Source organism: Crassostrea angulata, chromosome 6 (genome assembly GCF_025612915.1).
Source record: "Crassostrea angulata isolate pt1a10 chromosome 6, ASM2561291v2, whole genome shotgun sequence".
In the NCBI taxonomy this organism is placed as follows: Eukaryota; Metazoa; Mollusca; class Bivalvia; order Ostreida; family Ostreidae; genus Magallana; species Magallana angulata.
Window position 1 is genome coordinate 3,763,171 of NC_069116.1, and position 144,179 is coordinate 3,907,349.

Sequence of the window (144,179 nt, forward strand, 5' to 3'; positions counted from 1 at the left end):
TCTAACTTTTCACTGATTTTTTCGCAAGCTCTAGGCAATGGATGTTGGTTGACATGGTAATCTTTGTTATTGTCATGAAATGTGGTATCAATGGTCAGTCCTGAACAAGGCTCTGGTTCTCTGACGGCAGTTGTATTGTCTTTAGGATAGGTGGAAAAGCTAGGACTTGGTCCTAGAAGATTTGAATGATCATGAACATCGGATGATACTGTGTCGTCAATTGCAGATTCATGAACTCTGATTGGGGGATCAGTCACATTGTGCATGGAATTCTTCCGTATTTTGACACGCCTTAAAGATATTCTTTATTAGAGTAGCAATGATCTTTACAATGAGTATAATTTACAATGATATTAATGTAAGAAATAGGTAAATTTTTTACCTGATACAAACCATGCCAATGATAAAACAGACGATGACAGGTACTGAGAAAGGAAGGATGCCCACTATTAGGATTTCCGTCTTGTCAACTATTTGTTAAAAATCCATTTTATCACTTGTTGATATTTGAAATGTTAAAAAGGAGGAAATTCTTAGTGTTCAGGTATTTATTGATGTTTGAATAATTGCCGTTGAAACTTTAATTCAGTGGAAAATTTGATATTCTAGACAACTCACAGTGATTTGAGTCAGAAACTTTTGGATTTTTGGTCATTGTATCAGATGTTTCCCGTCCTGTCAATAAGTCAACATTTTTAATTTAAATTAGTAAAATATTTAAATAAATATGGTAAAGAAAGTGCTAAAACTTTTATAAGTGACAATATACCTGAACCTGTAAATGTAATTACTGATTTGTTTGCCAGACAGCCACTTGTTGGGTCACAGTACTTGTCCAGAGAGCAGTTACATTGTTCTCTACACTGAATTCCAAAGAATTCTGGTGGACAGGTCAAGGAGCAGTTATTACCTGTTGTGCCTGGTTCACATTCTGCAAATTTTAGTCGGAAGTTTAAATGCAATGTAGAATTTGTCAAAAACCATATTTGTAACATTTTGTTAAATGCATTATAATTATTTTGTTTATAAATATTTAAAAACCATAAAAAACAATATAAAAAAAACTAAGGAAAAACGCTTTACATGTATTATAATAAATACAGCTACTTTGATTTGTTGAGTGTTGAGAATTTCAGTTCTCCAAAGAACACAAAAAAGCTGACTACTTGAGTATGGCGTTATTGCCATTCTTATCTAACGGTGTAAAGATCTGCAATTTATATATAAATTCCATTTGATTAAAAAGTAATAACTTATTACGTGGTGTCTGCATTCTTAATATATTTTATAATCACCACAACTAAAACAATTAAAAAAATTTGAAAATTGCACCCTCCTTGGTTCTGTGATAAAGGATTGTTTTCCGCCATATTGAATACGAACTTTTGAAAAAAATTATAAACAATGTATAAATGGATCTGTAGACTGATTTATTATTTACGTGATCAAATTTAATGAAATCAAAACACACCTACCTATACAGTTGTCTCCACTATTATAAAACCCTATGCAGCATCTAATGACAATGCTGAAATAATTACGACACAAAATTACCACAATCTAAAACATATGTAATGCTAACAAATTAAGGTTATAGAATGTGTGGTTCATATTTTAAAAACACATGTTTAATAAATTGTTATGATAGATAGATAGATAGATAGATAGATAGAAAGATAGATAGATAGATAGAAAGATAGATAGATAGATAGATAGATAGATAGATAGATAGATAGAAAGATAGAAAGAAAGAAAGAAAGATATATCGATACCAAAATACTTAAGACACTAGAAAAATAATATTTAATATCTAATCTTATTAAATAATTTTAGAATAATCAATTTTATTCTAATTGAAGTCACCATTTATAAGTTTAAATGCAGTTTTGTCGGCGTCGAAAAGGTTTTAGAAAACCTACTCTTATACTTTCATGTTAAATACCGAAATCTGATTGGTTTACACGCAATTTATGATCCGTTTTATTATTATTATTATTATATATTCCTTTGCACCCGTCAGTCCGTCTGTCTGTCTGTCCGTCCGTCTGTCTGTCTGTCCCACTTCAGTTTTCCACACTTTTTCCCTTTTAGCGTTTGAGGAATAACATGAAATTTGCTAAACAGCTTCAAAATATCAAAATACAGATCACGTTTACACTTTTGTAGCGTCTGGTCGACATGTTTTTGAAAAAATAAATTTTATATATTCCAATATTTTATTGTTCGGATTCGTTATCGGGTTCTGTGTGTATTGAATAAAAGAGGAAAGTATGTAGTCAGTAATAATATCGTGAATTACTTGTACAATTCCTTTTATTGTTTCTAACAAACAAATAAATTCTGTAAAATAGTGTCAAGCATTATGTTGTAAATTTAATCGACATGGTTTTTTGTTTAATACAATCGGGTTCGTAATAGGGTTGGTCTGTTGATTTGGGGTACAAAATACGGCAAGAAATGATATTCTGCATAACAGTCCATTGTTTTCACAAATTTCTACCAGCAAATACTATATGGACTTGGCGAAATTGCAGGAGATAAAATAAAGAGTATTATTTTACCGATGTTTTATTCAATTTCTATATCAACTATGTAGTTTGAATTTTCTGTGTTCTTTTATCTCTCATTAAAGCATAACATCTCGTTTATAATAGTTTTGAAATAGATGTATGTTTTCAAGCTTTCATAGACCGGTAGGGGACGTGTATTGCTTATGCAATTTTTTTCATCTATTATACTTTGAATTATTCAATCAAATAATTCTGGAAAACGCCAATGCAAATTAAATATCAAAATATAACAAGCAGGCTTCGCATGATGCAGTTCGTTCAAACACATTACATGTTTTTTTTCCCCGATCTATTAATATATATATATATATATATATATATATATATATATATATATATATATATATATATATATATATATATATATATATATATATATATATATATATATATATTGTTTTACAGCATGAGGATCATTTTAAGAATGTTTGTTATGAAATTAAAAAATAACATTACCTATCTGGTGACATGCAAAATCCAGTATCACGTTCACTTGGACAGACAGTCACAAGAAAGCTCAAACATTGCACAATACACATCCATAATCGGCAATTCATTGTTTAGCAGAAATATTTTATCAACTAATTATTATGAGTGTAAGGGAAAAAGTTGATGTCATGCCTGACACGGAACTCCACATTCATGTTTGATTTATCCATATTTAAACTGAGTTTTTTTTTTTTTTTTTTTTTTTTTTTTTTTTTTACATATTAATATTTACAGATATATGTCAAAAGTTATTTCCTCAACAATTTTTATATTAATTGTTAGAAAAGACTCTTTGTTAGGAATGAAAATTACATATATATTATACATTTTCTTTAATCTCAACAAGTAAACACACATACTAAGCATGATGTTTTATAAAATAACATATTTGGAATTTTGAACACAGGTACCACTTAATTTTCTGTGGAGATTCTGATATTGTTCGTAGCCAAAATCATGCTACGGTTAATGATCTTTAACAAAACAATAAAAGGCTAATGAATTACTCTACTAAGGAAGAGAACACAAGCATTCAGCAGAGGAAATTGGTCGCAAACCTAGCTACACACCAGCAGGACAACAACGACGAAGATGGTGAAAATGATTTGTGTTCATTAACAGATATTGTCACATCGAAAGAACGTTGAATTTTAAAACAATGACTACGAGGGTCAATCAAAAATACGAACACATTGTGGTTGCCTATTCTATTTTTTCAATAAAATCATAAGTAACACATTAATTCATGCAATATCACCTCTTTTACTGGCTGAGTATCTTTACTTTGCAACTAAAAACTGCACTATATTACTTGACATCCTATTTGTTCACATTTGTTCAAGAATCATAGGTTAGTTCTCAGAAAGTTTCATTTTTTAATGTATGTCTCTTAGTTTACAGTATGAAAACTCTACACATCAGATGATGCTATTATTCTTTTTACCAAATATTTACAGATATTCAATTGTCTTTCGGGCTGGTTGATGTCCAAAATACAGTTACCACCACGCCCTCAAAATGTGTTACCATCGATTGGCCAATTGTTTTTGACATATGCTTTTCACCATTTACATAATTTGTATAAGCTTTTTTCCGAGTTAAATTCATACTGTTTGTTTCTCTCTGTGACGTCGGCGAAGTTAACGTTTTTAGTCAATTTTAAAGAGAACAATATGTCTTTAGTAACTGATTTCTATTCAACGAAACAATATATCTCGTCATTATTTGGTAAATAATATAACAGGACAAAATTTTATTTGAGGTTTTGAAATTATTGGGTTTTAAGTCCAATTTGTAGAAATATTACTTCAGACATTATATGGTTTATTGTTGACGTAACACACGTTTTAACCGTGCGCCGTGGCCTCTATTTTGCAGGAATATATTTTAAATTAGTTATTAGAAATAACAGAACGTCTTTAGTTTTTTTAATTTCAAACTGATTGAAACTATTGCTAAATTGCCCACCAAATTTAGTAGTAATATGACGTTCAGTAAAAAAGCTATGGTAAAAGTCTTCATATTTTTTGATTGACCCTCGTAGTGTTCTTTTAGTAGTGCACAGGTGTGTTTATAACGAACACTTCCTTGCTACAACTACTATTATCGCTATACCTTATGCATAACTTAATTCAAAGTACTGAAAGAACTGAAAGACGGGGTCAAATTTATCAATTGTACTATAAATGTTCTTTACCTACGCTATCTGGAAGTAGTTTTTTCTCCTTTTCGTATATTCATACTTGCAACTTCTTGATCGTTGCTCTTTTGTTCAGTATTTTGTGATCAAATAACTTAGAATATTACATTTAACTCGAATCAAATTTAATGAAACTTCCAAAACAACTCATTGAATAAGTTTCATAGCTAAAATCGTTGAATCATTTAAGAACTATTTCTTATGAGTCAAAGAATATTCCGGATGCATTCGTAAATCATCGGGCCATTCCGTAAAATGCCGGATGTAAACAGATTAAGAATGAACATCAATTGCCTTATTCGTTTTTGTTTGAAAGAACTGTTAGACTAATCTTAGAAACATGAAAAAAAATAATTCACATTTTTTTTGAAGAATTGATCTATATTTATTGAATATGTGTACAAAACGGTCATAGCAATTACTGCATTTTTTTTAGCGTAGATTCAATTGATTGAGTAAGTGACTCAGGTGACATAAAAGATTGACAACATGTTACACAAGCACCCTCTTGCGGGTTCACAAGATATGTCGAAGGAAAAATAACATTTTTCATTACATCGATGAATGAAGTACCCGGAGAACAGATAGTAGAACAGCTTATAACAAAATAGCCTGGTTCACACTCTTTGAGCAAATGTGTAATCTGTTGCGTTGTTCGATGAAACCCCTTAAACAAACGTTTAGACTGAAATTAGTACTTCAGGTCAGAAGTTTTTTTTATTAAAAATACATGTCAATTCGTTTAGTTTATTTTGAAAATTCATTTCTTCGTGTGACGCAGGTCAAAATAGAACACAAAGTAGACGTATTGCATTCACGAATAGACTGTCAAATACGAAAGCAGGAGTGTTCTTTTTGTCTGCTATGATATGATAAACATCCGTTTCTTAATTATAAAATTAAAATGCTCGTTTATATTGATATCATTATCCAATCTATTATATACTGTTGATAAAATGCAAATCAATTCGATATTTTGATAAGTGTGTTACATAGATGGAGGAGACACAACTCGATCTATCTTCAAAGAGTCCATGTGATGTAGTGAACATTTCCCAGTTTTCAAAAGTTAAAGATATACATCCGGAAATATATTCAGAACCCATGTAGGTAAATTTTGATCTCATATCACGTGCTATGATAAAATTGAAATAATAGATCTATATTAAGACATTAACATTTTCCCTAATTATTTTGTACGCCAACTTCCTCAATAAATAACTGTTTTCATGAATTTTTAATCGCTCTCAGCATTTATCGAATGAATACAAGTGCAATGTATAGTTCCCACATATATAAACTCAATCACTAGTGAAACATCAATTATAAGAGTTACAGTATAACAACATACTAAATCAAATGTTTTCAATGCCTTTTGGCTATAGGTTATGGTATTTGCCCAACAAATAATACAAGACGTTTTATTCATCCTAAATATGTCGCTAAAAATTTATGCGCATTTTACACATTAATCGCTTTAGTATAGAAAGATGTATCTTTGTGTTACTGAGTATCAAAACTAAACAACTATCAGTGATATAATCTGACACATAGGGTTCAGCTTCAAATGAACTCGTATCTAAGGGTCCAGATTCGTTATCTTGGTGCAAGGCATTTTCATTTTGTCATCGTAACTGACGCCAAAGTACTCATCAGAATCCTCGTCCTGTATATAACAACTGTTAGAATTCTCAATACCGTCATTGTTTGACTGCAATTCTTCGTCTTGGGTCCCATTTAAGCAAGCTGGAATTTTTTTTAGGTGAGATTTCTTTTGTATCGGTAACCGAGTTTTGGAGTTTAAAATTAATCGCTCTACTGACACCTATATGTTGTTGTTGATCTGAATTGCTATGATGCGGTTGTTTTCTGTCATGTTTGCTCAAGATAGAATATTGTTATGTTTGTTGTTCTATGTGTTGCTTATGAATTGAATCATAATCGATATAAGTATTTTGTAAGATTCCAATTATTCTCTCATAAACTGTGTCAAGTTGACGCCAGCTGAAGTGGATATTTTCTTCACTCTGCTGTGATGAGACATCCGACGTTTTTCCGATGCAAGAGGTTTGACCACCACCAATAGCAATTCTTTCATTATGACTGAGAGACACATTGTTACTATAGTATATTCCAAGATTTTACAAAATTCAAATGAAAAGTCACTGACATTAAGTCCTTCTGTTGTCGGGCATTGAGTTCTGGCGTTGAAAACATCATTATCTTTCGGTGATGGTAATTCATCTAAAATAAGGAAAAATAGATCATTTCCTGTTAATAAAATGCGTTTTGATATTATTGTTTATATGTGTCAAACAAAACAATTGGTAGGGTTTTTCCTCATCTTATTCAACATTCCTCGCGCTCCAAAAGTTATATTTATAGTATAATTTTACCTATTGTTTTCATCATACTTTTTGTATGCCATCTTCTTTATGGCAATAAGGAGCTGTAAAAATTATATTTAAAAAAAACCCCAATAAAATAAGCAATTTTTAATGATTTAAAATTTAATAAATATATCTCTGATACAAACTGTCCATACGATTAGAACAGCAATGGTGAGAATTGAGAAAGGAAGATCATACGTTACTAGGAATCCAGTTCTTGTATCGGCTTGTAATGAAACATATTAAAAGAAAACATTAATGTAGATACTAACTCAATTCTACACACTAGCACATTAAAACAACCAATATAATTATAAATTGTTTATTTATTATAATTTAACAGTTCTAAGATAGTTTAATATATTCATTATTGTGCACTTGCATTACATGTCATGCCAAAAAAAACAAACCGCTACATCTAACTTAACAGTTTTACTTATCTTTGAAATGTCTTATTTTACCAATAAAATCAGAACATTTTCTTTTTGGTCATACTTATAAAACACCACCAATATCGTAAAAACAATAATAAAAAAGATTGATATAATGCACGTCTCTATACAAATACATGTATGGTTAAATAAATGCAGTTAAAAGGCTTAGTGTGATGCATTGGGAAAAATTACATTAGATATAACAGATTACTCACAGTTGTATGACTGAACAGCTGCTGAATCATAGGTCTTCGTACTAGACGTTCCAAGTCCTGTCAACCGAGCCACGATTTAATATTTACATTAGTAAAAAAATATAATTGCTTTTGTTTCGGTATGTTACTCGAGTCGAGAATATTGAATAAAAAATTCGAAAACAGTGCTAAACCTCTTTCCATCGAGTGACAATAATAAACCTTATTCTACAGATGTAACTGTTTGCCCAACAGCCACTTTTTGGGCCACAGTACTTGTCCGGGAAACAGTTACATCGTTCTCTACACTGTAGTCCAAAATATTTTGGTGGTCAAATTACAGAGCAGTTCTGACAAACGTAGCCTGGATTTCATTCTTTTACAAAAAAAATTTAAAAAAAAAGAAGAAAGAATTAAAACTCAGCAAAAATGTGTTTTACTTAATTCTACCACAAGGCATCTATTTGTATCATGATACGTACGGCTATTTTGACTTGTTGAACTTTGAGAATTTAAAGAATTAGGTACAATTTAAGACATATTTTACCCTGTTTTAGCGTGAATTGTAAAAATATCACAAAAAATTGAAATGTAAGTTTATTTACACAAAAATACCCATAAATCAAGAATCTATAAATAGTTATGTGATAACACTTTCACAAGTTTAATTGGGACGTCAAAAAAAGTACATTTTCCCCTAATTTCCATACAACTGAGCAGAAGACACAAGTTCTTTAATGGTTTTTTGAATTGAAAAATATGTCCGCAATATTATAACTTTATCATGTAATAACACATAAAATATATCATTTTAGTTGTTGGCGACGGCTGCGGACACATTTTCCTCTTCAAAAAACTACGAGAAAATGTGCCATTTTTCATCATTTTAGACTAAATCTTCAAAATAAGCCAAAATGTCTATACAATTATCTCCACTATCATAAAAAAACAGTACGATATTAGAAATTATCTAATTACCTGCATATTGTTTACACAATCATGGTCAATTCATACTGCAATGACAGTTTATTCTTCGTAACAAGCCGCCCTAATTATTTAGTGCACTATGACTACTGAACAATGCCACGTGCTAATTGTTCCAAATACTGCAGATGCAAAAGAAATATTTGAACGAGACGAAGTATTACCGTCCAATGAAATGTCATCTTATCAGTTGTATTTTCAATTTTTAGTGGAATAGGACGGATCTCTGCTCCAGTGTAACGAATTCCTAAATGTTAATTAGTGTTTTGAACTTCATAGATATCCAATATCTTATGTCGAATTTTTGTATAATTTTCAAATTGATTCGTGCGTTTGTATATTTTGATTATCAAACATTGACATCAGACATTAACATCATAATTTAATTAAACATACTTTGGAATCACCAGATACAATTCTGATTTTACAATGCATATGCGAAAAGTAAAATAAATTTAACCTTGTTAGTAATAAACAATAACTTGTATAATTTACTCAATATGTCCATGGAGTGTTAAAGGAGTTCACTTATATCATATATTTTGAACGTGACTTTATAAAAAATATCAAACAGGAAGTCAATTCATGTATCCAGTGAAGTGGGTTTTCTTCAATAATTTAACTTGAGAATCCTTTATCATGGCACCACAGTTGATATAATCGAACATATCTTTGCTAGCTGTAGATGAACACGATGAACGAACAGATTCAGTATTTGTAATTTGTCCTTTGTACTTGATGTTAAAGTATTCTTCGGTATCCTCGCTTTCCGTTTGATTGTCTGTTATGGAAAGATTGTTAGAATATATCGCATCGCAACTATTCGCATTCACTTCATCATCGTATGTACACACTGGGGATGCCAAATTTTCTTTTTGAAGTTTATCTCCGAAAACGGCTGCATCCTGAATTCGTTCTGGAAATTCAAATTTCACTGTTTTACCGCCGTTTTTCTGTTGAGCTTCGTTTGAATTGATGTAGGGCAATTCTTCTGTATCTCCTTTTCTCGATGTTAATTTTCTTTCTTCTTGTTGATGGTTCGATTTGTCATGACGTTTTTTCTTGTTTGTCATTATGATATATCCATCTAAACTGTCGCTGCTTCTTTCGCAAACTGCTGGCAATGAATGTTGGTTGACATGTAAATCATTTCTATTGTCTTGAAATGGGACATCAGTATTCCGTTCAGGACTTGGCATCCGTTCTCTAACGGCAATTACTTTGTCCTTGGGGTAAGTGGAAGAGCTGGAACTTGATATTCTAAGATTTAAATGATTATAAACATCGGATGGTGCCATCTCTTCTGTCGCAGATTCATGAGCTCTAGCTGAGGAGTCAGTCACATTGTGAATGGTTTTGGTCTGAGTTTTCGCACGCCTTAAAAAAATGTATTACTAGTGTATCAATGATTATGACAATAAGTATAGTTTTCAAGTCTTAAATTGTTTGAAGAACGCAAAGATTTTACCTGATACAAACCAATCCGATGACAAAACAGACGATGACAGGTATGGAGAAAGGGAGGATGGCCATTAGCAGGAATTCTGTCCTATTATCATCTACTAGTTTCACACATACATTTAATAATGAATATATTTCTAAGGTCTACATGTAAAAGTCTTTATTTTGAATGGTTATCATAAATTGCGGGGTATTTGCTAATATATTGATCAAGACATTAAACTGTAACTGTTATTCAAATGGTTTTGCTTCTATTATTGTAATGAATGATCATAGCACACAATATCATCTAACAGGTGTAATTTTTGTCCTTTTTCAATTCGTGATTTTTAATAATGTTGTAAACAGTTTTTTAACAACTAACCAGCCAGAGTGATCTTGAAACTTTTTTGAGAATATAATTATGCATAAAGATACGCACCGAAAGTTGAAATAAAATGTATTGCTAAATTTGATTGCTCTTTGATACTCACTCTGAATCGGTTGATAAACTGTTGAAAATGTTAAATCTTTGGTCACTTCCTGCTCTATTAAATATAAAACAAAAAATTCAAGGAGGTAGTTTTCCACTTAGCACTACGTGTAAAATGTTCAATATAGCGAATATCATGTATTTATATTACTAGGTTTAAAACGAATGGCCACAGGAATGTATTGTCCATAGTGGTCATAGATCTAAATACCTGATTCTGTACAGTTTGCACTGGTTGTGTTACACACACACCCTCTTGTAGGCTCACAATACATGTCCGAGGAACATTGACAACGTTCAGTACACTGACGTCCAAAGTACCCGGAGGGACAAATACTGGAACAGTTGGTACCAAAATAGCCTGGTTCACATTCTATAAGGAACAGTTCATACCAAACATAGCCTAGTTCACATTCTAGAAGCAAATGTACAATTTAATATGATAATTAATATCGATGAAACCATAGCAATTGCTTGAAATAACACTGAGTCTAGTGTCCATACAATGAAAATAAAATGTCACCGTGTCTGCTTCATGTTAGCTTGGTATATGCATTGTTAACAAAACAGATAAAGTTCATAACACGTGAAAAGTGTTTAAATATCAAGGTTGAAAAGTAATAGTACTTTTAATTATACTTATATAATCGTAGAAGGGTTTTTACCGTTCTTTTTTATTATCTTTAAATGACATTAAAGTATTGAGTAAGCGAATCAGGTGACAGCGACAGAAGTCTTTTTATTTTCAACAGATAAATGTGTTGAAACATCAATCACCATTTTATGAAAAAAATATATGTTGTCTTGATTATCTTTTCTTGTAAAGATGTAGTATATGATTTTCTTATTTAATTATACTAAAAACGTAGTATACTAATGTTAAATGTAACACTTTTGATTCAATTTCATAAATAAGAACAGTGCTAATGATAATGCAAATATCTTTTACCCGTATATATTCACTATAGATCAGGGGCCCGTTTCACAAAGATTTCCTAAGATGTTTCCTAAGACAGAACTTAAGATATGTCTAAGTTATAACTTAGGAAGTTCCTAATATTTGTCATAGCTGTTTCACAAAACTTTCTTAGCGTAACGCAGTTGACTAAGTCTTATCTTAAGATACATTGTAAGCCACTTTTAAATCATCTCGTTAATTCCTAACTTTTATCGATCATGTAAATTCTGTTCAATATGGCACGGGTGTAAACTTTCTAAGAAAACGTAAAACCACATTCCCTTATTCACCTAGAAACCAATTAGAAAAAAAAGTTAAAACGTGTAAATAGAGTGCAAATAGTGTAGTGCCAATGTGCATGTCCTGAAATTTTGTATATTATTTTACCTTCACGTGCATACACGAGTAGATAAAAATAACGTTATAATATCGTATATTCTTTGAAAACGGTTTTTTTTAATTTGAGAGATCGCAGTATATTTCTTGTTTTCTGCTACATGTACATATCATTCTTGACACCATGAATCATTTGAAAACATTTGTCACAGCTAGAATTTCTGTTATTCTTTATAAATGACCGAGTTCATTTTTTTGTCCAGTTTATCCATTGCAAATAGTCCGCGTTAACAAATACAGATATGCTAAATCCTAAATTATAAATACCCGTTGAGATATCCAAATATTATGACTTTACTATATCTTACGGTATATTTCAAAATGGAATACAATACTCACATGCAGTGACAAGTAGGATTTAGAATGGAAAGATGTGGAACTTTTAAACTAAGTTTAATGTAACGCGTGTTTTCTTGTGATGGTTGATATAAGAAAAGGGTTTTTTAACAAAAGGTAACATTGCAAATAAATGCATCTTGGCTGATAGAGGACGCGAGGATAAAAGGCAACAATTTCTTAATGAAACAGCAATCCTAAGGATGATTTAGCATCGACATACCTAAACCACTTGCGGGTCACTCCAACCCCAAATCCAAAGAAAACACCTAAAATGTCTTTCGTAAAAGAAGAGCTTATTTGGTGGAGGGATAGGACAAATCATCCAGTCATTCGGTATTTGAGTTTTATTTAGTATTTATTCCCATTTTTATCAAAGTACTTAAGATATCAGTGATTCCCGGGCATGACTAATTTCATTATAATCAGCGCACTAGCTACAATGTATAACAATACCCGCTACCCATAATTTTGTTCAACTTTAATGTGCATGTAATTCTTTTCATTATAAAATAAATAGTCGCCATGTTAAGTTTGTTCCTAAGACATCGATTTACCTGTCTTAAAGTTAAGACATAACTTAGGAATTTCATAAGATAATTTGGAATAATGAAACGGATAAGTAATGAACTTTGGAAAAAGTTCTTTCCTAAGATATAACTTAGTCCTAAGTATGCTTTGTGAAACGGGCCCCGGTATACTACATTCAAAATGATCCATTGTATTTTCAGATTTTTTTAAAAGAGGAAAGACTGATATTTTTCATTCTAGGATTTTATCTAAATTCAAAATGCTGATAAAAGAATGAAGTTATACATTAAGCATAGTTTTCATTTAAGTGAAATCCCCTTTAAAGAAGTATGTAGGAAGACAGTTGAATTTGACCCACATAATTCACCATTTTTTAAAGTGTTTTGGGAACAATAAACTGTTATGTTAATTTTTAGAAGAGGATATATTCTTCGCCTATTTATCTGATTTATTTGAACTCAATTGCAATATATGACGTCAGAAGTGACGCTATTTCTATAATTCAATCAAAATCAATGAAAAAATAGACATTTTTCTCATCTTTTAACGAATGGGAAATATAGAGTGCATGCTTGAACAAGGAAATTTTTTTTGTCAGTTATTAGTCTATGCCAATTTCATCTCTGATTGAAATGTTTTGTTTGTTCAAGCATGCGCTCTATGTTTTCTGAAAGAAAAACTTGAAAACAAGCCGTTTTATGCTAAAAATGCAAAAAATGACGGGAAAAGGTTGTCTTATGATATCATATTTCTAAATTGTGGGCACTTGAATCAAAATGATATAATGTAAAAACATAACATAATATCTGTATAAAGAAAAAGAATTACAGTAAAATGATGATGTTCATTTTAGGGGGCCATCCTTTCAGTTCTAAGGAATTTCCGTCTGGTTAGCACTATTTAACAGTGTTATAGTATGTTTATTTCTCAATCTACTTGAAATTATATGTATTTATCCATTTTTTCCTATTTTATTATTTCAAGTTTCTAGACCTGTCAGTGATATTTTGTATTTATAAAATTTCGAGATTCATGCAAAGTATTTCAGAACCCCAACTTTCATTGTATATGCTCTCAATTAATTCTCTAATTAGATGATTGTTTTCACGAACAACCATTTATATCAATTCATCCATCCATTTATCCATTTATACATACTCCTCCTGGCCGTCTAATTGTCTGTTTGTATGTTGGCTCGTACATGTATATCGTATTATGGTAGTTTGATTAGTTTCATTTGCCGAATTCTTTGCATTAAACGCACCATTTTGTAAGAACAGCAAGTTATTTTTGCCATACATATATGAAATCAAGTAAGTCCTTAAAAAAAAACCCAACTTTTCCCTCCTTTTTATGAACAATGAAGGCCATATGAATTTTTATATTCCAAATTCCTAAGAATTACATAGGAGTAAAATTTATTCCCGTAAATTTGTGATGATCCTGGCTTTTGTATTTCAAAATTCGTTATTTTACTTTTGACGACAATTTTGTTAACAATAGTTTAACATACCAATGCATTCGTTTTCTTTTAGGTAAAAATCTTTACAGCATCTAATGGATGGGCTGAAACAAAGAAACACATACGTAAATATTTTTACATTTATACTTTCATTTGCCTACATTAACAGGATGTTGAAAGATTGTAAACCCTTGAATAGAACATGTCTTATCAATATCCATGTCCAATGAATGCAATGAAGATACTGAAAAGGAAACCACATTCATTTTTTTTGCACTAACGCAGTTATGCATTTGAGCAATAACAAGTTGAAATAGAATTTTAAAAAACAGTTTTATATGCTTAAAAGTGTTTCGGTAGATGTTGTTTTACCATTTCTCACGTCAATCTCTAAGCACAAATCTGTTTGACTTTCTGATTGTCTTAAAATTTTTGATTTGACATTTTCGCTGTGTCGTAATAAACATATCAAGCGACAAATAATGCCACTAAACTCAGATTCCTCGTTCAGAATACAGAACAAGCTAGGTTACTACAAATAAGCAGAATTAAGGTCATTCTTAAACTATCAAAAATCCAACCTGTATAAAAATCAAAACACACCATTTGATAGTGCAATTCCAAAAGAAACTGTAAAATGTCTGAAAGAAACTACCATTTGATAATTTAATGCTGTCAACAAAACAACTTCACTCCATTCATACAACATATTTATAAGATATGCACCTCATTTGCAGCTACTGCAACAATTAACAGCATTAGACCAAAAATTTAATTCAAGTAAAATCCAACAATGTTTATATCAACGAGTGTTGCCCTAAGTAATGTGAAGAAAAAGGTTAAAGTTTGGTCCTCTATTGTTTAGGTTGTGTTACGGTTAACAAACATTGGTTGCCTATTGGTGTAATAACATTTGAATTACAATGGTAACTTATTTGCTTATAATTCGATTTTGATAAAGGGAATGTTCATATAGTCGTAAAGAAAAACATTTCCCAATAAAAATATTAAAGTACTAGATTTTGACCCGTGCATGCCCGGGTTGACATTGCATATGATATCGGACATTTACGAAATAGATACATCGACACACCGTATTGTTGACATTTACATTACAAAGCTACAATAATGCTATTAATTTCATTGCATTCTGCTTAGTTAGAATAATCTATCTGTGCCTCGGAATAGACCTTCACCACAGTTAAGATGCCTCCCATATACCCGCAAAGAAGCAAAAATAAAAATGCAGAATCGCTCCAAAACGATTTTGGAAAAAAAGGTAATGAGGCTGCATTAAAGATAACAGTCAAATTTTCATCTAATAATTTATTTCATTTTAATGAAGAATTCAACACTTTTCCACCAACGTTTTTTACTCGCCTCGAATTTACACACCATGTGACATTCGGAACTCTCGGGATATTTTCATATTAAATGCACTGAGTTAGAGTTATTATCTCCTATTTCCTTTGATGAACACAATATAAGACAAATTTTCAATGAAAATTGACACGTACTTGTAATAACATTTCTGAGTTTATCCATGCAAATGTAATACCGTGGAAACATAAACTAAAGAGCCTCCCGTGATTTAGCGTGAACGTTATGCGCATGTGAAAGATTTTAAAATCGAAAAATTCCAGATAATTTCCGGATTTTTTAAAGGAATTATCGTTGATTATTAATTGGCGAAGCTTGATTTAGAAAAAATAAAAACAAATTGGTAAACTTTAAGTACCAATGATGTTTAAAATATACAAAACAAAAGACAGTACAGTTTCGATTTCTCGGTATTAAAACCCAAAAATTCGAGTCTATTATTTTGATATAGTAGTATAGAAATACATTTACATATGGATGCCTATAACAAAATACTGAAAAAAGCTATTATCGTTAAATTTGTTCAATGTATGAAACGTTTGATCAGATGAAAAATCATTAAAAACTCACATACCTATCAGGTGCCATGCAAATATTGGAACCACTTATATTCTGGCAGACTACCAAAGTGAATCTTAGATACAGAAAGCAAATCCATTGCTGAAACGCCATTGTGTAATCGGACGGAAATACCAACAGTTGAACTGATAGTATACAACGTTAATCTAAATGGAAAAAACTTGTTTCCTGTAAATACTATATTTGTTATGCACAATTTAACTAGATTCAATTTCCTTATAATTACTGTAGTTCGAAATAATCTATCCTTACAACGTTATGGTTCCTGAGTTCATATTAGATTTAGCAGTCACGATAGGGCTCTGCAGGCATGTTCACGAAACTTTCCTAAGATATGCCTTAAGTGTGTTCCTAAGATTTGACTTAGGAAAAAAGTAAGGAACATCCTAAGATCAACTTAGGACACGTCTTAAGATGTAGCTCGACAGTTACTTAGGAACATTTTAAGTTAGAATATCCTTACCTTCTACAACCATTTTTATTTTTCACATTTATTCATTCAGATCAAATTTGAGAGACTTGTGTAGGGATGAATCATTAAACATTTTGCCAGAGAAAATTGTACGTCTCGGTTGTTAACACAATAGGCCTAAAACCAGAAGTTTTAATGTATACATTTTAAAATTTTTACATTAACCTAAATACAATGTATATATCAGTGCCCAATACCAATTTAGTTTTTTTTTTTTTTAAATGAAACACACAATAAAAATATCACACGCTCCCAAAAATTCCAATAACTGTTCTTTTTAAAAAAAAGAAAATATGTTTTAGGACAGAATTTGCTTACAAGCAGAAAATTATGTAAACAACACGTGTGTATTGTCATTTGATAATTAACATTTGAGAATCTTGTCATTCAAGTATATGTAATACATAAACACGCGATTTTCATAGAATTTGAAACGTTACATGAGGAAACACATGTACTCGTACAAACACAAACAATTTCCCTTCAATCTGCAATATATCGAATACACGAGCATGTTAAATAAGAAATAAGTTGTAATATATCTCGAAAATATATAAAAACAGTTCATTCAACATTACAAATTTTTTAAAGATTATTTTTTCAGAATAAATTAAGGGATAAAAATTAGGATTGATCACGCATGGCTTATATAATGATATAACCCAATGTTAATTTAATTTTTAGCAAATAACATTTAAATAATTGTTATCAAAAATTATTATAATCAAACAATGAATGTAGCTCATTTAGTGTACAGTGTAGATAAAAAAAGTGAATAATTTTCATTCGTCAAACAGAGATAGTATTTGCGAAAAAAAATTCTTAATTCTTCAGCTTCAAGACAGGCATGTAGCAAGGGGGAAGTGGTGAGAGTTCGGGGTCCCCCTCCACATCATTTTGTTAAAATGAACATACATGATAGAATAAATGACTACCCTCCCCCCCCCCCCCCCGTCCTCCCGGATTAGGAATTTGATGTTTGCTCCTGTGACATCCCTATTTGGTATAATTCACATTGTAATTTTAAAAATGATGCTATTCATTTTCCTTAAATGCTGATAACCTGTACTTCTATAATCTTTCTTGAAATTACGCTGGCTTCTTTGAGTTCATGAAATGATTCAATCAGAATAAACAATTATTAGATCTTGCAGCTTGATTTGTTAGCACGCCTTAGTTAAACAGATTATCAATAAATATATTCAAAGTACTTGTGCTTTAAAGATTGGTTTTGTTAATTGTAAGTATGTTGTTTTTGCAGACAGAATACTTTATTAGTAAGTCTGGATAGCATCATCTTATATATATCCTGTACATTCACAATAGTTTAAAATATATTGCACGGAGTAAATCTTTTACATCGATAAGCTTTTTCATGATGAAATAATCATTTGCAATCCTGTAATAAAGTTTATGAAGATTGCTCACTTTGAACGTTAATTTAATTCATCCACTTATCATTTTGAAACATTCAAGGAAACACTTATAGTTAAAGCAGAACACTTATACTTGAACATTTATGAGGTAATTTGAGGACAAACATATCATAACTGAAAAACCGTTAAAATCCGTTATGAAATATGAAAAAATCAGAAATTTAAATCTTACTTTTTAAAATCTGAACAAAAAAAACATGTTCTTGTATTAAAGACATAGAGGTTTTTTGCGATTTAGCATAATCTGACAGACCTATTTTTCTTTTTTGATGTATTTATCGATGTATTAAAAAAATAAAATGCCAGATGACTGTTCAGTTTCCTAAAACTTTTTGGATGAAATCATCCAAAATTATATTCACATATTACATGATGACAACTAAGAATTAAAATAATGTCTTTTATTTTATACTGAAAAAGTTATCCCATAAAAATGTGCACAGTCTATTTTGAATTCGAACAATTTACAAAATCATGCCATTAATATGGATGATTAAATTTCAACTTGTGTGAATTATGAAATCAGCGTACTTAAAAAAAAACATCAAAAATATATAATCAAATAAAAAAGCAGGATATTTGGTATATTACAGTTTTAATTCCAATGATCAGAACTGCTAGGACAAATATAAAGACAGGAACAATGGTCTATTCCAGGTATTTCGTTCTTGTTTCGGCTAGTAGTAAGTGTGTTAAAACGGCGTGGAGTTTTAAGGTTACAAACAACATTCCAACCCGGCAATAAAAATATTTGTCTTTTATTAATGACCAAATATCGTATTTGTACTAAATGACTGAATCATATGCTATGTATTCTATCATAATGTTTGTTTTGATCTGAACTTTGCCTCGAAATGATAACTGTATTGTATTATTGCAGTTTTTTAGTTGTATATTGAATGTGTTATTTATATGTACATGTATATCCGGCATCGATGAAAACGGACGAAAGGAAATGAGAGGATTTGAAAGTGTAAAAGTGGTTAATCATCTTGAATTGATATGGCTTATTTCATTTTTTACCAAATATTAATTATGAAAACTTAGCAAACCGTCAACCATCTCAAAAATCCATCAAACGAGATACAAAGTCAAAGCAGAGCAACACAGGCCTCCAAAAAAGATAAGGTAGGATCAGGTGCCTAAGAGGAGTAGGAATCCTCTGCTGGTGTCGTATAATTTAAGGTCCGCGCTGTAAAATGGTCAGGGGGGGGACTATTAATGTTAACATTTAAGGTCCGCCTTTGCTCTAAAAGGGTCCGGCCCGTATAAGAAAAGGTCCGCCTAACATAAAAGGTCCGGGGTATATATTTTTTCATTTGTATTTTTTTTTCAATTTCGAGTATTTTGTAATAAAATAAGTAGTATTGGTTTGTAATTCTTTAAAAGGAGTACTTACCCAAGGTGAGTTTGTAAACATCCATCACGAAGTGTAAATGAAAATACATAATTTTACATGTAGTTAAAATTCACATTTAAAAAACAGTTTAAACCTGGGTTTTTTTTTATTTCAACATTAATTTTGCCAGTCGATCTTATATAAACAGGAAATGAAACTGATTGGTGTCACTAATTAAACAATGGCTTTAGTCAGGTGTTATATACACACACACCACCCTGAAGGGTTCACAACTTCCGGTGTTTGACTGTTTGAAATAATCATGTAAACAATGGACATTTTATACGTCCTCTTTTTGCACATCTTTCCAATATGATACACGCTTATGAACGTGACACGTTACAAAATCAAATATTTTTTACAATTAAGTTAAATACCGATACCTGCAAGCGGTATGTATTATTGGTATTTTTTATTTGCATTAGGGCACATGTGTAAGTTATGCTAATTGTAATAAACTGTTCAATTCTTTGATCCTTTTTTCTATAATTATATTTTTGGATCAGACTTTTGCCTTTGTTAATATCAAAGAAGGGGAGTATTCAAAGGAATTGATTTGTTCATAAGAAATTAAACACATGTAATATTAGCAAAGAGCCACGTTTCTTCGGCTGTCTTAGCATTTTGTATCTTAAAAGAATTTAAGGTGATTCACTTTAAAAAATTTTTAAAAAGAAAATATTTGTGTGAAAAAGGCAAATGTTGACACCCAGGTAAAAGAAGATGGGTGAATAAGGCGTGTAAATTGCCTATTTGAGGATAGATAAGATACTATAAAATTAAAATATGAACACATCTCATTATTTCTTTCTAGATTATTGAAAACAATGTATATTTACCATAACATCGATTTATAAATGTTAAATATGTTAAATATTTGGAATAGGTTGATTTAAACTGGTGTATGCGTGTCAAAACCTCCAAATAGTGTCATCTCTAGAATTCTTATTCCCCTATCTTCATTTATTTCAGATTCCTGCCTGCTACACCCACATATAGCATTATTTTTTTTTTCACAAGTATCATATAAACATTATGAAATGCATTTCTTGGCCCCTCCCCCAATTTAAAGACTAAAAAGGCCATTATATGAAAATCAATACCGTCAGACAAATAGGCCAAACATAGCTCAATATTGTAAGATTATTTAAATGAGACGGACAATCGTTTGCAATGGATTTCAGGCCTTTGTCACATTTTTTAAAAAGTCGTCGGATAAAACTTAATTAGAATATGGTTTACTACGGTAACTTCTCTTACTATTACATTAATTTTACGATCTTTTTAGGGACACAATGCATATATATTTACATGTACCGAGTCTCATTCCTTTAATTGAAATATCTTACGATGAAAATCAATTATTTAAATACTTACAATTAATGTGTAACTACTCTGAATAAATAAAAAAAAACTTCCTTGAAGTCAATTTCATGTCCACTCCAACATTAAGAAGATCAAGTGAAAAATATCACAACAAGAATCAAATGAATATTAAACTACATCCATGTATGACCAGTTCTTTCAACGAGGCGGACCTTTTCTTTAACTATAATATTGGGTCCTACCTCTAAAATAAAAGGTCATCGGGTAAAAATACTGTGAATTATATTTACATACAGCATTTCAATGGGGTGGACCTTTTCTGTACAATGATAATTATTGTATCCTACCCCCTAAATAAAAATGTAATTTAGATGAACATCAAAACTTGTTCAAAATGTAATAACTACTTGTACTTAATTCAATGTTTAACTACAGTTGTTAACAAGTTTTTCTCAACGTGTGAACCTTTTCTTGAGCCTTAATATTAGATCCTACTCCTAAATAAATGTTAAATCTACCTAGAGACGTATAAATTATTAGTATATAATCATACGTTCCTGACCTACTGAAAATTAAACAAAGAACGAGCTAAAAAGACAATCTAAGTTGTGTAGAACACTACAGCGGAGACATTTTTTCTTTCACAGTTCAGGGGTGTATTCTGATTAGCACAGGTGTGAATGCCTGCATGGCTTCTTTTACCCGTGTTCACCTGTCGTGAAACCCTCTGTTAATACATTTACACCGGAAGAGATTTAAAAACAAAGGGACTAAATAGTGTGTGCAAATTATTGTGAAAATACTCCTGGTCTTCTTTTTTCAGATTCTAATACAATTGGTCTAAATCTAACCCGCTATCAATATTTAATATTCCAAAAGTAATTTAATTAGTAATACGGTCATACATGTACGATACGCAAATGTCCGATTGGATTACATAAACAAAGACATCTTTAAGATACATGTACAGGAGCAAAAAGAATAATTACTTTAAGAGAACTTTTAATAAGTGACTACGGGTAGGACCTTTTCTTATAGGGGAAAGCCGGACCCTAAATGTTAACATTAAAGGTCCGGCCGGACCATTTTACAGGGCGGACCTTAAACTATACGACACCGGTCACATCCGCCATGTGCCCAATGTCATATCGGTAAAATGTCATTATCGGGAAAAAATGTCACAATTTGGTGAAAATATCATGATCGGGAAATCACCGGAAAAAATCCGTGGACAATTCAGTATTTAATCAAAAGTCCATAGCAGAGCAAACACGGAACTTTGGAAATCCTCAGAGGCAGAATTAGGTGCCAAGGAGGAGTGGACATCCTCTGCTGGCCGGTCACCACCGCTGTATGCTCTTTGTCTTAATCCGGTAATCCGGAAAAAACGGAAAAATCCGTGGACATTTAGGTGATTAATTATGGTCTAACAATTAGTATAAAAAACTAATTATGCGACCAAGTGGAAGATTTTTTGTGTTGACAAGGTCGTTGTATCGACCATAGAACTTACGAAAAGATGACTGCAAACGTGACTGTCGTTGTCTTGTTTTATCAACTTTTGTTTGTCAGTAGCTTGCCTCGTCTTAGAAAATGTTCATACGAAGAGCATGCCCTTGCGTATAGAATTAACTGAGAGACAAAAACAAATATGCAGGTGATAAAGGTATATTGCTACATAAGTAAGGAAAGTTGACTACAGAAAAATTGAAGTCATCGCGTTTATCATAAAGTTTTGTTTTTCCGTTTACATCAATGTATATTTCCAGTGAAATATCCAAATATGAAACAGATGACGCAGACTCTAAGTTTGATTACGATATCTATATGAATAAGTGCTAGTGTAACATTAGCTTGTGACAATAAAGATATTCATATTCAATAATGTTCTTATTAAAGACGTAGTGATAACTGTATAATCTATCGTGATTGTTTCAGTCATTTTTGTTTCTGTAAATTTTAAAAGTTTTATGCAAGGATTAGGAATTTCTAGACTATCTTAAAAAAAGCATCGTTTCTTGAGTCTTTGATATTATACTCCCACCCCTTTACTGCTTTGAAAAAAACCTACTTGATACGTCAGAGTTTACATTTGTTGAGTTATAAACACCCTCTTGCTACGTCACAATATTTGTCAGGTGAGCAGACACAACGTTCTTGGCATTGACGACCAAAGTATCCTATTGGGCACACCAAGGAGCAGTTATCACCAATATATCCCGGCTCACATTCTATATCATATTTTTGCATTTTAGTATCGTATTGTTTTAGTTCTTAAGACTGTAGCTCTGCAGAAAATGGTCCAGCTTAGGTCAAGAACAAAGACATATCTTATTTGTAATTTATTAAACGTGGGTATGTTAAGGCTTCCCACAGCATTGTGTAGAAAGTCACTTGTCTGTACTTCGTACACAACTTTGACGTCACGATCTGCATTCCATTCGATAGTTCTCAGGGAACGTAACGATAAAAGTGAATTATATTGAAACAGTTATAATTGGCTGATTTAAAGCTTCGCTTCAATTAAGGAGACTATTTACAAGTTGGTGGTTTGGAGACTCTCCCTGCTAATTGTAAACAACTGAATGAAGAAATTTCAATGAATGTAAAAACAACTTGGCGAAGGTAAAAGATCAATACAATTCTAAAATATTTTACGCAGTATTGGTAAAAATTATGAGTACCAATATGAATCATGCTTTGGAAACCGAGGGGTATACCCCAATTTGATCTAAATCGCTTTTAATTATTAAAAATGTGCCTTCTGTTGATGATTTGATGAAATAGTTTAACAATATCTTTAATAAACGAAGTTTTTATTTCAAGACCAAGCAAGAACCTCAAAGAATATCACATAACAAGGGATTTTTTAAAAAGATATTTATAATTTAATGTCACAAATCACCTGCGCCTATGCGATTTAATAGATAAGTTGCAATGCTAGGATACGCTCGTCACGTGACAACGAAGTACATATGAGATCACAAAAATGCATCAAATATAATGTTTAACATTGTTGCCAATATATGTTATTCAAAAAGCAAGTTTAGTTTAATCTCACACAGTCTTTGTATGGATATAATTTGCAACGCGTCAATAACTAATGATAATGTAGTGTTGATGTATCTTGTTTTGAGAAAGAAAATATGAAAATGATGTCGTTTATAGGGAAGAGAGTGCTAAAAAGTAAAATGGAAATTATTTTTATTAGTTATAATATTTTTTTTTAAAAATCGGTTTGCAATGAATATTTGTTGGTTTATGTTCAACCTTTTTAAGATGATAAAGTTATTTTAATAGTATAATTTACCTGTCAGATGGCATACAGTACCCTGAGCCATGTCTGTTTTGGCAGCATGCCAACGGAAAGTTAAAAAAATACACAATACAAATTAACAATAGGTGTTCCATTGTCAACCTTTTGTGGTAAAACAACTGATTGATCTGATCAGACTATTTATTGCCAGAGTGCCTGACACAAAACGACGTAATGCAGATTGAAATTGTTTCCGTTGTGTTGCCTAAAGTACATTATTATATTAATGAGTAAGACATGCATAACAAGGCATAACAAGACACTTCCTTAACATCATTTTACTATCTATGGTTTGCAGTGAATCAATGTGTCATCCATGAAAATGACATTATTAATATTAATTTTGATATGTGCGAACGTTATAAGATACCCCATGTAATAACACCATTTTTAACAGTTTTTTTGATGCAGGTACTTTGCAAAGTAGCTGGTCTGTAGGTGTAATAATTCCATTTCTTAATCAAAGTACTGAAGAACTGTCGGGACTTGATTTTATCGATTATTATCAATTTTAAAATCAACGATATGTTTTTTTGCATGGCAAGTAGTTTCTAATCTGTATTTGAATTACGCACATTTTTATAGTATGAATTCTCGAACTTTTCCGACAAATACTTTGAGAACACTTGAATTCCATCAAACCGTGTATCAGTAATCGAAATGTTTCTAAAAATTGTACACATCTGGATCGACGCAGCAATATTGAACTCTAGTCTCGTTCAACCAGACGCTCGGCCGTCTCCGGTAATATCCGACTACAAAGAGAGACTCTCTGCTTGTCGGAGATTTACAGATACAGCCGGGCGTCTGGTTAAACGAGACTATATGACTATACATGTATTAAAATCTGGCGTAGGAATACATACAACTACAAAATATAATTAAATCTTTCGTACTATATAAAATTTTTAAGGTATTTATAAATACTTTTCCTTGAAAACCAATGGTACAGCATACAGTACATCGAATTTATCTATTATTTTCAAGATGTAAGTATTGTCAGCTGTGATGATTTGTGCTTAGGTCCAAACACTGTTTCACTTTCTTTCACTTTCGGTTTGCCAGAGTAACTGCATAGGAGAGTTGATTAAAATCAACTCCCAAAAATGGTAACACCAATGATGTTTACAATTACAGGCCTAGGAGATAACTCTTCTTAGTCATCTGGCAAAAATATTTACCACAGTGTTGAACAAGAAGATTCCTTCGCTGGTTTGCAAACAATTGTATCATATCATAAGCGACGCACAGTTTGGGTTAAAGCCAGGTTATAGTACCACAGATGCCATTTTCGCAGTTACTAGTTTAGTATTTTTGTATATGAAAAAAAAAATATTTGTTTTTTTGTTGATTATAGAAAAGCGATCGAAATTGTGAATAGAACCAAGTTATTGTACAAACTTCTAAAAATGGAGCCACGGGAAAGTTGTTTATAAAAGCATATTTATTGTGAGATTTGTCGCCTTTTCTTTTTTAACTATATATTACTGATTTTGAAATGGATTTTATACGAAGTTGTTGTGAAGCTGTTGACTTTAGAGACCTTTTGTTTTTCTTTTAATATATGATAATGACACTTTTTTTTTAGGTGATTCACGAGAGAGTCTACAGGGTGTGTTTAATCAATTGTATTAATTTAGTAATGATTGAAATATTGGTGTGTACACTGATTAAACAAAAAACAGTTGTTTTACGACATGCGGGCAGAATGTGTAAAATGTTGCCTGGACCTCCGACCAAAAACATGTAGAGATTGTTAATTGTTTCAATTATTTAGGAATCAATCTGAATTTTAATGTTACACAGAAAACAATTTCAATGCAGGGTTGGAAATGTATGTTTGGCATTCTGAAAGTATGAAATGAAAGTTATTTAAATATTGAGACTAAAGTAAGCATTTTTTAAACACACATACTAGTATGTATCTAGTGTTCTTAACTATGGCTTCGAACTATGAGGTTTTCATTCTAGTGACGAAATAGAACTTGTTCACACAAACATTTGTTTTAAAAGTTAAAAAATGTACGTCAAACGTGATCGTCTACCTGAGTATTAGACGTAAATTGCTCATCATTAAGTACTGGTTGAAACTGATTAAAACAAAAAATTGTATATTATCAATATATATGAGGAAAGGTCTCACAGCTGGTACCAAAATGGTGTTTTAATGACAGATAATTTTTAGTATCTCTGGTTATGAACGAAATCTGGCTTTCATAGAATGTTATCTTAAAAATATGTAAAGCAGAGGTTGTCCGATTTTTTTTCTACAGGAAAGAGGCGCATTTTTTTAAGAATCCTTCAAATGTCTGTTGTACAAGTATCTGCCTGACACTTTTCCCTAACAATTTTATTTGAGTAAAAATATTCCGGAAAACCTTGTTGCCCTTTATACAAAATATAGACTCTCATCGCATATGCTTTTGGTAGAGCAAGGCCGTTTTTATGGAATTGTCAGATCGATGCGTATCTGCAAATATTGAAATTAAGGTGAAGTCGATAATGAATTCTATTTTTTACTTATCTGTCCTTTTTTATATTTGTCTACATGTATTGTTTTAGAAAATATTACCGGACTCGTCCTTCAATTTTAAGTTAGTTCTACTCCTTGCGATTCAAAATCGCAGACGATTGTGACTGCGTGAGGCATGTGAAAAACGGGAATGTCAGACTAATTGTACATCCAATTAATGTATTTTTATTATCATAACCATTTGATTTATTGATTTATAGTGTCCTTCCTCCTATAAATGTACATTTACGAATAATATTTTTTTAGAATATTGTAAAACGTATATAGTATATGTGTGCTTCTGCTTAAATAGAGTGTAGGATAATGTATTTATAGTTATGTACATATGTTATAACCACTAATAATTTTTATGGATTTTAACAAATAAACAATACACCTCAATACCATGACAAATTAAATGCAGTTGACACATTACTTAAAACATACAATAATTACATCAATAAAAACACAATCATGGCCGCACGGTGCCCATACCTATAGCCTCTATATCTTTATTAAGCTTGAGTTTGGCAGCGACGGTACATACACTCATTTTAGTTATATCCAAGGCTATTAGGTGTCAGTGTATATCGTCATTCCATTATTTGTTACACCACCACATTCTGGATACGACAGTGAAACCAAATAAAAAAAAAGTTAAAATTCCAAATAGATTCAAAATCAATTAAAGAATGAGTCATTATACTTGATGTGTCCTATCCTAACCGCTACTGGACATTTAATAATTTAAATGCTTGTCATATCATAACTGCTAGTCGACATTTGATAAATTAGATGTCATGTCAAAACCGATAATTTGGATAACTGTCGACTGTAAATTTTATTCTCAGTTTTTTTTTTATTTAAAAGATTATACACATAAAAAAGCATTTCCGCATTTGATTTAACTGAAAGTGGACACCGGGTTTAATTATTATTGTTACTTCCCAATTTCATCGGTTCTGTATTATTTGTCGTATTAATCGAAATAAACTTTGCAACCTGAATGAAGCTCCAATGAGTTTGGGACTTTAATTTTGATCAATATAATTTACTTACTCATGAATGAGAAAGTGTTTATTAAATGCGTTACAGATGAGACAATGTATTGACATAGAACTATGAAAGAGTTTATATCTAATTAACAAAAAAGTGCATGAATTTAATGTTATAGCTTACACTGTAGAAGTTTTGCATCAATTATTTGTAGAAATCTTCTGTTTAAACAACAGGTTCAATATAGATAAATGAAAAGTAATTCTAAGAACACAACTGAGATTTTATTTACCAAATTTTAAAAAGAGGACAAATGTCAAGGGTTTTGATAATATTTTGAAAGTTCTTGTTATCATGATGAATTGTTTCACTGATATAAAAGAAAAACATTTTCGAGAAATGAGATTTTGGGGAATACTATACGGTTTCCCGTCAAAAATGGTAATTGAGCTCATGTTTAAAGAAGTAAGTCTAATGTTGTGAAGACATGATACTTTTTGAGATTGATTGGTTCGATGTTGTCTTACTATGTTTTGTTTGGAATTAAATATATATCTCAAATTATTTATTTTCGATGTGATCATGAACTATTTTCTCGAAACCTACCTTTTTTAGAGTGTTTATTAAGCTCATCTAGGTCTCCATTGTCTTTGATATAGATTCGAGTAGATTACATTTGATACATTTCTTTTTTGCTGTGAGAAGTCAGCAGAGGATAAACCGTGAATAGCACATGAAATTCCACCAGTAGCCATGCTATCTATGTTAAAGTGAGAAATGTAATGATAAAATTTACTTTTAAAAAGGTTGAAGTAGCTGTAAACTGCAACAGCACTCAAATCATTTTCTTCATTTGGCGGACGCTGATTTTTGAAGAGAGGTCCGTGGCATTGTTTGTTGGATGTGATTCTAAAGAGTTATAAAAATCACGAAAAGAATTTAAGAGAAATTTGTTTACTTCTTCAATTTGCTGCAGGTATGTAGCTCTCGCAACAGAACTTATAAAGTATATTTTGTAACTTTTTTCTTGATTTACTACGCCTTAACAGAAAAAATAGATTATATTGCAGATTACTTGCACATGACAATATAACAACCTCTAGAAGAACTGGAGGCATTTATGTCGCTCTACTTCTTTGTTCGAAAGACTTTCATATCTCATTACTACCATATTTCACATCATAATTTCGAATTTCAAATACTATTCATTTTTTTTTTAAGTTGACAACCCTTACTTATATATTATTTCTTAAAATTAAACTAGCTTAATCTTATATATTGTGCATTAAAAATATTTTTAAATATATAGTAAAACGCACTTACATAGCACAGAGTTAAAAATATATATATATTATCTCATGATGTTTTAAGAATATCCTCTAGAATGAAAAAATGACAATAACAAACCGGGAACCGTGTAGAGTAGATAAATAAAGCAGACATGTCCTTAAAAAAAGTAATACAATTATACAAATAAAGACGAAGTCCAGACGTTTAAACTATCTATGGAATCTAAATGATTTCTTAATGATGAAATAATGTAATCACATATCATGTTTATAGAATATATGAAGGAAAACTCACTTAGATAGTTCAATTTGATTCAACCTCTAATCTTTTTAAGTATTCAAGGAAACACTTATATTGTTAGTGGAAAAGTTTATTAAATCTTTATTTGGTAATTTTAGGAAATTCGTGTTACGACAGAAAAAAACCATTAAAAAGTTGTAATTATATAATATAACAATAATATAATATAATTTAATAATATGTAATATTAAGAAATTGAAAATTTTATTGTTGCATTGGAATAAAGGAGCAAATTGAAATCGTGTTTTGGTATTTAAGTAGCAGAGGTTTGTTTTCGATTAAGCATAATATAAAAATCCTATATCTTTATTTTAGGTCTAGATGTTATTAAAAAAAAATAAGATCCTACAGTTTCCGGAAATTTCTCATTGTAAAATTACTCGGAATTAGAGCTCACAGATTTACATGGTTTTTGTTACTACAATGCTATACCAAAAAAATGGTTCTTTTTCCATTGAAATACGTTTTTCTCCGAAAAAAAGTTCGCAAAATATATTGTTTATTCGGACAACTAACATCATGAAATCAATATGAATAATTAAACTTCAAATTGTGTGAATTATGATATTAGCATTATTGAAAAAAATTGAACAAATAAAGGAAGCGGGATCTAATTACATTTGGTGCATTGATATATTTCGTTCATAGCACCATGCTACTGAACATTGTAACCTTTGGCTAAACCACAGTTGATATAATCTGTCAAATCGGGAAAAGTTTCAGATGAACTAGGCTCGGATCGATCAGAATTGTTAATTTGGTCAAAATACATTGTCATTTTCCCGTCGTATCTGACGTCAAAGTATTCGTTAGAGTCTTCATCTATTGAATTGTCTCGTCTCAAACAACGGTTGGAAAAATCCATATCGCAATTGTTCGCATATAATTCTTTATCATGGATTCTACCTAAGCATGCTGGAGGTTTTACATTTGAGTTTTGCTGGTCCAAGACTATGTCGTGAACCGGTTCTGTGAGTGTGGGTTTAAAAGTTGTTCTGCCAGCTCTCTGTTGTTTGAGCCCTGAAGTGTTAGAACGCGGTTTTTTTCTAGCATGTTTGCTAGAGATTGAGTATATATATGATTTTTGTTCAGTGTTTTGGCCGTGAGGTTTTCCAATATCAACAACATGAGTCTGTAACTCCTTTTTGTTTTTCTTACAAACTGTGATAGGTGAAATGTTGTTGATATTGGAATTCTTCTTTCTATGGTGTGATGGATCATCCGATGTTGGACCTGCACAATAGGACGGACTTCCACTAGTTGTTAAGTTTTCCGTGTGACCGACAGACGGATTTTGATGCTTAACTCTTAAGGTTAGGCGGTTGTAAATATCGGATGATTCCGTGTTACAATCATCAAGTTCTACTGATGTCGAGCGTTGAGTTCTAAAGTCGGCATCAGCAACATTATGCAAGGTCAGTATTTCATCTAAGTTAAAAAAACCACCACATAATTCTTTTACAAGTAACGAAATTATTGTTTAATTAAAACTAGTCTTGATTTAAAAAACATTCTTATTTTTAAATATCTCATTTAATATTACGTATCTCATTCAAAATAAACCAAAGCCACACTATTATTTCTAATCATAATGTTACCTTCTCTTTTCTTCAGTGTTTTTGTGTACCATATCCTTTAAAACATTGAGGTTTAACAATTACGTATTTAAAAAAAATTGTTTATAATTCTATAATCATTTAAAACAGTGGCCTTCTTTACCTGATACAAACCGTTCCAATAATTATTACTGCGAAGACAAATATGCATACAGCGACAATGGTCTGTTCCAGGTACATATACTCCGTTCTTGTTTCGGCTAACAGTAAATATGTAAATACATCGTATATATTTAACTTTTAATACAATTACATCTAACATAGCACCAAAAAGATTTGCTTTTTATTAGTAGGCAAGGTTTTAAATTGATGACTTAGTGCTGTATTATTTATTCTGTCATTTGGCTAGTTTTGCTTTGAAATTCGCATCAAAACGAAATTTGTAAAATTTTACATTAAACGTTTTACATAGTTGGCTATGTTTCATCAATAATAACCGAAAAAAGGAAACGAAAGGATGTAAATATGTAAGAGTGGTGTATCATCAAATCACAATGAACATGTATATAGTTTTTATTTTTTTTACCAAAAATATTTTGTGGCAAGTAAGGATTGCTGTTTACAATAAAGATATATTTGTTAAATATTATTCTAATGTAATTACTTACACATGATTGACACATTATCTGTATAATCTTTCATTGTTGTTTCAGTCCTTTCTCCCTCTGTCAATTCAAAAAATTTAAACCATGGATAAGGTTTTTAGATTACTAATTAAATGAAACACATCGATGAAACACATCGTTTCATGAGTTTGTTATACTTTCAAAGTTGCATAATTTGCCAAAAAAGGGAACCACTTTTAATGTTTTACAAATCGTACCTAAATATGCACAGTTTACATCTGTTGAGTTACACAAACAACCTCTCGCTGCGTCACAGTATTCGCCAGGTGAGCAATCACACAATCTTCTGCATTGCTGACCAAAGTATCCGGGTGGACAGGGTGAGGAGCAATTTGAACCAGTAGAGCCCGAATCACATTCTGCATAGATTTTATGTTTCTCATATCAATATCTTTGAATCATGACTTACTGTCATGGTTTAAACATCAAATAATAAATAAGTAAATAAATGCAAAAAATAAATAAATAAAAAACTTAAATAAATAATTAAAGTTTTTTTGAATTTTATAATTTAACGTTAACAGAAAAATTATGAATTTAATATTTTGAATCATAAATTATATTGAATATATAGACATGGCAAAAATCATGAACTATATTGAGAATATACACATGACAAAAATTTAAAAAGTTTAAGTTCCCTAACTTATGTTCTTAAAAACAATGGATTCTTTGAAAAATAGTTTAGAATATAGGAGCCTATGAAAACTAACTCATTTTTTCCAAGTGTAAGACACGAATCGATAAATAGATGGTTTTAATATATATATATATATATTGAAGATGGTTTTAATATATATATATATATATTGAAGTTGCCAAAGCACGTGTTAAAGGGGATATTCAGTTACTACGTTTGAGATCAAACAACAGTCAGAAAAAAGTAATTGATTTCGATGCACAGATGGAAAAAGAAATAAGAAATAATGCTTCAGGTAGAGTTCTGGAAATTCTTCTTAAAATGTGGGAATCTGATTGTACAAAAGAAGAACAAAAATCGTTTAATAAGTGGCGATACAAAGTAGCTTGGTTGTTAGATTATGCAAAAAACTATGGCAAAGAATCTATAAAGAATAAAATGTCGCATAAACAGCAAACCAACAAAGCCAAAACATCACCATCTCAAAAACGGACAGGGGATATAAACAATGGCCCACCGAGAAACTACGCAGCCGCCGTTATGAATGACCGACAAAGAACTAGCAGCAATCAAACCGCGGCGACAAATGAGGACAAAGACAACAACGGATTAGGACACCAAAGATACAATCGATCAACTACCCAAAACCAAAACAAACAATCAAACCGTAATAACAACAGCGCCACGCTGTATAGAAAATCAACACCAGGCGAGAGAAAATACCAGCATTATAACAATGTTCATACAAACACTGTCTACAAAAAGAATCATGTGACATATGTGGGGAAAAACGCCAGAAACTATTTTTTAGGAGGAGGCAAACCGAACCAAGGAGCAAACAACTTAATTCCCAATCGTCGCTACAATCACAGATTTCAGGAACGACGCCGCACACAACCACGGTATATGTAGATCAAGATTTAGAATCTATACTGCCATCAAACAATATCGAACCTAAAGTGATTAACCTGTCTAACAGACTTTTAAATGAAGCTGAAGTGCGACTTTTGTGTAAAGGTTTGAAATTTACCCCAACACCCCAGAGGAATATGTCAGAACTAAGGACAGATATAAAGGAATACACAAGAAAATTGAAAGTAGCAGAACATTTTTATAAAGAGAGTGAAAGTGACACAGAGTCGGAAGAAAACATTGTACGTAACAAATCATTTTTTAATCCAAAAAATGGTAAGAACGACATCTTAAATACCGTTTGTGACACACTAAACAATCTACCTCTTAACAGTAACATCAAAAACTGTAAAACAAAATTCAACTTATCAAGAGAAGAAACCACAGCCCTTGAATCATTAGCAAACGACGAATCAATTGTGATTAAAGAAGCTGATAAAGGTGGCGCAGTAGTGATTATGGATTCTGGTTTTTATAAAGACCATATCATGAAAATGTTGTCAAACGTCGACTATTATCAGGAAATACCAACCAATGATGATAAAAAAACGATGCAGAAAATCAAGAATCTGTTAAAAAGACATAAAACAACATCCTGCTTAACTGAGAAAGAGGAAGACTACCTAACAGATTATGAATATAAAGAAAGCAATTTTTATGGTCTCCCAAAGATTCATAAATCAACAAAAATTAAAGATGCCATCAAAGTCCAGTGTTCTGAATACATCCGTTGTCCACATCCAGATGATATCACATTCAGACCTATTGTAGGGGGGCCTTCAGCACCTACTCAAAGACTTAGCAATTTACTTGACATTCTACTTAAACCATTGTGTACTGATGTTAAAAGCTACGTGAAAGATGACTTGGATTTTCTACGTCATTTACCTGAAAAAATTAATAAGAATAGCAAGTTCATTACTTTTGATGTCATTAATTTGTACAGCAACATTTCAAATTCTCTGGGACTTAACGCGATGGAATATTGGATCAATAGGATACCTGAAAAAATCAACAATCGGTTTTTAAAAGAATTCATTTTAGAAGCTGCAGAAATTGTATTGACTAATAATACATTTACATTCAACGGAAAACATTTTAAACAAATTAAAGGAACCGCCATGGGCACTAAAATGGCTCCAACATATGCTACCCTTACATTAGGATACCTGGAAGAGAAAATGTATAAGGAAATAAATAGATTATTTAACGAAGAGACGGAAATGTATATAACAAAGCACTGGAAAAGGTACCTGGACGACTGTTTTATTGTTTGGAATTCCGGAGACAACAATCTGTCAGTTTTTAAAAATATATTGAATGAACTTAATCCAGATATCAAATTTACAGCGGACGAAAGCCTGAATAGAATTTCATTTTTAGATATTTTGTTGACCAAACAAGACGAAGTCATTATGACGGATGTATACTACAAACCTACGGATACTCATCAGTATTTACACTTCAACTCATGTCATCCACGACATACGAAAAGAGCAATACCGTATAACCTGTCTAGACGAATATGCACAATCGTTAATGACGAGTCTGTCAAAATACAGAGATTACAGGAATTAAAAAAGTATCTAAAGAAACAAAGTTATCCAGATAAAATTATTGACGATGCTATTGAAAAAACCATGAAATTAGACAGAAAGAAGCTCCTCAATCCCGTTCAAAACAACAATAAAAAATCGAAGATATTACCACTGGTTACCACCCATAATCCCAGAAATACTAACATCGCCCCGATTGTTCACCATCTAAACGACGTCTTGAAGACTGATGAAACAATGGCCAAGATATTTGAAAAACAAAAATTTATAAACAGCAAAAGACAGCCGAAGAATCTTCGACGCATCCTTACTAAATCCAATTTCAAAGAAAAATCGGAGTTTGAAGTCACTAAATGCCAGGATTCGCGATGTGGCACTTGTCCCTATATTAAACAAGGACATCATTTTAATTTTGGTGGGAAACAGTTTATCGTTAACAACAACATGTCGTGTCAAACCAGAAATCTATTATACGTTATCACGTGCTCAGGTTGCGGGGAACTATATATTGGAGAAACGGGAAGTACCTTACGGGAAAGAATCCGAATTCACAAACAGCACATCAACCAACCGGAATACCGCAAACTAAAAGTTAGTGAACACCTTGACCTGTGCGGAAAAAAATCATTCACTGTTTTTCCGTTCTATAAAATGTACAATTCTAATACTGTTGAAAGGCGTGATAAAGAAAAACATTTTATAAGAACTTTTAAACCTAAATTGAATAGCTTAATGTAACATCTGAGTATTCTAAATGTTTTATTCATCTTTTAACCGTGTTATATAATCTGTTATTATTAGTATTGTGATATCTAAAAATACGGGAAAATATGACGTCATTCAGAGACTTGAAGACGCCGTTAAACTATTATGACGTCATAACAAACGTTACCATGTTAGTATTGTAAAACATCTGAAGAAAATGAAAGCGCTTATGTTTTACTCGATCTTTGTGTTTTTATTTATTTAAGTTTTATATATATTTCACCGACCACTGAGGTTTTTCTTGGATTTATCTATTTATTACCAGTGATCGTGATGGAAACACGGAGTTCTACTAACAAGGATAAAGAGTTCGAACGGACCGAACGTTTTTCAGAGTTATTCGAAAAAATTCATTTGTTGATTAACAAAACGGATATCACCAATGATCTTTTACGGAGTTTAATAGAAGTATGCAGAGAAACTCTACCAGGTCAACGTCAATTCTCTACAGCAGGATCGGAGACTGTTGACGAAGAGGAAACCAGTTTAAAAACTGCTTTAATTGACGAAAATGAGGTAAGCTCATACACATCTCCTACGCAATTAATTCAAAGAGAAATTAATGAGCTTGCTTTGCAAAAAGAAGCGTCAAGAATTAAGCAAACATTGAAATCTGTTTGGAGCCAAATGTTGAATATCAGAAAACAAACATATTGGAAGCAGATTAACAATGCAAATCACGCTGAACAATTTGAAAAATGGCTAGAAGAACAAGAACCTATTATACCTAGAAAATACAGAATTAAACCAATCCGAGGTGAACCAGAGGACCAAACAAATATCCGTATTGAAGTTGCCAAAGCACGTGTTAAAGGGGATATTCAGTTACTACGTTTGAGATCAAACAACAGTCAGAAAAAAGTAATTGATTTCGATGCACAGATGGAAAAAGAAATAAGAAATAATGCTTCAGGTAGAGTTCTGGAAATTCTTCTTAAAATGTGGGAATCTGATTGTACAAAAGAAGAACAAAAATCGTTTAATAAGTGGCGATACAAAGAAGCTTGGTTGTTAGATTATGCAAAAAACTATGGCAAAGAATCTATAAAGAATAAAATGTCGCATAAACAGCAAACCAACAAAGCCAAAACATCACCATCTCAAAAACGGACAGGGGATATAAACAATGGCCCACCGAGAAACTACGCAGCCGCCGTTATGAATGACCGACAAAGAACTAGCAGCAATCAAACCGCGGCGACAAATGAGGACAAAGACAACAACGGATTAGGACACCAAAGATACAATCGATCAACTACCCAAAACCAAAACAAACAATCAAACCGTAATAACAACAGCGCCACGCTGTATAGAAAATCAACACCAGGCGAGAGAAAATACCAGCATTATAACAATGTTCATACAAACACTGTCTACAAAAAGAATCATGTGACATATGTGGGGAAAAACGCCAGAAACTATTTTTTAGGAGGAGGCAAACCGAACCAAGGAGCAAACAACTTAATTCCCAATCGTCGCTACAATCACAGATTTCAGGAACGACGCCGCACACAACCACGGTATATGTAGATCAAGATTTAGAATCTATACTGCCATCAAACAATATCGAACCTAAAGTGATTAACCTGTCTAACAGACTTTTAAATGAAGCTGAAGTGCGACTTTTGTGTAAAGGTTTGAAATTTACCCCAACACCCCAGAGGAATATGTCAGAACTAAGGACAGATATAAAGGAATACACAAGAAAATTGAAAGTAGCAGAACATTTTTATAAAGAGAGTGAAAGTGACACAGAGTCGGAAGAAAACATTGTACGTAACAAATCATTTTTTAATCCAAAAAATGGTAAGAACGACATCTTAAATACCGTTTGTGACACACTAAACAATCTACCTCTTAACAGTAACATCAAAAACTGTAAAACAAAATTCAACTTATCAAGAGAAGAAACCACAGCCCTTGAATCATTAGCAAACGACGAATCAATTGTGATTAAAGAAGCTGATAAAGGTGGCGCAGTAGTGATTATGGATTCTGGTTTTTATAAAGACCATATCATGAAAATGTTGTCAAACGTCGACTATTATCAGGAAATACCAACCAATGATGATAAAAAAAACGATGCAGAAAATCAAGAATCTGTTAAAAAGACATAAAACAACATCCTGCTTAACTGAGAAAGAGGAAGACTACCTAACAGATTATGAATATAAAGAAAGCAATTTTTATGGTCTCCCAAAGATTCATAAATCAACAAAAATTAAAGATGCCATCAAAGTCCAGTGTTCTGAATACATCCGTTGTCCACATCCAGATGATATCACATTCAGACCTATTGTAGGGGGGCCTTCAGCACCTACTCAAAGACTTAGCAATTTACTTGACATTCTACTTAAACCATTGTGTACTGATGTTAAAAGCTACGTGAAAGATGACTTGGATTTTCTACGTCATTTACCTGAAAAAATTAATAAGAATAGCAAGTTCATTACTTTTGATGTCATTAATTTGTACAGCAACATTTCAAATTCTCTGGGACTTAACGCGATGGAATATTGGATCAATAGGATACCTGAAAAAATCAACAATCGGTTTTTAAAAGAATTCATTTTAGAAGCTGCAGAAATTGTATTGACTAATAATACATTTACATTCAACGGAAAACATTTTAAACAAATTAAAGGAACCGCCATGGGCACTAAAATGGCTCCAACATATGCTACCCTTACATTAGGATACCTGGAAGAGAAAATGTATAAGGAAATAAATAGATTATTTAACGAAGAGACGGAAATGTATATAACAAAGCACTGGAAAAGGTACCTGGACGACTGTTTTATTGTTTGGAATTCCGGAGACAACAATCTGTCAGTTTTTAAAAATATATTGAATGAACTTAATCCAGATATCAAATTTACAGCGGACGAAAGCCTGAATAGAATTTCATTTTTAGATATTTTGTTGACCAAACAAGACGAAGTCATTATGACGGATGTATACTACAAACCTACGGATACTCATCAGTATTTACACTTCAACTCATGTCATCCACGACATACGAAAAGAGCAATACCGTATAACCTGTCTAGACGAATATGCACAATCGTTAATGACGAGTCTGTCAAAATACAGAGATTACAGGAATTAAAAAAGTATCTAAAGAAACAAAGTTATCCGGATAAAATTATTGACGATGCTATTGAAAAAACCATGAAATTAGACAGAAAGAAGCTCCTCAATCCCGTTCAAAACAACAATAAAAAATCGAAGATATTACCACTGGTTACCACCCATAATCCCAGAAATACTAACATCGCCCCGATTGTTCACCATCTAAACGACGTCTTGAAGACTGATGAAACAATGGCCAAGATATTTGAAAAACAAAAATTTATAAACAGCAAAAGACAGCCGAAGAATCTTCGACGCATCCTTACTAAATCCAATTTCAAAGAAAAATCGGAGTTTGAAGTCACTAAATGCCAGGATTCGCGATGTGGCACTTGTCCCTATATTAAACAAGGACATCATTTTGGTGGGAAACAGTTTATCGTTAACAACAACATGTCGTGTCAAACCAGAAATCTATTATACGTTATCACGTGCTCAGGTTGCGGGGAATTATATATTGGAGAAACGGGAAGTACCTTACGGGAAAGAATCCGAATTCACAAACAGCACATCAACCAACCGGAATACCGCAAACTAAAAGTTAGTGAACACCTTGACCTGTGCGGAAAAAAATCATTCACTGTTTTTCCGTTCTATAAAATGTACAATTCTAATACTGTTGAAAGGCGTGATAAAGAAAAACATTTTATAAGAACTTTTAAACCTAAATTGAATAGCTTAATGTAACATCTGAGTATTCTAAATGTTTTATTCATCTTTTAACCGTGTTATATAATCTGTTATTATTAGTATTGTGATATCTAAAAATACGGGAAAATATGACGTCATTCAGAGACTTGAAGACGCCGTTAAACTATTATGACGTCATAACAAACGTTACCATGTTAGTATTGTAAAACATCTGAAGAAAATGAAAGCGCTTATGTTTTACTCGATCTTTGTGTTTTTATTTATTTAAGTTTTATATATATTTCACCGACCACTGAGGTTTTTCTTGGATTTATCTATATATATATATATATATATATATATATATATATATATATATATATATATATATATATATATATATATATATATATATCTGTGTCAGGATGGATAGACTTACTTCTTTTTTTTAAAGATCGTTGAACCAAGAAATAAAAATCTTAACAATACAGAAATATCTTACAAAAAAAACCCTGTGAAACATTTTACGTTATATTCATATAAACGCACAGTGTACGAAAATCGATGGTGAAGACATTCTGTCCTTTATTGTTAATTTTTGACCCTGTCTTAAAGAGATGTAAAAAAAAAAAATTATCTCCACACAGGTAGAAAATATGAAAACTTGTTGATAATTGACTCAGAAGATTTTGATATAGAATGATACTATTTAGTTCATTCTAACCATATCAAGGCTATATATATTTAAACTACTTAACACACTATTGTATTCAGTACTCTTAGTAAAATCCCGTACATACAAGCGGAAATCAATTATTTTCCTCATAAGTTGAACATCTTGAATCACTTGAACACTCCTTAATGACTTGGTTTTAAAGAAAACTATGTTGAAGGTTCCAAATCTTAACTCATGATGCTTTATGATATATTATACATACCTAAACAATTATCCCCACTTTTATAAAACCCGGTGCAACAATTTATTACTGTACTGAAAAACAAAATAAGAGTAAAATTGATTATAAATCTTTAACAATTTAACATACTTAGTTTCATATCAAATAATCATTGATTTGCAAAGCGTCAATTACAAATAATGATACATAGTAAATGTAGTTGCAGGTAGTTTTGTAATAAAATCAGCTATAAGGAATTGATGCTATTAAGAAAACGGGATTATAAAAGTGAAAGGCTAATTTGTATTATATTGATAAAACTATTTCTTTAGGGTAGTACGTCACATACATTTGATTGTTGTTCTTAACCCTCTAGTGCCCCATGTAGCATATATGCTACATGGACTTGGATAATATGCTTAATGATAATTATTGTATATAATAAATTATCTCCCTTTGATTTGAACTCTCCACTATCATATTAGCAAAGTTTAGTTTTGGATTTTAACCTAACTCTACGTCACATGACTTGTTTACCCTATCAAACATGGCTGCCTCCATGAAGAACATAACACTGTACAGAGCCAGAGTTTCCTCAGTCAATTTCTAGAGTACATAGTGAGTATTTGTAAGAACACTTAAAAAATATCTTTCAAAAGGATCAAATAATTGAATGGAGTATGAAAAATCCCTAAAATAATACATAACTGAATGCAAAAAATTTATTTGAAATGATGTGTTGCATATGTGATACATCGGGAATTTATTTTTTTGTATATTATATGATACACCGGGCATTTACAGAAAATACAGCTCATTTAAATTTTGGGCACTTTACACATTGCAAATAACTTGAATATTGAAAAATAAACAGTTGTTTGTGATGTGTATTGTTATGTACAGTAAATACTACACAATTTATTTCGAAAGATTGTTTTTATTTTTTGCTTATCAATGAATAATATTAAGGTAAATCTATGTATCACATATGAAACATTGGGCATTAAACACTTGCTTTACAGTTAAATAAAACACAAACTATCCTGATATCAATATACAGGTTTTGCATTAATAATTCTGTATTTTGCAAATAAATCATTCATTTCTACTTTGGATGTTTATTTCTAATGTTTATTTATTTTCTTAGCAGTGAATGTGAATCATCTGACTCATGATTTTGAGACTTTATATCAACTAAAAAAATCAAAAGCCTTCCTCTGTTCATGAATGTGATTCTGACTCCTAATATTTACACCCCCCCCCCCCTCCGCCCTTGGAAGCAGCTTACACCAAGGAGAGAAATAGTATAAAAATCATAGTGATCCTCCTCTCAGGGAATTGAATTTATGTGAAATAACTGAAGATGCAGACCATTTAGATGTACTACATGTACCTCAGCTGCAAAACCAGGAATTGAATTGCTCAAACCAGCAGTACAAAGACCCATACACTGATTTTAAGGGAAAACCTGAGGAAGCTCCTCCTGATAGATTGCTTACTCCACTCCAGTTTTCAAACTCATGGTTCCTGACCATACAATTTCAAATACTAGTATATCTGACGCAATGCAGAAAAATTCCGTCCCCCTTTAGCCTTTTGTTTCATATCTAGAGCAGTAGGTGCAGGTTGAAGGATGATTTTTATTAATGTCAGGTGTAATGCACCATTTTGGTCTAATTAATTGTAAGCTTAGATGTTGAATGACCAATTGGGAGATTAAGAAGGTCAAAAAATAATTAACCAATGAGTTTTAAGTAGAAATTTCACCTAATGTGTTAGTTTGAAATAAATCCAAGATGGCGGCGATGGGTACCTTGTGTATTACTATTATTTGGGTATTTATCTCTATTATGACAAAAATTTAAATTGTCAGGTGCTTGTGTGCTCATCTTTGTCTAACAAAGACAGAAACTGTTTTACAGCTTTTTCATGAAAATGAAACATTCAACAATGCTTCCCCATTAGTGCCATATATATGAGTTGTTCAGATTTGACAATTGGTTATTCTAGTTTGACCTATTGCTGGTTATACTTAAAAATTTTAAGTCTGTTTTTTGTTTATGTTTTATAATTGTTGTCAGTTATTAAAATATTTTAGCAAATTAAATGTTTTTTTCAATTTGAATTATTCGAGTATTTGTATCATATATGCAACATGAAGTGGTAATGCCAAATGTAGCATATATGCTACAAGCTGTAAAATGTAGAAAAATTGAGATATAGCGTTAAACTATCCGATTTCCTGTTAAAAATGATGATGCAAGTTTTATTTATAAAAGTCAGAATTTTCTGACTGACATAATTGGGTTTGGGCACTAGAGGGTTAATCTCGTTTATAATATGACAAAACTATTTCAATTGCAATTTTAACTTACCTGTCAGGTGGCATACAATAGCCCGGTCCACGTCTGTTTTGGCAGTATACAAACGGATAATTGAAAAAATACACAATACAAATTAGCAAGAGGTGCTTCATTGTCTACCTAGTTTGGTGAAACAACTGTTTGAGATGGTCAAACTATTTATTGCTACAGTGCCTGACACAAAATGACGTGATGCAGATAAAAAAAATATTTCCGTTGTGTTGCTTATTTAAGTATATTAATATATTTATATACAGAATACGACATGCATAACAAGGATATAAACACTTCCTTAAAAGCATTTCAGTATCTATCGTCTGCGATGAATCGAAGTGTTGTCTATGAAAGAGAAATCTTTAATAATTTTGATATATTTGAAAAAATTATGAAAACACATGTGACAACACCATTGCAATTTAATTGTAGTTGACCCACCAGTAAAATACACACAGTAATCATATCACTATGTATATCATTATGGCGTGTCCATACCTGCTGCTCTAGATCTTTGTCAAGCTTGAGTTTGGCAGCGTCATTAAAAGCAAACATTTTTATTTTGTTTTATCTCTAGGGGTATAAAACAAATTTCGAACAGCTTCAAAATGCTTTCAAGTAAAGAATGTATCATTATATCAGATGTACTATATCGTAATAGCTAATTGACATTTAATAAGTTTGGTTGTTAAAAAAATTAAAAGATTATACACACAAAAGTATATCAGCATTTGATTTAACTACAGATGAACATCTAAACAATACACCTAAAGCAACATAAATCTTTGTGACTAGCGCAATATTGAATTTTTGTAATGTAGGCATGTTACTCCATTTGAATTTCTAGTTGCTAATTCGTTTTGAATATTAAAAAACAGTTTTTAAGGATTTTGCACATTAGTTTTAGGTTTAAACGTTGAGTTTTCCTATCACCATTCCAAATGCACACAAAAACATGGCCTAAGCTATGTTTACATAACAAAAACCTGCGAGGTCTCTATCTCGCTTTTACTTCAACGACCGGCAATCACGGATTGGTTAACAATAGAAATACTTTACTGAGGCATTATAGGCATTTAAATCGGAGATAAGAATTTTGACCAAAACAAAATGATACAAACATATGAATTTGTCAAATCTAAGTTAAGGCAATGCATGTCACTGTTTGTCAATCGAAATACGTTCTAAAGTAAATTACACATGAATAAATAAGATTCGAATGATAATATTTTCAATATTACTTTATCAATTTGAATCTGTCGACACTGATTTAATTTGATAAGTGAAAATTATCTAGATTTTACTTTCATTAACTTTTGAGTTTTTGTTTAAAACCTTAATTGCATCATCGTATTGGCCATTCCTCTCACTCTGTAATATATATTACGATAATTGTTTTTGAATTTCCTGATTATTAACTTCCTTTACATCGAATATACTGCAATATTTTTAATGCGTTGTTGATATAAATATATCAAGTTTATTGTATCCAACAATCAAGAAAGAAATAACTCTCAGGGAAACAGAACGACAGTTATCATTTTGGCTTTATCGATCGATCTGAAAAAAAAATCTTAAATGTTTAAAACTATTGAATAAGACAAAAAGCATATATTTATCATAAATCATTGTAATTCAATATAATGATAATGGAATAAAAACCGCTATTTTTTGACAAATTTGTATTTGTTATCTAAACTTGTTTTTGTTTGTAGTTCATACATATCTATTGCCCTTGCAAAAATCATAAATTTCATTAGAACCATCAAACGCAAATAAATTAATTGGTATTTGAACAACATATACAAGCAAGTTCGTATGAATTGTTTGCAAATGTGTCATTAACTTCAAGGTCTCCTAATATAGCTTTACCGGTATTCAATAGTCCTTAAATATTACTACGTTCAAGATTAGTTACAAATATTTATGTTTCGTCACCCTTGCACCAGATTTTGTATTATTTGTTGAATTCATTAAAACAAACATTGCAGCCTGAATGAATCTCTTTACAGTTTAAACATTTTAATTTTGATTGATATAATTTGTTTCTCATGAATGGAATCGTTAATCAAATGCATTACATGAGATACTGTATTGACATTGAACAAAAACAGTCTTTAATCAACATGACATATCGTGCATAAAATTGGTGATTTGGCTTTCATTTTGTGCAACAATTCTTTTCAGAGATATACTTTACGTCAAAATCTAGATACAAAAATAACAGGGCCATTCTTGTTTTATTTACAAAACTATACAGAAGAGGACACATTAAAAAGATTATGACATATTTTGAATGTTCTTGTTGACTGTCGGGGTAATTTGTTTCATTAAAAAAAAGAGGAATCACATTTCCTATAAAAGCGATTTTTGGTTCTTTTTCAGATTTTCTGTTTCCTTTCGATTTTTCGATTTGGTCTTTGCTATGCGTTATAATACATCAGCGATACGAGTCTAAACCATCAGTGTTTACATAATCCGACATATCAAAATCAGTTTCAGAGGAAGCTGACTTTGTATGACCAGGAGTGTTATTTTTGCTTGAAGACATTGCCAAATATCCGTCGTAGCTGACGTCAAAGTAATCATCAGAATCCTCTTGGTCCATTGGGCTCTCTGGTCTAAAACAGTTGTTATCATATGCTAGGCTATTATTGTTCGCGTACAGATCTTCACCATGTGTCGATATTGAAGATTTTTCCGTTTGGTTTGGTTGTGAATCGGTCTTACGAACGGCTGCAGCTTGACAAGTGTCTGTGGTTTTGAATTTCACAGTTTTGCAACAGTTTTTCTGTTGTCTTTGCTTCGAAAAGGCATTTGGTTGCTTCATTTTTACACCTTTGTTTGGAGTTGAATATATATCTAATTGTTCATTTTTGGTGTAATTATGAACTCTATCCCCAAAACCTTTCTTTTTTGAACATTTATCAAGCATATCAGGGTTTCTTTTATCGTCGTTACGCAGTAGATTCCAGTTGATACGTATTTCCTCCGGTTGTGAGTGGTCAGTAGAGGACAACCCGTGACAGGCAGGTGGGTCTTCACCAGTAGCCATGCTATCCATGTAGTAGTGAGATATGTTATGATAATTTACTCGAAGGTTTAAGTGATTGTAGACTTCGGGTGATGCCACAACACTCAGCCCATTTTCTTCATTTTGCGGACACTGGTTTCTTGTGTGGAGATCCGTGGCATTGTTTGTGGGATGTAAATCTACAGTAGATGAAATTCAAAAAACACATTTCACAGAAACCTAATGGAAGATAAATTACTCAGTGTTAAATTAATCACTTCTTTAGTTAAATCTTCATTATGGGTGTTGTTTTTTCTGTATATCATTTAAACCATGTTTAAAGCATTTTTATCTGTATTGTATCTGTATTGTTACCTTTTCTTTTCTTCTTTATAATTACATACCGTATCCTTAAAAAGAATCATCACTGTGTTATAGACAAATAATTTTACAGATGAAACAATATATGTACTTTGATTATGAATAAATAAGCATAGTAATTTTACCTGATACAAACTGAGCCAATGAACAAACAGGCGATCATTGATATCAACAAAGGAAGGACAGTATTCATAATGAATTCTCTATTTTGATCAGCTACAAGAAAAAATGTGAAATCAGTAAGATAGTGTAAAAAGTCCAATACTTTTTAAACCAACAGGACAATAACTAGTTTTCTACATTTAAAAAAAAAATAGAGGGGTCCATAAAAGAAATTTATCTTTTGATTGGTTATTTTAGTTCATTTCAGTTCATTTTATTTGTAATAATTATTTAGCTTATACAATTTTTCAGTTTAAAGAAAATGCTCGTTCGGATAAGCAATGATCAGGTTCGTTTGAAAAAACAATGAAAAAAGTAAGCTGAAATATATATTAGTAATTTTATAGATTTTTTTATTGTATGTCAGCTGCTAAAGCCTATTAAAATGATAAAGACTATCGGTGTTTTGATAAAATATCATTGTACATCACTTTTAAATTGCCGAATTTGAAAACATCTGCTTTTTTATCTCAAAGGATGGTTCGGAAAAAAACTCACAGTGATTTGACTGGGATTTTACAACTGTCCCTCTATTGACCGTCGTCTGCTCTGTTTGCTCTGTCAAAACAAAAGTATTAAACTTAAAATTAATGTCATCTGATTTGATTTCAATTATTTTGAATACATTTAATGTCTTTCACACCTCAGATTACACTTGTATTTTAAATACCTGCATCGGTACAATTTGCACTGGTCGAGTTACACAGACACCCTCTTGTAGGATCACAGTATTCATACGGGGAACAGGCACAACGTTCGTTACACAGACGTCCATAGTATCCAGATGGACAGGTCCATGAGCAGTTCTCACCTGTGTAACCTGGCTCACACTCTACAATTACGTATTGTGTTAGATCATAATTGTTTCACAATCTACAGAAAACAAACATTCTGAAAGTATGTCCCCTATCAGCACCTACAATTATATCATTTTAAAAAATGTTATTCTATACGTTAAATAATCTTCTGTACGTGCAGCATTGCTCATAATTGATGAATTAATTCTTTCTTTAGCAAATGTCTACTGAAAAATCATTTATCTATTTTCAATATAGCGTTTTAATAGCAATTTAAACCTAGAGCACTTGATTAAAATACTTTATTTCATCCTAGGACTCGCAATACTTTTAAAAGCAAGAAGTAAACTAAGAAGATGCAAGAAAATGTGAAAGGTAGACTTATCCTTTACACGATAACAATCTTTATAAGCATTATTTACTTAACTTAAACATGTTTTCGCTTTTTTGTATTTTAATGTTGTTTGCGCAACAAGTCTGGCCACAAATTTGAAAAATTCGGAAAATGATGCAATTGTAGCTACCATTTTTATAAAATACAATACAGCTTCTCTTTATGATTGCACCATTAAATATTTGAAAATAATGATACTTGCCTAAATGTCAATTTCCTTTAAGATAAAATACAATACAGCTTCTCCTTATGATTGGACTATTGAGTATTTGAAAATAATGATACTTGCCTAAATGTTAATTTCCTTTAAGATAATATACAATACACCTTCTCTTTATGATTGGACTATTGAGTATTTGAAATAATGATACTTGCCTAAACATTGATTTTCTTTAAGATAATATCCTATACAGCATCTAATAAAAGAGCTGAAATAAATCAAAATATATTGTTCATATTTAGGAATCAGGGCACACGATATTATTAGTTTCCTTCTTGTAACATTTTAAAAAATACCAATTCTAAACAGTGCGAATTTTACATGGAACAATCTATAAATGAATATGAAAGTAACACCTTACCTATTCGGGGGCATACAAATACCATCACCACTGATACTTTGGCTGACAGCAAGGGGAAAACCAAAAAAGAACACATACCAACTACACGACAGATAAGCCATCGTTATTCTGGATTAGGAAAGCCGATTTCCTTGATAAAAAGTGCTAAAATGGTTACACTTTGGGCTGGAGCTACATGTACGATTTGTTGTTTGAAATTGACGCATTTCCGTTAGTGCTAAGAGTGGAATTCACACAACAAATGTTTGTTTGGCTCTGTCCACAAATATAGAATTATCTTCCTCAAAGGATTGATTGCAATAAGTGAAAATTGTGCGAATATGCGATTAAATGTTTACATTTTTTGAATGGAATAGTCATGATTGCGTACTAAACAAAACATTTTATTATATATCTAAGTAACGGATCAGAATCAGATCACAAGAGGCCGGAAACAGATGGACGTTGACTTTCTTTTGTTATCTATCATGTCAAATCTGAACAATAAATTATTTGAGTTTTTACCCACTCATTTTATTGTTATTTTCTAGATACCAATGATACCTCCGGGAGTTAAATGATAATGAATGCAATAGTCGAGTCAAAAAGAGGATGTTCTTTCATCATTTCTATATAAATAGATTTATTCAATCAAAACATTTTCATCTAATGTTTGACTTAATATTATAATTAAGTGGATTTTACTTATGTTTTAAACTTTTGTTACATCACTGAGATGCCTTAACAATGCTTTTTCATGCATTACTGTATGAATTATTCGGATATTTTAGACCTTTCACTGTTGTGACTTTATTCATTTGATCTGAAAATCAAGATTTTCAAAAATGTAAGTATCTGATTAACATCATGATAAAAAAGACTGTATTTTAAAAATCGTTTAAAGCTGCTTGGTCCGATTTTATATCAAATTTTATGCACGCTTTTAAACGATGGTTATGCTTAGTATATGTATCATAATAGACATTGCAGTAGTTTTCCCAGTCAGTTAAGCCAAATTTCAATAAAGAAAAACTAGACTCTGACCCGTGCGTGCATTGATATTGGACATTTACGAAATAGATACATCGACACACTGTATTGTTGCCATTTACATAAAAAAGCTTTAAGCTTACAGTAATGCTATTAATTTCACTACACTCTGCTTAGTTAGATTATGTGTCTCGGGACAGGCCTACACCACAGTTAAAATGCCTCCCATATACCCGTATAATGTAGCAAAAAATTGCAGAATCGCTCCGAAACGATTTTGGAGAAAATTATCGAAGCTGCATTGAAAAGAACAGTCAAATTATCCATAATAAACAATTTTGAGGCTGTTAATACCTTTCATCTAAAAATTTAATTCATATCAATGAAGAATTCAATACTTTCTCCAGTAACGTTTTTCACTCGATTCGAGTTGACGTTCGAAACTATCGTGATTTTTCATATTAAATGCACTGAGTTAGAGTTATCACCCGAATTTCCTCTATTGAACAGAATATATATCTATATGACAAATTTTCAATGAAAATTTACACGTATTTGTAATATCGTTTCTGAGTTTATCCATGCAAATCTAATATTGTGGAAAAAAAAACTAAAGACCCCCCCCCCCCCCCACGATTAAGCGTGAATGTAATGCGCATGCGCAAGATTGAAAAATCCATATGATTTCCGGATTTTTAAAGGAATTTTCGTTGATTATTAATTAGCGAAGCTTGATTGAGAAAAAATAAAAACAAACTGGTAATCTTCAAGTGCCAATAATGTTTAAAATATATAAAACAGTACTCTTCAGATTTCTCGGTATTAAAGCCCAACAAATTCGAGTCTATTATTTAAATATAGTAGTATAGATACGCACAAAATTTGCTAACAAAACAAACGACATAAAAGGGTACCGCGTTTTTTCGCTTCATGTTAAATTTCACCCTGACGACGAGACGGGTATGGATGTATTACGACTTTGTCATCGTTGTGAATAAAGGTCAAAATGATCATACAAATAAAAATGTGTACGTTTTGTTCGCTAATATTTCTGAAGTTGCTTTCTTTACAATCGATGCACAGCATGCGGGTTGAATAACCCCAATCATTCGGGGGACGAAATTAAACGGTTCCTTTTTCTAAACATTTCCCGTAATGCATTTTGGTTTGTTTTTTCGTTTGCCCAAAAAGAAATGATTTTTATTTAATTGAATATTTTAACTTTTAAAGGAGACTGATTCAGCTGGTGTTAATATGAGAAAGTCCATAACTTTCTTAGATAAATGGTTTGTATGGAAAAACATTTGATTTAGTGATAACCAAAAAAATCGGACCAAGCAGCTTTAAATGGTTGACAAAACTTAAGTGCATTGTCTATCAACGATCTTTTACGTCATCATTCAACCCTTGTTTTATAACCTCCGTAAAATATGTTCTGCAATTGGATCAACCATCTTAAGTTGTATTTGTTTGTCACGTTTAAAGAATATTTACCAATTAATTTTGACTTTTGTTTTTGTTCGAATTGTATGTCTATCTGTGAGGATCATTTTCTATCTTATCTGAATAAGGTTCATTTAACAGCCATTTAATCTGATACGTCTCGGCTTGAAAGAAAAAAAGTTTTCGTCTAAAAAAAGAAACACAGTTTGAGTTTTTTCCTGGTTCGTCAATTCTTTCACTTGCTATTGTGCTTATCAAAACCAAGACGTCCTTATCTAAAACCAAATCTGCCATTGTCTTTAAAAATATTTCGTGGTGAGTTTTCGGTGTATTGTTTCCTACAATTGAAAAATCTTTGCATCACCTTTTTTGCTCAACATTGGAGTTTTAAGAACAATGTAACATAGAAACGGGGTGTTTGTTTTTCTGGTATTTTTTGGTTTATAAAAATGAAATTGACATGAGCTTTAGAGGCAATACTAGGCAAAAAGGATGCAATGGGACACTTTTTAAAAATCTGTATAAAAAATCTCTTGATATTTCAAATACAAAATTACGAATTTAAAAAACAACTATAATCATGCATGAATGTTATTTATCATTGAAATATGTAAAATTGTTATGCTTCATTTGGTCACATTTGTCATCCTCTCTGAAGCTAAACTAGAAATGTTTGTCACCAACAAAATGTTTGGGGTTTTCGAGAGCCCAGGTTTTCTTTTTTAATTAAAAAAAACATGTTTTATTCATTATCTATCTTTGATTAGGTAAAATTAGTTGCGCAAAAAGAACTCATGAGTTGTGCAATGCCAAAACAATATGAATTCAGAACTTTACAAGTAGCTATATAACAAGAGTGTTGAAAAGCGTCTCTGAATGACCCAAAACGCTTTTTCAGCATAATAAGACATTTATGGAAAGCAGACATGGTTTATGGTTTCTGTAAGCTGCTGACGTGCGTTTTGAATTATCGCTATTATTCCTATGGTAAATATGTATATATTATAATGTCTGTATTATTGTAAAACCACATTTTATGCCATTTCGTACAACAATATATAACATAAACCATATTTTAATTTGTTTAATTACGATATGGTCAATTCAATAAATTATTCAAATCAACATCTCAAAGGGATGGAGAAGATGAAAATAAAATACAAAATATCTTATCCGTTTCCGAATTTCTTTTTTCCCCCACCAAACGATGCCGAAAGTCACGATGATCAAAACCAACAGCGGGACAACGATGGCCACAACAATGCTTGCATATACCCCATCGCTGCTGGAGAGAGTCAATGTACTGTTCTGGGTCCTTTGATATTCGCCATGAGTATGAATATTTATAAATAATTTATTTCAAGAACACGGCCTTGCTGTAATACATGCTTATATGTGTGGGTTTTTTTTGTATGGCATCAAAACATTTGCACCAAAGAATGATTAAAAATGTAAATGGGAATTGCCTACCGTATACTTGATAAACATCCTGTATCTAAAAAATAATTGTTATTAAAAACGAATTCATTATGAATTACGGTGTTGCTATAATGTGACATAATATAGTTGAGAATAATTGTGCAAATACAAAATCTACATGTATTTTGCTTTAAAGTTAGCTTCTGTAAGTTTGTTGTAAACAGGGCACAAGCTAAAACACAAGCTAAAACACGAAATTCAAAACCAGAACCTCATATACGTCAACTGTTATCCTACATTCCAGTTATCAGAAGGCTTACAGTTAAAGTTGAGGCCTGATGTATAAAGCTGGTTTGGACAAATACGTGATGCAATTTCTGGCCTCTAATGTTCTATTTGCAATGTACATGGGACATTTTCCTGAAAATACAAAATTATTTTTGAATATTTAATTGTTTAAAATGCATATTATCTGGATTTTATTATAGTTGATTTTACTGAAAAGAGAGAAAGAGCACAGAAAGTCGTTTTACAGGACATCGCCCATCGCCCATACACGCATATATATCAACGGTATACCCCAATTTGATCTAAATCGCTTTTAATTATTAAAAATGTGCCTTCTGTTGATGATTTGGTGAAATAGTTTAACAATATCTTTAATAAACAAATTTCTATTTCAAGACCAAGCAAGAACCTCAAAGAATATCACATAACAAGGGATTTTTTAAAAAGATATTTATAATTTAATGTCACAAATCACCTGCGCCTATGCGATTTAATAGATAAGTTGCAATGCTAGGATACGCTCGTCACGTGACAACGAAGTACATATGAGGTCACAAAAATGCATCAAATATAATGTTTAACATTAATATTGTTGCCAATATATGTTATTCAAAAAGCAAGTTAAGTTTAATCTCACACAGTCTTTGTATGGATATAATTTGCAACGCGTCAATAACTAATGATAATGTATTGTTGATGTATCTTGTTTTGAGAAAGAAAATATGAAAATGATGTCGTTTATAGGGAAGAGAGTGCTAAAAAGTAAAATGGAAATTATTTTTATTAATTATAAACTATTTTTTTAAAAATCGGTTTGCAATGAATATTTGTTGGTTTATGTTCAACCTTTTTAAGATGATAAAGTTATTTTAATAGTATAATTTACCTGTCAGATGTCATACAGTACCCTGAGCCATATCTGTTTTGGCAGTATGCCAACGGAAAGTTAAAAAAATACACAATACAAATTAAAACAGGTGTTCCATTGTCAACCTTTTGTGATAAAACAACTGATTGATCTGATCAGACTATTTATTGCCAGAGTGCCTGACACAAAACGACATAATGCAGATTGAAATTGTTTCCGTTGTGTTGCCTAAAGTACATTATTCTATTAATGAGTACGACATGCATAACAAGGCATAACAAGACACTTCCTTAACATCATTTTACTATCTATGGTTTGCAATGAATCAATGTGTCATCCATGAAAATGACATTAATTATTAATATTAATTTTGATATGTGCGAACGTTATGGGATACCCCATGTAATAACACCATTTTTAACAGTATTTTTGATGCAGGTACTTTCCAAAGGAGCTGGTCTGTGGGTGTAATAATTCCATTTCTTAATCAAAGTACTGAAGAACTGTCGGGACTTGATTTTATCGATTATTATCAATTTTAAAATCAACGATATGTTTTTTTGCATGGCAAGTAGTTTCTAATCTGTATTTGAATTACGCACATTTTTATAGTATGAATTCTCGAACTTTTCCGACAAATACTTTGAGAACACTTGAATTCCATCAAACCGTGTATCAGTAATCGAAATGTTTCTAAAAATTGTACACATATGGATCGACGCAATATTGAACTCTAGTCTCGTTCAACCAGATGCTCGGCTGTCTCCGTTAATCTCCGACTACAAAGAGAGACTCTCTGCTTCTCGGAAATTTACGGATACAGCCGAGCGTCTGGTTAAACAAGACTACATGACTATATTGAACTCTGGCGTAGGAATACAAACTACTACAAAATATAATTAAATCGTTCGTACTATATAAAATTTGACTATTTTTAAGGTATTTATAAATACGTTTCCTTGAAAACCAATGGTACAGCATACAGTACATCGAATATATCTATTATTTTCAAGATCTAAGTATTGTCAGCTGTGATGATTTGTGCTTAGGTCCAAACACTGTTTCACTTTCTTTCACTTTCGGTTTGCCAGAGTAACTGCATAGGAGAGTTGATTAAAATCAACTCCCAAAAATGGTAACACCAATGATGTTAACAATTACAGGCCTAGGAGATAACTCTTCTTAGTAATCTGGCAAAAATATTTACCACAGTGTTGAACAAGAAGATTCCTTCGCTGGTTTGCCAACAATAGTATCGTAAGCGACGCGCAGTTTTGGTTAAAGCCAGGTTATAGTACCACAGATGCCATTTTCGCAGTTACTTATTTAGTATTTTTGTATATGAAAAAGAAATTATTTGTTGTTTTGTTGATTATAGAAAAGCGATTGAAATTGTGAATAGAACGAAGTTATTGTACAAACTTCTAAAAATGGAGTCACGGGAAAGTTGTTTATAAAAGCATATTTATTGTGAGATTTGTCGCCTTTTCTTTTTTAACTATATATTACTGATTTTGAAATGGATTTTATACGAAGTTGTTGTGAAGCTGTTGACTTTAGAGACCTTTTGTTTTTCTTTTAATATATGCTAATGACACTTTGTTTTTAGGTGAATCACGAGAGAGTCTACAGGATGTGTTTAATCAATTGTATTAATTTAGTAATGATTGAAATATTAGTGTGTACACTGATTAAACAAAAAAAAGTTGTTTTACGACATGCGAGCAGAATGTGTAAAATGTTGCCTGGACCTACGACCAAAAACATGTAGAGATTGTTAATTGTTTCAAATATTTAGGAATCATTCTGAATTTTAACGTTACACAGAAAACAATTCCAATGCAGGGTTGGAAATATATGTTTGGCATTCTGAAAGTATGAAATGAAAGTTATTTAAAAATTGAGACTAAAGTAAGCATTTTTTAAACACACATACTAGTATGTATCTAGTGTTCTTAACTATGGATTCGAGCTATGAGGTTTTCATTCTAGTGACGAAATAGAACTTGTTCACACAAACATTTGTTTTAAAAGTTAAAAAATGTACGTCAAACGTCATGGTTTATTAAGAGTTAGATCGTCTACCTGAGTATTATACGTAAGTTGCTCATTAAGTACTGGTTGAAACAGAAAATTGTATATTATCAATATATATGAGGAAATGGTCTCACAGCTGATACCAAAATGGTGTTTTAATGTCAGATAATTTTTAGTATCTCTGGTTATGAACGAAATCTGGCTTTCATAGAATGTGGCTAACTCTAATGTTATCTTTAAAAAATGTAAAGCAGAGGTTGTCCTATTTTTTTTCTACAGGAAAGAGGCGCATTTTTAAAAGAATCCTTCAAATGTCTGTTGTACAAGTATCTCCCTGACACTTTTCCCTAACAATTTTATTTGTGTAAAAATATTCCGGAAAACCTTGTTGCCCTTTATACAAAATATAAACTCTCATCACATTTTCGAGAAATGAGATTTTGGGGAATACTATACGGTTTCCCGTCAAAAATGGCAATTGAGCTCATGTTTAAAGAAGTAAATCTAATGTTGTGAATACATGATACTATTTGAGATTGATTGGGTCGATGTGGTCTTACTATGTTTTGCTTGGAATTAAATATATATTTTAAATTATTTATTTTTGATGTGATCATGAACTATTTTCCCGAAACCTACCTTTTTTAGAATGTTTATCAAGCTCATCAAGGTCTCCATTGTCTTTGATATGTTGTAGATTACAGTTGATATTTATTTCTTTTCTTCTGTGAGGGGTCAGCAGAGGATAAACCTTGACGAGCACGTGAAATTCTACCAGTAGCCATGCTATCCGTGTTAAAGTGAGAAAGGTAATGATAAAAATTTACTTAAAAGTTGAAGTAGCTGTTAACTGCAAGAACACTCAAATCATTTTCTTCATTTGGCGGACGCTGATTTTTGAAGAGAGGTCCGTGGCATTGTTTGTTGGATGTGATTCTAAAGAGTTATAAAAATCACAAAAAGAATTTAAGAGAAATCTGTTTACTTTTTCAATTTGCTGCAGGTATGTAGATCTCGCAACAGCACTTATCAAGTGAATTTTGTAAAAACAAGTCTTTATTTAATACACTTCAACACAAAAATAGATTAAATTGCAGATTACTTTCACATGACAATATAACAACCTCTAAAGGAAATGGAGGCCTTTATGTCGCTCTACTTCTTTGTTCGAAAGACTTTCTTATCCCATTGCTACCATGTTTCATATAATTTAAAATTTCAAATACTATTCATTTTTGTTTTAAGTTGACAACCCTTACTTCTATATTATTTCTTAAAATTAAACTAGCTTAATCTTATATATTGTGCATTAACAATATTTTTAAATATATACATGTAGTAAAACGCACTTACATAGCACAGAGTTAATATATATATATATATATATATATATATATATATATATATATATATATATATATTATCTCATGATGTTTTAAATACCCCCTAGAATGAAAAAATGACATTAGCAAACCGTGAACCGTTTAGAGTAAATAAATGTAGCAGACATGTCCTTAAAAAAGGTAATACAATTATACAATCACTCGGAATTAGAATTCACAGATTTACATGGTTTTTGTGACTACAATGTTATACCAAAATAATGGTTCTTTTTCCATTGAAACAAGTTTTTCTTAAAAAAACGTTCGCAAAATATATTGTTTATTCTGACAATTAACATCATGAAATCATTATGAATAATTAAACTTCAAATTGTGTTAATTATGATATTAGCGTTACATTAAAAAAAAAATAACAAACAAATAAAGGAAGCGGGATCTAATTACATTTGTTCATTGATATATTTCGTTCATAGCACCATGCTACTGAACATTGTAACCTTTGGCTATACCACAGTTGATATAATCTGTCAAATCGGGAAAAGTTTCAGATGAACTAGGCTCGGATCGATCAGAATTGTTAATCTGGTCAAAATACATTGTCATTTTCCCGTCGTATCTGACGTCAAAGTATTCGTTAGAGTCTTCATCTATTGAATTGTCTCGTCTCAAACAACGGTTGGAAAACTCCATATCGCAATTGTTCGCATACAATTCTTCATCATGGATTCCATCTGAGCATGCTGGAGGTTTTACACTTGAGTTTTGCTGGTCCCAGACTATGTCGTGAACCGATTCTGTGAGTGTAGGTTTGAAAGTTTTTCTGCCAGCTCTCTGTTGTTTTAGCTCTGAAGTGTTAGAACGCGTTTTTTTTCTAGCATGTTTGCTAGAGATTGAGTATATATATGATTTTTGTTCAGTGTTTTGGTCGTGAGGTTTTCCAATATCAACAACATGAGTCTGTAACTTTTTTTTGTTTTTCTTACAAACTGTGATAGGTGAAATGTTGTTGATATTAGAATTCTTCTTTCTATGGTGAGATGGTTCATCCGATGTTGGACCTGCACAATAAGACGGACTTCCACTAGTTGTTAAGTTTTCCGTGTGACCGACAGACGGATTTTGATGCTTAACTCTTAAGGTTAGGCGGTTGTAAATATCGGATGATTCCGTGTTACAATCATCAAGTTCTACTGATGTCGAGCGTTGAGTTCTAAAGTCGGCATCAGCAACATTATGCAAGGTCAGTATTTCATCTAAGTTAAAAAAAAAACCCACATAATTCTTTTACAAGTAACGAAATTATGGTTTAATTTGCACTAGTTTTGATTAAAAAAAACATTCATATTTTTAAATATCTCATTCAAAATTAACCAAAGCCACACTATTTTTTCTAATCATAATTTTACCTTCTCTTTTCATCAGTGTTTTTGTGTACCATATCCTTTAAAACATTGAGGTTAAACAATTACGTATTTAAAGAAAATATTGTTTAAAATTTTATAATCATTCAAGACAGTGACTATCTTTACCTGATACAAACCGTTCCAATAATTATTACTGTGAAGACAAATATACAAACAGCGACAATGGTCTCTTCCAGGTACTCCCTTCTTGTTTCGGCTAACAGTAAATATGTAAATACAGCGTATATATTTAACTTTTAATACAATTACATCCAACATAGCACCAAAAAAGATTTGCTTTTTATTAGTAGGCAATGTTTTAAATTGATGACATATTGCATTATTATTTATTCTGTCATTAGGCTAGTTTTGCTTTGAAATTCGCAACAAAACGAAATTTGTAAAATTTTACATTAAATGTTTTACATAGTTGGCTATGTTTCATCGATAATAACTGAAAAAAGGAAACGAAAGGATGTAAAAATATATGAGTGGTGTATCATCAAATCACAATGTACATGTATGTGGTTTTTATTTTTTTACCAAAAATATTTTGTAGCAAGTATGATTGCTGTTTGCAATAAAGATATATTTGTTAAATATTGTTCTAATGTAATTACTTACACATGATTGACACATTATCTGTATAATCTTTCCTTGTTGTTTCAGTCATTTCTCCCTCTGTCAATTCAAAAAATTTTAACCATGAATAAGGTTTTTAGATTACTAATTAGGTGAAACACATCGTTTCATGAGTTTATTATACTTTCAAACTTGCATCATTTGCATAAAAGGGGGACCCAATTTTAATGTATTACAAAATCGTACCTAAATCTGCACAGTTTACACCTGTTGAGTTACACAAACAACCTCTCGCTGCGTCACAGTATTCGCCAAGTGAGCAATCACACAATCTACTGCATTTCTGACCAAAGTATCCGGGTGGACAGGGTGAGGAGCAATTTAAACCAATAAAGCCCGAATCACATTCTGCATAGATTTTATGTTTCTCATATCAATATCTTTGAATCATGACTTACTGTCATGGTTTAAACATCAAATAAATAAATAAGTAAATAAATTTAAAACAATAAATAAATAAAAAACTTGAATTATATTGAATAGATACACATGACAAAAATCATGAGCTATACTGAATATATACACATGACAAAAATTTAAAAAGTTTAAGTTCCCTAACTTATGTTCTTAAAAACAATGGATTCTTTAAAAAGTAGTTTAGAATATAGGAACCTATGAAAACTAACTCTTTTGTTCCAAGTGTGGGACACAAATCGACAAATAGATGGTTTTAAAATATATATATATATATATATATATATATATATATATATATATATATATATATATATATATATATATATATATATATATATATATATATATATATCTTTGAAATATATAAACATTTAAACAAACTAATGTCTGCCCTATCAATTGTTATCATTATATATTCTTTAATATTAATTGTGTGATCAACAAAAGTCACATGATCAGTGTCCGTTCTCCCCTTGACTGTAGATTTTTTATATAAAAAGCTGCAATTCAAGCCACTACATCTATTAAATTATAATTTTTTAAAATTATATTTGTTGTACATGCTGGCATTTTGATAAACGTGTGTCTGGGGTTAACTTTTACGTGCTGTTGTATTTGCATAGCACGCCACTTTCAAGAATTGTTTTAAATTTTGTGTCAGGATGGATAGACTTACTTTTTTTTTAAAGATCGTTGTACCAAGAAATAAATATTTAAACAATACAGAAATATCTTCCAAAACAAACCGTGAAACATTTATATAAACGCAAAGTCTACGAAAATCGATGATGAAGACATTCTGAGTCCTTTACTGTTAATTTTTGACCGTGTCTTACCGAGATTTTAAAAAATATTATCTCCACACAAGAAGAACATTTAAAAAGTTGAACATAGTTGATAATTGCCTCAGAAGATTTTAATAAAGAATGATACTATTTAGTTTTTTCTAACCATATGCTTTAAACTACTTAACATACTATTGTATTCAGTACTCTTAGTAAAATCCCGTACATACAAGCGGAAATCAATTATTTTCCTCATAAGTTGAACATCTTCAATCACTTAAACACTCCGAAATGACTTGGTTTATAAGAAAACTATGTTTAAGGTTCCAAATCTTAACACATGATGCTTTATGATATATTATACATACCTAAACAATTATCCCCACTTTTATAAAACCCGGTGCAACAATTTATTACTGTACTGAAAAACAAAATAAGAGTAAAATTGATTATAAATCTTTAACAATTTAACATACTTAGTTTCATATCAAATAATCATTGATTTGCAAAGCGTCAATTGCAAATAATGATACATAGTAAATGTAGTTGCAGGTAGTTTTGTAATAAAATCAGCTATAAGGAATTGATGCTATTAAGAAAACGGGATTATAAAAGTGAAAGGCTAATTTGTATTATATTGATAAAACTATTTCTTTAGGGTAGTACGTCACATACATTTGATTGTTGTTCTTAATCTCGTTTATAATATGATAAAACTATTTCAATTGCAATTTTAACTTACCTGTCAGGTGGCATACAATAGCCCGGTCTACGTCTGTTTTGGCAGTATACAAACGGATAATTGAAAAAATACACAATACAAATAAGCAAGAGGTGCTTCATTGTCTACCTAGTTTGGTGAAACAACTGTTTGGGATGGTCAAACTATTTATTGCTACAGTGCCTGACACAAAATGAGGTGATGCAGATAACAAAATATTTCCGTTGTGTTGCTTATTTAAGTATATTAATATATTTATATACAGAATACGACATGCATAACAAGGATATAGACACTTCCTTAAAATCATTTCAGTATCTATCGTCTGCGATGAATCGAAGTGTTGTCTATGAAAGAGAAATCTTTAATAATTTTGATATATTTGAAAAAATTATGAAAACACGTGTGACAAAACCATTGCAATTTAATTGTAGTTGACCCATCATTAAAATACACACAGTAATCATATCACTATGTATATCATTATGGCGTGTCCATACCTGCTGCTTGCTCTAGATCTTTATCAAGCTTGAGTTTGGCAGCGTCATTACAAGCAAACATTTTTGTTTTGTTTTATCTCTAGGAGTATAAAACAAATTTCGAACAGCTTCAAAATGCTTTCAAGTAAAGAATGTATCATTATATCAGATGTACTATATCCTAACAGCTAATTGACATTTAATAAGTTTGGTTGTTAAAAAAAATTAAAAGATTATACACAAAAAAGTATATTATTAACATCTAAACAATACACCTAAAGCAACATAAATCTTTGTGACTAGCGCAATATTGAATTTTTGTAATGTAGGCATGTTACTCCATTTTAATTTCTAGCTGCTAATTCGTTTTGAATATTAAAAAACAGTTTTTATGGATTTTGCACATTAGTTTTAGGTTTAAACGTTGAGTTTTCCTATCACCATTCCAAATGCAAACAAAAACATGGCCTAAGCTTTGTTTACATAACAGAAACCTGCGAGGTCTCTATCTCGCTTATACTTCAACGACCAGCAATCACAGATTGGTTAACAATAGAAATACTTTACTGAGGCATAATAGGCATTAAAACGGAGATAAGAATTTTGACCAAAACAAAATCATACAAACATATGAATTTGTCAAATCTAAGTTAAAGCAATGCATATCACTGTTTGTCAAACGAAATACGTTCTAAAGTCAATTACACATGAATAAATAAGATTCGAATGAAAATATTTTCAATATTACTTTATCACATTGAATCTGTCGACACTGATTAAATTTGATAAGTAAAAAACTATCTACATTTTACTTTCATTACTTTTTTAGTTTTTGTTTAAAACCTTAATTGCATCATCGTATTGGCCATTCCTCTCACTCTGTAATATATATTACGATAATTGTTTTTGAATTTCCTGATTATTAACTTCCTTTACATCGAATATACTGCAATACGGAAACAATATTTTTAAGCGTTATTGATATAAATATATCAAGTTTTGGTTTATTGTATCCAACAACCAAGAAATAAATAACTCTCAGGGAAACAGAACGACAGTTATTATTTTGACTTTATCGATCGATCTGAAAAAAGAAGATCTTAAATGTTTAAATTCAAACTATTGAATAAGACAAAAAGCCTATATTTATTATAAATCATTGTAATTCAATATAATGATAATGGAATAAAAACCGCTTTTTTTTTGACAAATTTGTATCTGTTATCTAAAATTGTTTTGGTTTGTAGTTCATACATATCTATCGCCCTTGCAAAAATCATAAATGTTATTAGAACCATCAAACGCAAATATTTGATTGGTATTTGAGCAACATATACAAGCAAGTTCGTATGAATTGTTTGCAAATGTGTCATTAACTTCAAGGTCTCCTTATATAGCTTTACCGGTATTCAATATAGCATTGAATGATTCATTTTTGACGTCGTCGTGTCAATAACTGCCGTCAGGTGAGCAGACAAATTGAATAACGCGCGTTAGCGCGTTATGATAATTTGTCTGCTCACCTGACGGCAGTTATTGACACGACGACGTCAAAAATGAATCATTTAATGCTTATATTTACATTCCCTTACTGAAGAAATCAATTGTTTACTTAAATAAATCGATATAAAGTGCAGATCACGGAGGGAGTGAATAAGTAACAGCAGGAACAGCTGTTTTGTAAAACCGGTTTAAACTGGTTTTCACATAGACTGTTGAGATGAGATCGACGAGCATGAAAATATAATCCATGATAAATAACTCTAAAATGGTGCTTTAAACAATAAAGTCAACTTTTTTGTTGAATAATTATAAAACATGGTGTTTTTACAACATTCATGAAATACATTTTTTAACAAATAACATAGAAATCACTGTTTGAGAACTACTTATGTAAATTACTCGTAAATTCATACGCAGTGAATAGGTGTTGCATTTAGAGGCATTTAAACGTCACGGAATTTAATGGAAAAACACAGTAGAATGTAAATATCAGTCCTTAAGTATTACTACGTTCAAGATTAAAGTTACAAATATTTATGTTACTTCACCCTTGCACCAGATTTTGTATTATTTGTCGAATTCATTAAAACAAACATTGCAGCCTGAATGAACCTCTTTACAGTTTAAAGATTTTAATTTTGATTGATATAATTTGTTTCTCATGAATGGAATCGTTAATCAAATGCATTACATGATATACTGTATTGACATTGAACAAAAGCAGTATTTAATTAACATGACATATCTTGCATAAAATTAGTGATATAGCTTTCATTTTGTGCAACAATTCTTTTCAGAGATATACTTTACGTCAAGATTTAGATACAGAAATAACAGGTCATTCTTTGAACACAATTAAGGTTTTATTTACAAAACTATACAGAAGAGGACACATTACAAAGATTATGACATATTTTGAATGTTCTTGTTAACTGTCGGGGTAATTTGTTTCATTAAAAAAAAAGAGGAATCACATTTCCTGTAAGATATTTTGGGTTCTTTTTCAGATTTTCTGTTTCCTGTCCAAAATAGTATTTGAGCTCAAAAGAAGAAAGTTAACATTTTTAAAGACAGGGTTCTATGTGGGGTTGATTAGTTCGATTTAGTCTTTGCTATGCGTTATAATACATCAGCGATACGAGTCTAAACCATCAGCGTTTACATAATCCGACAAATCAGGAGCAGTTTCAGAAGAAGCTGACTTTGTATGATCAGGAGTGTTATTTTTGCTTGAAGACATTGCCAAATATCCGTCGTAACTGACGTCAAAGTAATCATCAGAATCCTCTTGGTCCATTGGGCTGTCTGTTCTAAAACAGTTGTTATCATATGCTAGGCTATCATTGTTCGCATACAGATCTTCATCATGTGTCGATATTGAAGATTCTTCAGTTTGGTTTGGTTGTGAATCGGTCTTACGAACGGCTGCAGCTTGACAAGTGTCTGTAGTTTTGAATTTCACAGTTTTGCAGCAGTTTTTCTGTTGTCTTTGCTTCAAAAAGGCATTTGGTTGCTTCATTTTTACACCTTTGTTTGGAGTTGAATATATATCTAATTGTTTATTTTTTGTTTGATCATGAACTATATCCCCGAAACCTTTCTTTTTTGAACATTTATCAAGCATATCAGGGTTTCTAGTATCGTCGTTACGCAGTAGATTCCAGTTGATACGTATTTCCTTCGGTTGTGAGTGGTCAGTAGAGGACAACCCGTGACAGGCAGGTGGGTCTTCACCCGTGGCCATGCTATCCATGTAGTAGTGAGATATGTTATGATAATTTACTCGAAGGTTTAAGTGATTGTAGACTTCGGGCGATGCCACAACACTCAGCTCATTCTCTTCATTTTGCGGACACTGGTTTCTTGTGTGGAGATCCTTGGCATTGTTTGTCGGATGTAAATCTACAGTACATAGTTGAAATTTAAAAAAAAGCCATTACACAGAAACCTAATGGAAGGTAAATTACTCAGGGTAAAATTAATTACTTCTAGTGTAATCTTCAGTATGGGTGTTCTTTTTCTGTATATCATTTAAACCATGTTTAAAACATTTTTTATTTGTATTGTATCTGTATTGTTACCTTTTCTTTTTTTCTTTATAATTACATACCGTATCCTAAAAAAGAATCATCACTGTGCTATAGACAAATACTTTTAAAGGTGAAACAATACATGTACTTTGATTATAAATTTACAAGCATAGTAGTTTTACCTGATACAAAATGAGCCAATAAACAAACAGGCGATCATTGATATCAACAAAGGGAGGACAGTATTCATTATGAATTCTCTATTTTGGTCAGCTACAAGAAAACAAATGTGAAATCAATAAGATAGTGTTAAAAGTCCCATACTTTTTAAATCAACAGAACACTAACTAGTTTTCTACATTTTTTAAAAGAATTGATGGGTCCATAAAAGAAACTTATCTCTTGATTTGTTATTTCAGTTCATTTTATTAGAAATATTTATCACAGGATGAACCTCTGCCATTCAGTTAACTGAAATGTGACTGAACGGTAACTGAAAGGTAACTGAAAGGCATAGCTGTGCCATTCAGTCACCTTTCCAGAGCTTTCAGTTAACATTCAGTTGACTGAATGGCAGTGGTTCATCCTGTGTATTAAGCTTATGACAATTTTTCAGTTTAACGAAAATGCTCGTTCGGATACTAGTAAGCAAAGATCACAATCGTTTGAAAAGACAATGTTAAAAGGAAGTTGAAATAGTTATCTGTTACTTTATAGATTTTTTATTGTGCATTAGCTGCAAAAACTTATTAGGATGACAAAGACTATCGGCTTGTTTGAAAAGATATTATTGTACATTATTTTTCTTCGCTGGGGCGTAAATGCATTTTATTAATTGATTAGTTATAAAATTATGATATTTTGTAATTTATCTTTAAAGTTACAGATATGGCTGCATTTCTTCAAATGTAAAGGGCCCTCTAACAAAGATTGTCTTTTTTTTAAATAGAATTTTCGACTATCATAACCTATTATGAATTACCAGATTTATAATACAATTTTAAATAACTATTTCCAAACTACCTCGCAATAGGATTGATTTTGTGGTGCAATATTACTTTTACATTGCCAAATTTGAAAGAATCGGCATTTTATATCTCATAGGATAGTTCGAAAACTCACAGTGACCTGACTGGGTTTTAACAACTGTCCTTCTACTGACTGTCGTCTGCTCTGTTTGCTCTGTCAAAACAAAAGTTTTAAACATGTTAACGTATGCTTATTGTCATTTGATTTGATTCCAATAACTTTGAATACGGTTATAGTCTTTCATACCTCGATGTATACAAATAACCCTTGTTTACTAAATACCTTCATCGGTACAGTTTCCATTGGTTGAGTTACACAGACACCCTCTTGTAGGATCACAGTATTTATCAAGAGAACATGCACAGCGTTCGGTACACAGACGTCCATAGTATCCAGATGGACAGGTAAATGAGCAGTTCTCACCTCTGTAACCCGGATCACACGCTACAATTACGTATTGTGTTAGATCATAATTGCTTCACAATCTAAAGAAAACAAACATTCTGAAAGTATGTCCCCTACTAGCACCTACAATTATATCATTTAAAACAAAAATGTTATTCTATATGTTAAATAACTTTCTCTACGTGCGGCATTGCTTATAATTGATGAATTAATTCTTTTTTAAGCAAATGTCTACTGAAACATCGTTTATCATTTTTTTATATAGATAACAAGCGTTTTAATTGCAATTTAAACCTAGTACACTTGACTAAAGTATTTTATTTCATCCTGGGATTCGCAATATGTTTTAAGGCAAGAAGCAAACTAAGAAGATGCAAGAGAATGTGAAAGGTAGACTTATCTTTAACACGATTACAATCTTTATAGGCATTATTTACTTAACTTAAATATGTTTTCGCTTTTTCTTTGTTTTTTAATGTTGTTTGCACAACATATCTGGCCACAAATTTGAAACATTCGAAAAATGATTGAATTGAAGCTACCATTTTTATAGAATACAATAAAGCTTCTCTTTATGATTGGACTATTAAATATTTGAAAATAATGATACTTGCCTAAACACTGATTTTCCTTAAGATAATATCCTAAACAGCATTTAATAAAAGAGCTGAAATAAATCAAAATATATTGTTCACATTTAGGAATCATGGCACATGATATTATTAGTATTCTTCTTGTAACATTAAAAAAAAAGGACCAATTCTAAACAGTTGGAGTTTTACATGGAGCAATCTATATATGTATATGAAAGTAATACCTTACCTATTCGGGGGCATACAAATACCCTCACCACTGATACTTTGGCAGACAGCAAGGGGAAAACTAAAAAAGAACACATACCAACTACACGACAGATAAGCCATCGTTATTCTGGATTAGGAAAGCCGATTGCAATGATAAAAAGTGCTAATATGGTTACACTTTGGACTCGAGCTACATGTACAATTTGTTGTTTGAAATTGACGCATTTCCGTTAGTGCTAAGAGTGGGATTTACACAACAAATGTTTGTTTGGCTCTGTCCACAAATATAGAATTATCTTCCTCAAATGATTGATTGCAATAAGTGAAAATTGTGCGAATATGCGATTAAATATTTACATTGTTTGAAAGGAATGGTCATGATTGCGTACTAAACAAAACATTTTATTATATATCACATTCTTAAAGACTGATTTTCAGTGTTTAATCTAAATAAAGGATCAGAATCAGATCACAAGAGTCCGGAAACAGATGGACGTTGACTTCCTTGTGTTATCTATCATGTCAAATCTGAACAATAAATTATTTGAGTTTTTACCCACTCATTTTATTGTTATTTTCTAGATACCAATGATACCTCCGGGAGTTAAATGATAATGAATGTGATTGTCGACTCAAAAAGAGGATGTTCTTTCTTCATTTCTATATAAATAGATTTTTTCAATCAAAACATTTTCATCCAATGTTTGACTTAATATTATAATTAAGTGGATTTTACTTATGTTTTAAACTTTTGTTACATCACTGAGATGCCTTAACAATGCTTTTTAATGCATTACTGTACGAATTATTCGGATATTTTAGACCTTTCACTGTTGTGACTTTATTCATTTGATCTGAAAATCAAGATTTTCAAAATTTTAAGTATCCAATTAGCATCATGTTAAAAGACTGTATTTTAAAAATCGTTTAAAGCTGCTTGGTCCGATTTTATATCAAATTTGATGCACGCTTTCAAACGATGGTTATGCTAAGTATATGTATGATAATAGACATGATAATAGACATTGCAGTAGTTTTCCCAGTCAATTAAGCCAAATTTCAATAAAGAAAAATACGCACAAAATTTACTAACAAAACAAACGACATAAATGGGTACCGCGTTTTTTCGCCTCATGTTAAATTTCACCCCTGACGACGAGACGGGTATGGATGTATTACGACTTTGTCATCGCTGTGAATAAAGGTCAAAATGATCAGACAAATTACAAATAAAAATGTGTACGTTTTGATCGCTAATACTTCTGAAGTTTGCTTTCTTTACAATCGATGAACAGCATGCGGGTTGAATAACCCCAATCATTCGGGGGACGAAATTAAACGGTTCCTTTTTCTAAACATTTCCCGTGATGCATTTTGGTTTGTTTTTTCGTTTGCCCAAAAAGAAATGATTTTTATTTAATTGAATATTTTAACTTTGAAAGGAGACTGATTCAGCTGGTGTAAATATGAGAAAGTCTATAACTTTCTAAGATAAATGGTTTATATGGAAAAACATTTGATTCAGTAATAACCAAAAAAAATCGGACCAAGCAGCTTTAAATGGTTGACAAAACTTAAGTACATTGTCTATCAACGATCTTTTACGTCATCATTTAACCCTTGTTTTATAACCTCCGTAAAATATGTTCTGCAATTGGATCAACCATCTTAAGTTGTTTTTGTTTGTCACGTTTAAAGAATATATGCCAATTAATTTTGACTTTTTTTTGTTCGAATTGTATGTCTATCTGTGAGGATCAGTTTCTATCTTATCTGAATAAGGTTCATTTAACAGCCATTTAATCTTATACGTCTCGGCTTATAAGAAAAAAAAAGATTTCGTCTGAAAAAAGAAAACAGTTTGAGTTTTTTCCTGGTTCGTCCTTAAAGTCACTGACAAGGATATCTTTTCCATCGTCTCAATTAGAATTTTTGTTTTTGTTTCCATTTCCAACAAAAAGTATGGGGTTTTCGAGAGCCCAGTTTCTCTTTTTTAATTAAAATATAAAAAAAAATATATGTCTTATTCATTACCTATTTTTGTTTAGGTAAAATTAGTTGCCCAAAAAGAACTCATGAGGTGTGCAATGCCAAAACAATATGAATTCAGAACTTTACAAGTAGCTATATAACAACAGTGTTGAAAAGCGTCTCTGAATGACCCAAAACGCCCTTTCAGCATAATAAGACATTTGTGGAAAGCAGACATGGTTTATGGTTTCGGTAAGCTGTTGACGTGCATTTTGAATTATCGCTATTATTCCTATGGTAGATATGTATATATTATAATGTCTGTATTGTTGTAAAACCACATTTTATGCGATTACGTACAACAATATGTAACATAAACCATATTCTAATTTTTTTAATTACGATATGGTCAATTCAATAAATTATTCAAATCAACATCTCAAAGGGATGGAAAAGATGAAAATAAAATGCCAAAATATCTTATCCGTTTCCGAATTTCTTTTTTTCCAGAACCAAACGATTCCGAAAGTCACGATGATCAAAACCAACAGCGGGACAACGATGGCCACAACAATGCTTGCGTATACCCCATCGCTGCTGGAGAGAGTCTATGTACTGTTATGTGTCCTTTGATATTCGCCATGAGTATGAATATTTATAAATAATCTATTTCAAGAACACGGCCTTGCTCTAATACATGATTATATGTGCGGGGTTTTTTTTGTATGGCATCAAAACATTTGCATCAAAGAATAATTAAAAATGTAAATGTGAATTGCCTACCTTATTCTTGATAAACATCCTGTATCTAAAAAATAATTGTCATTAAAAAACGAATTCATTATGAATCACAGTTTTGCTATAATGTGACATAATAAAGATGAGAATAATTGTACAAATATAAAATTTACATGTATTTTGCTTTAAAGTTTTTTTTTTTATTATTTAAATATTTTATTGTCCCAGACAATTTAAACATTTATTTGATGTCAGGGTTGGGAGGCCCTGAAGTCATCAAATTTACAATATTATTGTGAAAAAAACTGTACATAGGACATTTTTTGCATATACACACACATTCATACAGTGTTTATGGTTGTGTACACAGAGTAACTATATATACTAAGATTGTTCAAATTTAAAAATAAGAAAAAAAGAAAGCGGAAGTTGGAAAAAATAGAGTATCCCAAGTGTAAATTAAAAACAGAGGACACTTATTGAAGGGAAGAGAAAATATCCCATCGTTTATAAAAATTGTCTTCATTGTTATTTTTTTTATACATATAATGTTCTAAATTTCTATAATACAGTATTTCTCTTTTTAAGCCTTCGAAAGACGGTAACATTTTGTTATTTCTTTTCTTATAAATATGGCGTTTTACTAAGATGATCAAAAGATTGATTATATTTTTGTGCTTTGACAGTTTACCAAACAAAATATCAACAATATTGGCATCAATCATCATATTAGTTTGATCATTAATCCACTCAAAAAAAGAATTCCATAGTTCTTCAACATAAGTACACTCCCAGAATATATGGGACAAGTTTTCAGGATAAAGGTCACAAAAAGAGCATAAATCAGATTGCACAATTCCAATTCTTTTCAAAAATACATTTGTAGTTAAAATTCTGTGAACAATTCTGTATTGAAACCATTGAATTTGTACATCTGTGGATATCTTAAAAATTGCACGGTTATGTAATTTCCACCAAAATCTGTCTACATCAAGGTTAAGTTCATTTTCCCATTTAGTTTCATATTTTGGTTTTTCCCAGGATGTAGCTGTGATTATATCATATATCTCTTTTGAACCCTTTATGTTTTTGAGAATTGGCTTTAAGAAAACTGGATAATATGGATTGTTGAACATAATTGTATTTACATCGTAGGGCAGTTTTAACATTTTAATATTGTTGACAATACCATAATAGGTTGTAAATAGAATCAGTACATCAAATTTATCACAAAAATCTTCATATTGCAGTATTTGACCATTAGTACTAAAAAAATCATATACATACAGAACACCTTTTTGAGCCAAGCATTCATAAAAAAAAAATTGTTGTTAATTTTAAAATTTTCATTATACCAGATTGGCTGAACAACAGATTCAGACACTTCTGTTTCAACAATTTTCCTAAATTTAAATAGAGCATCAAATACATCTCTCCAAAACAAGTTTGTACAGCAACTTGACAAAACTTTTGTAAACATATTTCCATACAAAAAAATGTTTTCAATTTTTGGCAACGTACTGAGTAATAGTGATTTCCAAGAGGAAGTATAATTTAGAAATCTACGAATCCATGTGATCTTTAAGCTTGTACATAAATTGTTTAGATCTATCATTCTAAGTCCACCATCTTCATAGTTTTGTGTGATACATTTTTTTGCCACTCTTGGAGGTTTATTATTCCATATAAAATTGAAAAAAAGTTGTTCTAACTCCTTCATATAACAAGACGGAGGATTTGGAAGAGCAATAATTAAGTGGATAATTTTTGGCAAAATAATAGATTTTATTACAGTTATTTTTCCAGCTGGGCTTAACAGACGTTTCGACCAAGAAGCAACAAGTTTTTTCATTTCACATAGTTTAGGTAAAAAATTCAATTCATGCATGGCTATAGGGTTTAGGTCTATGCAGTAGGTTATACCAAGAACTGTAAACGGCTCCTGGGACCATCTTATATTAACCTCTGGGAGTATATTTTGCTTGCAATTTGATAGTGAACCTATTTTAACACATGATGTTTTATCATAATTGGGTTTTAAACCTGAGTATTTTGCAAACTGATCAATAAGAGATAAGGCATTTTTTAATGATTTTTTTGAACCATCTAATAGTAAAACAGTATCATCTGCATATTGTAGTAGTTTATATTCCTTCCCTGTTATAACTATACCTTTAATATTAAGATTATTCCTGATCAATATACCCATTATTTCGGCACATAGAATAAACAAGTATGGTGAAATTGGATCACCCTGCCTACATCCCCTTCCAATCTCAAAAAAGTCAGAAAAAACCCATTTTGAATAACACAAAGACTTGCTTTTGAAAATAATATTTTGACCCATTTTATAAAGATTTCCCCAAAATGAAAAAAATGAAGTACTTTAAACATAAAACTCCATGAAACTGAATCAAAAGCTTTTTCAAAATCTATAAGAAGAACAAGTCCTGGGACCTTATTCTCGTTGCAATAATGAATAACATCATATAGGAGTCTTGAGTTTTCACCAATGTATCTCCCTTTCAAAAAACCTTTTTGATTTTCATGTATAAGAGAAGAAAGGAGAGGTTTCATTCTATTAGCTAGAACAGCAGATAAAATTTTATATGTTGTATTTAGTAGTGAAATTGGTCGCCAATTTTTTAATTGTTCTCTTGGTTTATTTCCTTTTGGAATAATAGAAATAATTCCTCGGGTTTGACTTATTGATAAATATCCTTTCTTAAAACTACATTGATAGGATTTTAATATATATTTATTCAGGTCTATCCAGAAGAATTTAAAAAATTCCGTCGTGAAACCATCAGTTCCAGGGGTTTTATCATTTTTCATGTTCTTAAGAGAACACAATATTTCAGATAAGGTAATGTTATTATCAAGGAGTTGTTGTTCCATTTCATTAACTTTTGGTATATGTATTTTATATTGTGTGAAAAGGTCATTAAGATCTATGTCTTCTATTTGATCATCATAGTTTTTGTATAGAACTTGATAGAACTTTTTAATTTCAGTCAAGATTTCATTTTGCTCAACAATACATTTTCCTTTATTATTGATTAATTTTGTAACATTTTTATTTACATAATTTCTTTTTTCAAGGGCACAAAAGTATTTTGTTGGCTTTTCACCATTCTCAATCCATTTACAATGAGTACGTAGTAAAAGTCCATCCAATTCATATTTTCTAATTTTTTCTAATTCATCTTGAAAATCAGAAAGGGCTTGGGCGTAGGAACTTAGGTGATATGTATTAAATAGATCCTGTGTAAATTTAATTTGTCTTTCAAGGAGCTCCTTTTGTTTTTTCCGTTCCTTAGACTTTTTACTAGCATAATAAATAGTAATTTGTCTTATCTTCATTAATAAAATCTCTAAAAATAGGTCATCATCAATACATGTAGATATCTCGGTTTCCACTGGATTACCTTGTTCCCTATATTCTAATTCAGTTTCTGCTATTGTATCTTTAACTTTCTGGACATAGGTGGGGTCTCTTAATAAAGAATTATTGAATCTCCAAAAACCTTTACCTTTTGTAAAATTGTTAAATTTTAATTGTAATTCAATAATAGAGTGATCTGTCCTATAACCGGGTAATATTGATACGCTATGTAAAAGTGACATTAACTCTTCAGATATTAAAAAGAAATCTAGTCTAGCTTGTTTGATAGGTGTTTTTTTACTCCAGGTATATATTCTTGCATCAGGATTATTTATTCTCCATGGGTCCACCAAGTTAAATTTTTCTTGTAGCTTAATGACTTCTAATTTATTTTTTGAATTATTTTCTTTAACATAATTATGACAGTCTAGGTTGAAGTTTTGAACCAGGTTCCAATCTCCACACATAATTATAAAATCGTCACTGAATTCTTCAATAATGTTAGAGAGTTCTCTAAAAAAAATCTGGAGAATCTCTATTTGGACCATACAAGTTTACAATAGTTAGAGAGTATTTGTTATCAACAAGTATACTAGAGACAATGTAATTTCCATTGGGATCTGACTTAACATTTAAAACAGTATATTCAAAATTATTATTAGTAAGGGTCAGTGTTCCCCTTGAGTTTGAATTACCAGGGCTCATTAAAAAATCCAGGCCCCACTGTGCATATACAACACTTTTATCATTTTCAGTACAATGAGTATCTTGTAAACAGTACAGGGATGCTTTTTGTTCTCGCAAATATTTGAACACATCTTTTCGTTTGTTAACATCATGGAGCCCTCTACAATTTAGGGATAAAATCTTAAATTCACTCATTATCAATCAAAGTATTTAGTACAAGCCCATAAACAAAAACACATTCATACATTCTAGCGTGCTGAAAATCAATTGAAAATAAAAAAAATTCTTCCAGCATTGTGCGAAACACTATAAGGATGAGATACTTGGACATTGCGGGGGAAGACAAGCACTCACAATTATGCATAATTAATCTTAGGCAACATGTTCTAGTCACAAAAATGGACGGTATTAACGTAGGCTAACACATGTTAGAGGTTTTTCAATACCAATTATACGACACTGAGATACACTATCACATGTCTTAATTAATCTTTGGCAACATGTTCTAGTCACAAAAATAACCAGATATTAACGTAGGCTAACACATGTTAGAGGTTTTTCAATACCAATTATATGACACTGAGAGACACTATCACATGTTGTAATTAATCAATCTTAGGCAACATGTTCTAGTCACAAAAATAACCAGATATTAACGTAGGCTAACACATGTTAGAGGTTTTTCAATACAATTATATGACACTGAGATACACAATCACATGTCGTAATTAATTAATCTTAGGCAACATGTTCTAGTCACAAAAATAACCAGATATTAACATAGGCTAACACATGTTAGAGGTTTTTCAATACCAATTATATGACACTGTGATACACTATCACATGTCGTAATTAATTAATCTTAGGCAACATGTTCTAGTCACAAAAATAACCAGATATTAACATAGGCTAACACATGTTAGAGGTTTTTCAATACCAATTATGCGACACTAAGATATACTATCACATGTCGTAATTAATTAATCTTAGGCAACATGTTCTAGTCACAAAAATAACAGATATTAACGTAGGCTAACAATTATATGACAATCACTGAGATGCACTATCACATGTCGTACCTGGACCATCTGTTGTCTGTTGTACGTCGGACTTGAAGTTCCACCGATGTAGGTTTTTCGATAATTCGGGTTTTTAGTCCTTCCTTGCGAAGCTGATAGGCCTTTTGAGCCAACTGTGCACGCATTTTCTTCAATGGGCCAGGTAAATCTGTACGGACCGACTTTCCTTTTGGCAGCTTAACTTCATGGACGCGGGCTAGAATAAAGTTGCGGTCCTTTAAACAGGCAAATTTAACAATAATAGCTTCTGGTGCCGTCTCTTTGTATCTGTTGTCCGGATTCCTTGGAATGTGGTGGGCATTTTGAATAATGAGAGAATCGACCACTGCTTTCTCCATCTGAAGATCATTCCGTAAGAACTGGTTGAGTACCTCCAGGGGGTTTTCTTTTTCCTGTTTTGGGATTCCATAAACCAGGAGGTTGTACTTCCTCGATCTGGCTTCTTGGTTCATAATATAATCTTTCAGTTCAGTTATTTTTGACTCCAAATGAGCGATTTTCTCCGTATCTTTCTCTATTTCTGACACCCTGTCATCTAGTTCGCCGACACGTGTCTCAACTTCGATCATTTTTTCGTTGAACATTGCCTCCAGCGAAGTGAGCCGTCCACCGAGGTTATCCTCTACTTTAGTTATTAAAGTTGACAACAAGTCTTTCAGCTCCTTGTTCGTGATATCAGAAGAGTCGCTTGTTTCTTGATTCGACCGAATTTCCTCTGCTCCCGATGTCTGGTCTCTGCCTTTCACAAATTCGTCAAGGGGTCCGTCAGCCTTTTTTCCCCTGTTCTTTGGGGGCATGTTTGCAGTTGAAGTCTTATTGTGACTAAAAAAGTCAGATTTAAATCGAAAAGAGCCCAGTAAAAGCAAAAAAAGTTACCCCCAACTTTGGCGCGTCTCTACATCTCTCGCACGAGAACCGGAATTTTGCTTTAAAGTTAGCTTCTGTAAGTCTGTTTTAAACAGGGCACAAGCTAAAACACAAGCTTAAACACGAAATTCAAAATCAGAACCTCATATACGTCAACTATTATCCTTCATTTCAGTTATCAGAAGGCTTACAGTTAAAGTTGAGGTCGATGTATAAATCTGGTTTGGACAAATACGTGATGCAATTTCTGGCCTCTGATGTTCTATTTGCAATGTACATGGGACATTTTCCTGAAAATACAAAATTAGTTTTAAATATGTAATTGTTTAAAATGCATATTATCTGGATTTTACTATAGTTGATTTTACTGAAAAGAGAGAAAATGCACAGAAAATCATTTTACAGGACATCGCCCATACACGCATATGTTATTTTCCTTTATTCAAATATTTACCAGTTTAATTACAATGGGAACAATCTAAAAAAAACGAGTCTTATGCTTATATTTATTAACAGTTCAACTTTTTATTCAATGTTTTAAACTTCATTTTACACTAAAACAGCATGTTAGACTGAAAGTTTTTGCGTTTAATTTTAATAACAAATATTAACATTCTACTGTGTTTTTCCATTAGATTCCGTGATGTTTAAATGCCTCTTAATGCAACTCCTATTAACTGCGTATGAATTTACGAGTAATTTACATAAGTAGTTCTGAAACAGTGATTTCTATGTTATCGGTTAAAAAATGAATTTCATGAATGTTGTCAAAACACCATGTTTTATAATTATTCAACAAAAAAGTTGACTTTATTGTTAAATGAAACATTTCAAGAGTTATTTATCATGAATTATATTTTCATGCTCGTCGATCTCATCTCAACAGTCTATGTGAAAACATGTTTAAACCGGTTTTACAAAACAGCTGTTCTTGCTGTTACTTATTCACTCCCTCCGTGATCTGCACTTTATATCAATTTATTTAAGTAAACAATTGATTTCTTTAGTAAAGGAATGTAAATATAAGCATTGAATGATTTATTTTTGACGTCGTCGCGCGTTATTCAATTTGTCTGCTCACCTGACGGCAGTTATTGACACGACGACGTCAAAAATAAATCATTCAATGCTATATTGATTACACGAAAAAATCAATGCATTAGCTTAACCTTGGTTAATCAGGAAATCTGAATAACAAAACACAATCTCGCTGCAAGCAACGCTGAGGTCTTTTGTCTGATTTGTAGGAAGTCAAGATAAGACCTTGATTTTGATATTCAACAATAAAACTTGGTCTTGAAATGGGAGCGGAGTCTTCATTCAAAGGAAATTACTCTCTTTTAATTTGTAAAACGGTAAGTCATTTAAACTTTCTTTTTCAGATTTCTATAGACTTTATAAACACTTGTTGAACAAAATGTTTTAAAATTACAATTTATGATTGCATATTGTTAAGGACTACATTTTAAGCATTTGTTCTTCAATGTTGCTTTTTAAAATATTTCTCAAATTCAAGATTTTTTTTTTTTGAAATATTTCTTGGGTAATCAGATCTTCTCTGCAAAAATTTTAAGACTGTACTTTTTTGTATTTACATCAAAAAGAGTATTCGGTAGAACATCATCATATTTATGAATTAATTATGTTCTTGACACCTTATCTTGTTTTCCATTCCAAATAAATAGAAAATATAGTTTATCAAGTTTTGTTATCCATTGTATAAAAGCTGTATGCAAAATTATAAACAGATGGGCCAATTTGGGTAATAATCAAATAACTGAAAGTACTGATAGGCGGAAACATGATTGAAAATTGTCAATATCATAGTGTTATAAGTATTTTCTTTTTAAGAATTACTTTGATAACGGAAAACACTGTTCAAATATGTCAATTAAGGTATATACATTTAGTAAATGTGGAAATACTCAGTTACTGCACCAGATTAGTCTGGATCATTAAATAACCCTAACCCTTAAATAAAGATAAGATGAAAAAGCAATTTAAACATCAAACCATTTATTTTGTGAAGTACATTGATATAACAATTGATAATTAAATGCAAGCTGAAATTACAGGAATGCATTTTCATTTATTATGCCGATTTATTAAAAATAGTCATTTTGACATTAAAATGATGAAAGAATATTATGGTATTAGAACTTAGTAAATTTAACTTCTGAAACGGCAGTATTTTATTCTTTACAATAATGTTTCACCAAAATACAGGTTACATTTGTAAATCACTTGATTACAGCATTTTACCCAATCATGTAATTTGTGTGTCACTTTGCTTACCTGAGAAGCAATAGCCATTGAGAAATCAGCTTTATAGAATAATACACAAGATAGGTAAAGTTAGCTACTAGTAACTGGCTACTAGTAACTGGCTACGAGAAGTAAGAAAACCTAGCTACTAGTAACTGGCTACGAGATAAAATCAAAGTTGGCTACTCGTAACTGGCTACTAGTAACTGGTTTCAAGAAGTAAGAAAAGCTAGCTACTAGTAACTGGCTACGAGATGAAAGAAACTTGGCTTCTAGTTACTTGTTACTGTTCCTGTGAGAACACATACCTAGGATTTTTATCTGTGTTCTTAAGATGTACATTGCACTATATCACTGTCAATTGTCAATATATCTCAAGTAGCTGTATATTTAAATTGAAGATATATGCCAGACTTGCTAATATCAACATTATGTCAAGTCATCCACATAATATTACGACACAATTACTCAGATATCCCTCTGTATGTAGTCAGCTACTTGTGAATTTTGTTACAAATATCTTTATTTTTTAGCGGTTTTGTCAATATATCTCAAGTAGCTGTATATTTAAATTGAAGATATATGCCCGACATGCTAATATCAACATTCTGTCAAGTCATTCACATAATATTACGACACACTTTCTCAGATATCTCTACTTATGTAGTCAGCTACTTGTGCATTTTGTTACAAATATTCGTATATTTTGGCGGTTTTGTCAATATATCTCAAGTAGCTGTATATTTAAATTGAAGAATATTACCAGATATGCTATTATCAACATTCCTTCAAGTCATCCACATAATATTACGCCACAATTTCTCAGATATCTCTCTTTATGTAGTCAGCTACTTGTGCATTTTGTTACAAATATCTTTATTTTGTGTCTGGATTGTCAATATATCTAAAGTAGCTGTATATTTAAATTGAAGATATATGCCAGATATTGTATTATCAACACTCCTTTAAGTCATCCACATAATATTTCGACACAATTACTCAGATATCGCTCTTTATGTGGTCAGCTACCTGCGCATTTTGTGACAAATATCCTTATATTCTGACGGTTTTGTCAATATATTGCAAGTAGCTGTATATTTAAACTGAAGATATATGCCTGACATGTTTTAACAACATTCCCTCAAGTCATCCACATAATATTACGACACAATTACTCAGATATCTCTCTTTATGTGGTCAGCTACTTGTGCATTTTGTTACAAATATCGTTATTTTTTGGTGGTTTTGTCAATATATTGCAAGTAGCTGTATATTTAAATTGAAGATATATGCCGGACATGCTATATAAACATTCCTTCAAGTCATCCACATAATATTACGACACAATTACTCAGATATCCCTCTTTATGTAGTCAGTTACTTGTGCATTTGCTACAAATATCCTTATATTTTGGCGGTTTTGTCAATATATCTCAAGTAGCTGTATATTTAATCGGAAGATATATGCCAGACATGCTATTATCAACATTCCTTCAAGTCATCCACATAATATTACGACACAATTACTCAGATATCCCTCTTTATGTAGTCAGCTACTTGTGCATTTGCTACAAATATCCTTATATTTTGGCGGTTTTGTCAATATATCTCAAGTAGCTGTATATTTAATTGGAAGATATATGCCAGACATGCTATTATAAACATTCCTTCAAGTCATCCACATAATATTACGACACAATTACTCAGATATCGCTCTTTATGTGGTCAGCTACTTCCGCATTTTGTTACAAATATCGTTATTTTTTGGTGGATTTGTCAATATATCACAAGTAGCTGTATATCTAAATTTCAGGTATATGCCACACATGCTATTATAAACATTCCTTCAAGTCATCCACATAATATTACGACACAATTACTCAGATATCGCTCTTCATGTGGTCAGCTATTATCAACATTCCTTCAAGTCATCCACATAATATTACGACACAATTACTCAGATATCTCTCTTTATGTAGTCAGCTACTTGTGCATTTCGTTACAAATATCTTTATTTTTTGTCAGGGTTGTCAATATATCTCAAGTATCTGTATATTTAAGTTGAAGATGTATGCCAGACATGCTATTATCAACATTCCTTCAAGTCATCCACATAATATTACGACACATTACTCAGATATCTCTCTTTATGTAGTGAGCTACTTGTGCATTTTGTTACAAATATCGTTATTTAATGGTGATTTCGTCAAAATATCATAAGTAGCTGTATATTTAAATTGAAGATATATGCCAGACATGCTATATAAACATTCCTTCAAGTCATCCACATAATATCACGACACAATTGCTTAGATATCCCTTTTTATGTAGTCAGCTACTTGTGCATTTGCTACAAATATCCTTATATTTTAGCGGTTTTGTCAATATATCTCAAGTAGCTGTATATTTAAATTGAAGATATATGCCAGACATGCTATTATAAACATTCCTTCAAGTCATCCACATAATATTACGACACAATTACTCATATATCTCTCTTGATGTAGTCAGCTACTTGTGCATTTTGTTACAAATATCGTTATTTTTTGGTGGTTTTGTCAATATATTGCAAGTAACTGTATATTTAAATTGAAGATATATGCCAGACATGCTATATAAACATTCCTTCAAGTCATCCACATAATATTACGACACAATTACTCAGATATCCCCCTTTATGTAGTCAGTTACTTGTGCATTTGCTACAAATATCCTTATATTTTGGCGGTTTTGTCAATATATCTCAAGTAGCTGTATATTTAATTGGAAGATATATGCCAGGCATGCTATTATCAACATTCCTTCAAGTCATCCACATAATATTTCGACACAATTACTCAGATATCGCTCTTAATGTGGTCAGCTACTTCAGCATTTTGTTACAAATATCGTTATTTTTTGGTGGATTTGTCAATATATCACAAGTAGCTGTATATCTAAATTTCAGGTATATGCCACACATGCTATTATAAACATTCCTTCAAGTCATCCACATAATATAACGACACAATTACTCAGATATCGCTCTTCATGTGGTCAGCTATTATCAACATTCCTTCAAGTCATCCACATAATATTACGACACAATTACTCAGATATCTCTCTTTATGTAGTCAGCTACTTGTGCATTTCGTTACAAATATCTTTATTTTTTGTCGGGGTTGTCAATATATCTCAAGTATCTGTATATTTAAATTGAAGATGTATGCCAGACATGCTATTATCAACATTCCTTCAAGTCATCCACATAATATTACGACACATTATTCAGATATCTCTCTTTTTGTAGTCAGCTACATGTGCATTTTGTTACAAATATCGTTATTTGAAGGTGGTTTCGTCAAAATATCACAAGTAGCTGTATATTTAAATTGAAGATATATGCCAGACATGCTATATAAACATTCCTTCAAGTCATCCACATAATATCACGAAACAATTGCTTAGATATCCCTTTTTATGTAGTCAGCTACTTGTGCATTTGCTACAAATATCCTTATATTTTAGCGGTTTTGTCAATATATCTCAAGTAGCTGTATATTTAAATTGAAGATATATGCCAGACATGCTATTATAAACATTCCTTCAAGTCATCCACATAATATTACGACACAATTACTCAGATATCTCTCTTGATGTAGTCAGCTACTTGTGCATTTTGTTACAAATATCGTTATTTTTTGGTGGTTTTGTCAATATATCTCAAGTAGCTGTATATTTAATTGGAAGATATATGCCAGACATGCTATTATAAACATTCCTTCAAGTCATCCACATAATATTACGACACAATTACTCAGATATCGCTCTTTATGTGGTCAGCTACTTCCGCATTTTGTTACAAATATCGTTATTTTTTGGTGGATTTGTCAATATATCACAAGTAGCTGTATATCTAAATTTCAGGTATATGCCACACATGCTATTATAAACATTCCTTCAAGTCATCCACATAATATTACGACACAATTACTCAGATATCGCTCTTCATGTGGTCAGCTATTATCAACATTCCTTCAAGTCATCCACAAAATATTACGACACAATTACTCAGATATCTCTCTTTATGTAGTCAGCTACTTGTGCATTTCGTTACAAATATCTTTATTTTTTGTCAGGGTTGTCAATATATCTCAAGTATCTGTATATTTAAGTTGAAGATGTATGCCAGACATGCTATTATCAACATTCCTTCAAGTCATCCACATAATATTACGACACATTACTCAGATATCTCTCTTTATGTAGTGAGCTACTTGTGCATTTTGTTACAAATATCGTTATTTTATGGTGATTTCGTCAAAATATCATAAGTAGCTGTATATTTAAATTGAAGATATATGCCAGACATGCTATATAAACATTCCTTCAAGTCATCCACATAATATTACGACACAATTACTCAGATATCCCTCTTTATGTAGTCAGTTACTTGTGCATTTGCTACAAATATCCTTATATTTTGGCGGTTTTGTCAATATATCTCAAGTAGCTGTATATTTAATTGGAAGATATATGCCGGACATGCTATTATCAACATTCCTTCAAGTCATCCACATAATATTACGACACAATTACTCAGATATCCCTCTTTATGTAGTCAGCTACTTGTGCATTTGCTACAAATATCCTTATATTTTGGCGGTTTTGTCAATATATCTCAAGTAGCTGTATATTTAATTGGAAGATATATGCCAGGCATGCTATTATAAACATTCCTTCAAGTCATCCACATAATATTTCGACACAATTACTCAGATATCGCTCTTAATGTGGTCAGCTACTTCAGCATTTTGTTACAAATATCGTTATTTTTTGGTGGATTTGTCAATATATCACAAGTAGCTGTATATCTAAATTTCAGGTATATGCCACACATGCTATTATAAACATTCCTTCAAGTCATCCACATAATATGACGACACAATTACTCAGATATCGCTCTTCATGTGGTCAGCTATTATCAACATTCCTTCAAGTCATCCACATAATATTACGACACAATTACTCAGATATCTCTCTTTATGTAGTCAGCTACTTGTGCATTTCGTTACAAATATCTTTATTTTTTGTCGGGGTTGTCAATATATCTCAAGTATCTGTATATTTAAATTGAAGATGTATGCCAGACATGCTATTATCAACATTCTTTCAAGTCATCCAGATAATATTACGACACATTATTCAGATATCTCTCTTTTTGTAGTCAGCTACATGTGCATTTTGTTACAAATATCGTTATTTGATGGTGGTTTCGTCAAAATATCACAAGTAGCTGTATATTTAAATTGAAGATATATGCCAGACATGCTATATAAACATTCCTTCAAGTCATCCACATAATATCACGAAACAATTGCTTAGATATCCCTTTTTATGTAGTCAGCTACTTGTGCATTTGCTACAAATATCCTTATATTTTAGCGGTTTTGTCAATATATCTCAAGTAGCTGTATATTTAAATTGAAGATATATGCCAGACATGCTATTATAAACATTCCTTCAAGTCATCCACATAATATTACGACACAATTACTCAGATATCTCTCTTGATGTAGTCAGCTACTTGTGCATTTGCTACAAATATCCTTATATTTTGGCGGTTTTGTCAATATATCTCAAGTAGCTGTATATTTAATTGGAAGATATATGCCGGACATGCTATTATCAACATTCCTTCAAGTCATCCACATAATATTACGACACAATTACTCAGATATCCCTCTTTATGTAGTCAGCTACTTGTGCATTTGCTACAAATATCCTTATATTTTGGCGGTTTTGTCAATATATCTCAAGTAGCTGTATATTTAATTGGAAGATATATGCCAGGCATGCTATTATAAACATTCCTTCAAGTTATCCACATAATATTTCGACACAATTACTCAGATATCGCTCTTAATGTGGTCAGCTACTTCAGCATTTTGTTACAAATATCGTTATTTTTTGGTGGATTTGTCAATATATCACAAGTAGCTGTATATCTAAATTTCAGGTATATGCCACACATGCTATTATAAACATTCCTTCAAGTCATCCACATAATATAACGACACAATTACTCAGATATCGCTCTTCATGTGGTCAGCTATTATCAACATTCCTTCAAGTCATCCACATAATATTACGACACAATTACTCAGATATCTCTCTTTATGTAGTCAGCTACTTGTGCATTTCGTTACAAATATCTTTATTTTTTGTCGGGGTTGTCAATATATCTCAAGTATCTGTATATTTAAATTGAAGATGTATGCCAGACATGCTATTATCAACATTCCTTCAAGTCATCCACATAATATAACGACACATTATTCAGATATCTCTCTTTTTGTAGTCAGCTACATGTGCATTTTGTTACAAATATCGTTATTTGATGGTGGTTTCGTCAAAATATCACAAGTAGCTGTATATTTAAATTGAAGATATATGCCAGACATGCTATATAAACATTCCTTCAAGTCATCCACATAATATCACGAAACAATTGCTTAGATATCCCTTTTTATGTAGTCAGCTACTTGTGCATTTGCTACAAATATCCTTATATTTTAGCGGTTTTGTCAATATATCTCAAGTAGCTGTATATTTAAATTGAAGATATATGCCAGACATGCTATTATAAACATTCCTTCAAGTCATCCACATAATATTACGACACAATTACTCAGATATCTCTCTTGATGTAGTCAGCTACTTGTGCATTTTGTTACAAATATCGTTATTTTTTGGTGGTTTTGTCAATATATTGCAAGTAACTGTATATTTAAATTGAAGATATATGCCGGACATGTTATTATAAACATTCCTTCAAGTCATCCACATAATATTACGACACAATTACTCAGATATCCCTCTTTATGTAGTCAGCTACTTGTGCATTTGCTACAAATATCCTTATATTTTGGCGGTTTTGTCAATATATCTTAAGTAGCTGTATATTTAATTGGAAGATATATGCCACACATGCTATTATAAACATTCCTTCAAGTCATCCACATAATATGACGACACAATTACTCAGATATCGCTCTTCATGTGGTCAGCTATTATCAACATTCCTTCAAGTCATCCACATAATATTACGACACAATTACTCAGATATCTCTCTTTATGTAGTCAGCTACTTGTGCATTTCGTTACAAATATCTTTATTTTTTGTCGGGGTTGTCAATATATCTCAAGTATCTGTATATTTAAATTGAAGATGTATGCCAGACATGCTATTATCAACATTCTTTCAAGTCATCCAGATAATATTACGACACATTATTCAGATATCTCTCTTTTTGTAGTCAGCTACATGTGCATTTTGTTACAAATATCGTTATTTGATGGTGGTTTCGTCAAAATATCACAAGTAGCTGTATATTTAAATTGAAGATATATGCCAGACATGCTATATAAACATTCCTTCAAGTCATCCACATAATATCACGAAACAATTGCTTAGATATCCCTTTTTATGTAGTCAGCTACTTGTGCATTTGCTACAAATATCCTTATATTTTAGCGGTTTTGTCAATATATCTCAAGTAGCTGTATATTTAAATTGAAGATATATGCCAGACATGCTATTATAAACATTCCTTCAAGTCATCCACATAATATTGCGACACAATTACTCAGATATCTCTCTTGATGTAGTCAGCTACTTGTGCATTTTGTTACAAATATCGTTATTTTTTGGTGGTTTTGTCAATATATTGCAAGTAACTGTATATTTAAATTGAAGATATATGCCGGACATGTTATTATAAACATTCCTTCAAGTCATCCACATAATATTACGACACAATTACTCAGATATCCCTCTTTATGTAGTCAGCTACTTGTGCATTTGCTACAAATATCCTTATATTTTGGCGGTTTTGTCAATATATCTTAAGTAGCTGTATATTTAATTGGAAGATATATGCCACACATGCTATTATAAACATTCCTTCAAGTCATCCACATAATATGACGACACAATTACTCAGATATCGCTCTTCATGTGGTCAGCTATTATCAACATTCCTTCAAGTCATCCACATAATATTACGACACAATTACTCAGATATCTCTCTTTATGTAGTCAGCTACTTGTGCATTTCGTTACAAATATCTTTATTTTTTGTCGGGGTTGTCAATATATCTCAAGTATCTGTATATTTAAATTGAAGATGTATGCCAGACATGCTATTATCAACATTCTTTCAAGTCATCCAGATAATATTACGACACATTATTCAGATATCTCTCTTTTTGTAGTCAGCTACATGTGCATTTTGTTACAAATATCGTTATTTGATGGTGGTTTCGTCAAAATATCACAAGTAGCTGTATATTTAAATTGAAGATATATGCCAGACATGCTATATAAACATTCCTTCAAGTCATCCACATAATATCACGAAACAATTGCTTAGATATCCCTTTTTATGTAGTCAGCTACTTGTGCATTTGCTACAAATATCCTTATATTTTAGCGGTTTTGTCAATATATCTCAAGTAGCTGTATATTTAAATTGAAGATATATGCCAGACATGCTATTATAAACATTCCTTCAAGTCATCCACATAATATTACGACACAATTACTCAGATATCTCTCTTGATGTAGTCAGCTACTTGTGCATTTGCTACAAATATCCTTATATTTTGGCGGTTTTGTCAATATATCTCAAGTAGCTGTATATTTAATTGGAAGATATATGCCGGACATGCTATTATCAACATTCCTTCAAGTCATCCACATAATATTACGACACAATTACTCAGATATCCCTCTTTATGTAGTCAGCTACTTGTGCATTTGCTACAAATATCCTTATATTTTGGCGGTTTTGTCAATATATCTCAAGTAGCTGTATATTTAATTGGAAGATATATGCCAGGCATGCTATTATAAACATTCCTTCAAGTTATCCACATAATATTTCGACACAATTACTCAGATATCGCTCTTAATGTGGTCAGCTACTTCAGCATTTTGTTACAAATATCGTTATTTTTTGGTGGATTTGTCAATATATCACAAGTAGCTGTATATCTAAATTTCAGGTATATGCCACACATGCTATTATAAACATTCCTTCAAGTCATCCACATAATATAACGACACAATTACTCAGATATCGCTCTTCATGTGGTCAGCTATTATCAACATTCCTTCAAGTCATCCACATAATATTACGACACAATTACTCAGATATCTCTCTTTATGTAGTCAGCTACTTGTGCATTTCGTTACAAATATCTTTATTTTTTGTCGGGGTTGTCAATATATCTCAAGTATCTGTATATTTAAATTGAAGATGTATGCCAGACATGCTATTATCAACATTCCTTCAAGTCATCCACATAATATAACGACACATTATTCAGATATCTCTCTTTTTGTAGTCAGCTACATGTGCATTTTGTTACAAATATCGTTATTTGATGGTGGTTTCGTCAAAATATCACAAGTAGCTGTATATTTAAATTGAAGATATATGCCAGACATGCTATATAAACATTCCTTCAAGTCATCCACATAATATCACGAAACAATTGCTTAGATATCCCTTTTTATGTAGTCAGCTACTTGTGCATTTGCTACAAATATCCTTATATTTTAGCGGTTTTGTCAATATATCTCAAGTAGCTGTATATTTAAATTGAAGATATATGCCAGACATGCTATTATAAACATTCCTTCAAGTCATCCACATAATATTGCGACACAATTACTCAGATATCTCTCTTGATGTAGTCAGCTACTTGTGCATTTTGTTACAAATATCGTTATTTTTTGGTGGTTTTGTCAATATATTGCAAGTAACTGTATATTTAAATTGAAGATATATGCCGGACATGTTATTATAAACATTCCTTCAAGTCATCCACATAATATTACGACACAATTACTCAGATATCCCTCTTTATGTAGTCAGCTACTTGTGCATTTGCTACAAATATCCTTATATTTTGGCGGTTTTGTCAATATATCTTAAGTAGCTGTATATTTAATTGGAAGATATATGCCAGACATGCTATTATAAACATTCCTTCAAGTCATCCACATAATATCACGACACAATTACTCAGATATCGCTCTTTATGTGGTCAGCTACTTGTGCATTTTGCTACAAATATCGTTATTTTTTGACGGTTTTGTCAATATATCTCAAGTAGCTGTATCTTTAAATTGAAGATATATGCCAGATATGCTATTATCAACATTCCTTCAAGTCATCCACATAATATTACGACATAATTACTCAAATATCGCTCTTTATGTGGTCAGCTACTTGCACATTTTGTTACAAATATCATTATTTTTTGGTGGTTTTGTCAATATATTGCAAGTAGCTGTATATTTAAATTGAAGATATATGCCAGACATGCTATATAAACATTCCTTCAAGTCATCCACATAATATTACGACACAATTACTCAGATATCCCTCTTTATGTAGTCAGTTACTTGTGCATTTGCTACAAATATCCTTATATTTTGGCGGTTTTGTCAATATATCTCAAGTAGCTGTATATCTAATTGATAGATATATGCCAGACATGCTATTATAAACATTTCTTCAAGTCATCCACATAATATTACGACACAATTACTCAGACATCTCTCTTTATGTAGTCAGCTACTTGTGCATTTGCTACAAATATCCTTATATTTTGGCGGTTTTGTCAATATATCTCAAGTAGCTGTATATTTAAATTGAAGATATATGCCTGACATGCTATTATAAACATTCCTTCAAGTCATCCACATAATATTACGACACAATTACTCAGATATCGCTCTTTATGTAGTCAGCTACTTGTGCATTTCGTTACAAATATCTTTATTTTTTCTCAGGGTTGTCAATATATCTCAAGTATCTGTATATTTAAACTGAAGATGTATGCCAGACATGCTATTATCAACATTCCTTCAAGTCATCCACATAATATTACGATACAATTACTCAGATATTTCTCTTGAGGTAGTCAGCTACTTGTGCATTTTGTTACAAAGATCGTTATTTTTTGTTGGTTTTGTCAATATATTGCAAGTAACTGTATATTGAAATTGAAGATATATGCCAGACATGCTATTATCAACATTCCTTCAAGTCATCCACATAATATCACGACACAATTTCTCAGATATCGCTCTTTATGTGGTCATCTATCTGTGCATTTTGCTACAAAGGTCGTTATTTTTTGACGGTTTTGTCAATATATCTCAAGTAGCTGTATATTTAAATTGAAGATATATGCCAGATATGCTATTATCACATTCCTTCAAGTCATCCACATAATATTACGACATAATTACTCAGATTTCGCTCTTTATGTGGTCAGCTACTTGCACATTTTGTTACAAATATCGTTATTTTTTGGTGGTTTTGTCAATATATTGCAAGTAGCTGTATATTTAAATTGAAGATATATGCCAGACATGCTATATAAACATTCCTTCAAGTCATCCACATAATATTACGACACAATTACTCAGATATCCCTCTTTATGTAGTCAGTTACTTGTGCATTTGCTACAAATATCCTTATATTTTGGCGGTTTTGTCAATATATCTCAAGTAGCTGTATATCTAATTGGAAGATATATGCCAGACATGCTATTATAAACATTCCTTCAAGTCATCCACATAATATTACGACACAATTACTCAGATATCTCTCTTTATGTAGTCAGCTACTTGTGCATTTGCTACAAATATCCTTATATTTTGGCGGTTTTGTCAATATATCTCAAGTAGCTGTATATTTAAATTGAAGATATATGCCAGACATGCTATTATAAACATTCCTTCAAGTCATCCACATAATATTACGACACAATTACTCAGATATCGCTCTTTATGTAGTCAGCTACTTGTGCATTTCGTTACAAATATCTTTATTTTTTCTCAGGGTTGTCAATATATCTCAAGTATCTGTATATTTAAACTGAAGATGTATGCCAGACATGCTATTATCAACATTCCTTCAAGTCATCCACATAATATTACGATACAATTACTCAGATATTTCTCTTGATGTAGTCAGCTACTTGTGCATTTTGTTACAAAGATCGTTATTTTTTGGTGGTTTTGTCAATATATTGCAGTAACTGTATATTTAAATTGAAGATATATGCCAGACATGCTATTATAAACATTCCTTCAAGTCATCCACATAATATTACGACAAAATTACTTAGATATCGCTCTCTATGTGGTCATCTACTTGTGCATTTTGCTACAAAGATCGTTATTTTTAGTGACGGTTTTGTCAATATATCTCAAGTAGCTGTATATTTAAATAGAAGATATATGCCAGATATGCAATTATAAACATTCCTTCAAGTCATCCACATAATATTACGACACAATTACTCAGATATCGCTCTTCATGTGGTCAGCTACTTGCGCATTTTGTGACAAATATCCTTATATTTTGACGGTTTTGTCAATATATTGCAATAAGTTGTATAACTAGATCTCGTTACGAGTAACGAGTAGGTCTTCCGTCCGATTTTGTTTTCATATGATACGATGAAACATCGATATTCTCTGCCAAATCTGCGATCTTGGTGAATCTAGGTTTTTTGTCTCGAGACCGAAAACGGACGAACAAAAGAGGTTTATAAAAGTAAAAGCTAGGTTTTTTTTGATACATTTGTTTAGTGTACACTACTGTTAATCATGGAAGATGAAACACCAAAGATAATCAGTTAAACTTGTGAAAAAAATGAATTGTTTGAACTCTTCTGGTGAGTACCGGAAGTGACGGTTGACAAAAGAAAACCCGTTAAATATATCTTCAATCGATTGTCTATCATTTATAAAAGTTTGTGTCTCAATCACTTACAGTGACTAAAATCTCACTGGTATCAATTTTGTAAAAAGGCTAGGTACCAAAGATATTTGAAATCTTGATTGTTTTCAAGTTATCTGTAATATAGTTTACGAGTGTCTTGGCCCCTCATTTAAGGGGCCAGCCCCTTTTTCTTGAGTTCAATCGAAAGTTCTCACGAATACTAACATTATTTGTTCTTACACCCATCTAAAATTGTTGTTCATTTTTGAGATACAAATGATTGAATATTTTAGGGGCCAGCCCTATAGATCCTTAATGGGGACAGACTTTAGAATTTTGATTAGTGGAATCGATTAGAATCATCAATGCAAACATTTTCTTTTCTACATTGCCTAACAAAATATGTCTCCTTCTCTAGATATATTGCATCAAAGTTTAAGTACTTTGGCCCCTTAAAATCCCTAATTACGTCATAAATGGGTGTGAAAATGATTTTGCCTGATAAATATTGCTACAATCAACAACTTTGCTTCTATATTGCATTACAAAATTTTGATCGTTTTTAAGTTATTTGTAATAGAGTTTACGAGTGTTTTGGTCCCTAATTTAAGGGGCCAGCCCCTTTTTCTTGATTTTGATCTTGAAAGAACGTTTAAATATCTACTACTTTTGTTATATATGTCTTAACAAAATATCAACTGATAAAAAGATACAGATGAAAACGTATGAAAATTTTGAATGAAAATTCGTACCCAATTTTCGTGCCTAGGTGAGCTCCAAGAAATGGCGCCACTGGCGTAAAACAAAATAATAGTGTACAACTTCAGACAATAGACTACCTATCCTGAAAATTTCATAGTCATATCTCTGATAGTTTCTGAGATCAGCTCTGCACAAAATAGGTCGTAAAAATGTACAAAATGGCCGATAAATCGGTACCGGAAGTGCCGACAGGAAAAATCTCAAAAACGTATGAAGTTTACATCAAGACTCATCTTCTCTGAAAAAATGGTCGAAATCGGTCGAATAGCTTTTGAGAAATCTCGTGCACAAAATTTGTGGGAAAAAATAATAATAACTAGAGCAAAGCTCGTTGCAAAGCAACGAGTGGATCTTCCGTTGATGTTGGAAGTAAAGCTGTAAGTTCCTGTAAGAAACAGAGCTCTTATACCAATAGTAAGAAAAACTAAAATAAAAAGATGAAAAAAATCGAATTAGTCCTGGTACAACTTAACAAAATACGAATTATTTTAAGTACGACTTAACAAAAACTTTTCCTATTTCAAGAACGACTTAACAAAAAAAATCCGATTGTGTTTAAGTACGAATTAACAATTTCCGAATTATTTTAGGTACGAGTTAATTTATCTTTGAACACATCACTATTTCCTTAACCAAGAACGTGGAATCAAAATTTCCGGAAAACTCAATTTTTAAATCCCAATATCTCTGTAATGCATCGTCCGATTTTAAAACGGATATCAGTTTAAATTAAGCTTTATAAAAGCCCCTTTGTTGCTTTATGATTTATATCAAATTATTGATCAGAAAAGAGTTATTATAAAAAGACTTAGTAGTCCTTCAGGCCCTTAATTTGAAAGGTCAGCCCCTTTTTCTTGATATAAAAAAAAGGTCTTGCTAATATAAACATATTTTGTTCTAGAAGTGTTCATGAATTGTCAACCGTCCTCGAGATATCTAAACAACTGTATTTTAAGGGCCGACCCTTTAACCCCTTACCGGGGCCACTAACAACAAAATATTTGGTATCATATTGTTAAAAACATTATTTCTAACCACGTTTGTACTACACTGCTTTTCAAAATATTTCTCCTTTTTCAGATATTAATGATCAAAATATTGAGTTATGGCCCCTTGAAACCCCTAATTACATAATTTATGACTTAGGTATGGTACTGTATAGATGAACAGATGTACAAACAACATTTTTGCTTCTCTATTTTATAACAAATTATTGTTCAGTAAAGAGTTATTGTAAGAAGACATTAGAGCCCTCTTGGCCCCTAATTTGAGGGGCCAGCCCCTTTTTCTTGATATCAAATGAAAGGTCTTGCAAATACAAACATATTTTGTTCTACAAGTGTTCAAGAAATGTTAACCGTTCTTGAGATATATGTACAAATGTGTTTTAGGGGCCGACCCTTTAACTCCTAAATGGGGTCATAAACAAAAACATTTAAGGTAGCATACTGTACAAAACATTATTTTGAGCAACTTTTGTTCTACATTGCTTTTAAAAATATTTCTCCTTTTTCAGATATTAATGATCAATTTTTGAATTTCTGGCCCCTTGAAACCCCTAATTACGTAACATATGACTTAAGTATGGTACTGTATAGATAAACAGCCCAACAATGAACATTTTTGCTTCTATAATTAATAACAAATTATTATTCAGTAAAGAGTTATTGTAAGAAGACTTTACAGCCCTCTTGGCCCCTAATTTGAGGGGCCAGCCCCTTTTTCTTGATATTAAACGAAAGCCCGTGTAATTTGAAACAACTTTTGCATTATATGTTTTAACAAAATATTTATACATCAAAAGATATCACAGAAAATGTGCAAAAATTTCGTGAAAAAATTTGGTGCTAATTTTCAGGTTCAGGCGAGCTTTGAGGCCTTGAGCAATTTTCATCATTGGAAGCATGGGGCTACATCTACATACATTCATCTACAATCCCTGAAAATTTCAATCTTCTATCTTGATTAGTTTCGGAGGAGATGCGTGGACAAAATGACCCTTAAAAATTTACAAAATCGTCAATATCTGAAACTGGAAGTGACGTCATCATTTAAAAATTTTATAATACGTAGCGCCGATCATGCTTTATCCGTCCTGAAAATTTTGTGCGAATCGGTTGGATAGTTTTTGAGAAATAGCGCTCCAAAAAAGTCAGAAAAAGAAAAAAAAGAATAATAAAGAAAAAGAAACCGTAGAATAACAAGAGGGTCTTCCGTTGGAAACGGAAGACCCTAATAATAATAAGAAATCGTACGAAAACTATAAGGTCTTCCGTTGGAAACGGAAGACCTTAATTAAACTGAAGATATATGCCTGACATGCTATTATCAACATTCCTTCAAGTCATCCACATAATATTGCGACACATTACTCAGATATTGCTCTTTATGTAGTCAGCTACTTGTGCATTCCGTTACAAATATCTTTATTTTTTGTCGGGGTTGTCAATATATCTCAAGTAGCTGTATATTCAAACTGAAAATGTATGCCAGACATGCTATTATCAACATTCCTTCAAGTCATCCACATAATATTACGACACAATTACTCAGATATCTCTCTTGATGTAGTCAGCTACTTGTGCATTTTGTCACAAATATCGTTATTTTTTGGTGGTTTTGTCAATATATCACAAGTAGCTGTATATCTAAATTTAAGGTATATGCCAGACATGCTATTATCAACATTTCTTCAAGTCATCCACATAATATTACGACACAATATCTCAGATATCTCTCTTGATGTTGTCTGCTACATGTGCATTTTGCTACAAATATCCTGATTTTTTGGCGGTTTTGTCAATATATCTCAAGTAGCTGTATATTTAAATTGAAGATATATGCCAGACTTGCTAAAGTAACATTCCTTCAAGTCATCCACATAATATTACGACACAGGTACTCAGATATCTCTTTTTATGTAGTCAGCTACTTGTGCATTTTGTTACAAATATCTGTATTTCTCCCCGTACGTTTTTTGTGTGCACGTAAAAAGATGAAGTGAATGAAAGAGAATAACCAGTGAAATTGAAATTATAAGTAAATTTTGCCCCCCCCCCCTTCCCCCATCCCCTTTTTACAATCTTTATGATTTTAAATTTTTTTGGTTTGTTCTTCAATATTTAAATTAAAAACTAGATATCTTTAATCTTTAATCTTTATGTACAGAAACTTGAGTAACATGGAAAGTGTTAAAAATGAAGATATTTATAAAGAATGCAGTAGTAGCTGACGAGATTATGAGTGATATCTGAGTAGTTGTGACGTTATATCATGTGGATGACTTAATAGAATGTTGAAATAAACATGACTGGTTAATATGAGCAATATATACATAAAGCTACTTGAAAAATATTGACAAAATCCTAAAAAAAGAAAAAGAAATTTTAACAAAATGTTTTAAAAGCTGATGAGATTTAAAGGGATATCTAAGTAATCGTGTCATAATATCATGTTGGTGACCTTATAGAATGTTTAAATCAACCACTGGTAGATATCTTCATTTTATTACACAGCTACTTGAGGTTTATCAACTAAACTGTTGAAAATTGAAGTTTTTATAACAAAATGCACTTAAAGCCGATGAGATTGAGAAAGATAAATAAGTAATTATGTCGTAATATCATGTGGATGTCCTAATATAATATTAAAATGAACATGATTTGTATATATCAGCATTCTATATACAGCTACTTGAGATATTTTTACAAAACCGCCAAAAAATAAAGATATTTGTAACAAAATGCACAAGTAGCTGACCACATAAAGGGAAATATCTGAGTAATTGTGTCGTAATATTATGTAGATGACTTAAAGGAATGTTGATAATAGCATGTCTGGCATATATCTACAGCTTAAATATACAGCTACTTGAAATATATTGACAAAACCACCAAAAAATATAAGGATATTTGTCACAAAATGTGCAAGTAACTGACCACATAAAGAGCGAAATCTGAGTAATTATGTCGTAATATTATGTGGATGACTTGAAGGAATGTTTATAATAGCAGATCTGGCATATATCTTCCATTTAAATATACAGCTACTTGAGAAATATTGACAAAACCGCCAAAATATAAGGATATTTGTAGCATATGCACAAGTAGCTGACTACATAAAGAGGGATATCTGAGCATTTGTGTCGTGATATTATGTGGATGACTTGAAGGAATGTTTATAATAGCATGTCTGGCATATATCTTCCAATTAAATATACAGCCACTTGCAATATATTGACAAAACTGTCAAAATATAAGGATATTTGTCAGAAAATGCGCAAGTGGCTGACCACATGAAGAGCGATATCTGAGTAATTGTATCGTAATATTATGTGGATGACTTGAAGGAATGTTGATAATAGCATGTCAGGAATATATCTTCCAATTAAATATACAGCCACTTGCAATATATTGACAAAACTGTCAAAATATAAGGATATTTGTCAGAAAATGCGCAAGTGGCTGACCACATGAAGAGCGATATCTGAGTAATTGTATCGTAATATTATGTGGATGACTTGAAGGAATGTTTATGATAGCATGTCTGGCATATATCGTAAATTTGAATATACAGTTACTTGTGATATATTGACAAAACCACCCAATAATAACGAAATTTGTAGCAAAATGCAGCAGTAGCTGACTACATAAAGAGAGATATCTGAGTAATTGTGTCGTAATATTATGTGGATGACTTGAAGGAATGTTGACAATAGCATGTCTGGCATACATCTTCAGTTTAAATATACAGATACTTGAGATATATTGACAACCCCGACAAAAAATAAAAATATTTGTAACGAAATGCACAAGTAGCTGACTACATAAAGTGAGATATCTGAGTAATTGTGTCGTAATATTATGTGGATGACTTGAAGGAATGTTTTTAATAGCATGTTTGGCATATATCTTCAGTTTAAATATACAGCTACTTGCAATATATTGACAAAACCGTCAAAATATAAGGATATTTGTCACAAAATGCGCAAGTAGCTGACCACATAAAGAGCGATATCTGGGTAATTGTGTCGTAATATTATGTGGATGACTTGAAGGAATGTTTATAATAGCATGTCTGGCCTATATCGTAAATTTGAATATACAGCTACTTGTGATATATTGACAAAACCACCAAAAAATAACGATATTTGTAACAAAATGCACAAGTAGCTGACTACATAAAGAGAGATATCTGAGAAATTGTGTCGTAATATTATCTGGATGACTTGAAGGAATGTTTATAATAGCATGTCTGGCATATATCTTCAATTCAAATTTACAGCTACTTGTGATATATTGACAAAACTACCAAAAAATAACGATATTTGTAACAAAACGCACAAGTAGCTGACTACATAAAGAGAGATATCTGAGAAATTGTGTCGTAATATTATGTGGAGGACTTGAAGGAATGTTTATAATAGCATGTCTGGCATATATCTTCAATTTAAATATACAGCTACTTGTGATATATTGACAAAACTACCAAAAAAATAACGATATTTGTAACAAAACGCACAAGTAGCTGACTACATAAAGAGAGATATCTGAGAAATTGTGTCGTAATATTATGTGGATGACTTGAAGGAATGTTTATAATAGCATGTCTGGCATATATCTTCAATTTAAATATACAGCTACTTGAGATATATTGACAACCCCGACAAAAAATAAAAATATTTGTAACGAAATGCACAAGTAGCTGACTACATAAAGTGAGATATCTGAGTAATTGTGTCGTAATATTATGTGGATGACTTGAAGGAATGTTTATAATAGCATGTTTGGCATATATCTTCAGTTTAAATATACAGCTACTTGCAATATATTGACAAAACCGTCAAAATATAAGGATATTTGTCACAAAATGCGCAAGTAGCTGACCACATAAAGAGCGATATCTGGGTAATTGTGTCGTAATATTATGTGGATGACTTGAAGGAATGTTTATAATAGCATGTCTGGCATATATCGTAAATTTGAATGTACAGCTACTTGTGATATATCGACAAAACCACCAAAAAATAACGATATTTGTAACAAAATGCACAAGTAGCTGACTACATAAAGAGAGATATCTGAGAAATTGTGTCGTAATATTATGTGGATGACTTGAAGGAATGTTTATAATAGCATGTCTGGCATATATCTTCAATTTAAATATACAGCTACTTGCAATATATTGACAAAACCACCAAAAAATAATGATATTTGTAACAAAATGCACAAGTAGCTGACTACTTCAAGAGAGATATCTGAGTAATTGTGTCGTAATATTATGTGGATGACTTGAAGGAATGTTTATAATAGCATGTCTGGCATATATCTTCAATTTAAATATACAGCTACTTGAGATATATTGACAAAACTGCCAAAATATAAGGATATTTGTAGCAAATGCACAAGTAGCTGACTACATAAAAAGGGATATCTAAGCAATTTTGTCATGATATTATGTGGATGACTTGAAGGAATGTTTATATAGCATGTCTGGCATATATCTTCAATTTAAATATACAGCTACTTGTGATATTTTGATGAAACCACCATAAAATAACGATATTTGTAACAAAATGCACAAGTAGCTGACTACATAAAGAGAGATATCTGAGTAATGTGTCGTAATATTATGTGGATGAATTGAAGGAATGTTGATAATAGCAAGTCTGGCATATATCTTCAATTTAAATATACAGCTACTTGAGATATATTGACAAAACTGCCAAAATATAAGGATATTTGTAGCAAATGCACAAGTAGCTGACTACATAAAAAGGGATATCTAAGCAATTTTGTCATGATATTATGTGGATGACTTGAAGGAATGTTTATATAGCATGTCTGGCATATATCTTCAATTTAAATATACAGCTACTTGTGATATTTTGATGAAACCACCATAAAATAACGATATTTGTAACAAAATGCACAAGTAGCTGACTACATAAAGAGAGATATCTGAGTAATGTGTCGTAATATTATGTGGATGAATTGAAGGAATGTTGATAATAGCATGTCTGGCATACATCTTCAATTTAAATATACAGATACTTGAGATATATTGACAACCCCGACAAAAAATAAAGATATTTGTAACGAAATGCACAAGTAGCTGACTACATAAAGAGAGATATGTGAGTAATTGTGTCGTAATATTATGTGGATGACTTGAGGGAATGTTGTTAAAACATGTCAGGCATATATCTTCAGTTTAAATATACAGCTACTTGCAATATATTGACAAAACCGTCAAAATATAAGGATATTAGTCACAAAATGCGCAAGTAGCTGACCATATAAAGAGCGATATCTGAGTAATTGTGTCGAAATATTATGTGGATGACTTAAAGGAGTGCTGATAATACAATATCTGGCATATATCTTCAATTTAAATATACAGCTACTTTAGATATATTGACAATCCAGACACAAAATAGAGATATTTGTAACAAAATGCACAAGTAGCTGACTACATAAAGAGAGATATCTGAGAAATTGTGGCGTAATATTATGTGGATGACTTGAAGGAATGTTGATAATAGCATATCTGGCAAAATTCTTCAATTTAAATATACAGCTACTTGAGATATATTGACAAAACCGCCAAAATATACGAATATTTGTAACAAAATGCACAAGTAGCTGACTACATAAGTAGAGATATCTGAGAAAGTGTGTCGTAATATTATGTGAATGACTTGACAGAATGTTGATATTAGCATGTCGGGCATATATCTTCAATTTAAATATACAGCTACTTGAGATATATTGACAAAACCGCTAAAAAATAAAGATATTTGTAACAAAATTCACAAGTAGCTGACTACATACAGAGGGATATCTGAGTAATTGTGTCGTAATATTATGTGGATGACTTGACATAATGTTGATATTAGCAAGTCTGGCATATATCTTCAATTTAAATATACAGCTACTTGAGATATATTGACAATTGACAGTGATATAGTGCAATGTACATCTTAAGAACACAAATAAAAATCCCAGGTATGTGTTCTCACATGAACAGTAACAAGTAACTAGAAGCCAAGTTTCTTTCATCTCGTAGCCAGTTACTAGTAGCTAGCTTTTCTTACTTCTCGAAACCAGTTATTAGTAGCCAGTTACGAGTAGCCAACTTTGATTTTATCTCGTAGCCAGTTACTAGTAGCTAGGTTTTCTTACTTCTCGTAGCCAGTTACTAGTAGCCAGTTACTAGTAGCTAGGTTTTCTTACTTCTCGTAGCCAGTTACTAGTAGCCAGTTACTAGTAGCCAGTTACTATACACATACTATCTGGAAAATGTGAACTAAAAAAGGTAATCAATAAAGAGATGTTGAAGTTATGAATATATTCTAAAGTTAAACAGTAACAGGATGATTTCAAAGTCATTTATTTGACTGTGGAGAATTGCAGACCTCTAAATGATCCTCATATTGCAGTTCATACATTTTGTTGACAAATGTTTAAAACTTAGGAAAAAAAATGTATTCACTTACTCTACTGTATACCAAACCTAGTTTAAAAAGATCAAACATATATGCAAATGTTGAGAATTACAATACAATGTAAAAGCCAAGTAATTTAGGGATAACTATAGATTGATATTCAATAATGTACAAATTATGTGTCCTTTACAATTGCTCCATGTTGTACTGTCAAATCACAGGTCTCTAGATCTGAAGACATTTGAACTTTTAACTTTTTATTTTAATACTAATGGATTCTTCAAGAGAAATTCCCCCATTACAGAACATAGACTTCCAAAGAATCCCTTTAGCTGCATGCCGTAATTGTGTTTTTGGAAAGCGTGTAATCCTGGAGCGTGCCATTTGTGGTAACAACAATTTCAATTCACTAGTGTTGCCTTGCATCCATTATACCAATGACAGCTGTCTTTTTCAGCAGGATATTCTAAAATGTGTTGATGAAATGAATAATATATATTTTATCAAGCAATATTTCATTACAATATACTTGACCTCCAATAAAGAAAACATGGATTTAAAAATAAAATTAACCTATAAAATATTTTAAATTTATGTGTGTTTTACCTTAAATAATTTATTTTTAAAAGTATACATGTATTTTGCAAATAAAGGACGATATATATAAGAAGATCACACGATATGAAATATTATTTTGCAAATAAAGGATGAGATATATAAGAAGATCACACGATATGAATTATCAATATTTGTAAGGTTATTTCGGTATATTACATACAAGTAATGGAAAATATAGTGATTGGACTGTAAATGAAAGTTTAATTTTTTTCTCCTCCAAAATTCTTCAGTTTATAATTGCATTTAGAAGAAGAATGTTTACTATATTATTAAGGATATGACAGCAAGATATCTGTGAGTCAATGCTCACTAGTGATACCCCTACTCTGGTGTGAATACAAAAAAACATAGCTAACATTACATGTAGCGGAAAGTTGACATCAAATATTTTGAAAAATGAATCCTACTGTATGGCATTCCTTAACAAAGACTGAGTTAAAATTTCAAGCATCTGCGATTGTTGCCGAGATATCTTTGACAAAAATTGTGTTATAGACAAACAGACACACAACAATAAAAACAATAAACAATAAAAACAATATACCCCTCTCCTTCCGAGAATGGGTATAATTAGTTCATACTTAAACAAGAAAACCACGGGGAATATCGTAATCAAATTTAGTTGTATTTACTAACCTTGAAAATGGGTTTAAGGCCATTAAGATGAGGATTCCAGCATATTTTCGATGCCCTGCTTCCATTTAGAAGTTGCAATGTTTGTCCCTCTTTAAAAGTGCTGAACTGTGAAGCCAACACCGCATTTACAGCATCTGTTTTTTTTCCTTGAATTTTGCTGTGCGCCCAAATTTAGCAACCCCCCCCCCTTTCACCAGAGATGAAAAATGATGTTGGGCTCTCATTGTCTCCTCTTGTCTGTTAATGTTAATCTGTTTCTTGACATTCATCTATCAGTTTTTCCTTCTGTACTCATAAACACGCAATTTCAAATTGAACTATTTTTCCCCTAGCAATTTCATCTACAGACATCAAACTCCGTGCTTATCCTTTGTTTATGTTGCATACCATCGCAAGAGTTATCGTACGTTCCTGTATCAAAAACGTAAACTCATAGATCTACCACTTGCTATCTTTGCTATAGGCATTTTCAATGTATAATTAAAAGCGATGAAGTAAAAATTTAGAGACATACCACAGTTCTATTATCAAAAACGATGTTTAAACGGGGGTCGAACGGGGGGGGGGGGGGGGGAGAGAGTTGTGTGCCCTTAGTTTAAATAACATCCGATAGATTTACCACGAAAAAGGGCAGGAATTTGACCTTTGACGTAGAAGGTCATGAAAGCAATTGTAATAGGCGCTTCCGCCTAAAAATGATTTAATGACCGCTATTGTTCCTATTTTGGAGTCAACTGTCTTTGATTCCAGCTTTTTATTTCTTTGATAGTTGATGCAAGTTTTGTTTCGAAGTTTATTTCTGTAATATTAGTGAGATTTCAGTTAAATTTATTCCTAATGCATTGGAGTCTTCGTTTGTCCGGATCCATTGTATTTTAAAGTATCGACATAAACTTTTCCTTTTTCAAGATTTTGATCCTATCCAAATTGCATTTGTTTTTCCAAAGTTAGGTCTTAATCCTGTATATTTTGAAAAGTGGAAAACCAGATCAAAAGCTGCTTTTAAATTTTTCTGTGTTTCATTTAAAAACATTATTGCATCATCCACATATCGAAACCAACCATATTCTTTTTGTATATGTATACATCTAATATTTCTAATTTTTATTATCATAATATCCATTATTTCTACATATATGATATCACCTTGTCGACACCAACGCCCAATATTATAAAAAATTCAGAAACAGTTAAAGCACATTATTTTCTTGAATCAATGTATTTATGCCAGCAATAATTATTTTAATAATATTTTAAAATGATTCTTTTTATTGCTTCAGGTGGCTGATATATAACGCCTTGTACGCTTATGTCCTTTAAACAAAAACAACAAAATCATGACCTTTTAAATCTCAATTTTCGAGCTCGGGAGAGCTGCGGCGCATTTGGTCACAGAATAAGATATGCCCGTGTCACATATATAATCTTTCGTCTTCAACCCTAAAAAAAAGTGGGCGCGTTTGATGTTAATTCAGCGGGGATCTGGGCGCATAGAATAGTTTAAATTTCACAGATTACCTGTGCACATTTTGCAAATAATATTCGTTATTTGGTTTTTTTTACGATCAGGAAAGTGGTAAAAATGTTTGAATTATATTTATTTTATCAAATTATGAGTCTGAATATGGCAACATGATGCAATATATGCCAAATCCTACTTATTTACAGCTGTTTTAAATGATATTATTGTTTCTGGGTATTCTCTCCACGAATTTTAAACGTGTAAGGAATACATATTTTATCATAAAATATGCTGCTTTAAAACAAAAGATTGAGATGACCCAGAAATGACAAAAAATTTACTCTTAGAAATATAATTTTGGAAATAAAATAAACAAAGTGCAGAGTTATGAGAATGTTGCTTTAAACACTTCTTGATATCGCACATGGATTTGAGTATGATTTTTGAACAAGGGTCAAACGTATTTTGGGTTTGAATCCTGTTGGTGTTTTCTTTAGCTACTTTTTTTCTTTCTTTTATACGAACCAACTATATTGTGTTTGGAAAATATCATATTGGCATTTTCAACTAAATTATACCTTTTTGAAAGTCTCACAACATTTCTTAATGATTAATTCCCCATTTAAAGGCGTTTACTTTTTTCTTTCTGTCATGTTCACATGTAAACAGTGGTTTCACTGGGAACGTGTGGGTGTTTGGTGTGTTTGTAAACAGATGAAAATGCATGTATTGTAAGGTTTTAAATAGTTTTAAATATACTTCAACTTCCAAGAGAGTAATACATTCCAATATTTAAGTAATTGATTTTTGTTCGAGTCTGTATACTGTGTAGAATTTCGATGTTATAGACATTAAAATCCCAATTGATTTGTGTCGATGATTACTGCAAACTTACTATCTTGAGTGCCCAAGTTCTTTAAACTCAATATCTTAAATTGTTTGTGAGGAGATCCCCGAAAGCCGACCATCTAAAGACTACGTGAAATAATACTATCTTTGTAATTTTTCGGCAGCATTGGGTGATTAAGAAGGTAAACGGAACTTCATAATTTTGAAGTTTGCCATCCCTTTCTTGATTTTCTAAACTATTGAAAAAAGGACACCATCGAGACAACGTGAAATTGTCCGAGAATAAGAAATTAAACTTATTCTATATAAACAAATAACCCATATCTTTTTCTTTATACATGTATAAGGAAAAGAAACAGAATAAAATAAAACAATTATGATAAATCACATATTACATCACCATGAAAACGCTAAATCACCCCTGCAAATTTTTAAAGTACACAGATGGATGATACTTTAAAACGGGTACACAGTGATGAATCTGGTTTGCACATAGGTTTCACAAAAACGCAAGTTCATTGCGTATGAACTAATATGAAGTAGTTCCAAAACACTGATTTGTATGTTATTAGTTTAAAAATAAATTGTATACATGTTTCTAGAAAACCATATTTAACGATTTTTCAAAAATAAAGTTGATTTTATTGTTAAAAAGCAAATTTTTATAGATTATAATTCCATACTCATCTCAACAGTCTATGTGATGACCAGTTTAAATCGGGTTTAGAAAACAGCTATTCCTGCTGTTACTACGGAACCATTTTTCACGACATCCTTTGGCTTGATCAGTAAAACAAAAGATTTTTTATGATTTTACAATTTTATATAAAACAAAACATGTACATATATACAAAGTAAATTGAAATAAGAGAGAAAGAGTTCACGTTTCCCAGGTCCGGGTTTCGGTATCTTCGGTGGAATCCGCCCTCAGACCACGGTATTTCCCGATATACTCAGTGCCAACTAAGTGCGTCCGCATACGTATGATACACTGTTGCCCCGACCATTGTGCAGCCCCCAAAGTCAGAACGTCTATGGACATCCGGTCCTCAAAGCACCATACTTCAGACGTCACGTCGACTCGCCCACAGGTTAGGTCTTGGGAATTCTCCCACACCGTCGTCAAAACTCTATCGCCACATAGAGCTACACTGGTAAGAAACCCCGGGTAAAAAACCTTCAACAAATTTGTTGACAAAATATCATAAATAGTGCCACCAAAAGGCTGTCGTGAAAAGTACAAACGCTTTAGCAAATTACAACCAGTACACATAGGTACGCTTCAATAAATAACAGCGGTTCACACGGCAAAAATGAAACCATGTATATTAACAGGTAACATGACATTATTTCTTTTACTTAAACTGAAGACAAGTACACGTGGCAAAATTTAAAGTATACAATTCGAACTGTAAGAGTATGAAAATTGTTGATTTAAATAAATAAAGTTATTGTAATTAATACATCTAAACAGTTAGATCCACCCTTTCTTTTAATTCATACACATGTACATATACCCTTAGGGCAGTACTTGATCATGAGTTGGTCAGTGGATATTTGTGATCTTGGTTTTTATTGGTTGTTTGTGTCAGGTTGAATTTGGTTGGTTTGTATATTTTGCTTTATGTGTTTTACCGCCAAGTTTGACAAGTTTGACAATCTTTGTCTGGACATTGACCAGAACAGACTATATATTTATATTGAGAAGTAATTTTAATTTTGGACCAGACCTTGCTCTTTTTCTGGTAAGTTATACTAAGTATACTAATATCCTATAACACTTACTATTAATAAATTGATTATCCTATAAATTGCAGAAAACATTAATTCAGTCCATGATCACAAACTAATGAGTATGAATGAATTGGAATGAAAAGATACTGGAATACAGTGTTGATTATAAAGATCAATATTTGGTTTATTTATTATAGTATTAATTGATTCTCAAATCAATTGTATATAAGAATTTTATGAAGATCAGATATTTGATTAAATTGGTCATTTATAAGATCAATTAGATTATATTTCAGTAATAAATATTTTTAGAATTATTTTGTTCGAATTACAGAATCAGTCAATGTCAATATAATCTCACCACGCAATCGGTGTACGTATTATGAGCCTGTTCCCATAGAATGGTGAGAAAGTGTTTTCGAATTTTTTTTTAATCTGATTAATATATTTTATGACTTATTTTGGAGAAATGTAATTCATGTATATTATAAGAATTACCTCCCGCTAAATGTTTAAAGTACAATTATAGTAAGATAATGTAAAAATATTATCTTGATGGAAATACATATATATTGTACTAATGTTATATTTTGATATAAATTATATTATTGTTTTATGATATTTCAGGGCTTAAATATACATTGCAAATTTTAAAGTCACTGTGTCCGGATACAAATAAAACGAACCATACAGATATCTTTGTTGTCAGTTATCATAAACAAAGACTGTAACAGAACGTTAACACGCTGACAAATAGAAATACTACAGTAGTTCAAAGTAAACGTTTTAACTAGATATTATTTCCAGTATGATAAAGTTGAATAAGATAAACTTACCCTGACTGGAGATTCAGTTACTACGAACTTAAAAACTTCTCCTCGATGGGCCTGTCAGACTAAGCCACACCTGGCATCTGGAAAACGTGCGCTACCCGCGACAAACTCTACACCCCTTATATAGCAACACCGGTTTTAAATGCCCAGAACAAGGGGACTCCTTGCAGGATAATACAAACAACTCAACCTGTACAACATCGAGGCTCAAAACGGGATAAAACAAACAAATTCAATATTGATTGTGACACTATTGCAAAAAACTAAAATATTGACCTATTGGGGTGGGGGTGGGGGTGGGGGTGGATTTCCCGAAAAATAAAATCCCTTTTGAAAGTTTCTTGTTATTTTTTATCGAACATATTTCTAAATTTTTCGAATTTGCATTTTGAACCTATCATATTGCTCTGGGAGTTTTATTATTAATCTTTAATGTTTGCCAAAACAGCATTTTCTTATTAAAATGTTTTATTAATGCATGGTTTTTGGCTAAATATCTTTCAATGCCGGTCTTTCCCTAAAAAAATATCTTAAATATTTTGATAGGTTTTGTTCAAAGAAATATTATTTTTAGGGGGCACCCCGGCTTTGGGTCAATTTTTTCCCCCCAAAAAACGACAAAAATATCGGAAACTGATTTCTATCATAGGGGTCTTTATTTACATTATAAAGGTTGAGGTCTTGATAGCTCAGAAATATAAACCGCTGACACTGTCACACATGATTTTTTTGTGACATGGTTGGATTCAATTTGTGGGCATTCTTTTTCATTTTTAAAATCAACGGCATTTTAAAAACTGGTTTTTTTATTATCATCTATGCAGAATTGTACATTTTATATATTTAACTTTGAATTTCTTCCTTAAATGCACATTTACTCTTTGAGTTTAAGATGGAAAAATATATATACTTAAGTACATGTAAAAGCAGTCAACCGGAACTATACTTTTATGTAACCCACCCAAACCCCCCCCCCCCCTGCAAAATATTCTGGATCCGTGCATGTGATGAGAGGTGCCAAATTACTAATGGTGAATAATAAATTTCTTCATGGCGATAGAGACAGTAATGATTAATTTCTCCTCCCCTTGTATTTACTGGTATCTGTTTTTGGAGGGTTTTTATTTTTCATTTATTCAGATGTATACCATTCCTATTCAGTCATGGTTTGACAATGTAAACATACGCTACAATATCAATCACCACTATAGAAACTGCAGGACTGAAATCGACACGCTCCAATTATCGATAGGTCGAAATCTACAGCGGCTGAAACTGACAGGAAACTGAGAAGACTGAAATTTACATGCCCCGTTTGTGCATTGGTCGAAACCTACAGCGACCTAGGAAATATCAAGGACTGCACAAAATTATCATGATGATGTCAGACTCAAATTCCCATAAAAGATAATTTGGCTATTTCTTTTAAAGCATCAATATTGGAAAAATAATATTTTTAATTTTATGGACTTAAATTGTGAACAATTTGAAGTCACTTTAAAAAATTGATTCTGAAAATATAGTTGCAACAGAATTATTTTTCTATATGCTGCACATATAGAATACTGGTAGACATTAGAATACTGGTATAATTAATATAATTAAAAAATCGCGCTTTCATCTTTAAAGTGTAAAGAGACTCTCTAAGGGTTTGTCCCGTAGATAATCCGAGTTCGGAAGGATAAAAAGAATAACAAGATTTTCAGTTATATCATTAATAATATTCATAGATATTAATGTTACTTCCCCATTCATTGCACCGGATTCTGTATTAACTGAAATGTGACGATAACGTATCCTGTTCTAAATCAAAAGTCCAAAGGAAAAATTCAAGAGCAGAGAAAACACTGAACTCTACAGAAATTAGAGAAAGGATCAGGTGTTATTGAGGAGTGAGCATCCTCTCCTAACCGGTCACACCCGCGTTGTGCTCTTTGTCGTAATCGGGAAAACGGAAACATCCGTAGACAATTCAGTAAGTAATAATGGCCTAACAATAAGTATGAAAAAGTCAGTCAGTTACCTATTGTACATGACCAGGTTAATAATGTCCACTTAACAATCGATTTCGTAATAACTATAATGATGGAACAGGAGAAAAATGTATTCCCTTCGAATACTAAATCAAAGTACTGAAGAACTGACGGGAGTTGATTTTGTTGATGTTTATATATTTATTTTAAAATCAATGATATGTTATTTTGCATGACAAGTACATGTAGTTTCTAATTTGAATTACGCACATTTCTAAAATATGAATTTTTGGACTTTTTCGACGAGAATGTCGAGAAACCCCCATATGAATCATATTAAATAATATTTAAAGATAAAATTAATTCAATCAAACTAGGTATCAGTAATAGAAATATTTCTCGAAATTGTATGGATCTAAGCAATATTGAACTCTAGTCTCGTTCAACCAAACGCTCGGCTGACACCGTAAATCTCCGACAAGGATTTACGGAGACAGCCGAGCGTCGAGTTGAACGAGACTATATAGAACTCTGTCGTAGGAATACATACGAATTATACGAAATATAAAAATATTTAAATTGTTCGTACCATTTAAAATCTGACTATTTTCAAGGTATTTATAAATAAGTTTTCTTGAAAAACAATGTAGTAGCATACATTACATCGAATTTATCAATTATTTTCAAGAACCAAGTCTTGTCAGCAGCAATGATGTGTGCTTAGGTCCAAACACTGTTTCACGTTCGGTTTGTCAGAGTAACTGCATAGGAGAGTTGATTAAAATCAACTCCCAAAAATCATTGCACATAATTTTACTAAATAGCAAGAAAGTTACGTTAAAGTTTTGTAAGACAAAGCTTAATGCTCCGTTGGTACATGTCCGGTATATTGTCTTCAAAAATGAATGTGAATCTATAATATTACATGTATACAGTTTGATGGGTTTTTTTTTACATAAACAGGCTCATATAGTTATTTCCAAAATCCCCGGCTGTGAAAAATGATTTTATGCAATATTAAGTCCACATAATTACAAATTTCAAAGCACCATCTTTTTTCGAAAAAAAAAACCTCACATTGACTTGACTGGGTTTTTACAACTGTCCCTTTCTTGATCGTAGGCTTTACCACCGTTTGTTCGGTCAAAACAAAAGTATTAAAAGTTGTGTTAATTTATGCATGTTGCCATTTGATTCCAATTACTTTAAATACTTTAATTGTCTTTCACACCTCGATGTATACAAATAACACCTGTACATTGAATACCTGCATCGGTACAGTTTGCAATGGTTGGGTTACACAGACACCCTCTTGTAGGATCACAGTCTTCATCCGGGGAACAGGCACAATGTTCATTACACATACGTCCATAAAATCCATATGGACAGGTCAAAGAGCAGTTCTTACCTGTGTAACCTGGATCACACTCTACAATTACGTATTGTGTTAGATCATAATTGTTTCACAATCTAAAGAAAACAAACCCTCTGAAAGTGTGTCCCCTATTAGCACATACAATTCTAACATTTTCAAAAAATGTTATTCTATATGTTAATGAACTTTCTCGATGTGCAGCATTGCTTATAATTATTAAATTAATTTATTTTTTTAAACAAATGTCTACTGAAACAATAATAATCCATGAATAATAATGATTTCCGGATTTTTTAAAGGAATTACGTTGATTATTAATTAGCGAAGCTTGATTGAGAAAAAATAAAAACAAATTGGTAATCTTTAAGTACCTATAATGTTTAAAAAATATAAAACAAAACACAGTACTCTACCGATTTCTCGGTGTTAAAGCCAAAAAAATCGAGTCTATTATTTTGATATAGTAGTATAGATGATAAGACCATAAAATATTTGAAAAAAAATGATACTTGCCTAAACATTGATTTTCTTTAAGATAATATCCTATACAGCATCTAATAAAAGAGCTGAAATAAATCAAAATATATTGGTCATATTTAGGAATCAGGGCACATGATAATATTAGTTTCCTTCTTGTAACATTTTGAAAAGTACCAATTCTAAACAGTGCGAATTTTACATGGAAAAATCGATAAATGAATATGAAAGTAATACTTTACCTATTCGGGGGCATACAAATACCATCACCACTGATACTTTGGCAGACAGCAAGGGGAAAACTAAAAAAGAACACATACCAACTACACGACAGATAAGCCATTGTTATTCTGGATTAGGAGAGCCGATTGCATTTGATAAAAAGTGCTAAAATTGTTACACTTTGGACTCGAGCTACATGTACAATTTGTTGTTTGAAATTGACGCATTTCCGTTGGTGCTAAGAGTAGAATTCACACAACAAATGTTTGTTTGGCTCTGTCCACAAATATAAAATTATCTTCCTCTAAGGATTGATTGCAATAATAGAAAAGTGCGCGATATGCGATTAAATATTTACATTTTTTTTTTAATAGAATTGTCATAATTGTACATATGTGCATACTAAACAAAACATTACATTATTTCCAATGTTGAATTTACATAAAGGATTAGATTCCAATCACAAGAGGCTGGAAACAGATGGACGTTGACTTCCTTGTGTTATCTATCATGTAATATCTAAACAATACTTCGAGTTTTTACCCACTCATTTTATTGTTATTTTCTAGATAGAAAGGATACCTTCGGGAATTAAATTATAATGAATGCAATTGTCAAGTCAAAAACAGGAGGTTTTCTCTTCATTTTTATATAAATAGCTAGATTTATGCAATCAAAACATATTTATCACTGTAATGCTCACAGGTAGCTGCAATTTATCACTAACCTATTAAGCTTTTATGTAGCGCAGCAGCATTGTAAGATATTTAAATATGCAAAATTTATAAACAAAGTCAATACCAGTCGGCTCTGTTCAGAACGCCTGAATTCATTCAAATACTGTAAACGTGGAAATTTTGACGATGTGTTAATTTTGACTATGTTGGCGAATTTTATTTTTCTCGTCAAAATTTCCACTCGCCAAACTTCCCATCATATATATAGCGTATTAATACCAGAATTTTTTATCGGCATTATCCCGTTAGGACTAGATTAAAGTTAATGATTCATTTATGTAAATAGTTATAAAAACACGTAATTAGCATTGAAAAAACCCATAAAATCTAAACAAGCATGTTTTAAATGCAATTATTACTCAATCGTCACAACATTCTATAATAACTTTGCGTGCGTAATTATCATGCCGTGTTTGACCTACTTTGTTAGCTCAGACAATATCGTATAATGAATAAAAACAAAATACAAAGAATAATTTTATTCCATCAAAATCTGTACAGACTTTTTTTTCAATCAAAGTTAAATTTTATTAATACCAACGCTTGTAAAAGAGTGCGCAAGAAAGTCGCAATCCTTGCTGATAACATCATGAACTTTCTGCACCCATTTTGCATGAAACGGTTTAATTGTCGACTTTCTCGGCATTCAGAAGTTGGAGTTTTATTCGCTTTTCGCTATTCACTATTCGAATAGTGAATATAATTTTATAGTCGGTTCGCTATTCAAATTACCGTAAACAGGCTAATAAACGTAAATTCAAAATTTCATATAAACTTCCCTTTTTAATTGAAAAAAATGGTTTTATAATAAAAATTATTACTTGCTCACCTAACCTGAACATTGACATAATGAACACGGCCAGTAAAAGGCTTAGCTAGCCTGGCGAAGATTGGAAATTCGTATAATACAATTATAATGGGATATCTTTCGAGGGGCTGGCTAACATCCTGTATCACATATTTGGGCCTTTATATTTAGTGGGGATGAGGCCCCGGGCAAGCCCAGTCGACCCTCAAAAGGAAAAGGGTTTACACGGCCATTAACAGGCCTCGCTAGCCTGGCGAAAATTGGAAATTTCTTATAATACAATTATAAATGGATATCTTTCGAGGGGCTGGCTGAAACCCTGTATCCCATATTTGGGCCTTCATATTTGGTGGGGATGAGGCCCCGGGCAAGCCCAGTCGACCCTCAAAAGGAATTGGGTTTACACGGCCATTAACAGGCCTCGCTAGCCTGGCAAAAATTGGAAATTTCGTATAATACAATTATAATGGAATATCTTTCGAGGGGCTGGCTGACACCCTGTATCCCATATTTGGGCCTTCATATTTGGTGGGGATGGGGCCCCGGGGAAGCCCAGTCGACCCTCAAAAGGAAAAGGGTTTACACGGCCATTAACAGGCCTAGCTAGCCTGGCGAAAATTGGAAATTTCGTATAATACAAATATAATGGGATATCTTTCGAGGGGCTGGCTGAAACCCTGTATCCCATATTTGGGCCTTCATATTTGGTGGGGATGGGGCCCCGGGCAAGCTCAGTCGACCCTCAAAAGGAATTGGGTTGACACGGCCATTAACAGGCCTAGCTAGCCTAGCGAAAATTGGAAATTTCGTATAATACAATTATAATTGGATATCTTTCGAGGGGCTGGCTGACACCCTGTATCCCATATTCGGGCCTTCATATTTGGTGGGGATGGGGCCCCGGGGAAGTCCAGTCGACCCTCAAAAGGAATTGGGTTGACACGGCCATTAACAGGCCTAGCTAGCCTGGCGAAAATTGGAAATGTCGTATAATACAATTATAATTGGATATATTTCGAGATGCTGGCTGACACCCTGTATCCCATATTTGGGCCTTCATATTTGGTGGGGATGGGGCCCCGGGGAATCCCAGTCGACCCTCAAAAGGAATTGGGTTTACACTTAACATTAACAGGCCTAGCTAGCCTGGCGAAAATTGGAAATGTCGTATAATGCAATTATAAATGGATATCTTTCGAGGGGCTGGCTGACACCCTGTATCCCATATTTGGGCCTTCATATTTGGTGGGGATGGGGCCCCGGGGAAACCCAGTCGACCCTCAAAAGGAATTGAGTTTACACTTAACATTAACATTAACAGGCCTAGCTAGCCTGGCGAAAATTGGAAATGTCGTATAATACAAATATAATTGGATATCTTTCGAGGGGTTTTCTGACACCCTGTATCACATATTTGGGCCTTCATATTTGGTGGGGATGGGGCCCCGGGGAAGCTCTGTCTCTTGTGTTTGTGGGGATTAATAATGAATCGAAAATAAATCATATGCACATTATTTTACTCGTTGCTTTGTATTTCATTTATATGTCTTTTTATTTCTTTTTTCTTTGCTAAAATTCGAGATGTTCATTCATATTAAACTTTAGGTTGAAAAAGAAGAGGTTTTTTCTTTGTGGAGGAAATGTTAAGCAGATACTGGTCGTATTTCTGTTTTATTTTTCAGCGGATTTTTAAATTTGTTGAAACTGGTTTAAATGTAGGGGAGACAAGGTCTGAAGGTCAGGACTCATTTCAGATATTGCAGAATAAATAATGTACAACTTTTATAAAACATTTACTTAAATAGCCAGGGTCGATCTCAAACGTTTTTGAAGATTTGTCCCTTATTCGCTGTTTTTAATATACGTATACTCTCCAATCCCCGGCAATTCCCATAAACTACGACAGGATTTGCAGCTATGGCCATGTAAATATTCAACAATTGATTTGAAATCATACACGTTCCCTCCGAGTGAGATTTCATATTCTGACACCCCCCCCCCCCCCATTATAAAATCGAAAGTGAAAATTAAGGTCACAGTTTCGCATCTAAAGTGTCGCATGTTAATAAGATAGACATAAGCTCTTCTATCCACAGAATAAATGAAATAGATATTCTAGGAATTCATACCCATCAAATACCAAACCAAACCTCACATTTACCTTTTTTTCTAAAATTTGACCGGGTCTTTCCTGCGAAACCGTCCCATGCCACCTAATATGCTATCCTAATCAACAAAATATCCGTTTGTTGACATGACAGTCGAGCTCGGTTTCAATATTTATTAAAAAAAAACTGCACAAGACACAAAATTTCTTAATCTTGTTTATTTCTTAATATCACTTTGAATCAGATCCAAAAAGTTTATAAGCAGCAATGGCCCCCACCCCACCCCAACACCTGAAATATGCCTGTCCTTCGACCAGTTACTGTAAACGTATTACATTTTGCGGGTCGACTTGGCGGTCCCAGGGCCTTATCTGCACTAAATATGAAGGTCCACATATAGGATACTGGGTGTTAGCCAGCCCCTTGAAAGAAATCGTATTTTAACTGTGTTATACGAAATGTCGCCTTTTCGCCAGGCTAGCTTAGCCTGTTTATTGCTGTGTCAACCCAATTTCTTTTGCAGGTCGACTGGGCGGTCCCGGGGCCTTATCCCCACTAAATATGAAGGTCCACATATGGGATACAGGGTGTTAGCCAGCCACTTGAAAGAAAACCCATGATAACTGTGTTATACAAAATATCGCATTTTCGCCAGGCTAGCTAGGCCTGTCAATGGCCGTGTAAACCCAATTTCTTTTGCAAGTTGACTGGGCGGTCCCGGGGCCCCATCCTCATAAAATATGAAGGTCTAAATATTTGATACAGGGTGTTAGCCAGTCCCTTGCAAAAAATCACATGATAACTGTATTATACGAAATGTCGCATTTTCGCCAGGCTAGCATAGTCTCTTTTTGACCGTGTAAACCTTATTCCTTTTGAGGGTCGACTGGGCTGTACCGGGGCCCCATCCTCATAAAATATGAAGGTCCAAATATGGGATACAGGTTGTTAACCAGCCCCTTGAAAGAAATGGTATTTTAACTCTATTATACGAAAAGTCGCATTTTCGCCAGGCTAGCTAAGCCTCTTACTGGCCGTGTAAATTAAAATTCTTTTGAGAGTCAACTAAGCGGTCCCGGCCGGGGCCTTATCCTCACTAAATATGAAGGTCCACATATGGGATACAGGGTGTTAGCCAGCCCCTTGAAAGAAATCCCATAATAACTGTGTTATACGAAATGTTTCATTTTCGCCAGGCTAGCTAGGCCTGTTAATGACCGTGTCAACCCATTTTCTTTTGCGGGTCGACTGGGCGGTCCCGGGGCTCCATCATCACCAAATATGAAGGTCGAAATATGGATACAGGGTGTTAGCCAGCCCCTTGCAAAAAATCCCATGATAACTGTAGTATACGAAATGTCGTATTTTCGCCAGGCTAGCTTAGCCTCTTATTGACCGTGTAAACCCAATTCCTTTTCACGGTCGACTGGGCTTTCCCGGGGCCCCATCCTCACCAAATATGAATGTCCAAATATGGGATACAGGGTGTTAGCCAGTCCCTTGAAAGAAATCGTATTTTAACTCTATTATACGAAAAGTCGCATTTTCGCCAGGCTAGCTAAGCCTCTTACTGGCCGTGTAAATTAAAATTCTTTTGAGAGTCAACTAAGCGGTCCCGGCCGGGGCCTTATCCTCACTAAATATGAAGGTCCACATATGGGATACAGGGTGTTAGCCAGCCCCTTGAAAGAAATCCCATAATAACTGTGTTATACGAAATGTCTCATTTTCGCCAGGCTAGCTAGGCCTGTTAATGGCCGTGTCAACCCATTTCCTTTTGCGGGTCGACTGGGCGGTCCCGGGGCCCCATCATCACCAAATATGAAGGTCGAAATATGGATACAGGGTGTTAGCCAGCCCCTTGCAAAAAATCCCATGATAACTGTAGTATACGAAATGTCGTATTTTCGCCGGGCTAGCTTAGCCTCTTATTGACCGTGTAAACCCAATTCCTTCTCAGGGTCGACTGGGCTTTCCCGGGGCCCCATCCTCACCGAATATGAATGTCCAAATATGGGATACAGGGTGTTAGCCAGTCCCTTTAAAGAAATCGTATTTTAAGGTAGCAAGGGACAGTTTCGAATAAAGTACCCGTCAATATTTTTGTAAAATTGAGAGTTGCTGTACTTGAAGGCTTATGAGTGTTGCTAAAATTCATGAAATGATTTTTAATGAAGATCATTCGTTAGAGGGGTGTCTCTTGTTGAAATTGATATGCAATATGTAGGCCCCTTATGTTAGGTACATGAGAATCAGAAGTAAAATGCGAAACCTGCGGCTTTGACTGTTGTGCTGACTTTACACAGTGAAATTGCAAGTTACAGACGGGAGGTAAAATAACACGAAAAGTAGGTGGATGGGACATTGTAAACTATACACCGGTAAGTTTCTGACATGTGATAGTGCAGCATGCACGCGGTACGGAAGGTCAACCCTCTGCAGGGAATTAGCTGGGGGAGGTCTAAAAAGCTGAAAAATCATGAAAAATTAGCAAAATATGAAAGGGTCAAAATCTCATAAAAACCAGTATGTAGAGAATTTTACAGGTTTTGATTAGCAATTTTCTTCAGAAATTGGTGATTGGCCTTATAAAGAGTGAATTAAAGGTATTTGTGCTGAATGGGAACTGAGGAAACTCTAGTTACAGAGTTCCAAAGACATGCATCCCTTGGCTACAATGAATTGGATCAAAAAAACTGTCCCCTGCCACCTAACTGTATTATACAAAATGTCGAATTTTTCGCCAGGATACCTTAGCCTCTTACTGGCTGTGTAAACCGAATTCCTTTTGAGGGTCGACTGGGCTGTCCCGGGGTCCCATCCTCTTAAAATATCAAGGTCCAAATATTGGATACACGGTGTTAACCAGCCCCCTGAAAGAAATCGTATTTTAACTGTATTATACGAAATGTCGTATTTTCGCCAGGCTAGATAAGCCTCTTACTGGCCGTTTAAACTCAATTCCATTTGAGGGTCGACTGGGCTGTCCCGGGGTCCCATCCTCGCCAAACATGAAGGTCCAAATATGGGATACAGGATGTTAGCCGGCCCCTTGAAAGAAATCGTATTTTAACTGTATTATATGAATGTCGCATTTTCACCAGGCTACCTAAGCCTCTTACTGGCTGTGTAAACACAATTCCTTTTAAGGGTCGACTGGGCTGTCCCGGGGTCCTATCCTCACCAAAAATGAAGGTCCAAATATCGGATACAGGGTGTTACCTAGCCCCTTGAAAGAAATCCCATTAAAACTGTATTAAACGAAATGTCGCATTTTCGCCAGGATACCTAAGCCTCTTACTGGCTGTGTAAATCCAATTCCATTGGAGGGTCGACTGGGCTGTCCCGGGGCCCCATCTTTTTAAAATACGAAGGTCCAAATATTGGATACACGGTGTTAGCCAGCCCCCTGAAAGAAATCGTATTTTAACTGTATTATGCGAGATTTCGTATTTTCGCTAGGCTAGCTAAGCCTCTTACTGGCCGTTTAAACTCAATTCCATTTGAGGGTCGTCCAAACCAATCAGATTTCGTTATTTAACATGAAAGTATAATAATATATATTACTACGTGGCGCAGCCAATACCGTTTTTCGGTTATGCTATAAGACACGCCCATTTTGTGTCACTCATGTTTTATGAGGTTATTGGGTTTTAGGGTTCAAAATTGATTCGTTATGTTATCACAGACAGACAGTTGAAAATGTAAATATGTTAAAATACATACAACATTGAAATAATTCATCAAGTGTTGAAAAATGTATCATTGTCTCTGAAATACAAACTGATCATGAGGCAAAGTCCGTTAAATACATTCTGTGTGAAGGGAAAGCTTTCGTCTTGGCAACTACCAGGTTTAATTTTATACTCGTACTTATACTTATTTGATTGTTAGATAGTAAGTTTCGATTTGGAAAGAACTATATTAGTTACAGATTTACGATATTTAAAACAATAGAAAGTTTCCCGCGATTCAGCGGTATAAGAGCACAAACGAAACATTTAATGTTTTGTAAAGACTGGAACAAGCTTGTTGGAAGTATTCGAATTATTGATAGTATTTCCATTCTTTCTCCTACCAATGAGGGTGACCGTCGTTATTTTAATCCTGGTTATCGTGGTGCTTATCGGATGAAAATCATATACTCCCTCTGGGTGGGACAGCAGTCCATCGTAGATCAACTTCCAGCCTGAACCGGGACCCAATCTTATCTTTGTGCACTAATACAAAGTAGATAAAGTGTCTTGTCCAAGGACACAACACACAGCGAGTGGCAACACCGGGGCTTGAACCGTCGACCTTTTTATATTTTCATATAATACTCACTTAATATATAATAAATCATATGGCACATGAATCGTTATGAAATAACACACTGTGTGAACTCCAGTATATGTATTGAGAGATAGACCAAGTCGAACAAAGACCCATATTGATTTAAATATTCGTTGACCTTTGTTCACGGGATTAAAGAACATATTACATAAAATTTTGTTTCGTTATTGATTTTATACACTATAAAAATAAAAAACCTGCTACATGCATGCAAATGTTATAACATGTAATACCCAATACCATAATTTTTTGGCGGGTCGACTTGGCGGTCCCAGGGCCTTATCTGCACTAAATATGAAGGTCCACATATAGGATACTGGGTGTTAGCCAGCCCCTTGAAAGAAATCGTATTTTAACTGTGTTATACGAAATGTCGCCTTTTCGCCAGGCTAGCTTAGCCTGTTTATGGCTGTGTCAACCCAATTTCTTTTGCAGGTCGACTGGGCGGTCCCGGGGCCTTATCCCCACTAAATATGAAGGTCCACATATGGGATACAGGGTGTTAGCCAGCCACTTGAAAGAAAACCCATGATAACTGTGTTATACAAAATATCGCATTTTCGCCAGGCTAGCTAGGCCTGTCAATGGCCGTGTAAACCCAATTTCTTTTGCAAGTCGACTGGGCGGTCCCGGGGCCCCATCCTCATAAAATATGAAGGTCTAAATATTTGATACAGGGTGTTAGCCAGTCCCTTGCAAAAAATCACATGATAACTGTATTATACGAAATGTCGCATTTTCGCCAGGCTAGCTTAGCCTCTTACTGGCTGTGTAAACCCAATTCCTTTTGAGGGTCGACTGGGCTGTCGCGGGGCCCCATCCTCTTAAAATATGAAGGTCCAAATTCTAGATACACGGTATTTGCCAGCCTCTTGAAAGAAATCGTATTTTAACTGTATTATACGAAATGTCGTATTTTCGCCAGGCTCGCTTAGCCTCTTACTGGCTTGTAAACCCAATTCCTTTTGCAGGTCGACTCGGATCTCCCGGGGCCCCATCCTCACCAAATATGAAGGTCCAAATATGGGATACAGGGTAATAGCTAGCACCTTGAATGAAATCCCATTGTAACTGTATTATACGAAATGTAGCCTTTTCGCCAGACTGGGTTAGCCTGTTAATGGCCGTGTAAACCAAATTTCTTTTGTGGGTCGACTGGGCGGTCCCGGGGCCCCATCCTCACTAAATATGAAGATCCAAATATGGAAAACAGAGTTTTTGCCGGCTCCTTGAAAGAAACCGTATTTTAACTGTATTATACGAAATGTTCAATTTTCGCCAGGCTAGCTAAGCCTCTTACTAGCTGTGCAAACCCAATTCCTTTTGAGGGTCGACTGGGCTGTCCCGAAGCCCCATCCTCATAAAAAATAAATGTCCAATTATTGGATACAGGGTGTTAGCCAGTCCCTTGAAAGAAATCCCACTATAACAGTATTATATGAGATTTCCAATTTTCGCCAGGCTAGCTAGGCCTGTTAATGGCCGTGTAAACCCAATTCCTATTAATGGTCGACTGGACTGTCCAAGGGCCCCATTCTCATAAAATATGAAGGTCCAAATATTGGATACACGGTGTTAGTCAGCCCTGTGAAAGAAATCGTATTTTAACTGTATTATACGAAATGTCGTAATTTCGCCAGGCTAGCTAAGCCTCTTATTGGCCGTGTAAACCAAATTCCTTTTGGAAATCGATTGGGCTTTCTCGGGGTCCCATCCTCGCCAAACATGAAGGTCCAAATATGGGATACCGGGTGTAAGCCAGACCCTTGAAAGAAATCGTATTTTAACTGTATTATACAAAATGTAGAATTTTTGCCAGTGTACCTTAGCCTCTTACAGGCTGTGTAAATCCAATTCCTTTTGAGGGTCGACTGGACTGTCCCGGGGCCCAATCCTCATAAAATGTGAAGGTCCAAATATTGGATTCACGGTGTTACCCAGCCCCTTGAAAGTAATCGTATTTTAACTGTATTATACGAAATGTATACGAGGGGTAAGCCAGACCCTTGAAAGAAATCGTATTTTAACTGTATTATACAAAATGTAGAATTTTTGCCAGCGTACCTTAGCCTCTTACTGGCTGTGTAAACTCAATTCCTTTTGAGGGTCAACTGGGGTGTCCTGGGGCCCCATCCTCGCCAAACATGAAGGTCCAAATAAGGGATACAGGGTGTTAGCCGGCCACTTTAAAGAAATCGTATTTTAACTGCATTATATGAAATGTCGCATTTTCGCCAGGCTAGCTTAGCCTCTTACTGGCTGTGTAAAACCAATTCCTTTTGAGGGTCGACTTGGCTCTCCCGGGGCCCCATCCTTATAAAATATGAAGGTCCAAATATTTGATACCGGGTGTAAGCCAGTCCCTTGAAAGAAATCCCATTATAACTGTATTATACGAAATTTCAAATTTTCGCCAGGCTAGGTTAGCCTGTTTATGGCCGTGTAAACCCAGTTCCTATTGAGGGTCGACTGGGCTGTCCCGGGGCCCGATTTTCATAAAATATGAAGGTCCAAATATTGGATACACGGTGTTAGCCAGCCCCTTGAAAGAAATCGTATTTTAACTGTATTATAAGAAATGTCGCATTTTCGCCAGGCTAGCTAGGCCTGTTAATGGCCGTGTCAACCCAATTTCTTTTTGAAGTCGACTGGGCGGTCCCGGGGCCCCATCATCACCAAATATGAAGGTCGAAATATGGGATACAGGGTGTTAGCCAGCCCCTTGCAAAAAATCCCATGATAACTGTAGTATACGAAATGTCGCATTTTCGCCAGGCTAGCTTAGCCTCTTATTGACCGTGTAAACCCAATTCCTTTTTAGGGTCGACTGGACTGTCCCGGGGCCCGATCCTCATGAAATATGAAGGTCCAAATATGGGATACAGGGTTTTAGCCAGCCCCTTGAAAGAAATCGTATTTTAACTGTATTACACAAAATGTCGAATTTTTCGCAAGGATACCTTAGCCTCTTACTGGCTGTGTAAACCCAATTCCTTTTGAGGGTCGACTGGGCTGTCGCGGGGCCCCATCCTCTTAAAATATCAAGGTCCAAATATTGGATACACGGTTTTAACCAGCCCCCTGAAAGAAATCGTATTTTAACTGTATTATACGAAATGTCGTATTTTCGCCAGGCTAGATAAGCCTCTTACTGGCCGTTTAAACTCAACTCCATTTGAGGGTCGACTGGGCTGTCCCGGGGTCCCATCCTCGCCAAACATGAAGGTCCAAATATGGGATACAGGATGTTAGCCGGCCCCTTGAAAGAAATCGTATTTTAACTGTATTACACAAAATGTCGCATTTTCACCAGGCTACCTAAGCCTCTTACTGGCTGTGTAAACACAATTCCTTTTAAGGGTCGACTGGGCTGTCCCGGGGTCCTATCCTCACCAAAAATGAAGGTCCAAATATTGGATACAGGGTGTAATCTAGCCCCTTGAAAGAAATCCCATTAAAACTGTATTATACGAAATGTCGCATTTTCGCCAGGATACCTTAGCCTCTTACTGGCTGTGTATACCCAATTCCATTGGAGGGTCGACTGGGCTGTCCCGGGGCCCCATCTTCTTAAAATACGAAGGTCCAAATATTGGATACACGGTGTTAGCCAGCCACTTGAAAGAAATCGTATTTTAACTGTATTATACGAAATGTCGCATTTTCGCCAGGCTAGCTAAGCCTCTTATTGGCCGTTTAAACTGAATTCCATTTGAGGGTCGACTGGGCAGTCCCGGGGCCCCATCCTCGCCAAACATGAAGGTCCAAATATGGGATACAGGGTGTAAGCTAGCCCCTTGAAAGAAATCCCATTATAACTGTATTATACGAAATGTCGCAATTTTGCCAGGCTAGCTTAGCCTCTTACTGGCTTGTAAACCCAATTCCTTTTGAGGGTCGACTGGGCTGTCGCGGGGCCCCATCAGCTTAAAATATGAAGGTCCAAATTCTAGATACACGGTATTTGCCAGCCTCTTGAAAGAAATCGTATTTTAACTGTATTATACGAAATGTCGTATTTTCGCCAGGCTAGCTTAGTCTCTTACTGGCTGGTAAACCATATTCCTTTTGCGGGTCGACTCGGATCTCCCGGGGCCCCATCCTCACCAAATATGAAGGTCCAAATATGGGATACAGGGTAATAGCTAGCCCCTTGAATGAAATCCCATTATAACTGTATTATACGAAATGTAGCTTTTTTGCCAGACTGGGTTAGCATGTTAATGGCAGTGAAAACCAAATTTCTTTTGTTGGTCGACTAGGCGGTCCCGGGGCCCGATCCTCACCAAATATGAAGATCCAAATATGGAATACAGAGTTTTTGCCGGATCCTTGAAAGAAATCGTATTTTAACTGTATTATACGAAATGTTCAATTTTCGCCAGGCTAGCTAAGCCTCTTACTAGCTGTGTAAACCCAATTCCTTTTGAGGGTCGACTGGGCTGTCCCGGCGCTCCATCCTCATAAAAAATAAATTTCCAATTATTGGATACAGGGTGTTAGCCAGTCCCTTGAAAAAAATCGTATTTTAACTGTATTATATGAATGTCGCATTTTCACCAGGCTACCTAAGCCTCTTACTGGCTGTGTAAACACAATTCCTTTTAAGGGTCGACTGGGCTGTCCCGGGGTCCTATCCTCACCAAAAATGAAGGTCCAAATATCGGATACAGGGTGTAACCTAGCCCCTTGAAAGAAATCCCATTAAAACTGTATTATACGAAATGTCGCATTTTCGCCAGGATACCTTAGCCTCTTACTGGCTGTGTAAACCCAATTCCATTGGAGGGTCGACTGGGCTGTCCCGGGGCCCCATCTTCTTAAAATACGAAGGTCCAAATATTGGATACACGGTGTTAGCCAGCCACTTGAAAGAAATCGTATTTTAACTGTATTATACGAAATGTCGCATTTTCGCCAGGCTAGCTAAGCCTCTTACTGGCCGTTTAAACTGAATTCCATTTGAGGGTCGACTGGGCAGTCCCGGGGCCCCATCCTCGCCAAACATGAAGGTCCAAATATGGGATACAGGGTGTAAGCTAGCCCCTTGAAAGAAATCCCATTATAACTGTATTATACGAAATGTCGCAATTTTGCCAGGCTAGCTTAGCCTCTTACTGGCTTGTAAACCCAATTCCTTTTGAGGGTCGACTGGGCTGTCGCGGGGCCCCATCAGCTTAAAATATGAAGGTCCAAATTCTAGATACACGGTATTTGCCAGCCTCTTGAAAGAAATCGTATTTTAACTGTATTATACGAAATGTCGTATTTTCGCCAGGCTAGCTTAGTCTCTTACTGGCTTGTAAACCCAATTCCTTTTGCGGGTCGACTCGGATCTCCCGGGGCCCCATCCTCACCAAATATGAAGGTCCAAATATGGGATACAGGGTAATAGCTAGCCCCTTGAATGAAATCCCATTATAACTGTATTATACGAAATGTAGCTTTTTTGCCAGACTGGGTTAGCCTGTTAATGGCAGTGAAAACCAAATTTCTTTTGTTGGTCGACTAGGCGGTCCCGGGGCCCGATCCTCACCAAATATGAAGATCCAAATATGGAATACAGAGTTTTTGCCGGATCCTTGAAAGAAATCGTATTTTAACTGTATTATACGAAATGTTCAATTTTCGCCAGGCTAGCTAAGCCTCTTACTAGCTGTGTAAACCCAATTCCTTTTGAGGGTCGACTGGGCTGTCCCGGCGCTCCATCCTCATAAAAAATAAATTTCCAATTATTGGATACAGGGTGTTAGCCAGTCCCTTGAAAAAAATCCCACTATTACAGTATTATATGAGATTTCCAATTTTCGCCAAGCTAGCTAGGCCTGTTAATGGCCGTGTAAACCCAATTCCTATTAACGGTCGACTGGACTGTCCCAGGGCCCCATTCTCATAAAGTATGAAGGTCCAAATATTGGATACACGGTGTTAGTCAGCCCTGTGAAAGAAATCATATTTTAACTGTATTATACAAAATGTCGTATTTTCGCCAGGCTAGCTAAGCCTCTTACTGGCCGTGTAAACCAAATTCCTTTTGGGAATCGATTGGGCTGTCCCGGGGTCCCATCCTCGCCAAACATGAAGGTCCAAATATGGTATACCGGGTGTAAGCCAGACCCTTAAAAGAAATCGTATTTTAACTGTATTATACAAAATGTCGAATTTTTGCCAGCCTACCTTAGCCTCTTACTGGCTGTGTAAATCCAATTCCTTTTTAGGGTCGACTGGGCTGTCCCGGGGCCCAATCCTCATAAAATGTGAAGGTCCAAATATTGGATTCACGGTGTTAGCCAGCCCCCTGAAAGTAATCGTATTTTAACTGTATTATACGAAATGTCGTATTTTCGCCAGGCTAGCTTAGCTTCTTACTGGCTGTGTAAACTCAATTCCTTTTAAGGGTCAACTGGGGTGTCCTGGGGCCCCATCCTCGCCAAACATGAAAGTCCAAATATGGGATACAGGGTGTTAGCCGGCCACTTGAAAGAAATCGTATTTTAACTGTATTATATGAAATGTCGCATTTTCGCCAGGCTAGCTAAGCCGCTTACTAGCCGTGTTAAGCCAATTTCTTTTGAGGGTCGACTTGACTGTCCCGGGACCCCATCCTCATGAAATATGAAGGTCCAAATATGGGATACATGGTGTTAAACAGCCCCTTGAAAGAAATCTTATTTTAACTGTATTATACAAAATGTCGAATTTTTCGCCAGCCTACCTTAGCCTCTTACTGGCTGTGTAAACCCAATTCCTTTTGAGGGTCGACTGGGCTGTCGCGGGGCCCCATCCTCTTAAAATGTGAAGGTCCAGATATGGGATACACGGTGTAAGCCAGCCCCCTGAAAGAAATCGTATTTGAGCTGTATTATACAAAATGTCGCATTTTCGTCAGGCTAGCTTAGCCTCTTACTGGCTGTGTAAAGCCAATTCCTTTTGAGGATCGACTGGGATGTCCTGGGGTCCATCCTCACCAAAAATGAAGGTCCAAATATGGGATACAGGTGTTAGCTAGCCCCTTGAAAGAAATCCAATTATAACTGTATTATACGAAATATCGCATTTTTGCCAGGTTAGCTTAGCCTCTTACTGGCTGTGTAAACCCAATTCCTTTTGAGGGTCGACTGGGCTGTCCCGGGGCCCGATCCTCATGAAATATGAAGGTCCAAATATTGGATACAGGGTGTTAGCCAGCTTCTTGAAAGAAATCACATAATAGCTGCATTATACGACATGTCGTATTTTCGCCAGGCTAGCTAAGCCTCTTACTGGCTTGTAAACCCAATTCCTTTTGAGGGTCGACTGGGCTGTCCCGGGGTCCTATCCTCATAAAATATGAAGGTCCAAATATTTGATACCGGGTGTTAGCCAGTCTCTTGAAAGAAATCCCATTATAACTGTATTATACGAAATTTCCAATTTTCGCCAGGCTAGGTTAGCCTGTTTATGGCCGTGTAAACCCAGTTCCTATTGAGGATCGACTGGACTGTCCCGGGGCCCCATCCTCATAAAATATGAAGGTCCAAATATTGGATACACGGTGTTAGCCAGCCCCTTGAGAGAAATCGTATTTTAACTGTATTATAAGAAATGTCGTATTTTCGCCAGTTTAACTAAGCCTCTTACTGACTGCGTAAACCCTATTCCTTTTAAGGGTCGACTGGGCTATTTCGGGGTCCCATCCTTACCAAATATGAAGGTCCAAATATGGGATACATGGTGTTAAACAGCCCCTTGAAAGAAATCTTATTTTAACTGTATTATACAAAATGTCGAATTTTTCGCCAGCCTACCTTAGCCTCTTACTGGCTGTGTAAACCCAATTCCTTTTGAGGGTCGACTGGGCTGTCGCGGGGCCCCATCCTCTTAAAATGTGAAGGTCCAGATATGGGATACACGGTGTAAGCCAGCCCCCTGAAAGAAATCGTATTTGAGCTGTATTATACAAAATGTCGCATTTTCGTCAGGCTAGCTTAGCCTCTTACTGGCTGTGTAAAGCCAATTCCTTTTGAGGATCGACTGGGATGTCCTGGGGTCCATCCTCACCAAAAATGAAGGTCCAAATATGGGATACAGGTGTTAGCTAGCCCCTTGAAAGAAATCCAATTATAACTGTATTATACGAAATATCGCATTTTTGCCAGGTTAGCTTAGCCTCTTACTGGCTGTGTAAACCCAATTCCTTTTGAGGGTCGACTGGGCTGTCCCGGGGCCCGATCCTCATGAAATATGAAGGTCCAAATATTGGATACAGGGTGTTAGCCAGCTTCTTGAAAGAAATCACATAATAGCTGCATTATACGACATGTCGTATTTTCGCCAGGCTAGCTAAGCCTCTTACTGGCTTGTAAACCCAATTCCTTTTGAGGGTCGACTGGGCTGTCCCGGGGTCCTATCCTCATAAAATATGAAGGTCCAAATATTTGATACCGGGTGTTAGCCAGTCTCTTGAAAGAAATCCCATTATAACTGTATTATACGAAATTTCCAATTTTCGCCAGGCTAGGTTAGCCTGTTTATGGCCGTGTAAACCCAGTTCCTATTGAGGATCGACTGGACTGTCCCGGGGCCCCATCCTCATAAAATATGAAGGTCCAAATATTGGATACACGGTGTTAGCCAGCCCCTTGAGAGAAATCGTATTTTAACTGTATTATAAGAAATGTCGTATTTTCGCCAGTTTAACTAAGCCTCTTACTGACTGCGTAAACCCTATTCCTTTTGAGGGTCGACTGGGCTATTTCGGGGTCCCATCCTTACCAAATATGAAGGTCCAAATATGGGATACATGGTGTTAAACAGCCCCTTGAAAGAAATCTTATTTTAACTGTATTATACAAAATGTCGAATTTTTCGCCAGCCTACCTTAGCCTCTTACTGGCTGTGTAAACCCAATTCCTTTTGAGGGTCGACTGGGCTGTCGCGGGGCCCCATCCTCTTAAAATGTGAAGGTCCAGATATGGGATACACGGTGTAAGCCAGCCCCCTGAAAGAAATCGTATTTGAGCTGTATTATACAAAATGTCGCATTTTCGTCAGGCTAGCTTAGCCTCTTACTGGCTGTGTAAAGCCAATTCCTTTTGAGGATCGACTGGGATGTCCTGGGGTCCATCCTCACCAAAAATGAAGGTCCAAATATGGGATACAGGTGTTAGCTAGCCCCTTGAAAGAAATCCAATTATAACTGTATTATACGAAATATCGCATTTTTGCCAGGTTAGCTTAGCCTCTTACTGGCTGTGTAAACCCAATTCCTTTTGAGGGTCGACTGGGCTGTCCCGGGGCCCGATCCTCATGAAATATGAAGGTCCAAATATTGGATACAGGGTGTTAGCCAGCTTCTTGAAAGAAATCACATAATAGCTGCATTATACGACATGTCGTATTTTCGCCAGGCTAGCTAAGCCTCTTACTGGCTTGTAAACCCAATTCCTTTTGAGGGTCGACTGGGCTGTCCCGGGGTCCTATCCTCATAAAATATGAAGGTCCAAATATTTGATACCGGGTGTTAGCCAGTCTCTTGAAAGAAATCCCATTATAACTGTATTATACGAAATTTCCAATTTTCGCCAGGCTAGGTTAGCCTGTTTATGGCCGTGTAAACCCAGTTCTTATTGAGGATCGACTGGACTGTCCCGGGGCCCCATCCTCATAAAATATGAAGGTCCAAATATTGGATACACGGTGTTAGCCAGCCCCTTGAGAGAAATCGTATTTTAACTGTATTATAAGAAATGTCGTATTTTCGCCAGTTTAACTAAGCCTCTTACTGACTGCGTAAACCCTATTCCTTTTGAGGGTCGACTGGGCTATTTCGGGGTCCCATCCTTACCAAATATGAAGGTCCAAATATGGGATACATGGTGTTAAACAGCCCCTTGAAAGAAATCTTATTTTAACTGTATTATACAAAATGTCGAATTTTTCGCCAGCCTACCTTAGCCTCTTACTGGCTGTGTAAACCCAATTCCTTTTGAGGGTCGACTGGGCGGTCCCGGTGCCCCATCTTCTTAAAATGTGAAGGTCCAGATATGGGATACACGGTGTAAGCCAGCCCCCTGAAAGAAATCGTATTTTAGCTGTATTATACAAAATGTCGCATTTTCGTCAGGCTAGCTTAGCCTCTTACTGGCTGTGTAAAGCCAATTCCTTTTGAGGATCGACTGGGATGTCCTGGGGTCCATCCTAACCAAATATGAAGGTCCAAATATGGGATACAGGTGTTAGCTAGCCCCTTGAAAGAAATCCAATTATAACTGTATTATACGAAATATCGCATTTTTGCCTGGTTAGCTTAGCCTCTTACTGGCTGTGTAAGCCCAATTCCTTTTGAGGGTCGACTGGGCTGTCCCGGGGCCCCATCCTCATAAAATATGAAGGTCCAAATATTGGATACAGGGTGTTAGCCAGCTTCTTGAAAGAAATCACATAATAGCTGTATTATACGAAATGTCGTATTTTCGCCACGCTAACTAAGCCTCTTACTGGCTTGTAAACCCAATTCCTTTTGAGGGCCGACTGGGCTGTCCCGGGGCCCCATCCTCACCAAATATGAAGGTCCAAATATTGGATACAGGGTGTTAGCGAGTTCTTGTAAGAAATCCCGTTATAACTGAATCATACGAAATGTCGCATTTTCGCTAGGCTAGCTAAGCCTCTTACTGGCTGTGTAAACCCAATTCCTTTTGAGAGTCAACTGGACTGCCCCGGGGTCCCATCCTCATAAAATATGAAGGCACAAAATGGGATACAGGGTGTTAGCCAGCCCCTCGAAAGATATCCCATTATAATTGTATTATACGAAATTTCCAATTTTCGCCAGGCTAGGTTAGCCTGTAAATGGCCGTGTAAACCTAATTCCTTTTGAGGGTCGACTGGGCTGTCCCGGGGCCCGATCTTCATAAAATATGAAGGTCCAAATATTGGATACAGGGTGTAAGCCAGCCCCTTGAAAGAAATCCCATTATAACTGTATTATACGAAATTTCCAATTTTCGCCAGGCTAGCTAGGCCTCTTACTGGCCGTGTTCTTTATGTCAATGTTTAGGTTAGGTGAGCAAGTAATAATTTTTACTATAAAACTATTTTTTTCAATTAAAAAGGGAAGTTTTTATGAAATTTAGAATTTACGTTTATAAGCATGTTTACGGTAATTTGAATAGCAAACCGACCACATATTCGAATAGTTAATAGCGAAAAGCGAGTAGAACATGTCTATGTCAATTATTCCGATGTTTTACCCCGCCTTTTGATTTTCTAGTTTCTGGGAAACTTTCTCAGAGTATCAGTTTTGAAATTCAGTTTTGAGAAGTTCTTTGTATTTCTTATTTAACTGTTTGGTCTAGCGGCTGTAATTCAGTCAGTACAACCTGCCGGTACGAACACATATCGAATGTTAGCTTTTTTCAATGCTGATAAGACTTTTTCGCTTCTTTGTGCTGCAAACGCATCGAAAACTTTTATTCAAAAATTCGTCAAAATTAAAATTCGCCAATTGTCTCTTACGAAAAAATCGTCAAATTTTGAACTCGTCAATATAACCACGTTTACAGTAAATAATCAAGATTTATTCAAGATAATATGAAATTTAATTAATAACAAAACATATGTAATACTATAATTATATAGAACCGTATTTTAAAAACCTCCCCAGAAATGTAAGGGTGGGCAAAGGGGAATAACTTTTATTATATAATCCCGTTATGTGACATTTGATTGAATGCAAAACAGGATTTACTATACCATTTGGTGAACTGAGTTAAATTACTCACTGGTTCACCGTTATGGTTAACATAAAAACATTTTATTAAACAAGAAAATTTATTGAAATTTATAAACCAAAACATGAACGTACAGGTAAATTACTGGGTTGTTCATTATGGTTAACCTACTTAAAGATAAAAACAAAACCACAGATGCATATCACTGTTTTGATATACAATATTGGTTTATTCCTATAACTAATTTATCGATAAATCCAAAAAAGAAAAATATTACTAAAGAAAAATAATTTTCAAAATATCGCCCAAAATAATTAAATCTAAACTTGTTCAAAAATAATTCTATATCAAAAACACTTCAGAATCTTAACCAATTTCAATCAAATTAAAAATCTAAGAATTTCCGTAAAAATTGCTAACTCAATAAAAATCCCGGAAATAACAATTTACAGTTAAATCACCGCAGATTTGATATTCCAATCATATAATTAAATAAAATTAATCCCTAAATTCAATAAATAAAATAAGATAAAAAAAAAATTAAAAAAAAATTAAAATTAATTGGAACGACGTAACGTACCAACTGCTCTCTAAAAAGCAAGGAGTCAAAAGTGAAGACGATAAATCTCGATATATATACTAATCAGCAAACGATCAAAACATCCAGCGGCCAAAATCAATAATTGATCATGTGATCAAAATAGTGATATGTGGTAGGATAACTCCAAAAAAATCGCTTTTGGACTAGCGCCACCTCACGTGTAATATTGGAAATCACACGTCTTTATCGATAAATTTATAATTTCAACAACTTCCATTTACAATATATAACGTAACATAAAAAAAGATCACAATCAAAACATTAAGTATAAAATATGCTCAACAACTTTCAATCAATAGTTTTAACAATACACAATGTTAACTCAGGAATTAACGTCATTCAATTATCAATACACAAGCATAAGTTTTTCTCCAATATGATTGTTTTTCTCGGGTAAGAAGGGGGTTTTAAACGAGTTCGCATATTAAAGATTCCATACATGCATAAACAAAAGAGAAAGAACGAAATTCATTTATTTGTTTATTTTGTGTTGTTCTGCATCATTTGCCATTTAAAAAAGATTTCGTTTAAAATCATTTTTTTCTTATAAGAATAATTTACAATTTGGTCATACGATGCCCGTTTCTAAACAAAACGACGTGAATGCAAATGCATACATGTACTTCCCAGCACACCCCTCCCCCTATGATTTATTGTTAATTAGATCCCTGACAGTTGTGTAAAAAAAATTTACCGAGCTTTTGGTTTGACCTTATACATCAAATTGATCGCTCAACTTGACTAGTCGTCTGTGATAAGAAAAAGGTTGATTTTATTTCCCTGGTTTACCACTAAAATTTCACTGACAAGATTTCACTGACAAGATTTCAATTTTGATTATGATCAATTTCTTTTTCTTCTTTTTCCCCACCCTTAAGGATCCTCGGTCTCCTCGTTATCAGACCTACTTCTTATATTAAGAAATGCATAAAATTTTGACAAAGTCAAACCAATCATATAACCAAATAATCAAATTTGACCACCTTGTTTTCGCATGAAGGTCAGGTCAAGGTCACTACAATTTTCCCCAACCTCTACGATGATGAAAATAAATGTACATGTAGATATCTTCACTTATGTAGACATATGTTTATGATATAAAATTTCTATTCCTCGATATAACGTAGAATATCAGAATGTTTATGAGCCTATCCTACTAAATTGGAATAAATATTTTAACTAAAATTTATATTGCTTACCCCGTAATTCATCGTTTTTTCCTAAGATTTTAAAGATATTTTGATTATCTTTTTTATGTTTTCAATATTAAAATATTTCTGATTTTTACATATTACGAAGAACTTATATAAATGTATAAATTAACAGAAACGCTAACATATTGTCAAATTGTCAATATTTTCACACAAATCTATTTATAGAATGAACGCTTAAAAAACCTTATTAAATAGTAATTTGATAGGCAAATCATATTTAAAAAACATATTCTGAAACCAAAAAATCCTATTGATACTTCACATTAGTTAAAAAATCCAACATTAATCTTATTGTTTTAAAATTGCTAAATATACTCATGAATCAAGAGCAATTCTGAATTGCAAAAACATGTGATATTTCCTACACCAATGTTCCGTCAAAAAAACATAGTCCTTGTTAAATTTTAAATTTTGATAACTATTTCCATGCCAAGTTGTATGATAGTAAAAAAGAAAGAAAAATATGATATAATGATTTCCTCGCATCTTGATTTAACGAGGCCGAGTACAGAACGAGTACGCACGTTTTCGCGCAGCGTTTCATTTGTATTGTGACGTCATCTTTTTGCTTTGTTGACGCCATGGCGTGATAATTTCAACTGCAGATATTCAGCGAAATTTGTTGAAAATAGCTCGTTTGATGCGTAAAATTGATATTATATTGTGGAATAAACATAAATATCTCGAAGTATAAGCTATGTTTGGGCTCGGGTCGAAAACGTGAAGAGGGTTTTAGCAAGCCTGGCCCTCCATCACGTTTTCATAACCCTCCCAAATATAGCTTAATTCATATATTTCAAGACAGTAACCATGTATTTTATTTTAATGACACGTAATATGTGATGTTATTTATTTATTTATTACTTAAATATGTCTGAATGTTTTAATAATACTATAAAGATCACCACTTCCGTCTTTGTCAAATAAAAAATAGTCATTGTCTGACAAATCTGGGAATTTGGGCATACAAGAAACAACTTTGATAAGACCCGTAGAACAAACCAGGAGGTAAAAGGTTTTTTTTTTAATTTCATCATTTGATACCTTTTAGCAATAAATTTAACATGTAGAAAAGAAAAAGAAATCCCAAGGACAGAAGTTTTAAAAAAATGTAAAAAATGTGCAAAATCCCATAGGGTCCTATGTTAAAAATTAACAAACTTTGAGATGACCCCTTAAACAAACGGTGTGGTAAATGTCTTATCTTAAAATAATAATTATATCAGTAGAAATTCATGTAAAAAATTTCATTCAAAAATCTAGGGCAGAACAAATTAGACCCGGCCTCGTTAATGAACATTTAATCAAATTTACTTTTGACATGTTGAAATCAGAAAATACTCCTTCCTTAAAATGTACGTTACCAAAAATATGTCACATATGCTTAGCCGCAAAATATGTTAAACATATTGTGTTCATATTGCTTAAAATGCGTGCTTGTTCAATATGTTTAAATCTGAAAACGCAGAAACTTTAATGACCAAGACAATCCTTTTATTTGACAGATCCAAGACTGAAGCAATTCACATAAAGCCGAATTCTTAATATTATACCTCAAAATAATTATTTTATATAGTGCGTCATCTTATTGGTGTACAAATTCACTTGACAAGGCGAACAAATAAACATCGTGTCTCCCGAGGAATGAATTTCACATTCCACCTCTTCGGAAACCTTGGAAAGAATTAAGATGAGCACACCATGTCAAAAAATATGAATATATTTGAAATATTTAAAAAAATTTAAATCAGAAAAGCAATTCAAATATCTAAGATTTGAATTTATGAAAGAAAAGACAGAAATATTTCATAAAAATTCAAACATTCAGGACATATTTATTTAAGGTAGCTGTAAAATTATTAGATCTCGGTGTGTTTTGTATAATCAGACGTTGTTCGGTATAATAAGAAAATCATTGCATGATGATAAATGACAGAAGAATATTTATTTCCCCCAGAAATTAATTTTACCTTTTGCGATGCCCTCAAGGAACATAACTTTTTTTTTTGGGGGGGGGGGATAAATCTTTATATCTCCTCACCATCATGCAATATATATATATATATATATATATATATATATATATATATATATATATATATATATATATATATATATATATATATATATATATATATATATATATATATCTAGTTATATATATATATATATATATATATATATATATATATATATATATATATATATATAATATGTCCTATTTCATGTACATCATGGACTTTAATCTCATAGAAATATAAGGAAAACATTTTTACAAGTGTCTACCCATTGGCATTTAAATACCATAGGTTTATTGTCTTTAAAGTATATCATTTTCTTTAAAAACAAACACTTAACGCCTATTACTATTTCTTTTTCATTTTATTAAAACATTAATCTAAATCAAAACAAGTTGTTCGATCTTTCTCCCAGCGGTGTAAATGTATTGAACTACGACAGAATTTGATGACGCACTATAGAAACAAGTGTGATCCCACCTTTACATTGTCGTTTTACTAGGTGGTGGTGATATTATCAAATTTAACCCGCTTATATTCTTATCCAGGAGATATACATGTCGATGGAATATATCCAAAAAGAAAATGCACATACAACAAGAAATGAAAGACTAAAATCTAAGATGACGTAAGTAATACTACTCGTCATAAATACCTTAAAAGGTGTAATTGGTGATAAGAAATCTAATGGGGTTTTTATACCTGTCTTCTGGTGTCTACTTACTTCATCTCATAATTTTTGTTCTATTTACATCTCTCAAAACCAAAACATATTAAAAATTGGACAATAGTCGTCTAATAAAAGACTCCTTTATGCTGTATGGTGTTCCAGCATTGTGGATAAATCGTAAACTGCAAACGTCAGGGGTTTCTTTTTCAGTAAAACTTCAAAGTCGTTATAAACTTTGCATGGAAGACATAATAAAGTGCGAATCTTACTGTCATTAGTTTTCATAGTATTTTGAGTTATCTCAAGAGTTCTGTTAACATAATGAATGTCTCTTTGGTACCAATGCTTCTCTTTAAAGGTTTCATGTATAAATAATACTATAGTGAGTGTTTCTTGTACAATGTCTCTTAAATCATTGAATTGATAAACCGTGCGAATATTTGCGCCTTGGGTATGTTCACAAGCCTTCATAGTAATCGCATGTACAAACTCTTTTGTTTCAGTTGCCACTGAGCCTATCAAAATCAAGACATCTTTGTCCAGTAGTACGTTTGCCATCACCTCTATCAATCTTTCTCGAGGAGTGTCTTGTGGATTATTTTCTACAAATTGATAAAATAAAGTGTTTCAAAAAGAAAAAGATCTCTCTAAGTAGAAGTTGAACTTTTACAGCTTAAAAGGTCTGACAATAGAAGAATAGAAAAAAGAACATTTAATGTGTCATCTTTTACTGCTTATATGATAAAACAGACGATAAATTAAAGCTTATTGCCTTTGATTGTGTTCTTGGATAAAATGATTAAAAACGGCCCATGGGCCACATCGCTCAGATGAGCAACAATATTAAATTCAGTTTAATGGAGTTGTGCACAAAATATCTGAACAATGCAGTAGAATAGACCCTGATAAAAAAAATCAAATTTTCTTTTGATAAACATAGATACCATTTTGTAACGGGATGATTTTATTGTCGTATCACATATTAAACATTAGACTTCTTAAGAAGACTAGACTTTGACCCGTGCATGCACGGGTTGACATTGCATATGAAAGCGGACATTTACGAAATAGCTACCTTGACACACCGTATTTTTGACATTTACATAACCAAGCTTTAAGCCTAAAATAATGCTTTTAATTTCACTACACTCTGCCTAGTTAGAATAATCGAACTGTGTTTTGAGACAGGCCTTTACCACAGTTAAAGGCCTCCAATTTACCGGTAATGTACACAAAATTGCAGAATCGCTCCGAAACGATTTTTGAAAAAATAACAGTAAAATTATTCATAACAAACCATCTAATGCTGTAAATACCTTTCATCTAAAAATTTAATTCATATTAATGAATAATTCAACAAATTTTCACCAACGTTCTCTACTCACTTCAATATTAAACACCATGTTGACATTCGGAAATCTCTGGGTTTTTCATGATAAATGCAGTAAGTTATCTCCCGTATTTATTTTGATAAGCAGAATATGGTACATATATAGCAAATTTTCAATAAAAATTTACACGTATTTGTATTATTGCTTCTGAGTTTATCAATGCAAATGTGATATTGTAGAAACATAAACTAAAGAGCCTCCCGTAATTTATCGTGAATGTAATGCGCGTGCACAAGATTGTATATTCCAAAAAAATCAAGATGATTTCAGGATTTTTGTTAAAAAATTTCGTTGATTATTGATAAGATTAAATTGGTAATCTTCAGGTACCAATGATGTTTAAAATCTATAAAACAAAACACAGTACCCTACCGATTTCTCGGTACAGATATTGGCACAAAAGCTACTTACCTTCAACGTTTTCAGCCAAAACATATATGCCTGTAAGTACTGGATCTTTAATTTGTAATGATATTGACTTTGCTTCTTTACCCCTCACTTGCTCTAAAATAAATTAACGAACAAACTTTTTACATTACCATACACACATATTATTGAATTCATTAAATGTAACAAAACATATCATATATAGAGATGTATGGAGGTAACTTAGTTTTTTGCATATGTGATACAGATGACATCACAAAACTCGTATCGGCCTCCGGGGCTGATACAGGAATCAGCCCTAGGGCTGATACGGATCCGTATCACACCACTTGCGGAACTCCTCTGCTTTCTTTCGTTTCGGCATTTGTGCATGTTTACAAACGAAAAATAAACATCTGCTACAGTTGACATTTTAAAGTGCATTATACTACTAATGATAGCAACTGTTTAGGAGCAGTTAATTTGAAAACCTTGGAAAATTCTGGTTCTGTAGCTACATGTTTAGTAAAACAATAAAAAGATCTCATATTTCTATTTAATAGATGTACACACAACTTTCAAATGATATTTAAAATCAATTTGTTTAAGTTGATCTTTTTTTTAAATCGTATTACTAAGTATGTAATAAATATGATAATAGATACCCGTTTTCCATATCACAGCCTGTATCAGACCTCGACCAATATCATCCCTCGGGCCTTCGGCCCTCGGGCTGATATTGGAGTCTTGGGCTGATATGGAAAAGGGTATGTATTATTCTCTATGTATTATTATTATATAAATAAGGTGTGTGGAATTATTTTATAAGTTGCGTCATAAACTATTGCAGGATAATTTATAGATTCGGTATATTTGTGTTTAATAGAATTATTAATTTCATTATTCATCATTATTTTGTTTGTCTCCAAGAAGGATGGTATGTAAGTGAAATTAAGAACAATTCTAAACATGATAAAGATGTACACCTAAAACTAAAAACTTGAACAAAAAGGTATAAAAATGCCTTAAAAATAATTACAATTTTATTGAATAACTTACAAAAATCGGAGGAGAAAAACCAGTCACGAGATTCACAATTTCTAATTTATCAAAAATTTCACTATTCAGTGTAAACAGATAAGTATATATTTCAAATGCTAAAAATACATACTATTGGATTGATTTGCAGATTATACTTTCTACTTTACTTTTACTACTACTGTTCACAAAACACCTGTACTTCGTTTAGCTATATAAAAGTTGTTTCATAGAAAGTGTTTATTTTTAACGACATAAAGATATTGAGAGAAGACATTACGTTGAGATACATGTATCATAACTGTTTTGTGATAATTATTCTAAGCATTAAAATATAGCTTTCCAAACATTTTCTAATTGATAAAATTGCAATTTGTAAAAATTCTAAATAACATTTCTTATTGTATGCCCTTTCAATGGCACTGGCTTTGGGTCATGCAATTTTAATATTATTTGTAGCACGTGCTTATGTTGAGAAATTTTACTGAGTATATTATATGTACCATATTCAATATTGTATTCAAATTTTGATTCAAAAACACCAAAATTTGAAGTTTCTAATTTTTTTCATGATCAGCACTATCAAACATTTAAATAATATTTGCAAATTCCAATAAAAAAATAAATCATGTGAAAAAATTGAGATTGTCCAAAAAAAAAATCATAATGCCAGACAAAGGGCAGGGATAGTTTAAATCAAAATATCTCTATTGCAAGGCAAGAAACTGATTGCAAAAATATTCTATATTGTAAATTATATCTTAATAGTGATGTCTAAAAAAACGGTAAAAAAAAACCCTGACATTTAATTTGACACTGCAACGTCCAGTTCCCCCTTAAAATTCGTTGTAACTATTGCTGAATCATCGTCATTAAGACTTTGATAATATTTTACACCTATTCTATTCAGTATTGAAATATTTCATACAGTATTGGGAGATTGTTGTAACTCTAAATTCTGTCGACAAAACTATTTGGTTTTCATTTTTTAAAATATTTATACATATAGATAACGGCACAAAAACTACTTACTATCATTGTTTTCAACCAAAACGTCTTTGCCAAGAGGCAATGGATCTTTAGTTTGTAATGATATTGATTTTGCTTCATTACTCTTCTCTTGCTCTAAAATAAATTGCGACAAAAAAATTAAAATGTTCATGCAAACATGTTATTAAGTTTACAAAAATATCGTGTATAGATTATTATCTTAGTTTCATGTCGTTGCGAAAAACTTGCTTAGCATTTTCTATTAGTATTTGTCATATAGTTCAATGTTCTCTCTTTAGACAAAATCTTCTATAAAAGTATTATTCCATTGAATCATTATAATAGTAATAAAGTATATTGAAGGTGTTAATCAGTTGCCTCATAAGGATAACTTAAATATTCTATATTTGTATTTAAGATGATTATTGTTTTCATTGTTCATCATTATTTCAGGATTGTTTGCTAAAAAGGGCTTTATGTGATAAATATTTAATGGTGATTTGAATGAAATTTTTCTTATACCAAAATGTTGACATAACTCAAATAATTAACGAATTAAAAAACCCTGAACTAAAATATGTAGAAACACCTTGAAAATAGTTACAAAATTTTAATTCATTCCGTAAATTAAAAAAACGGTGGGGAAAACAGTCACGTGATTCACAATTTCTATTTTATCAAATTGTTCACTGTGCATTGTAAACACATTAGTATATATATCAAATAATAAAAATACATAGTATTGGATTGATTTGCAACTGAAAGTTCCTAGTTGTTGTCATTTTCTGTTACTATTACTTCTAAAAAGCATTTGTACTTTGTCTATTTATATAAATATTTGTTTATAGAAAAAGCGTTCATTTTTAATGACAAAGGAATCAAAAGGAGACATTACATAGAGATACATGTACATGTATCATGATAAGATAATGATAATTGTTCCAAGCATTGATATATATCTTTTCAAACTGGGTCTTATTGATAAAATTGCAATTTCTCAAGAGTAAAAATTCTAATCAACATTTTAGATTATATGCCTTTTTAATGATACTAGCTTTAGGCAATGTTTGTTATTATATTTTACTTTGTAGAAAGAATTATTTTGTATAAATGTATAAATATTGTTTTATAAATGAACAATTTGTCACATTTATTTACATTCCAAAAGACAAATTTATTTTTTTTCAAAAATCTCTCCACAATTTCTTTTTCAAAATCTATATAATTTTTTTCACTAAAAAGTTATCTATTGTCTATTGACCTATTATATATTTTACTTTTTATCAAATTTTCTACATCCAATTTGCTTTGGTTTTCGATAGTTTCTTCATCATTTTCTGCACTTTTGTCTTCCTCTTCTAAGTTTTCTAAAAAGTAAATCAAACTCAATTATACAATATTTTAATATACATGAAAGTCACCCATCCGTTTAAACATGTTCAGAAATTTGAATAGCATTCAAAATGTAAAATAATCATAAAAATGGTCATCTAAATAGAAAGATTTGTATCCTTTTTAACATGATGAAGAATGAAATAAAAATGAGAAAAAAGAAAGTTTATGTTAAAATGAAAATTTACTCATTTTGACACTCAGAAATTACAAAACAAGTGTAAAGGTAATTACAAGAGCCTTCTGTGTGTTGACAGTCTGATGAATTTAATGTGGCTCTTTAAAAGAATAAACTGAACTTTATTTATTTTACAACGATTAATAAACAGGTTCAACAACTTAGATTAATATCTCTCGTTGGCACGGATGTTAGCGCGAGGGGGTTATTGTTTAAAAGAATATAAACACGATTTGAGCTCAACATTTGATGATTATAATAGATGACGTAATAAAATAAAATACTTCTCAAAAATGTAAACATTATTAGTCTAGTTACAAGCGAGATAGAATATCAGAATTGTTTTTATCTTTTAAACAGAGATTTACGTATACAACAAACAATTTTAGTTTGTAACTCGACTTTTCAAATTCAACTATTTGCTAAACATTAGCAATGTCTTACTTAACTATTCAATGAAGTAGGATGGGTAATAACTCGACACTGGTTGATTAAAAAGCAAACCGAATTTATGTGATTTCTGCTTATTGTGTCATTTATATCTGCCTATAATCTCCAGGAACCTTTATCATTACAGATTGCTTCAGTCATTATTCAGTAAAATGAAAACAACAGTCTTCAACCTAGGTTTGAAGTTTACGAAATGTGTCAGAAATGGTTACAATTGTCATTTCTGTTATCAACTTAAATTTAAAGGAAGAAATAAGTGATTTTCATTTTTTTCTTTTCGTATATTTTTCTTTTTATAATAGTATTTTTATATAATTATATAGGTAACTGGTTTATATTATTTATTTGAATATTATATTTTTATATGATGTAATGAAAAGCTAAAAACTGTAGTACATCTGTGGTTAATGTGTTATTTTGTTAATGTATCAATGTGTTATTTTCTTTCTTAAAGTTTTAGAACATGTTCACTTCTATCTAACTAAGATAACTTCACCTTGGAAAAATATTATTGAAATTACTTCTTTTTTTTAAACACAAATTGAGGAATTGAGGTAATAAGTTGATTAAATGGTGTATAAAAAAGTGAAATAATTTGAAGGGTAAATGTTTTCGAAGATGCAGTTATACATTGTTTTGTTAGTAACACAATGTCATTATTTAACACAGTCTATACAGAAATTATGTGATCTTCTAATAAACCGATATATTGTTTATGCAGTGTATACTGTGAGATCAATGATAGCGTTAATAGAGAAGGAACCCACTTTAAAAATAAAAATGAAAAATTTTAATACTTTGAGCTGAAATCTTGTGTATGTCTTTATAAAGTTATTCGATGCTTATGAAATATTATTGTAATAACTTTAAGTGAATTATAATATGGACCGCGTCCCTTTGCTTTAAATTAGTATATTGGGGAAAGAAATCTCACGCTTTATTATACCAACTGTCTTTTTAAGCTATTCATTTATTTACATTACTGTTACATTAATGCTTAGAAAATACTTAATTTTGAACAAAATGAGTTTATACAAAACGCATTTATGTCGAGAACCTTCAATATTTGTGCAAACTCTATATACATCCACATTCCTTTTGTTAAATGGATAAATCATATCTGAAATAAATGCAACTTACTATTTTTCCTCCTTTTTCTCTCTTTTGGGAAATACCAATTTGAAATCTTCCATCGTTTTGATGCTTTTTTTCTTTTAATTTTACTTTGTGTTTCGTTTGGCAAATCTAAAATAAATGGAAGACAAAAGATTTTATGCAAAATCGTCATCTGAGTAACAGTGGAAAACTAAAACAGAGGCAACAACCGTGAATTCGTCAATGTGACATGTCTTTGGGTATTTCTCAGATACAAAAATAAATTCATTAGAAAATGTTTAATATTATAGTACAAAACTTTATGATCGGATAATTGGAAGATGACAAGAATTCAAATATATGCATTATTTCCCTTCCATCTTCGACAATCGCCATTTTAGCTGATACCGTCATCGCTACACAACTTCTATATAAAGGCAAAAGCTAAGTCCATGCTTCACTATATTCAGGTATTTCAAAACAATGAAAGCAATTTTTTTAGAAACGTCTTCTAAAAATTATGACAACCACTTCACTAGTGAGAATATTTGACGAGAGACTCAACAAAACAGATTGGAATCCTGGCACATTTATACCACTATTTTAAAATAATAGACTCGAATTTTTGGACTTTAATACCTGGAAATCGGAAGAAAACTGTCTTTTGTTTAATTCATTTTTAACATCATTTGAATTTGGAGATTACCAATTTGTTTTTATTTTTTCTAACTCAGGCTTCGCTAATTAATAATCAAAGAAAATGCCTTTAAAAAATTCGGAAATCGTCTGAATTTTTCGGATTTTGCAATCTTGCGCATGCGCATTACATTCACGGGATGCTCTTTTTTTATGTTTCCGCAATATCACATTTGCATGGATAAACTCAAAAACGATAATACAAATACGTGTAAATTTTCATGAAAGAAAATACGGAAGATAGCTCTTGCTCAGTGCGTTTAATTTGAAAAAATTCCGAGAGTTCTGAATGTCAACATGGTGTGCATATTTAATGTATCTACATGTATTTCGTAAATGCCCGAAAAAATATGCAATGTCCACCCGTGCACGCACGGGTCGAAGTCTAGTGTATTTAAAAAAAATCCTCGATAATTGCAGAACGCTTATTGTGTGTTACTGTTATTTCATAGCAAATGTGTAAACTATACACTGTAGTAGATCGTGCAGTGGCAATATGAACTTTAGAATACGGAGTTTTTATTTGTAGAAACTGATTAAAATGTAATTTGGTTTTATTATCGCTTATTTGTTACGTTGGATGTTGTGCCGGGGTCTACAATGTGATGCAAACGTGCAGACGTAATGATCCCTGTATGAACAATACACAAGGAAGACAAACCTATTTTGGCAGGATAACAGAGATAATTTGGCAATTTTTTCAAAAGATACAATATGTTTCTTATGATTTTGGTTTCTTTTTTATCATATTTTTTAGTACAAGTTTTATCATATTTTTTAGTACAAGTTGACAAATATAATACTTCATGCAGTTAGAAATCCGAGCAACCTGTAGCTCTGATGGAAAAGCAACCGACCGTGACCTTCTCAACTGGTATATACCCATAGAAGCAGGTATTGGGCGATTAAAAACAGTATGGCGATCACATAACCATTATGATTTTTTAATCAGCTTTAAATGCTAGTTAACGAGGCCAAGTACAGATCGAGTACGCACGCTTTCGCGCAGCGGCGTTTCATTTTTATTGTGACGTCATCTTTTTGCTTGGTTGACGCCATGGCGTGATAGTTTCAACTGCAGATATTCAGCGAAATTGATATTATATTGTGGAATAAACATAAATGTCTCGAAGGGTAAGCTATATTTGGGCTCAGGTCGAAAACGTGAAGAGGGTTCAGCAAGCTTAGACCTCTGTCAGGTTTTCTTAACCCGCCTGAATATAGCTTATCATATATTTCAAGACAGTAACCATGTATTTTATATTAATGACCCTTACTATGTGATGTTATAAATTAATTTATTACTTAGATATGTCTGAATGTTTTAATAATACTTTAAAGATCACCATTTCCGCCTTTGTCAAATAAAAATAGCCATTATCTGACAAATCTGCAAAATTGGGCATACAAAAAACAGCTTTGATAAGACCCCCTGCAACAAACTAGGTGGTAAAACGGTTTTTTTGTAATTTGACCATTTAATGCCTTTTAGCAATAACTTTAATATGTAGAAAAGAAAACCCTAGGGCAGAAGTTTAATAAAGCCGTAAAAAATGTACAAAATTGAGACATTTCAAGCAAAATCCCATAGGGTCCTATGTTTAAAATTAACAAACTTTGAGATGACCCCTTAAACAAACGGTGTGGTAAATGTCTTTTCTTTTTCTTAAATTACAATAATTATATCAGTAGAAATTTATGTAAAAAATTTCATTCAAAATCTAGGGCAGAACAAATTAGACCCGGCCTCGTTAAGTATATTTGGTATTTTACCATACTTTCAACATATATACGTAGTTTTTACCTTTTGGTGATTCTTCTTCACTCATTAAACGTTGGATTTCTTCATGATTATAATCACTTGCAGTAGTATTTTCTACTTTTTTCTCGACACTTTCTGTTGAAATAAGATAGCAATATAACCTTGAGTTATTATCGTCATTTACAGTAAGTTTTGACAGCCATTAAGAACTCATACTTCGAATGCAAAATATTTAAAAAAAGTTTTTATCACTCATTTCAAAGATGTCCTAAAATAATAGATGAAAGACCCAAAAATCAAAGGAATATACATGTACTTTTCTTTTAGCCATTATCTGACAAAGATCTTCCTAAACACTTGTCGGACTGTGGATAGTTAGATTATATGTAACTTCATATAACAAAGAACTGTGAAAATTTAATTAATAAAAACCAACAAATTGAAAGATTTAGATGTCCAATTACGATGCATATACATGCATCGTATACCTTTAAAAATATATTAATAATTGGGTAAATAGAAAAGATAAACTAGATGCTGTCATTAGACAGTAATACCCGCACCCGCCCTAAATAACACGGTTTTGTACCAGTTTAATTAAAAATGAAGGTCACATGCAAGTTCTGGTAATACATTTAAAAATTATAATTTTCATAACTGAAGGATGAGATCCCTTCCTATATGATAATACACATGAGCAGCACTTAATGTGCAATTTCGGGTTGAACTGTTTACATGTGAATTTGAAGTTAATCAATAATCTTAACATTTTTTGTCTTAGAAAGTATAATGTCTATATAACTATTACAAACAAAATTAAACCCTCACCGCGGTGGTTGCCGGCTTTAGATTTGCTTCTGTGTGCCTACATGTACATAATCGTGTGCACAGATTTAGAAAAGGGGTGGGAGTGAGGGGTCCAGACCCCCCCCCCCCCCATGAAAATTCATTTATTTCAACAGTAAAATTACCAAAAATACACCTCGGACTCCAACGCCCTTACAGACATGTAATTGATCTA

General features: G+C 32.7%; 6 protein-coding genes and 1 long non-coding RNA gene across 9 annotated transcripts; 1 reads left to right on the forward strand and 6 right to left on the reverse strand.

Annotated features, from left to right (window-relative positions):
- Positions 1-378: 378 nt before the first annotated feature.
- On the reverse strand, positions 379-3,185 carry LOC128186942 (platelet endothelial aggregation receptor 1-like). Its single transcript, XM_052856923.1, has 5 exons — positions 3,027-3,185; positions 1,476-1,528; positions 770-931; positions 619-675; positions 379-470 (listed from the first exon to the last, which is right to left on the reverse strand). The coding sequence occupies exons 1-5, from the start codon at positions 3,125-3,127 to the stop codon at positions 379-381; spliced, it is 465 nt and encodes a 154-aa protein (XP_052712883.1). The 5' UTR covers positions 3,128-3,185.
- A 4,410-nt stretch (positions 3,186-7,595) lies between these two features.
- On the reverse strand, positions 7,596-24,379 carry LOC128189946 (platelet endothelial aggregation receptor 1-like). Of its 2 annotated transcripts, XM_052861775.1 has the most exons (6): positions 24,279-24,379; positions 14,428-14,480; positions 10,905-11,066; positions 10,695-10,748; positions 10,229-10,322; positions 7,596-10,137 (listed from the first exon to the last, which is right to left on the reverse strand). In XM_052861775.1, the coding sequence occupies exons 1-6, from the start codon at positions 24,377-24,379 to the stop codon at positions 9,339-9,341; spliced, it is 1,263 nt and encodes a 420-aa protein (XP_052717735.1). In that variant the 3' UTR covers positions 7,596-9,338. The 2 variants fall into 2 exon arrangements, with proteins under 2 accessions (XP_052717735.1, XP_052717734.1); XM_052861774.1 differs by lacking the exons at positions 14,428-14,480; positions 24,279-24,379 and adding an exon at positions 16,331-16,894.
- Positions 24,380-29,791: 5,412 nt separating this feature from the next.
- On the reverse strand, positions 29,792-42,719 carry LOC128189947 (uncharacterized). The gene is made up of 7 exons (XM_052861776.1): positions 42,531-42,719; positions 40,198-40,250; positions 31,822-31,983; positions 31,607-31,663; positions 31,102-31,198; positions 30,981-31,015; positions 29,792-30,810 (listed from the first exon to the last, which is right to left on the reverse strand). Exons 1-7 carry the CDS (start codon positions 42,629-42,631, stop codon positions 30,038-30,040), a joined length of 1,278 nt encoding a protein of 425 aa, XP_052717736.1. The 5' UTR covers positions 42,632-42,719; the 3' UTR covers positions 29,792-30,037.
- A 2,207-nt stretch (positions 42,720-44,926) lies between these two features.
- LOC128189531 (protein draper-like) lies at positions 44,927-109,745 on the reverse strand. Of its 2 annotated transcripts, XM_052861181.1 has the most exons (8): positions 109,616-109,745; positions 109,410-109,462; positions 108,930-108,950; positions 46,739-46,879; positions 46,567-46,626; positions 46,032-46,122; positions 45,901-45,935; positions 44,927-45,725 (listed from the first exon to the last, which is right to left on the reverse strand). In XM_052861181.1, the coding sequence occupies exons 1-8, from the start codon at positions 109,714-109,716 to the stop codon at positions 44,953-44,955; spliced, it is 1,275 nt and encodes a 424-aa protein (XP_052717141.1). In that variant the 5' UTR covers positions 109,717-109,745; the 3' UTR covers positions 44,927-44,952. The 2 variants fall into 2 exon arrangements, with proteins under 2 accessions (XP_052717141.1, XP_052717140.1); XM_052861180.1 differs by lacking the exons at positions 108,930-108,950; positions 109,410-109,462; positions 109,616-109,745 and adding exons at positions 47,635-47,687; positions 47,841-48,053 and having other exon boundaries at positions 46,739-46,900.
- Positions 56,502-60,372, reverse strand: LOC128189532 (uncharacterized). The gene is made up of 7 exons (XM_052861182.1): positions 60,197-60,372; positions 59,823-59,875; positions 58,439-58,600; positions 58,235-58,291; positions 57,737-57,827; positions 57,614-57,648; positions 56,502-57,460 (listed from the first exon to the last, which is right to left on the reverse strand). Exons 1-7 carry the CDS (start codon positions 60,295-60,297, stop codon positions 56,688-56,690), a joined length of 1,272 nt encoding a protein of 423 aa, XP_052717142.1. The 5' UTR covers positions 60,298-60,372; the 3' UTR covers positions 56,502-56,687.
- LOC128189533 (uncharacterized) lies at positions 62,655-64,120 on the reverse strand. The gene has a single exon (XM_052861183.1). It carries the CDS (start codon positions 63,908-63,910, stop codon positions 63,287-63,289), a length of 624 nt encoding a protein of 207 aa, XP_052717143.1. The 5' UTR covers positions 63,911-64,120; the 3' UTR covers positions 62,655-63,286.
- On the forward strand, positions 104,650-105,411 carry LOC128189534 (uncharacterized). Its single transcript, XR_008244248.1, has 2 exons — positions 104,650-104,726; positions 105,050-105,411. It is a non-coding gene; the product is annotated as an uncharacterized LOC128189534 (long non-coding RNA).
- Positions 109,746-144,179: the final 34,434 nt, after the last annotated feature.

What these genes read in the sequence shown, in the direction of transcription:
- LOC128186942 (XM_052856923.1), bottom strand. Translation starts at nt 3,127, where the DNA reads ATGAATTGCCGATTATGGATGTGTATTGTGCAATGTTTGAGCTTTCTT. An exon ending in AATTACATTTACAGGTTCAG is followed by an intron (nt 676 to 769) that starts GTATATTGTCAC and finishes ACTTATTGACAG; the next exon opens with GACGGGAAACATCTGATACA. An exon ending in AGTTTCTGACTCAAATCACT is followed by an intron (nt 471 to 618) that starts GTGAGTTGTCTA and finishes TTTAACAAATAG; the next exon opens with TTGACAAGACGGAAATCCTA.
- LOC128189946 (XM_052861775.1), bottom strand. Translation starts at nt 24,379, where the DNA reads ATGGAACACCTATTGTTAATTTGTATTGTGTATTTTTTTAACTTTCCG. An exon ending in TACTGTATGCCATCTGACAG is followed by an intron (nt 14,481 to 24,278) that starts GTAAATTATACT and finishes TCTTTGTTTCAG; the next exon opens with CCCATCCATTAGATGCTGTA. An exon ending in TGCAAACTGTACAGAATCAG is followed by an intron (nt 10,749 to 10,904) that starts GTATTTAGATCT and finishes TATATTTAATAG; the next exon opens with AGCAGGAAGTGACCAAAGAT.
- LOC128189947 (XM_052861776.1), bottom strand. Translation starts at nt 42,631, where the DNA reads ATGAAGCACCTCTTGCTAATTTGTATTGTGTATTTTTTCAATTATCCG. An exon ending in TGTAAACTGTGCATATTTAG is followed by an intron (nt 31,664 to 31,821) that starts GTACGATTTGTA and finishes TTGAATTGACAG; the next exon opens with AGGGAGAAAGGACTGAAACA. An exon ending in ATTGGAACGGTTTGTATCAG is followed by an intron (nt 31,016 to 31,101) that starts GTAAAGAAGGCC and finishes AATGTTTTAAAG; the next exon opens with GATATGGTACACAAAAACAC.
- LOC128189532 (XM_052861182.1), bottom strand. Translation starts at nt 60,297, where the DNA reads ATGAAGCACCTCTTGCTTATTTGTATTGTGTATTTTTTCAATTATCCG. An exon ending in TGTAAACTGTGCAGATTTAG is followed by an intron (nt 58,292 to 58,438) that starts GTACGATTTTGT and finishes TTGAATTGACAG; the next exon opens with AGGGAGAAATGACTGAAACA. An exon ending in AGATAATGTGTCAATCATGT is followed by an intron (nt 57,828 to 58,234) that starts GTAAGTAATTAC and finishes ATTTACTGTTAG; the next exon opens with CCGAAACAAGAAGGGAGTAC.
- LOC128189533 (XM_052861183.1), bottom strand. Translation starts at nt 63,910, where the DNA reads ATGGATAGCATGGCCACGGGTGAAGACCCACCTGCCTGTCACGGGTTG.
- LOC128189531 (XM_052861181.1), bottom strand. Translation starts at nt 109,716, where the DNA reads ATGGCTTATCTGTCGTGTAGTTGGTATGTGTTCTTTTTTAGTTTTCCC. An exon ending in TAAAGAAAATCAATGTTTAG is followed by an intron (nt 108,951 to 109,409) that starts GCAAGTATCATT and finishes ACGTAATTGTAG; the next exon opens with AGTGTGATCCAGGTTACACA. An exon ending in AAAATCCCAGTCAAATCACT is followed by an intron (nt 46,123 to 46,566) that starts GTGAGTTTTTTT and finishes TTTTTCTTGTAG; the next exon opens with CTGATCAAAATAGAGAATTC.